Source organism: Pseudorca crassidens, chromosome 9, assembly GCF_039906515.1.
Source record: "Pseudorca crassidens isolate mPseCra1 chromosome 9, mPseCra1.hap1, whole genome shotgun sequence".
NCBI lineage: Eukaryota > Metazoa > Chordata > Mammalia > Artiodactyla > Delphinidae > Pseudorca > Pseudorca crassidens.
The window spans coordinates 71,448,178-71,592,356 of record NC_090304.1 but is presented as its reverse complement, the minus strand read 5'-3'; the positions used below and the strand labels follow the sequence as shown (position 1 = coordinate 71,592,356).

The 144,179-nt window shown below is 43.3% G+C and overlaps 5 protein-coding genes across 6 annotated transcripts in view; 1 reads left to right on the top strand and 4 right to left on the bottom strand.

The window, feature by feature from the left end:
* Positions 1-27,894: 27,894 nt before the first annotated feature.
* ENDOD1 (endonuclease domain containing 1) lies at positions 27,895-58,581 on the bottom strand. Its single transcript, XM_067750751.1, has 2 exons — positions 58,199-58,581; positions 27,895-32,104 (listed from the first exon to the last, which is right to left on the bottom strand). The coding sequence occupies exons 1-2, from the start codon at positions 58,496-58,498 to the stop codon at positions 30,902-30,904; spliced, it is 1,503 nt and encodes a 500-aa protein (XP_067606852.1). The 5' UTR covers positions 58,499-58,581; the 3' UTR covers positions 27,895-30,901.
* Positions 58,582-69,775: 11,194 nt separating this feature from the next.
* LOC137230754 (lysine-specific demethylase 4D-like) lies at positions 69,776-71,915 on the bottom strand. The gene has a single exon (XM_067750749.1). The coding sequence runs from the start codon at positions 71,908-71,910 to the stop codon at positions 70,345-70,347; it is 1,566 nt and encodes a 521-aa protein (XP_067606850.1). The 5' UTR covers positions 71,911-71,915; the 3' UTR covers positions 69,776-70,344.
* An 11,068-nt stretch (positions 71,916-82,983) lies between these two features.
* LOC137230756 (lysine-specific demethylase 4D-like) lies at positions 82,984-108,410 on the bottom strand. Its single transcript, XM_067750752.1, has 3 exons — positions 108,088-108,410; positions 99,525-100,683; positions 82,984-83,108 (listed from the first exon to the last, which is right to left on the bottom strand). The coding sequence occupies exon 2, from the start codon at positions 100,308-100,310 to the stop codon at positions 99,576-99,578; it is 735 nt and encodes a 244-aa protein (XP_067606853.1). The 5' UTR covers positions 100,311-100,683; positions 108,088-108,410; the 3' UTR covers positions 82,984-83,108; positions 99,525-99,575.
* Positions 108,411-114,138: 5,728 nt separating this feature from the next.
* Positions 114,139-116,902, bottom strand: LOC137230753 (lysine-specific demethylase 4D-like). The gene has a single exon (XM_067750748.1). The coding sequence runs from the start codon at positions 116,247-116,249 to the stop codon at positions 114,684-114,686; it is 1,566 nt and encodes a 521-aa protein (XP_067606849.1). The 5' UTR covers positions 116,250-116,902; the 3' UTR covers positions 114,139-114,683.
* Positions 116,903-143,476: 26,574 nt separating this feature from the next.
* The window catches only part of CWC15 (CWC15 spliceosome associated protein homolog), an 11,102-nt gene continuing 10,399 nt past the window's right edge, over positions 143,477-144,179 (top strand). The window contains exon 1 of one of the 2 annotated variants that reach the window (XM_067750746.1): positions 143,477-143,611. The gene's annotated coding sequence lies outside the window, so the exon portion shown is untranslated. The remainder of the gene's footprint in view (positions 143,612-144,179) is intronic. The other variant, XM_067750747.1, reaches the window with a different exon arrangement.

Here is a 144,179-nt window from a genome sequence, read left to right as displayed (position 1 = left end):
ATTCAAGGCAGGATTGGGAGGTTCGCTCATGACCCGGGCACTCACCACGTGGCCTTGGCTAAGTGACCCATCCTCTCCATGCTTCCGTTTCCTTATTTGCAAATGGAGATAATAATACCCACCTCAAGAGTGTCCTTGCAAGATGCAAGCAAAATCAGTAACCCAGTGCCTGACACAGACATATGCAGATACATTAGCCAGTGGAATTACTATCAGAGGTGAGCCTTCAGGAAGTTATTTTACCTCCCGAAGCCCACGTTCCTCACCCATAAAATGAGAATAACAATGTTTGGCCTGCACGCATCAGGAATTTATTGTGATGATACCATCAAGAAATATAAGCTGTAAAGTTCATATAAACCTGAGTTACAAACAAGAGAGAAGAGGATGAGATCATCGAACCTACTTTTTTTTTTTTTTTTTTTTTGCGGTACGCGGGCCTCCCACCGCTGTGGCCTCTCCCGTTGCAGAGCACAGGCTTTGGACGCGCAGGCTCAGCGGCCATGGCTCACGGGCCCAGCCGCTCCGCGGCATGTGGGATCTTCCCGGACCGGGGCACGAACCCGTGTCCCGTGCATCGGCAGGCGGACCCTCAACCACTGTGCCACCAGGGAAGCCCCAGAACCTACATTTTTAAGGTACACTGAGTGCCTGCTACTTGTAAGGCATTTTCACTTTCGTGACCTCATTTAACTTTTCCTGAAGACAACCTTCTGAGGTGAGTACCACGTTTATTTTCAGTTTACGTGTGATGCAAGTAAGAGTCAGAGAGGTTGGTTTGTCCACTTACCAGGTGCTCTCTGAGCAGGCCCTGTGCCTGAGCAATGAGCCAGAGCGGATCATGGGAGCTGTGATGTGCACGATGGTGCCTCGGGCTCAGGGCTTGGACTCCTGTGTCTCACTCATCCTCTCGCTGATCTCTCCAGCCTTAGGGTTTTCAGCACCACCTATATTTATCCCGACAACCCCCCCATTTCCATCTCCAGCCCAGCCCTCCCAAGACACGAGTGTCTGCCTAGCCAACCTCTCCACTGGCTTTTCTAATAGATACCTCACCCTGAATATGTCCGAAACACAGCTCTACTCCACCTTTCCTCCACGGTCTTCCAGTCTCTTTCAGCAGCAGCTCTATCCTTCCAACTGCTTGGAGTCACCTTCGATTTCCTTCACACCTCACAGGAGGGCAGGAATCTTTTTTCTACTACTTTGAAAACTACATCCAGAATCTGAGCACCTCTTTCCACCCCTGCCCCGAGAGAACCTCCCCGGATCATCACCATGGCCCTCATTTTGTTGTTACCTCCTATTCACAGCCAAGTGTGATCCTTGTGAAGAGTAAGTATCCACCTGTTGGGCAAAACCCACGAATGGGTCCCCGTATCATTCACATTAGAGCCTATAAAATGTCTGCAAAGCCCTATACAATCGGCCCCCTTCCAACAGACATGCTCTAGTTATTATATGTATTGCTTATTGTCTGACTACAAGCTCGGCCAGGGGTCCTATACTGGCACATAGAAATACGCCTTGAACGGATAAAATGACTGTACAAGTGTTTGATTACTTATAGGAAATGCTATGAACAAGACGTGCTTCTCTAAAAGGAAATTCCCAGGGAGCGAGCCAGAATCCAGCTGGCTTACAGCTCCAAGCCCAGAGCTCATCCCCTAAGGAAGACAGTGTGCAACCCAGTGCCTGGCACAGAGCAGGGGCTCCCACAAGCTAGCTGAACTGGAAAATGAAGGGATTTCAGAAAGCAGGGAACGCCTTCCCTCACCCTCTTGCAGAGGCTGCTCAGCCGTCCTGCTCTCTCTTTCTCTGTCTCCCTGCATGCGCCCAGGCACACACACCAACGCCCTGCCTCCCTGGGCCTGCTTTCCTTCAGATGGGGGCCTTGTGGCTCCTTAAAATGTGAACAGCTCTCAGGAGGGGGAATAAAAGGAGAGTCACCAGGACGGAGTCAGCTCACACTGGCTGTGCTAGAGAGGACATGCGCAGGGACCCTCTCCCCTAAGCCTTACTGCGAGTGAGGGGGAAGCCAGCACTGCTGGATCTTCTGTAGGACCCCGATGAGGAAAGGGAACGTCATGGCTGTAAACAGGGAAGACGTAAGTCCCACCTCAGCGGTTGGGTGGAGAGAGGAGACGTGCCCAGGAGCCCTCGAGAACTTAGAATAAGGTTGCCCTCTGCCGGTAAACCTGTGAAATCAGCCCACAGAGGAAGAGTGCAGAGATAAATGTGCAAAAAACAGCCCGACTAAACAGTAACCTGAGTGCGTGTATTAACACACCTCAGATGGGGCGCATCACAAAAGAGAGGAGGAAGGGGACACGGATCTAGGTAAGGGCGAGCCTTATGGGGCTCACGGAAGTATCTGGTCACGTTGAGTTGGGTTAACAGACTGTCCGAGCCTAATGTCCCCATACCTTTTATTCATCTAACTCTCCAGCTCTGAGTTCACCGTTTTCCAGCAACTTCGCCGGCTCCGGCCTCCCACTGGGCTTGCCAGCTGCGAGGAGACGCACCCGCAGGCGAACTCACAGGTGTGGACCCCAGCCTCCCTTTCTCGGTGTACGTGAATAAATGACCCTCCACGTGGCTAGCACAGCCCAGCCCTTCCCAGGCGGGTCGCCAGTGCTGTGCGGGCGCCGCGCACAGGTAGGATCCAGAGGGGGCGAGCGGGGCTCGGATCCCGGAGCCGAGGGCTGGCCTCCGACGCCCCAGCTGCCTTCCCGAGCTGGGATCGGGTTCCACCCGGGTCTCCAGAGGGTCCAAGGGAGGCCCAGAGGGTAACGCAGAATTGGGTAGATGAGAGCGCAACTTTCTGGGAAGAGTCTAAGGCTTCCTTCCCTCTGACGCTCAATAAGGCTTCCTTCCCTCTGACGCTCAAAGGCTACCAGTCCTTGGAAGGGGAGGAAGGACACGATCCGGCCAGCGGGAAGGAGCCTGGCTCTCCCATCTGGACTCGGCCTACTTCTTTGACCTCATCCTCCCCGCAGTGCCGAGTGTCACCAGAGATGCAGGGAGCGGGTGGGTGTCGGGAGCGGCGGGGGCAGGACCCCAGACCCGCAGGCGGGCACGGCCGACAGCGATCACAGGGAAGAAAGATTCTCTCAAATCCCCGTTCCCTCCTCTTTCGAGCCCTGGCCTCGGGAAGGGAGCCCCGGAGGCAGCGGACAAGCCCCCAGGGAACTGGGTGGCGACCCAGCCGCCCTCCTCCAAGCGGAGACGCCCTCCCCACCACCGCCGTCGTGGGGCTGGGAAGTTGTCAAAGGAGGCGCCGGGTGTCCTTGTAGAAGGGAACGAGGTGTGTGTGTGTGTGTGTGTGTGTGTGTGTGTGTGTGTGTGTGTGTGCCGGGTGTCCCGGGTGTCCTTGTAGAAGGGAACGAGGTGTGTGTGTGTGTGTGTGTGTGTGTGTGTGTGTGTGTCTATTTTCCATCTCCCGGTACTACAGTGGGGTGAGGGTGGCTTAAGTTTACCCCGGTTTCGGGCCTGTGAGCCGTAACATCTTTTTCAGGCGCCGAAGAAAACAGGCTGAGTGGGGCTGGGAAAGGAGCGCAGTTGCCGAGAGGAAGGGGCCTGGAGGTCACCATGCCGCCTCCCCGGGGACCTCGGAACTTGGTGCGGCCACACCGCCGGCGGGACAAGACTCGATCCCTCCCAGGAAAGGGAACAGCTTTCTCTCCGGCCCACCCCAAGGGAAAATAAACGGCCTCTGGCGCTTTGCTGCATTCCTGATTTTTAACAAAACTATTGTTGGAGGTTGGCCCCCGTGCTTGCTCCTCGGCGGGAGCAAACCTGCCCACTCCCGGGCCCGCGGCGGAGCCAGCGCCGCCCAGCCGGCAGGCCGGGAACAATGCCTCTTTGTAGCGGGCCCTCGAGGCAGCTGCGGCCCGCCACGCCCAGGGCCCTCCCCTTAGAGAATTCCGAAAGCAGTCGCAAGCCCTGCTCTTCCTCGAGGTCTCGACCTGGGAAGAAAGCAAAGCATCCTTCCTAATCCTTCCGAGGGGGTGAGAGAGAAGGGAACTAACTTTTCCTGCGCCCCGTGTGTGCCAGCCCTTGAATCCTCCCTGGCAGTCTTGTCCAGAGGAATTATAACCCGCCTTTAGTTTCTGTGCCTTGTGCCAGGTCCCACAATGGTAAATGGCAGAGGGCGTCTCAAACTCAGCGCTAAGAGAAATTATATATACATATTTTTTTTTCTTTTCACCACCCAGGGTTGAGGATTAAAGCCATTTTGACATTGTCCCTGGCATTTGCTTGACTCCAGTTCTTCCATATGCCCCGAGAAATAACATCTTTCCACCCCCTTTCACGCACCTCCTTGGTTGCCTGATAGCAGTGGTCACAGTGTGGCTGTTTGAGGGGGTTCCTGCCTCCTCGTTCGGTTCTGAGAGGGCAGTGCCGTCTGTTTTTTGGGTGTGCTTCCAGAATGGTCCTCTTCTCTCTGGCTCTGGCTTGTCAACCCTCACTCAATGCTCGCACCCATCTCTCAGTGCACTGCCAGGACCTGGGAGCACCTAGTCCCTCCCAGCCACCTTGCAGAAGGGCAGAGCCTCAGGGCTCCCATCCTTTGAGGGGCTATTGGCAGCATCCACACAGGATAGAGCCAGTCCCAGGCCAAGGATGATTGCCAAAGCCACGGGGCAGTGGGTGCTGGCTGTGGGGTCACTACGGGACTACAGACCCAAAGTAGAGACTGAATAGCTTCTTGGGTGAATACTGACATGGGGGTGCTGGTTATTTGAGGGGAGGCAAAAATGCGGTGCTGGCACTCACAGCTCCATACATTACAAACGTCTTCCCCGACCCCACCCCACCCCTTTCCCTGCATTCTTCCTCTATTTGCACTGGCTGTGAACCACTTCTTGCCAAATGACTCAGTACAGATGGGAAGTTTAATTTATTTGAGGGAGGCCTGTATGCTATCTGGATACCAACAGTCACCAAAAAAAAAAAAAAAAAATTGAACTACCTAAATAAAGATAAAATGCCCAGTACTGGTAACTGATCGATGCAAAATTTGCAGCCCCTGATGGACCCTGAATGTTTGGATCAATCAAAAGCAAGACCAGGGCAATATATGTGGGGTTCATGGACCTCAGTAATTTTGAGGCAAGACGGTCAAGTGAAAAGTGTGTAGGCTTCAACCTGGCTTAGTATACCAGTTCTGACACAAGCTGTGTGATCTTGGACCAGTTACTCAAGCTCTCAGAGCTTCAGATTCATCTTCTACAAAAATAGAAATAATAATTCTTTATTTTGGCATGGTTATTGTGAAGAGTAAAGGAAATAACATATTTGAAAGTTCCTGTAGTACAGAGAGTGTTCATTTTATTGTTGAAAATTCTATCAGTAGGGGCTTCCCTGGTGGCACGGTGGTTAAGAATCTGCATGCCAAAGCAGGGGACACGGGTTCGAGCCCTGTTTCAGGAAGATCCCACATGCTGTGGAGCAACTAAGCCTGTGCGCCACCACTACTGAGCCCATGTGTCATAACTACCGAAGCCCACGCACCTAGAACCTGTGCTCCGCAACAAGAGAAGCCACCACAATGAGAAGCCCGCGCACCGCAACGAAGAGTAGCCCCTGCTCGCTGCAACTAGAGAAAGCCTGCGCATAGCAACAAAGGCCCAACGCAGTCAAAAATAAATAAATAAAAATAAAAAAATTTAAAATAAATTAAAAAAGAAAATACTAGAATTGAAGCCAAAACTGATTTCTGTGATCACGTGTTTAAAACCTCTGGAAAGACAAGCCATCAGAGGTCTTTGGGTGCCTCAGGCAGGATCTGCAGGTATGAGAAGGGAGAAGGAGAAGGTAGAATGAGGTCTGGGGGTTCAGGGACTTACGTCCCTCTTGGTTTCCCAGTTTGGGTGCAGAGGGAGGAAGCATGGTGTTCTGGCAGCATGAGTATGTTTTGGCAACATTTCAAAAATTGTCCCCCTTTTCTGATCAACCTGCCCAACTCCAGTCTCTTCCCTTCTCTCCTCCCTTCACTCCTTTCTCCTTCCCTTCCTGTTTCTTCCCACACCCATGAGATTGCAATTAGTCCTTTTGAATCTCAATTTCCTCCTCTGAAAAGCTTGTAATAAGAGTAGTTCAAAGACCTAAATGTAAGGTCAGACACTATAAAACTCTTAGAAGAAAACATAGGTAGAACACTCTGACCTAAATCGCAGCGATATCTTTTTTGATCCACTGCCTAGAGTAATGAAAATAAAAACAAAAATAAACAAATGGGACCTAATTAAATTTAAAAGCTTCTGCACAGCAAAAGAAACCATAAATAAAATGAAAAGACAAACCAGAGAATGGGAGAAAATATTTGCAAATGAAGCAACTGACAAGGGATTAATCTCCAAAATATAATAAGTTCATGCAGCTCTATATCAAAAAAAAAATGAACAACCCAATCAAAAAACAGGCAGATGATCTAAGTAGCCATTTCTTCAAAGAAGACATACAGGGAGTTCCTTGATGGTCCAGTGGTTAGGACTCAGAGCTTTCACTGCCAAGGCCTGGGTGGGGAACTAAGATCCCACAAGCCAAACAGCATGGCCAAAACAAAAAGAAAGAAAGAAGAAGACATACAGATGGCCAAAAAGCACATGAAAAGATGCTAAACATCACTAATTATCAGAGAAATGCAAATCAAAACTACAGTGAGGTACCACCTCATACCAGTCAGAATGGCCATCATCACAAAATCTACAAACAATAATTGCTGGAGAGGGTGTGGAGAAAAGGGAGCCCTCCTACACTGTTGGTGGGAATGTAAGCTGGTACAACCACTATGGAGAACAGTATGGAACTTCCTTAAAAAACTAAAAATAGAACTACCATATGATCCAACAGTCCCACTCCTGGGCATATATCCAGAGAAAACCATAATCCGAAAGTATACATGCACCCCAGTGTTCATTGCAGCACTGTTTACAATAGACAAGACATGGAAGCAACCTAAATGTCTATCAACAGAGGAATGGATAAAGAAGATGTGGAACATATACACAATGGAATATCACTCAGCCATAAAAAAGAATGAAATAATGCCATTTGCAGCAACATGGAGGGACCTAGAGATTATCATACTAAGTGAAGTCAGACAAGAGAAAGACAAGTATCTTATGATATCACTTATATGTGGAATCTAAAAAAATGGTACAAATGAACTTATTTACAAAACAGAAATAGAGTCACAGATATAGAAAACAAACTTATGGTTACCGGGGGGAAATGGGGAGAAGGATGAATTGGGAGATTGGGATTGACATATACACACTACTATACATAAAATAGATAACTAGGGACTTCCCTGGAGGTCCAGTGGTTGGGACTTCACCTTCCAATGCAGGGGGTGCAGGTTCGATCCCTGGTGGAGGAGCTAAGATCCCACATGCCTCGCGGCCAACAAACCAAAACATAAAACAGAAGCAGTATTGTAACAAATTCAGTAAAGACTTTTAAAAAAATTAGATAACTAATAAGGATCTACTGTACAGCACAGGGAACTCTGCTCAGTACTCTGTAATGACCTATATGGGAAAATAATATTAAAAAGAGTGGTTATATGTATATGTATAACTGATTCACTTTGCTGTACAGCAGAAACTAACACAATATTGTAAATCAACTATACTCCAATAAAAATTTTTTAAAAAAAGAGTAGTTCAGGGCTTCCCTGGTGGCGCAGTGGTTGAGTGTCCGCCTGCCGATGCAGGGGACACGGGTTCATGCCCCGGTCCGGGAAGATCCCACATGCCGCGGAGAGGCTGGGCCCGTGAGCCATGGCCGCTGAGCCTGCGCGTCTGGAACCTGGGCTCCGCAATGGAAGAGGGCACAACAGTGAGAGGCCCGCATACGGCAAAAAAAAAAAAAAAAAAGAGTAGTTCATAGGGTTGTAAAAAGGATTAAGTGAGATAACATATATTCAATAAATCAATCCTATTTCCCTTAAGTTGTCTCATCTTTTCCTCTTCCCTCTTGACTTCTAATTCTCCCTGCTCTCCTTCTTCCCGTTTCCCACAGAGACTGAATGTTGAGGGCTGGGAAACATGCGGTTCCTTTATTCCATCCCACCCTCTTGGGCGGCTGCCCTTTGAAGATGACTGTCTTTATGATTAGCAATTTCTCATCACCGGCCTCTATGAGCGAACAGCTCCTGAATTATTTACTTTTAGGAACTCTTCATTGGGTGTGTGTCACAACTTGGAATCCTAGAGTAAATAAATTCAATACTGTAAGTTGATTCAATGTGGGGTCATGCCTAAGCTCAACAACATTAAAAATGTACCAGCTTGCCCTGAGGGCTCCTAGGACAGGTTACATAGAGGAAATTGGAGTGTTCATCTTAGCACTTTGTTTAGGCTTAGAGATCTGGCTTCTCCTTTTGAGGGGGGCACTGAATATTCTAGAGCCCTGCAGGAAAGACTCTCCTGGCCCAGAGCTAGGGCTGGCTGCCCTTACCCATCGCGATCCCTCCCCTCTGTGATGCTGCCTCCCTTTTACACTTCCATCTGGATTGACCACTAATGCATTTGTTTATTCTGCAACCATCTACTGTGATGCCTGCTATGGTGGATAGGGTGGTAGTAAAGGTCCAGACCCCTTGCTCCTAATCGTGACAACTCTGAAGGGCTATGCCAGCTTCAGAGGGCTTCATGGACCTGCTGAGTTCTTTGTTCTGACTGCATCACAGCCCACCTTCTCTTTTGCCATGTCCTGTGTCTTTGCTTTCCCTCACAGGTGTAGTCCCTGAGCACTCCTCAGTTAACTTCCTTCACGCTAATCTCATCTCAGAGTCTGATCCCTGGGAGCCCAACCTGCACCATGGAGCTGCATGGAAAGCACATGGAAAGTGGACTGGGACACACCTGTGTTTAAATCCTGCCTCTGTCACTTAGTGACGGTGTGACTTTAGGCAAGTTATTTAACCGCTCAAAATTTCATTTTTCATCTGAAGGAAAAAGATTATTGTGAGGATTAAATGAGTTTATATATAGTGTGTAAGAACGTGGACCACTGGAGCAACTCAACGAATGTTAGTCCTTCCTTAAATAGTATTTCTCAAACATGACATCCCAGATACCACTAGAACTATATTTCTAGTTTATAAATTATTATTATATTCTAGTTTATAAATTTTAGTAGAATTTCTGTTTTTATATTCTTGAAATTAATCCTGTATCTTTGAAAGGGGTGACTCTTTCATTATTAAAGTTCTAGAACACTGTCTTAGGTCAAGCATAATGGTGAAGAAATCAGAAGGACTGTGGATTTGGTGACCTTAAATGAGCCAGCTAACCATATCGCCTAGCTAATCGTTGCAAAAGTTCCTCACCTGTAGAACGGGTTATTAATAGTACATACTTAGGGCAGATGGTATCTTTCTTAAATGCCTACAACAGTGTTTCCCATCCCCACTGCTCTTCTGAAATGATCTTGCCATCAAAAGATGGAATCTAGTTCTCATCCTCTTGCATCTGGGCTGGCCTCAGTGACTTGCTTGAACATTAGAATGTAACAGAAGCAATTTCTGGGATTTCCAAGGCTAGATCATATGAGTCTAAGTCATTTTGTCTGGGTCTCTTATAATGTGCCCTGTTGGAACCCAGCCACCATACTGTGAGAAGCCCAAGCCCTGGGAGAGGTCGTGGTGTAGGCGTCGGCCGACAGCCAGCATCACTGCCAGCCAAGTGGAGGAGCCATCTTTGATGTCCAGAACCACTGGGCCTTCAAACGCACGTGGTCCCAGTCAACATCTGACTGCAGCCCCGTGAGACCCCAAAAAGTATGGCCCCACTGAGCCCAGCCAACCCACAAACCATGACAGATAATAATAAATTGTTGTTTTAAGCCATTAAATTATGGGGCTCTTCGTCATGCAGCAACAGGAACCAAAATACTACCTCCTAGGTTTGTTGTGAGAAGTAAATGAGGTAATGCATGCAAATTGATTAGCAAAGTGCTTGGTTAAGGATTACGACACTTATAGAAAAAGGCAAGCTGATTTATATGGGAGCTAAGACATGGGTACAAATAAACTCAATCCTAAGCAGGCATCATCTGATTCAATATTTAGTGAGCACCTGTCACATGCCAGGCTCTCTCTATAATCAGAAAACCTCAGAGTAGAAAGGAATCTTCTAGTTCAACCTCCCACCGAGTGAGGACATTCCTTCTTGAATGTTTGCTTAACCCAACAATTATTTACTAACCCCTGCTCTGTGCCGGGAAGGGTGGTAGATGGTAATGCCGGGAAATCAAACACAAAGATGCCTAAGACTCAGTCCAGGGCCAGAGGCGAACACGTGGACAGTTTCTGCACAGCGTACCATCTGCGGAGAAGAGGGACACATTCCCCAGCATTGAATGGGGTGAATCATTTCATTGTCGGCCAGCTCTGGTGATTTCACCTCCCTGTGCACTGGCTCCTGCTGCTGTATTTTCTGTGTATCAACCTGTAGTTTGAATGGCAGTTCTCAGGCTCTTTGTCTTCTTGCTCCATATCCTGAAGTTGACTATTTACACATCCACTTACCCACCTCTGCTCATGCTACACATCCACTTACCCACCTCTGCTCATGCTGATCCTCATCAGGGGCACGTGAACACCAGCATGGGCTCTTTGAGGGCAGTACCTGGGGGTCCTGTTCATTGTTGGGGCCCCAGCTCCTAGATCAACCAGGAAGAAAGGACGAGGAGAAGGGGGAGGAGGGGGAGGAGGAGGAGGGGGAGGAGGGGGAGAAGGGGGAGGAGGAGGAGGAGGGGGAGGAGGGGGAGGAGGAGGGGAAGGGGAGGGGGAGGAGGGGAGGAGGCAGGGAGGGGGAGGGGGAGGAAGGGGAGGAGTAGGGGAGAAAACAAAAGACAACAAAAACAAACAAAATTGCATCCTGTTATGTGTGGGTTCAGAAAAATGACAAAAATTCCTTTAATTCAAGTTCATTTCAAACAAGGACAGCAGGGAAAATTACCAGCATAAGCTGCATTCTCAAGCTTCAAGCGAGTCTAAGTTTTTAATAGGCTGGGGTTTTAATAGACAGGTGAAACCAGTTTCTGAAAAAGTTCACTTTGAGTTCATTCCAGCCAGGTAGTTAATAGCTGCTACAGTTTATTTGCTGTCACTGTTTCCCACACACAGCCCTGTTTTATGGCTTCTTAAAATTACCTTTAAAAAGTGTTTCACAAACCATGAGCTTTACACAAATCTACGGGTTAGAATTTTTATTTTAAATGATAAGTATAAGTTCTGTGGCACATCTGAGAATGCTATTGTCTTCTCTTGAGAAACAGGAAGAGAACACTGTATAACCCACCAGGGCAGAGCACACAGCCACCTGAGCTGGGCCTGTTCTTCCCAGCCTAACTCACCTGCTGAGAGCCCCACCTACACCTCACAGGCATGGGGAGCAGGAACCCTGGGCATGAATAGACCAACATTTGCTTCATTTCTTTATAGTTTCCCCTTCATATAAGTCAGACCCCTTCTCCTGCTCATTCTCTTCCTCCTTATTTGAAAATGTTATCACTTGTTTGTATTAGTGTTTCTCTGCATGGTTGTAATTATAGTTTACATGAAACATAGCACAGGGCTCTTTTATTTAGCAATTTGTTTATTATTTGTTGTTGCTACAGTGTATTCATGTCATGGGGGGGAGGGGAGGACACCCCCAAACTCTGGTCTTGACTCTACCCTTCACTGATGCCAGAAGTTCAAGCTGAGGGCCTTTGTGATTTTTTTTTCTCTAATAAATGTGCATTTGTTTAATTAAGAAAAGTAAAAGAGAGAAAAACCCTAACGATAACAAACTCTCGATGTCCTAAGAGTATTGAAAAATCAGTGTTTCCTCTATACGGAAATATCTGAGAAGCTGAGGGTGCCCCTAGTTAGAACTCCAGTCCCAAGTTCTTCTAGGATAAGAGTTGGTGCCCAATAAATTGCTGCTGGTCTGGGGGAGCCCCGATTGTTAGCTGAGGCAGATGCAGCAGCTGGGTCTTTACACCCTTATGACCGTACCCTCAGTCACAAGAGTTACATATCCTCAACACTCCTCTTACCGGCAAGTTCTTCTACTACCTTCTTGCTTACAAACCTGCAAAATGCTTTCGTTCAAATATACTGGATCTATCTACTCCATCCTGTGATATCCAGGCCAGATTTCAAATCTGTTGGGAGGAGGTGCCGGGCCACTGCCACAAGGCTTCCCTTTATTTTTCATGTTCTCCTTGGGCGTATTATTCTCAATGAATTTGGCCATAGATCCCCCTGTTTTTCCCTGAGCAACCAATCCAAGTAACATTCCAGTGGTATCTGCATCTCCATCATTGTTTCCTCTACATTCTGTTATTCTGGGTCCTTACCCCACTTGGCAGACTCCCCCAATCTTCTCTGCTTTTCTCCTTTGCTACAAACAATCCAGTTTCAAGTTCCTCATCTGATTGGGTTTATCTTAAAATATGGCTTTGGCATTTTAGAATTCATCTTCAAACTCCATGATTCCTCCATCTCACTTCCTAAGGTTCTATGATTCTCACTGTGTGTCAGTTAATACCAAGTCTGTTTGAGACTCTCAGAAAGCCTGTACCCAGCCTTATTTCCAGGAGGTTGACCCATCCAGAATGAGTGAGGTCAGGTTTGAAACAGAAAAGCTCATCTCCTGTTTCCTTTGGAGTCAGAATCAAAGCTCCATGGTCAAGGTCTATCCTACAAGGAAGATAGGTCTGGGTCAGAGGCCACCCTGCTTTCATTCCAGTGGGAAGTAGATCCCAAGCCATAACTTCCGGTTAGAGTTTATCTGAAATTCCCTATGTCTGGGAAAAGAGCCTTTGAAGTCATGAAGCTTCTTACTTCCAGAATAGGATTTTGCTTGCTTTTTTTTTTTCATGGAGAAGAGAGTCTAAATTATATTTATATTTACTGTCCTTTGAAAATGACTGATGAGAGAGTCCTCAGAGGCTCTTTCTAGTATCTCACTACTTCTTTTGGTTTGGGGCAGGAAGTAATGGACATGAAAAGCCAAAACTGGGGAATCATGACAGGTCCTGCTGGGTTGTAAAGAAGTGTCTGAGGAGTCAAAAGCCCTCCTGGATTGAGGTGTGTCTGGTCAGTATGACAGGTCTTCCTGGAGAGAGATCGATCTGGGAAGTCATGATGAGCTCTCCTAGGAAGAGCTGCATCTGGGGAATGTTGATATGTTCTCCTAGTTTGCATTGTTTCTGAGGAGTCAAGAGCCCTCTTAGACTGCAATGTGTCTGGAGGGTCATGATGGACACCCATTGAGTGAGATGGGTCTGAGATATTTTGCTGAGCCCTCCTAGAATGAGAAGGATTTGGGAAATCATTGCATCCCTGCTAGAGAGAGATGGATCCACGGAGTCAGGACAAGAAAGCCTATGAAAAATCAGACCTTCATTCTTGCTTCCATTTGGCATTGGTCCAAAAGGCCTCCATCTGTTTTCCCATCAAGCGAGTCTCCATCATCTTCCTCTTTCTCCTTTCCCAGTTTAGTGGTAAAGATAGCTCACATCATGATCAACTCACATCACGGTGCACAACCTTCATCTTCCTCCCACTGACCCTGCCAGGCTTCAGCTGCTTTTTGCAACACTTGCTACTGAAAGATTGCAAAGATCTCTTAGGTAAAAGTGACACTTCAAATGCATGACTGCTGAGAGTGGTAGAGCCCTCTCAGGGTAGTAGCGTGTCGGGCTCCTGAGCTTTAACGGGCAAGGAGGAGAAACCACACCAGAGGGTGTTAAGTCCCAGAGCAAGATGATCTTCTAAAGAGACCTGAGGGAAATGCAGCAGGTTGGGGCTCCACTTGGAGACTCAGGGCTTCAGGAAACACTTCATGTAGTCCCTAAGAGGATCACCTCTATTTTTTTAAGCAATGCATATAATGGGGTCAAGTTTAGCTGTGATCCAGAAACAGAAACAGACTCAGAGATATAGAGAACAGACTTGGGGTTGCCAAGGGGGAGGGTATTGGGGGAGGGATGGAATGGCAGTTTAGGATTAGCAGATGTAAACTATTATATATAGAATGGATAAACAACAAGGTCTGACTGTATAGCACAGGGAACTTTATTTAATATCCTGGGACAAACCATAATGGAAAAGAATATTTTAAAAAAGAATGCATATATATGTATAACTGAATCACTTTGCTGTACAGCAGAAATTAACACAACATTGTACATCAACTCTACTCCAATTAAAAAAAAAATGTTTAGCCATCATCACAGTGTTTACCTACACCCAGCTATGCCTGACTAGATATTAGGTCATTGTCCAATTGATTGACTGGGATACTCATTCAAGAGAAAGAATATTTGTTTGATGAGGGTTAGGAATAAAATCATTTTCATGGATAAGATCTGTTTACATTTTTCAGTAATGTACCTCTAAAGAGGTCCTAGAGTTTCTTCACCGTTCAGTGCGTTTTCATTAAAACACTACCTCCCTCAGTAGGAGTGGATAGGGGTGGACATAGTTGCTCATTATTGAAAGCTGATTTCTTCTTTACTCTTTTCACTGACTCAGTCTAAGCCAACCCCTTAAAGTTGTTTTTACTTTGCCTTGCAAAGAAAGCAATAGTGTGCCCTTACATAATGTTAGTGTTTGGAGAACTGCCTAGAGAATATCTAGTTTCTCTAAGTGAGTGATTCTGCGGTTCAGTCCTAATGTAAGTGTCCTGGTGAGAGATGTGTGTTGATGGTCAGATCACCTTCCTTATCTTCTTTGTTCACCCCAACAGCTTGGAAGTTGGAGCCCTGCATGGAGCAGCATGAAACACCTCTCCCAGGAAGAGCATGGCTCTGGGGCTTTGGCATGCGAGCGCTTGCTACAGTACCAGAAATCTGAAGCTGGACTTCACACCTGGCCTCCACGGCCTGCCGTGGAGTTAGGAAGGAAGACACGATTGCTCACAACACTGCTGGTGTAACAGAGGCTGTTTTGGAAGCACCTTCTATGTGCCCATCAGTGGGCCAAGCGCATTTCATCTATTTTCTCACTTATAACACAATATTAGCTGGTAATAAATGAATAATTCTCCAGGGTCACATTGTTCTGGGAACACGTAAGTAAACAAGCTGGGAGGCAAGGGCACTTGATGAACTGACAGATCAGAGGGTCAACCTGACCATGAGTTCCTTAAGGATGGATTCCTCATGTGACTCAATTTTATTCCTGCAGACCAAGGCACTGGAAGACTCAGAGGACAGTTTCTGGGCAGGTTAAACAGGCTGAAGGCAGCAAGAGGGGCTTAGGAGGCAGCACGGGCTAGAAGTTGAGCCAAAATCCTTCGTCCTTCTCCAAGGAAGATTGGATTTTCTCCGAGATTTCTCTGAATTTTCCATCTGGACCATTTTGCTGCAAACTGGCAAGGCTATGAGATTCCCCAAGACTACTTGGGCACATCCTCTCTTTGATGGAACACAGCTCTAATATTTTCAGGGTCCCCTCAATTCTTTTTTTTTTTTTTTGCGGTACGCGGGCCTCTCACTGTTGTGGCCTCTTCCGTTGCAGAGCACAGGCTCCGGACGCGCAGGCTCAGCGGCCATGGCTCACGGGCCCAGCCACTCCGCGGCATGTGGGATCTTCCCAGACCAGGGCACAAAACCGTGTCCCCTGCATCGGCAGGCGGACTCTCAACCACTGTGCCACCAGGGAAGCCCCCACTCAGTTCTTATGATCAGCACTACTCAATCTTGGTTTGCCTGCAGATGACTCTGCAGTCTTTTGAAATCAAAGAACTCAAATGTAGGGGCTGGAATTGCTCAGGGAAGGCCAGAGTTAAGCACCTGTCCACATGGGGGATGAAATGGGCAGACACCCTGTTCTACAACCTCACCTCTAGTCAGAGTGGCTGAAGGCATTTGTAAATCTGCGTCCCCTCTTAAAGATAAGTGTTTTGGTAATAATTTTGCATTACAAAATCATTTCCCTTCTCAAAATGGGAACTTATGTTATTTTGAAATCCTTTACCCATTTAAAAAAATTTGGCAGTAAAAATACATGTCAGTGAAAGATGTCATTTGGGAAAGATTGCATTCCTAATTTGCCTTTCTATGAACTCATTCCTTACAAAAAGATAAACTGTGACTTTATTTATTTTTTAAAATTTATTTTATTTTTTTATTTTTGGCTGCGTTGGGTCTTCGTTGCTGAGCGCGGGCTTTCTCTAGCTGCCGCGAGCGGGGGCTACTCTTCATTGCAGTGCGCGGGCTTCTCATTGCGGTGGCTTCTCTTGTTCAGGAGCACGGGCTCTAGGTGCGTGGGCTTCAGTAGTTGTGGCTTGCAGGCTTAGTAGTTGTGGCTCGCGGGCTCCAGAGCGCAGGTTTTGTACTTGTGGTGTATGGGCTTAGTTGCTTTGCGGCATGTAGGATCTTCCCAGACCAGGGCTCGAACCCGTGTCCCCTGCATTGACAGGCAGATTCTTAACCACTGCACCACCGGGGAAGCCCAAACTGTGACTTTACATAACAACGAAACTTTGACAACAATGTTCTTCTTAGGCATTTTTGTAATATGTACATATTAAGGATGTTTGCTGTCTGTCTGCCATATTACATTTATCAGTCTTCCCCTCTCCCTGACCAACTTGTACTGTAAGGCATACAAATACACAATTGTATTTTTGGTCTACCCTCCATGCCTAACACACAGCCTAGAGGACATGAAGTGTTCAACAGATGAATATTAACCAGAAACTCTAAAGGCAGATCACCCTAAATTTTGCAACCTATCTGATAACCCTATCTTATTTCATTAGGCTTATTTTCAGATTCTGAGGGAAAATATTTGTTTTGAAAACCCCATCACAAACATCCAGTCTCATCTCCAGATAGCACAGAAAATTCTAGAACAAAGACCCATTGTCTCCTGATTCCTGGCAGAGCCCTGCCTGATTTGGGATTGAGAGAGAATGTCTGCAGAGGGCACATGAGATATTTACTAAAATATTGAGCAGAGAGACATCCCCTTGGAGGAGAAAGCTGGTTGTAACTATGGGCTCTGAAGCTGGATTGTGGCATGTCAAGACCCAAGTTCACTCCTGGCTGTGTGACCTTGGACAAGGTGTTAACCTCCCTAATCCTCAGTGCCTTCCTTTGTAAAATTCCTTTGTAAAAAACAGACGTGCACTTCAGCAGAATGTCTAGAGTGTAAGTGTTCAAAGAATTTTAGCTATTATTGTTATGTTATGATTTCAGTACCAGCACGTCATGTACACAGCAAATCTAGTTTCTGGAAACTGTGCAGTGATGTCATTCCTCAGGTTTATCCAGTTTCCTACCAATTGAGTCTATGCCTTTGCTTCTACGTTCTATAAAACAATGAGATAAGCATGTAAATAATCATCCGTTTGTGTTTATAAGGCATGATCACATCCATGTTCTTATTTGATCCCCACAATATCTCTGTGGAAGTAAATGAGAAAGACCTTTTGATCTCCATTTTACAGGTGAGGTTAAATGGGGCTTCCCTGGTGGCGCAGTGGTTGAGAGTCCGCCTGCCGATGCAGGCGACGCGGGTTTGTGTCCCGGTCTGGGAGGATCCCACATGCCGCGGAGCGGCTGGGCCCGTGGGCCATGGCGGCTGAGCCTGCGCGTCCGGAGCCTGTGCTCCGCATCGGGAGAGGCCACAACAGTGAGAGGCCCGCGTGCCGCAAAAAAAAAAAAAAAAAAAAAAAAAGACTTTCCCAAACTAATAATAAATATAGAATAGAATGGAACTTAAAGCAATATCTTTCTCACTGTGTCTCTGGGCTGAGTAGAAAGAGCCTTGGCAAAAACAGCATCCCCCTAGTTAGAGTTCCTGACTGCCATGTTCGCTGCTCTATGCCACTGGCCACGTTTCGCCGCCATCACTGGGAGCATCGGGATGGGGGGGATTTCTCCTCTGCTTCCTGGGATTCTGGATCCACACTTTGCTGCCTTAGCTTTGAAGCCTAAGCATCTGGTATCAGCCTCTCATCCTGCCCAATGTTGTACCGACAGGTGCTACTAGAAGGCAGCTTGCTGGGGCAAATCACACTGTTCCTACACATACAAGCCCTCCCAACTGACATCTTTATCTACGTTAAATATCATCAACATTCTCACCCAAGGCAGCTTTGAAAGGAAAGGAAGTCACAAGAAGGCATCAGGCTGCCTGGAGGAGATGGATAAACATTGGGGGTGAAGGGATGTTTCTATTCTGTGAAAGTCCAAGGTAGCTCCAGCTTCCAAGCAGCCAGACCTGACCCCTGGGCACTGAGGCAATGGATTTGAGCACTTTGCATCCTTTTGGATGAGAATCAGCTCTGGTGGGAGAATTCCTTTCTGCTCTAGTCCACAAAGTAGGGAAGGACTCTCTCAAAGTACCTGGCACAGGACAACTGTAATGACCTAAAATCATAAAACCAACCGTAGCTGTACAACAGAAGTGTATATGAAGTTTTTAATAAACACCTATGCCTAGACCAATTCAATCAGAATCTTGCACCTGAGATCCAGGTAGCAGTATTTTTGTAGTTGTACTGATATACATTGTATTGTATACGTTATCTTATTGGTATATAATAAACAATTTGTCAGCATAAGTATACATCACCACTATCAAGATAATGAACACAGACATCACCACCTAAAGTTTCCTCATGCCCTTTGTAATCCTCCCCCATCCCACCACCAGGCAGACATTTATCTGCTTTCTGTTGCTATAGATTAGTTTCCATTTTCAAGAATTTTACACAAATGTAATCAAATGGTATTTTCTTTTTCTTCGGTCTGGCTTCATTAACTCAGAATTATTCTGAGATCTACCCATGTGGTTGTGTGTCAATTCCCTTTCACTGCTGAGTAGTATTCCATTCCTTTGTGTGGATATACCTCAATTTCTTTATCTATTCACCTGTCACTGAACATTTGAGTTGTTTCCAGTTTGGGACTATTATAAACAAAACTGCTCTGAACACCCATGTACAAGTCTTCGTATGGATGTATGTTTTCTTTTCTCTTGCGTAAATATTTAGGAGTGGAGTGACTGAACCATACAGTGGGTATATGTTTAACATTTTAAGATGTTGCCAAACAGTTTTGCAAGCGCTTGGACCAGTTTACATTTCCATCAACAGTTAATGAGAGTTCCAGTTGCCCTACATCCTCACCATTCTTGTGGGTGTGGGTGTATAATACATTTCACAGTGATTTTAATTTGAATTTCTATAATGACTAATGATGTTGAGAGCATATTTCATGTGCTTTTTTCCTTTTTTGACATACGTAGATCTTTTTTTTATGAATTTATTTATTTATTTTTGGCTGTGTTGGGTCTTTGTTGCTGTGCGTGGGCTTTCTCTAGTTGCGGCGAGCGGGGGCTACTCTTCGTTGGCGGCGCACAGGCTTCTCATTGTGGTGGCTTCTCTTGTTGCAGAGCACGGGCTCTAGGATCGTGGGCTCAGTAGTTGTGGCGCACAGGCTGAGCTGCTCCGTGGCATGTGGGATCTTCCTGGACCAGGGCTCTAACCCGTGTCCCTTGCATTGGCAGGTGGATTCTTAAGCACTGCACCACCAGGGAAATCCCAACATATGTATATCTTTTTTGGTCAAGTTTCTATTCAAATCTTTAGGGATGGGACCTAAGCATCTGTTAAAAGTAAATAAAAGATCCCTGGTGATTCTAATGTTCAGTTGGGATTAAGCACTACTGTCTTTCTGAAAAATTGAGTACAAATCTCTCATTTTAATTATGTGGAAACTGAAATCTGGGAAGAGATTGGATTACTTGTAAAGTAAGGGAAATTACAAGACAGAGAAATCACCCTTAACACAATTATGGCCATTAGGGAGCAAGTTCTTCATTGCAGACTTAACTGCATCATTTCCATAAGTCGGATGAAGCATCTATCCATGTCAAGACTTGCTGGTCTTTGTTCCAAGCTGATCATTCATCATTTCTCTTAGTCATCTGAGTGTTTGTTCTATAATAAACATTTGAAGGAATTGACAATTGACTTCTTTTAACCAAATATTTGACAGTATTATAACTGTGGTGAAATGAAAGGGAAAATAGTCTTAGGGCTTCCACATATAGTGTTAACTACACAACTCTAGAGGACTCCATTCACATAGACACAATGTGCAGTGTACAACCTGTACAACCTTATATGGTAATCCTGAACAACCTTAAATCTAAGATCTAGGTTCTGAATCTCACCTTCTAACTGTGTTATCCTAGGAAAGTCAGTTGAATCTCTGACTCTTGGTTTAAAATCTATACAATTTGGATAATTAGCGCTCACAGGATAAATATAAATGAAATGAGTTGATGTTAGGGATTAGCAAACCCAGGTGGCTATAAGAGCTAAAGCAAGTAACTTAAATGAGCAAAGTGGTTCAGAGAGGTGATCAAGAAAAAATGGCGTTCATGACGAACTGTCTAATCAGCTCTAGATGATTATGGCCTTAGAAAAATGCTGGCCCAGAGTTACCAGAGCTTTTATTTTTTAAGAGAAGTCAGAAATCAAAATAGGTGTGGTTCAGATGTCCACTGATAAATGTGAAAGGACTTTATAATCACAGCGCACCTTATATATTGAAAGGGCATCACTCTGTCTTAAATCAAGCTGTGAGTCAGTCCATGTGGGTCTCTTGTAGGTGTCTGTCCTACACCCCCTCCTTCATCTTTCTTATGACAAGTACCACCAACATCACACGGTTCACGACCCAGACTGGGTCAATCATCTTATCATGTTTTCCTGGCCACAGTGATTGGCCCAAGAAAGAATGTACCCAACTGGGCAAAAAAAGAAAAAGAAAAAAAAATAACTCCCTGGGGATTCTCCTAGCCAGAGCTAACAGAGAAGCTTCCTTCCTTCTCTAGATATGCGGCCATAAGGATGACTATCCAGAGCTGCCTGTGACCGTGCTCCATGCTGTACAAAGAGAGACCATCTACTCTAGGGGAGAATAAGGACAACATAGTGTGATAGAATTCCGTCATCATGTGAGTCCCTGATATCAAAAGACCCTCTCCCAGCTTCTGTTACATGACCTAGTAAATTTGGGACTGGGCTAGCTTCAAAGAGGTTTCTGTTGCATGCAACGAAAGGATCCTGACAAATGCATTTTGCCATCTTGAAGTACAATGGCAGCAAATGAGTTTTCACTGATTTTCAATACATCCTCATGATATCTGATTCATGGAGAGAGGATACAGTGCTAAGAAGTGAGTCTTGAGGAAGGAGATGGAAAGGTGGCCATGGCGTTTCAGGGGAAGCTAACCAGGGCTGTGTAGAATTCTCTGTGTTGGTTTGGACCCTGCACCCTGAGGTATTTTCTCGTATTTGAAAGCTCAGATGTGGGCTCTAATGAGCTTCCAGAAGTGATGGGCTTTTAGAAAGGGATTTACACTAGGACACATGAGAGATTGAGTGGGACATTTTGATATGATATTTTATTAATTTACACTGAAAAATAGAACTGATCTGTAGACTGGAACACTTCCATCAGCGTCTTAATACATTATGGTCTTAAGTTACACAGGAAATCAAAACATAATTCAAAGCCACTTTGTAAAAACTTTGCTGAAATAAAGCATTGTTGAGGGGGGTTGAAGTCTATGTGTTTGGTGTACATTCGCCTCGGAGGCAAACCATCACCTGAAGCCAGGTCACAATCAAAAGTTTCTTGGTGGGAATGGGATAGAATAAGAGGTGTTAGGTAGGTTGAAGTTTAATGGCATTGAGCCAAAAATAATGATGCATTCATTTTGCAGGGCAGGTGATTTGGAAATATCCAAAGTTCAAATTGCCAAGCCTTGCTCTCTCCTGGAGAGTACTCATCTGGGCATAGCCAGTGTCTGTCTAGGCAAATTTTCTTTCCCTGCCATACGATGACTGAGCACCTCCTTTTGTGCTGGAAACACTTTTTCTATACATGTCGTAATGCCCTCAGTTGGATTCTGGAGTTGTGGTGTGTGTGGCCAGCTCTGGAGAGCAGACTGTGTTCTTCACCACTCTGCTTTCAGTGGTGTTACATTGGCAGCTGGAAATCAGGCATGGTGAGGGTGTTTATACCAGAGAAATTGGCAAACATTACAAATCAGGGTCTTTTCTTTCCCTCAGCAAGCTGGTTGTTCACCATTAACTAGCACACTACAGGTGATGAGCCTTCTTTCAGGTGTACATTTCTACTTTGATCTATTATGGGCTGATCTTCTATTTGACAAGTAGAGAGCAATTTGTTGGCATTATTTCTAAGATTTTAGAGGACACCTCACTTTGTCCCTAGCCGTCACATTACAGGGCTCGCCTAGGCCAGGCTCCAGCCCCGTGGGAAGCTGGTCTAAGGCACTTCCTGACCCTCTCAGCACAGTGCTTCCCACCACGCCTCTCACCTGGCAAAACAATTACTGCCTATGGGAGTTGATCCAGCCAGCGGGAAGGATTTCATAGGATCATTTATTCTAAGTTGCTAGTATTAACACAATGGGCTGCTCTTTGTATTTTCATAGGAAAGAGACAGCCTAAGGGAAGGGAGCCAAGGGGGGAGATTTCTGGAAATACTGCAGGCTGCTGGGGGTGGAAGCAGGGCGGTTATTTGGGAACATGAGTGTTACGACATTTTTTTTTTTTTTTTTGCGGTACGCGGGCCTCTCACCGCTGTGGCCTCTCCCGTTGTGGAGCACAGGCTCCGGACGCGCAGGCTCAGCGGCCATGGCGCACGGGTCCAGCCGCTTCGCGGCACGTGGGACCCTCCCGGACCGGGACACGAACCCATGTTCCCTGCATCGGCAGGCGGACTCTCAACCACTGCGCCACCAGGGAAGCCCACAACATTTCTTAAATGCTCTCAGGTTGGCTGCCACCTAAGGGTAACCCCGCTCAATTTTGCAAGTCGGGGAAGAACTGATGACAATCATAATAATGATGAAAGTGATAATGATGACGATGTTGATGATGTTCTGCTGTCGTCGCAATAATGTCCCAGGAGATTTCTCCGACTTTTGGGGAACCCTCAAATAGGAGAGAGAAACTGATCAAACTTAATCTCTGTGACTCATTAATGTGAAAGTACTTGTTGAAAAGCAAAGATTTATTACCTGCAAGTTGGCAAGATCCTAAAGATGGTCCTGCAGTGGCATCCAGAAAAGGCGCCGTGACTCACGGGAAGTAAACTCAGATCTCCTGGGTCCCAGGAGCGCCCTCCCCTTTGACCAGCCTGCTGATTCCTCACTCCTGGAACTTTCACTTCCCTGGAAGTTTCCTTCTAAATGCCATGAAGAGGATACACCTGGATATGCCTCATTGACAAATAGCTTGGGAAATCAGAGACTTGAGACAACCTCCAGAATCATAATCCCAGGAGCTGCTGTCTGGTGTTCTTGAGGACAGTGACTCAGTTGGCAGGCCCGGGCTGTCCTCCCATTGGCAGGCTGCCAGGGGAGGTCTGGGTGTTTCTGCCGGTTCTCAGAGACTCCCCTGGGACTTTTTCACTCTCTGGCACCCATTTCTTGTTCAGCTCTTATTATTTATTACTCATATGGTGTCTTCTTTTTAATGCCTAATATTTCAGGGACTCGGCTTACTCATGTGGGAGGAAAGCAAACAGGCATGACGTGAGTGCAGAGCAGTCTACTGAAGACGGATTTCACTGACTTTAAGAACATGGGACTTGGGCTTCCCTGGTGGTGCAGTGGTTAAGAATCTGCCTGCCAATGCAGGGGACACGGGTTCAAGCCCCGGTCCAGGAAGATCCCACATGCCACAGAGCAACTAAGCCCCTGTGCCACAACTAGTTAGCCTGTGCTCTAGAGCCTGAGAGCCACAACTACTGAGCCACGTGCCACAACTACTGAAGCCCGTGCATGCTCTGCCACAAGAGAAGCCACCGCGCTGAGAAGCCCATGCACCGCAACGAAGGGTAGTCCCCACTCACGGAAACTAGAGAAAGCCCGCGTGCAGCAACGAAGACCCAGTGCAGCCAAAAATAAATAAAATAAGTAAATTTTAAAAAAAAAGAACGTATGACTTAAGGATAGACAAGAGGCAGAATTCTGAGGACCTGAAGTTCAGAGCCTTATCAGGGCATCGTGTACAACGCTTACCGTCAAAAACCCAATTTTTGGCTAAGCCATGTACACTTTCTAGATAACTGCTTTAATTTTCATTTGTGTCTACTCACCTTCTTTAAAAAAGAACTAGGCACTGATTTTTCAGAAAAAAGAACCAAACCTGGAGCCTTCTATAATAATCAATCTTTATATTTCTGTGATCCTTTATAGCTTACAAAGCATATTAACTCATTTGATTCTTCTGGTTTTTTTTGGCCTCGCCTCGCGGCTTGCAAGGCTCTTAGTTCCTGGACCAGGGATTAAATCCCGGCCCTCGGCAGTGAAAGCGCTGAGTCCTAACCCCTGGACCACCAGGGAATTCCCCTCATTTGGTTCTTACATAAACCTTTTGAGGTTGATACTTTTATTATCCACATTTTACAGATAAGGAATTAAATTTCACAGAAGTTTGGAGACTTTCCCAAAAGTGTCGTAGGAGAACTAAAAGTTGAACCCGGGTCTACAGAATCCAGAGTGCAGGCTTACAAACAAACAACAAACAAAACCAACCCCAAGCCCTATACCGTAACTCTTTGTGGAAGCACTGAAGTGCAGAATTCAGGGCAAATTTGATCTGGAGCTCCTTGTTTTTCTTCCAAAGATGCCTGAAATCCTGGAAGCTCTTGTTAGGACAGGGCCTCTCCTATAACACGGAGTCTTCAGGATGGTTCTAGATAGTGATGTTCCAAATCAGGGTAGCACTGATCCATACAGTACTGGATGGAACTTCTCTCTGCACCCATAAAGTAAAAAGTAAATAAATAAACCTAAAAAACTTTTTTTTTTAACTGAATATTGTTCCATCTTAGCAAGTGTGCCCTTTCCTATCCAAAAGAGAAATACTCCCTAAGGAACTCTAGACTCCTGCTGTCAAAGTCTAGACGACTGTGGGTACACCTGTCGATACTCCAGTGTATGCAATGTTTGGGAATATCAGACGAATCCCTGCAGATGAAAGTACTTCTGAAAACTCTAGGGTTCTATGTAGGTGAGTCTGCCACCTTCACATGAAAAGAAAACCAATAAACTTGTTTAGATGGGCAAGGAGTGTCCAAACTTATACTTGTATTCAGGAAGGACTTATAGACATACATGAGAATCTTAATGAGAGCTGGTAAGAAACATCTCTAGGTATCACCTTATCCCAACAACCACCAAATTATTTTACTCTCAAAGCCCTTTTCATTAAGCATGAATTACATTTTTCTATACTTTTTTTTTATTTCTCAAAGCTATTATTTATTCTGTACAAGGTTCCACTATACATCACACATTCTTCTCCTCTTGCTTACAGAGTAAACAAGTGTACACCAGCCCTTTGGATCAGGTTCACAGGTCTTCCCTGGAGAAGGGTGTCAGGCCAGTTAGACTCATATAAGTTTAGCTCTGGGTTGTTGCATGAGCCAAAGCCCTTTTGTTACCCTCATGAACCTCTCCCACTGCTCAGGAGCCTTCAGGTTGTGTAAGTGCCCATGAGGCAGGACCCCTCCTGGCTAGGGCTGCCCGAGGAACTGTCCATCGGAAGGCGCTCTGGTTGGAAAAGTGATCTCTCTGGGGATGTAACTAGATCAAGATCAAATGAAGGAAGACCGGTCCTGAAGGGTCAAATCTTAGAAACTCGGAAGGTACCTAATACGTGCATCAGTTACAGCAGGAGGCGGAGGGATGAAAAGATACCTGGCAAAGTGGTCAAGAAGAGGGGTGGAACTTGCCAGTGAAAAGGGTGGTTCAGGAGCTAAGTCCACAAGCTCTGGGCATCTGCCAGCATGACCCTTCTAATTTTAATGTTTGAACCAGAGTGATCCATTAAGTGGGCCAAGTTAGGACACAGAGAATAAGTAGACCTCTTATAATTTCTTAATTATTTATCAAAATTATCTTTTGGTTCATTTAATTAGTATGGATTCTTCTTTATAAAAATAATCTCAGTTTTGAAAGGTATGCCATCTTCAGAGAGAGCATGCAGTTTTATATCATACTCAAGCCTCCAAAGTACGAACGTGTTGTCAGCATCTGCTTTGGATGGGATGAGATCACCCAAGGATGGCACTGAGGCTGATAGGCAGGGCCTCTTGGAGGCTGTACCTGGCGAGAGCGAGTTGGTGGAGGAAGGAGGGTGGTCATTCTAGTGCAAGGTCTAAGGATTAACTATGAGGGCCCAGAAATTCTATCCAATCAATACTCCAGGATCTACTACTCCAGGATTAGTCTTCGGGCACTAATTCATAATGTCGTAACTCATAAGAGGCTGAAGAATTAGTATTGACTATTTACAGGGAGGGTCATCATCCTTTTCAGCCGCGAATGTGTACATGCTCTCTGTCTAGTTAACTCTCTTCCAAGTAATAGGGTTCTTGGGAAGCTGAGTCTGTTATAAAACTATGGACTTAGCAAGGAAGGGTCTGGAGGGGAAATGCTTCTCTACTCCAGAGACAGACCAGAAATGCTCATGCCTCCCTTCCTGAATAGGTGCTAAAAAACATGCAGAGTTCCTGTTTTCAGAATCTCCTTTCTCTAGACTCTAGGTCCAGCCGTCACCTGTCTCTTCAGGTATCTTGACACCACTGAGGCTCTGGATTCCTTCATTTGCATTCATAACCTCAACTCCCAGACCGTACTTTAACCCTTCCAGCTCTGATCTAGAAACATCCTGAGGTCTAAGGCAACTTCATCATTTCATCCAAGGTGTATGGATATTATGACCAATAGCTGTATCGACAACAGTTAACATTTACTGGGCACTCGCCATGTGACAGGCATGGGGATAAATGTTTTATCTTCATTAACTCATTGAATTTTCATAACAACTCTCTGAGGTAGGTACTAATAATTAGCCCCATTGCATAGACGAGGAAGCTAAAGCTTTGGGTGGTAACTTGCCCAATATCACATGGTTGTTGAGCAGGGAAGCCAGGATTCAAGCCTAAGTCATTTGGACTCCAGAGCCTGCGCTCTTAACCATTAGGCAACACGGCCTCCAGGAGTGACCTTGATCCCCTCCTGAGAGCATCTCTCTGTGAATTCCTAGTCACTGCATACAATCGATGAAGACAAGTGGCCATGAGTGCTTTCTTTGTTGAAATTTAAGCTTAAAAGCAATAGGTTTGGAGTGTAATTATTAGAAATCAAGCCATAATCTGGGAGCAAATAACAACAGAAAGAGACAATGAGAATTCTGTCTTGAGAACCCATTTATAAAGGTCAAGGAGTCCACACTATATGGTTCATAGTGTAACATTTTGAAAAGCTCATACTGTGATGAGTTTAGGTGAAATGCTGAACAAGACACAGAATCACACATAAGACCCTGCCCACACTGGGAAGGCAGCCAAGAATTCCTGCCACCTCCACCCCAAGGTTGGGTGCCCTAATAAAGGCCACAGAGAGGACCACCTCCCTCCAGAGACTGCTTGTCATTTCTCACACTGGCGGGGCGGGGGGGGGGGGGGGTGTTTCCTAATGAATAAACAAATCAGAGTGTTTCTATAACTTGCTATGTGATTCAGAGTCAGTGAAGCAATAAGCCCCGGGTGCTTCAAATATTTCATGTTCCAGATAGTTTTTCAGAGAAACAACATGGAAAAGAAGTTCTAGGGCTTGTTTCACTGATCTAACCTTCTCTGTTTTCTCACATGATTCAAAATTTAAAAAAAAATCCAGATGGGAGTGGAAACAGCTTGAGTTAATGTTGATCAAGAAGAAAATGGGAAAAAAATTAAAATCACAGATAACCCCCCACACCTCATTACAGCCATCAGGATTCTCCCCCTTTAGATATCTTCCAGAATGGTTGATGCATGGTCAACAATTACTTTATTGAGCATTGTAAGATGCACAGCATTGTACATAGCTTTAAAATGTCAAATTGACTTTTGTCACACCCTCTGTAAAGGCTTCCCCAGTGTCCACGGTTTCGTGGTCTTTCCTGCTGTGCTTCAGGTTCATGCTGTTAGTACCATTGCAGGCTTCCCATGATGTGGTACATGGATCAGCTGCACCATGTCCTCACCACTAGATGTGTGAACTCCTCAAACATGGGGTCCATGTATCGTCGACCTCTGCAACTTTGCTGTCCCAATACACGTTTGATGGATGAATGACTGAACGAATGACCAGGGTTTCACTCTAGTTCCTTCTCCTGACACCGTCGTCTGCATTTAGGGGCAAGTGCTGATGCTGAGAAGCAAACGCTCAAAAGGCACAATGGAAAAGAAAAGTGTCCAAAGACATGTCTGATCCAGACTAGAAAATCAGCTCCATAGTGATGAAGAGTTGGCTGACGTCCCCAAAGGCCTGAGAATATAAAGGAGCCACAGAAAAATCTTCAAGCCAGAGATGGGGCTCATCAACCCAAACTCCCACCCCAAAGCCCAAAGTAGATCACTGGGAACAGGCCAGCAGTCCAGCCACCTGCTGGAGCCAGTGAACCAGAGGCACAGCCAATACCAGTGGTCCAGAGCAAAGGGTCTCAGCCACCTAAACTTAGGGATATTTTTTCCTTTCCAGATTTCAAAAAAGGCCACACCATAATAAATAAATAAGACGCTAAACAACTGGAACTGAAAAGGAAGACATTTTCAAATGGTTCTCAAGCAGCAGTTCAAATACCTTGCTCCTTCCATGGTGCCAAGGGACTCAAGCTACCATGGATGCCCTCTTTGGGTCTTTCAGTATGCAGATAAGAACTCTGAGGGGATATCGAGTCCATGGGAGGCAGTAAGCATGACGTTATGCATGGATGGCTAGCTGTTTCATCATATAGGCCAAACCCATTTGATCCATCAGAGCCTAGTCTGTTTGACGGATGATGGAGAAAACTCTGCCCTGGCCCAGGCAGGCAGCTGGACCACAGATCTGACATCCCAGGTGTGATGGGACATATGCAGAAGACCTTGGCTCCTGATATGCCATCAGCTAGCATCAGGCCTCAGCTTCCTCATCAAATGAGGCTTTGCTCAGACCATCTCGCTGGTCCCTTCTGAAATTCCCTTTCTTTCATCCAGCAGTGTTCCTGACCCATCAGTACCAAGGCAAACCCTTGCTCCTCGTGTACTTTCATGCTGCTAAAACGAAGGAAAGTCCGACTACAGACTTTTATGCTAACAGAAGTGTTGGTAAAATACTGCTTCAGAGTCTTAGGCAATCTGGTGCATAGCTCCCTACGACACGTTCGCAGTCTGGTGTCATACTACCTTACCTTGCATCACAAACTGATCAGGATGGCAGCTTGCTCTTCCACTCTGGGTCCAATTCAATTATTTTTCTACAAAATGTAACTCTCACTGCACTCACATTTCTTGTCCACCGACTTGATGCAAATGGTTGACCCACCCTTCTCTCCTTGTTGCCTTTCTGGACCCCAAGTTTCTGCATCAAACTTTCAGATGCATGGTGGCCTGCAATCCCCAAATCAGTAGTTTACCCTTGGTCCTTTTCTATTATACCCCACGGCAATTCTTTAGAAAACTCAGAAAAATCCAGGTGATTCCATCTCAGCTGTGGAAGGCAGAGCAAAGTCTGGGAGCTTCAGTTTCTTCCCGTCAATCATTTTCAGTGCAAGATTTAAAATGACAAGTGCTTAATCAAAAAATTGGGGATTAGCTCTCACATAGAACTTGAATTAATGGGAGAGATACGTTTTCTAGCCTCAAACACACTAAAAAATAATTTCCTGAGATAATGATTCTGAATCAAGGTTATCCATATGTAAACTTATATATATGTATATGGATTTTTTTTTTCCGAGATGGCCAGAAGAGTTTTTAGTCGGGGGCTCTTTTTTATACCTTTATACCAAAGCAATCATTTAAGGACAGAAGTCAGAGTGTTTTACTACTTTCTACTTTTGGTATTGGGTACTCGTTTGAAGTGTAAGAAAGAATGATCTAGTATGTTGCAGAATATGAATTTTCATATTAGCTTAACATGTAGGTCTTTGAGCTCTGTCTTCTCAGTCAGAGATTTAATATATGTCAAGTTAATCCAAGCTTGGCTAAGGATATCCTCGGACCTACAGCACCTACTCAGAGCAGGGGTCTGACCTATGCACTCCCTTTTTCTTTACCTGGGAGGGCTGTACTAAAGCATTCAAGGGGCAAACAACCTCAGTCCTTGCATTCAGAATTTGTTATGCCACGTTTGCCATAAAATGCTTATCATTACCTAAAAGAAAAAGTGCAGTGAAATTCAACTTTGAAGGAAAAAAACAAAACAACCTTACAGGTCCTTGGGAGCCATGGAAAGCTAAGAGATATAGCAGATTCTATGTCCTAAGAAAGTTATTTCAACAGGGAAGCATGTCTTTACCTCACCAGGTCAGCTGAGTTGGGGAGAAAAAGAAGCAAAATGATAACAAATTGGCCAGGAATATTTATATCAGTTTTGCCTTAAGTCTCAGAGATTAATAGGAGGAACAAGACTCCTTTCTACTTTTCTTGGAAAGCCTTTGGTTTAAAGTTGTCCTCCTTTCCTGTAATTTTTAATTATCACAGATGAACACCTGAGTCTCTCACATGGTCACCTGTATCAGAGTGAATAACTGAAGGTGATGGCTTAGAAGTTCACCCACATCACAGCAGGTGACCTACACATAATCTCACCTTGAACACTTCTCTTGGGTGAAGTCAGAATTGTATCATCTTCCTTTGCAAAAACAGGCAGACACCCCCCACCAAAGGCCAAAATATTACAATAATTGACAGTGAACAGAAACCCATTATATAGGCAAAATATTCCAGCTTTCTCTATTAAAAAAACAAATCAAATTCACTGTGACTGGGCACTCAGTTTTGTTTTTTTTTTCTATAATTCCCCAGGATTGTCAAAAGTAATCTTGTAGCCAATCTGCTTGCCGACAGTAAAAATGACCTGAAATAGGCCACCCATGGTGCCAAAAGCAGTGTCAAAGAACAGAGAGATGATGCCACCAAGGCCCATTGCAATGTCCCTGCACACAATTGGAACTGCGCCTATGGTGTACACAGGAAAAGTGGCCACGTCCACAAGGACTCGGACAGGGATGCCCACGATACGGCAAACAACCTTCAGCAGGCAACAAAGGATCCGGAGAATGGCCCTGGTGATCCTGACCATGACTTTGAGTACCTTCCAGGGAATGCTGGCCAGCTCCTCCCCAATGGTCAAGAAGTAGGAGACGGTGGCTGACCCCAGGCGGTAAAGACAACTTTCTAGACCACAAGTCACCTGTTTGGTGACATACCACAGGAAATACACAAGGTACTTCAGGATTCTGACTGCAAGGAAATAAATTAATTGGCAAAGCTTGATGAATGGGGTGGCAGCGAAGCCCAAGAGTTTTCTCAAAAGGCTACTCCTTTCCCCAGATGCCTCTGGAGGCAGCAGAGTGGAGCTGGTACTCCTCGTGCTGGAGAGGGTCCCAGAGTCCCCTTCAGAGTCTACCCTTCGCTCCTCATCCTGGACTTGGTTGACCATTTCCAGGATTTTTTTCATCTTCTCTGTGTCTTGTTCACTTTCCCCACAGTTGTTCTGGAACAGCTGAGGCGTGAATGGAAGCAGTTTCTCAAGTTCTTTCACCATCACATCTTCTATGACCTCCCGGTCCCCAGTGTGCTTGACAAAGCCCATGGCCCAGCCTCCTCCAGGGACAGCACAACAGGCTGCCAGCCAAACAAACTCTGGGATGGTCACTTTGTCTTTGACCTTGAGGTCTGAAGGCACGGCACCTGCGATGATGTAGAGCTCTTCCCCATCGCCACACTGTGGGCTCAGGGCCCGGTCCATTAGGCTGTTGAGATTCACGTACCACCGTTTCTGGAAGGATGGGGTCATTGGAGCTGCATTTGTGAGAGTGAACGTGGCCGTGTCGGGGTCACTGCTGAGGGAGAACGGGTACAGCTGTCCTGTCTGGTATTCAGAACCCAGGTAATCTGCATGCAAGGCTTGCTTGCTTCCCAGATTGTTCACAGAGCTGATGGCATCAGCCTCGTCCATTACCTCCTCAAGGCTGCTGTTGGGGTCATCAATCTGAAAGAAGAAAGAGAGGTTGAGATGCGTTCCCTGTTCACAGCAGACAGGGTGTCCTTGGATCATTCTGCCAAGACGCGAGCAAAGTTCCTATCACACCAACACTTGCAAGGCTTAGGTTTGGAAGGGTACACACACTTCATTTGAATATCCCACAATCCTGGTGTCTGAAAACATCTTTCAAATGGGCTGTTTCCTATTTCACTCTCTGTGTACACTCCACTCCTGCCCTGCAGTAATACCCCATCACACACTCACAAATACACCATCAGGACATTGGTTTTCAGTCTGCTGTGGTTTTATAAATTTCATAGCCCTTTTTGGGAATATTTTTCCATGAGATTCAAATCGATTTTAAAAATGAAAACAAGGGGAAAAGTAAATCTCAGCAGGCCCATAAAAATCATAACTGTAATTCAGATAGTCAACCACCAATGTTAGCTGCAATTTAAAGAACATATTCTTAAATGAAATTTACATACTTTGAGATATACGAAAAGCATTCAACTCTAATCAGAGCATTTAAATCAAATGCGGTGGTGGTGGGGGGGCTTCCCTGGTGGCGCAGTGGTTAAGAATCTGCCTGCCAATGCAGGGGACACAGGTTCAAGCCTTGGTCCGGAAAGATCCCACATGCTGCGGAGCAGCTAAGCCCGTGCGCCATAACTACTGAGCCTGCGCACTAGAGCCCGTGAGCCACAACTACTGAGCCTGCACACCTAAAGCCTGTGCTCTGGAACAAGAGAAGCCACTGCAATGAGAAGCCCATGTACCGCAATAAAGAGTAGCCCCTGCCCGCCCCGACTAGCGAAAGCCCGCACGCAGCAACAAAGACCCAATGCAGCCAAAAATAAATAAATTTTAAAAATAAATAAATAAATCAAACAGGGGAAAATGTATAGATTATTGTCAGTTATTAGATACTTCCCAGGCCAAGCTAAAATTAGACCAAGTTCTCTTTGAATTTCATCTCCTCATAATATTTGCTATCATTAATGCATTTTCTGTCCAGGCCAATCTAGCTATGTGTTATATATCAATAATGATCAATATATACATCCCTCTTGGTTCTGGTTTGTTTTTCTTTTCTTTTTAAATTCAGCAGTATAATACATACTTTCACTTTGCCAATCTGAAAAGATGAAAGGAAGGAGCTCAGGATTAACCTAGAACTCTATTTTCTGCTCCCAAACTAGACTGTAAATTCCTTGACACCAGGGACCCTGTATATAGGACGCAGTCAAGGACTGACACCTACTAGAATCTCAAGGCACTCTTGTTCATCCGAGATGGTCATCACAGCAGTATTTATAATAGCAGGAAGTTGAATCAACCTACATTTTCAGAAACTGGGAACAGTTAAATAAATGGTGTTATATCCATTAAAGAAATATCTCAAAGCCATTAAAAAGCACTTGTAATAATGGGGAAATATGTGCTATACTGTTGAAAGGAAAAGGCAGATTATAAAATTAAATGATAACAATTTTTTTAATTCTAAAAATAGGCATGAAAAAACTTTGGAAGGAAACACATGAAAACGTCCACAATGGTTGTTTGACTCCTGAGGGTGAAAGTGATACTTTTTCTTCCCCCTATTTTCTTGTTTCTCTCCCTGTACCTCTCCTACCCACATCAACCCACAAATTATTTATATGTTATTTTCAAAAGGAAAAAGAACAAAAAAGAAACTAATTAAAATAAGTAAATTCTTACTAATTGATTCCCTAGGTTTAGACTCGCTAAACCTGTCTCTAAACCTAAGGGAGTCCAGGTCATGTGATCGTTGCACCTCCTGTCAGGAGGGCAACCAACTCTGCATTTCTCCAGCTCTGCAATGGCAAAGGTAGGCATGCTCATGCATGTCTGTGTAGGGTTAGCAGGGCAACAGATGAGCAAGTTGGTATAAAAGCAGGAATATTCACTGAAGTCTAATGATGAAGTAAGCCAGAGCCTCACCCTTCAAGGTTGTTCTGTCCCTTCCCCCAGTCTTAGAAGTAGAAACGCTCCTGGACGGTCTCCACTCCTACCACATCCTCACAGGACAGAAATAAGAAGCACATTCATTTTGCAGAGCGGCTGCCGCTGCTCTTCTATAGCTGAAAGATACACCCCATGGAAAGATCAACTTCATTCCTGAATCATGAGATCGAGATATGGCAGAGCCAAGATTATGGAGTCTTGGGTGGAAGGTCAGGAATTTTAGGATGCATGCTTCTCCATGGTTACTAGGGAACTGTGTCTGCATTTAGCCTGGGGTAGCTGCTTTATCCCATCTAGCGGAAGTCTGGAGCTGGTTTTTTCATTGGTAGCTGTGTGACAGAGCACAGGTCAACACAGTGGTTCGCCTTCTGCCCGAGAGCCACCCAGGGATGAAATAATGCCTACAAGGACAGAAGCCAGGCTGGAACACGAGAAAAGAGAGATTCTTGGATGAGCAAGGGGAAGGAACAAAAGAGAGTCAGGCAGGAAGAGAAAAGGGGAGGGGAAAAAAGACAGGGGGAAGACAAAAAGAAAGAGAGAGAGACTCGTGTGTGTGTGTGTGTGTGTGTGTGTGTGTGTGTGTGTGTGTAAGAGACAACACAATATCCTGCTCTTAGGCAGAAACCAGGACTGTGGGTTGATTTACTCCCAAACTTCAGAGCACAGTCTCCCAGCTGCCAAGGTCAGAGGAGACTGAGCTGGTTGCTTCTGCATCTTCTCGTGCCACTTGAGTTCAAGGGGCTGCCGTGGTTAAGCCTTTTCTGCCCACAGTTCGCAGGTACACGGGAAATGGGCCAGTATGAACTGAAGTGGTTAGGAAGGCCAGGGCCCAATTCCACAATGGGCCCTGTGCACCTCCCTGCCCTGGGCCTCCCTAGGCAAAGCAGAAACTAAACAATATGCTCTGGATGTGCCGGCAGAAGAGAGCACATCTTCCCTCCCCTTCCCCTTGCTTTCTTCAGAACCCCGTATCCATGGTCACTGTATTCTTATGAAGCCCAAATTTGGCCCTATGGTTTGATGACAAGGTAGACTATAGTGTTTGAAATCAAGACAGAATGCCTGAATTCTGTACCTACATAGTGATATAACAGGAGGTCAAGAACTAATTTTTTTTTAACTGCCAAGTAAATGCTTTCAATATAACATTCTACAGAAGGTATTTTTTAGCTGATTCTACAAACGGGGAAACTAAAACACGGAAAGATGAAGTAACTTTTCAAAAGATATCCAATAATTAGCAGGACAGGATCTGAACGGAGGTCAGTCTTTTTATTCCTAAGGTACATGTTCTTTATTACTAAGCCATATTTTCACCCATCTTAAAGAACACTGCTGTACCAGTTTTCTCCACCAGAGAGTAAAAAATAACCACTGAAGTCTCCTTTTCTCTCTGTGTCACAGAATAAATGAAGTTCCTTAAGGTTGCAGGGAGATAAGCTGATGTGTGAGCCCCTGGAATTGCAGTCCCCAGAATGGAGAGAGAGTGGAAAGGAGAAGGTAAAAGGGTACATGTACAGGCTGGCCCTCATGCTTCCTTTCTGCCTTTGCCCAGAGCACATGGAAGCTGAGCCTCTAGCTTCACAGTCTAAGAAATGTGGCAGCACAGGCAGCAGGCAACTGGCCAGAGTAGTTTCCAGAGTACTACTACCCTTAGAGACTGGTCAGCTGGCTGGTTCCCCCAGAAGCACTGTTCCTGTTAGCACCTCACTTGGCTACTTGCTGTTTTCTCTACGTCAGCAGCTGTAACAGAGAACAGTAAACACAGCAAAAGTTCACGGAGGAAGACTGTGTCAGGCATTCTAGGCTTGTCTTGTCTGGCCATAGTTCAATACACTAATGTATATAATGTATATAAATTAGTATGGATGCTACCAGTCAAAATTAAAACATAAAATAAATAATAGAGAAACTTCCCAAGGCTTGCCTAATACAGTCTTAAATCTCTGACAAAAATACCAAAGAAGGTTTTATGAGACCACATATTGATCTTCAATGAACCCTCTATTCTCTCCTTTGAGGATCCAATTACATCAAAGCCTCTCCTTCTATCCTTTTTTGTGATTTATGTTCTTTTTCATACTTTATACCTTACTAACTTTGTATATTGCATTCCAGGTGAGTCCCTAGATCTATCTTCCAATTCACTAAATCTCTCTTTAGCTATGTTTAGTTTACTGCCTACTTTGTTGAGGTGTTTTTGTTTTTCATTTCAATGAATCTTATTTTCTTTTCTAGCATTTCTATTTGGTTCTATTTCATAGTCTCCTTTTTTATTTATTTTTCCTCTCTTGAGGAATTCTTTTTTATCTTTCAATAGTTTAGACATTCTTAAAGTCCCTTTAAGATCTGTTTATTTTATTTGGTTTTTCAGTTTATTTTGTTGCTTCTATTGGTTGACTTCAAGGTGGTATGTATACTTAAGTGCTTAGCAGTTTTTGCTCATAAGCTTGTCTTCATAAGAGGTCCATGATGTTTTGTTGAAAAAAAAAAAGGCAAAAATGAAAACAAAAACAAATCTAATAGGATTGCTTTCACAGTTGCCTCTGCCAGAGCCCTAAAGAGTTCAATGATTCTGGACTAGTTTCTGAGTTATTTTCTCAGTTCAGGGTTTCCACATGGAGAAAACAGTGCACATTTGGACCCATACAAAAGAAAGATGATGGCTTTAAGCTTATTTCTGGAGGGTGACTATTTCCACTAATGACATGATGTGGGCAGCTACTCCCTATAACAACTTGCAGGTAGTTTTCATGCCTGGTTCACCAGTGCAGCAACAGTTTGCCAGCCCCCAGCTTTACCTGGTGAGCCTAGTTCCAGACCCATGTCATGAAGAGGTTATGTAATCTTGATTCCTGTCCCCAGGCAGGTTAGCGCCCTAGTCCCTACCATCCCTGTGGCTTCCCACATATAGCTTTGGCTATTGATTTCTTATATATTTCTGGCACCTGAAAATTCTTCTTACTTTTTTGCTGAAATATGAATTTAATTTAAATACATACATATAATATTTTTTAATACAACATTTCTATGTGTTTGTAATGGAAGGAGAGGCATTCCACATCTGCCCAGAAACTTGGTTTTTCCCCATCTAAGGTTTATAAAGTTTCTCCTAAAGTATGCCTTGTTTCCTTGTATAACTTATTATGGATTTATCATACCCAAATTTACTTACTTCGCTTAAATCTCCTTTTTTCTATTTAGACCACCTACTGGATACCTGTTTGGTGTAAGTAGAACAGTATCTTCCAACACGTTTACTGATGTGTCAAGAACTTTACAGGCTGAAATCTCTCACTAAGAATAGGATATAGGGACTCCCAGATCTTTGCCAAATCACATCAGCCAGCGTACAAACAATCTGATTCTGTCTGGTTTTTCTTTGTTTATTTTTACCAATTCCTTTGCATTATCTATCACCTATAATTCTCTTGTCTGTTCATGTAGGCATTTCTGTCTTACTGAAATTTATTTCCATTGATTTTGTATTTGCAACTTACAGTCATTAAAAAAATGGATATTCCATTATGAAATCACTTTACCATATAATTTATAAAACATATTAAATCCCAGGCCCTTATAATAGTCTGCTAACTGATCTCCACTGAGAGAAATGCCCATGATGATTTCCACTTCCACCAGTTTTTTAACTTACGACAAAACTTTCTTTTGATCTCAAGATGACTAATGTTCTAATGTCATTTGTTAAAGAGTCATCTGAAAATCTAAATAAAATTGGTATAACAGCTCCCCCTCATCATCATGCTTCCTAACTCTACAAAACAACCATTATGTCTTGGTAGGCTCTCACTTTCTGAAGGAATGGCAAAGTGTGTCTGTAACTAAAATACCTGATTCGTGTATGGAACACTGTACTAAAAATAATAAGAATATTTGATTTAAAAGTCTAATATATTCTTTGAGACACTGTCACATAAAGGGCAGGTGTTTTTTTTCCATGCTCTCTGCAGACATAGTTTAAGGATCTGGTTATAGTAATTACAGTAAGTTACCGACAACACTGCTCCCTAAAGACAAAAATACAACTATGATGTAAGATGTAATTTCAGATTACAATTTCTGGGTTGCACTTGCCCTTTTGCAAGCACCACTAATCTTTCTCTTTGGTTTCCCAGTGGAATCGCTGGATGAAGGGACAGGCACAAAGCTCTCTGTGTAATCCACCTCCCTGTGGACCTAGTCCTCCGGGGCTGCCGATATAATCTGATACAGTTCCTGGGTTTAATGGAAAATTTTTTTCCTAATCACAGCATGCTAGGTAGGTTTTAGAAGAATGTGTGCTCCCCAGCCACCAGCATCCTGCCCCATAAATAATCTTATAAAAAAATTCTTCTTCAAATTTAGTACCAAAAAACAAAACAAAACAAAACAAAACTGTTTCTCTCTCTCAACGAGTTGGTCTGTTTCCTTTAACCAGACAGCCAAAGCTATTTAAACCCATGGGATTTCTTTTTTGCTTTGGAATTAAATGAAAGGAGACTTTCAATTTTCCTGCTAATATGCATGTAAGAAAAGTGGACTAATAGAAAATTAAGGAGAGCTGGAGGGAAAGTAGGCACCCATTCAACAATAGGTATTAAGCATATTTATGTGTGCTCACTACTGTAGGAGAAAGCAGTAGGACTGGTAATAATAACACCACCAACACTTATCAGGTACTATATGCCAGGCCCTATTCTAAGAATTTCACTTGTACTAAATCAGTAAGTGGCTGCACTAAGTATTCACTCATCTAAACTCATGAAAACTAGGTACTTTTATTATCACATTTGGACAGGTGGAGAAACTGAGGCACGTGAAGATGAAGTAGCTTACTCAAGGTCACACAGTTAGTGAGTGGTGATGTCATGGCATGAACTCAGGAAGTCCATCCCCACAGCTGCTGCTCTTAATCACTGCTTCACATGCCTCAAAATAGGCCTCCACATCAAGAAACTCATGCTCAACTTAAGGAAACAAGATACGGATACATACAAAGTTAAGTAGGAAACCGAGAAAAAACAACAGTGCAATGCAGATAAAGTTAAGTGCCAAATAAACGCGATGAAGAAAAAGAGCAAAATCGGATCCAGAGGAAGGAAGGGCACAATAAATGAGGTCAGAGAAGATATCTTACTTTTTGGAGAAAACAAAAGCTGAGGCAGGGTTAGAAGGATGTGCAAGATTTTGATAAACTTAGAAAAATAGAAAGGTTAGTAAGGCTTCACGAGACGTCTACACAAAGGCTTGAGGGCAGAGATGAGCAGCCTGTGAAAATGCGACTCTGAGTAAGGAAAAGTGAAAGGTTTAATTGGAAGGGATAGCCGGGGGCCAGACTATAAATGATCTGACATAACAGATAACTAATCATAGGATAATTATAACTGCGACTCATAGAGCGCTCTCTATGTAGCAGGCACCATGGTAAGTGTTTTACAGAACATACCTTTTTAAATCCTAACAGGAGCCCTATGACCTCCTTTGTAGAAGATGTAACTGAGGCTCAGTCGTTGAGTAGCGTGAGGATGTCACACTTTCGGTGAGGGAGGGTGAGGTCGCAAACCCACATGGTGTGACCTCAGCGACCTTAACGCACTACTGCTCCATTCTGCTTTCTGTGTGCTTTCAACGCTATGCTTTCAAGTCTAAACTTGACCTGTACACAGGGGACATTCCCTGATGGCTTCTGAGGCTGGAGCGTCATTAGGGATGTATAATTCCAGGGAGATATACACCTGCCGGCACCGGCCAGGAAAGCCTGGACCACAAGGCAGCTGAGGGAATGGATAGGGAAGGACATGTGCGAGATTCTGGAAGGAAGGAGCGTCGGGATGTGAAGGCTGATGCAGGAGAGTCCGTGGAAGGTAAAAGATGATGTCCAAGGCTGGATCCAAGGTCACCCGGAAATGAGGGGCAGTGGAGGGAAACTGGACAGGCTGATCTTTAGAGGAGACTACATTGACAGGCAGAAATATTTGATAGCAGCTGGAGATACAGAACTGGAGCTTGGGCACAAAGGTGAGATTGGCCACAGAGGAGTTACAAAGGCTCAACCTGATGCACACGCTTTCTGGGGTCCAGGCACTGTGGTGTGACTCACATAAGATTTGCACTGTAGGGGACTTCCCTGGTGGTCCAGTGGGTAAGACATGCTCCCAATGCAGGGGGCCTGGGTTCGATCCCTGGTTGGGGAACTAGATCCCACATGACACAACTAAGAGTCCACGTGCCACAACTAAGAAGTCTGCATGCTGCAACTAAAAGATCCCACGTGGGACTTCCCTGGTGGCACAGTAGTTAAGAATCCGCCTGCCCATGCAGGGGACACGGATTCGAACCCAGGTCTGGGAAGATCCCACATGTCGCGGAGCAACCAAGCCCAAGAGCCACAACTACTGAGCCCATGTGCCACAACTACTGAAGCCCACATGCCTAGAGCCCGAGCATCGCAATGAAGAGTAGCCCCTGCTCACCGCAACTAGAGAAAGCCTGCATGTAGCAACGAAGACCCAATGCGGCCAAAAAAAAAAAAAAAAAATCCCGTGTGCCTCAACAAAGATCCCCAACAAAGATCCCGCATGCCACAACTAAGACCTGGCACAGCCAAAATAAATAAATAGATAAAAATAAATAAATCTTAAAAAAAAAAAAAAAAGACTTGCACTGCAGTGCATGTAACCCCATGGTGCCTTGTGGACAATGAGAAGTGAACCAATGGATGTTTCTATTGATATTTTAATAGTTATGCATTTATGTTTAACGTGTTCTGGGAAAGATATAACCAGCATTTCCTACACATGACTTCATGGATATGATTATTTAGGATAAGACTAAATTTATTTTCCAATTAGTTGATTTAAAGTCAATGCAAAGACCAAATTTCAAGTAAATGCTAGTATAGGATGACTCTTGTGAAGCAGGTCTGCAAATGACTATCATTTAGAAAACACTGCACTGCTGCATCCCATTGGCTCTTCATACAACCCTACCACGTAAGTATTATCATCATCTCCATTTTACACACGGGAAAATTAAAACTCAGGTAAGTGACAGCTACAAGCTCACCCAATTCATAAGTGGCAGAGCCAAGCCTATGCCCAGCATCATCGCAGAATCAAAAGCTCCTAGCCCTGCCCATGCCTCTAGGTGAAGAAGGGAGGCCAAAAGCCACAGGGAAGCCAGGCTAGAGGATGGGGGGGAGGGGAGGGAGGGGATGAAGGGGCAACTGGGAAACTGATGGAGCCTAGGAGAATTAATCTTCTAGTGTCATATGAAAGTCAAGGGAGGACAAAGCTTCTCCTAGAGGAGGATCAGTGTGTGGCACCTGCTCGGAGAGGAAAGGGAAGGATGGAGACAAAGCCTGGGGGCCCTGATGATTAAAGTGTCATTAGTGAGGCTTCAAAGGGCGATTTCCATAGGGGCTCAGGAAAGAAGACAGGTGGTGGAAGTGACTGGATATGGGCAAGAGGAGGCTGCAGACAGACCTCCGTTTGAGAAGTTTTTACGTGAAGGCAGGAGAGGAACACAGCCTTAGCTGGAGAAGCAGGGCTTACAGGTTTAAGCGAAGATTGTCCTCCAGCCCCCCACCTGCATCCAAGGAAGAGGGGGCATCGGGAGGGTGGGGCTACCTAGGTCTCCGTACAAGGGAGCATCTTGGGGCTTGAGAGCATCTCACAGGGACGATGACAAGGTGACGGGCTGGAGGGGCAGGGGGCCAGTGAACAGAAGCCCCTGTCCCTGAGGGTTCCTGGGCTGCGAAATCCACACACACCTCAGGGACCAATGTCACCTGGTCCAGATTTGCAATGGGGGAATTTGTCACTGGTTGGGGCGGGGGGAAAGGAAGCTGCTGTGGACAGGGGCAGTGCTCTGCAGGACACAAACATGAAGCTTCAGCACTCGTCGGTGTCCGATGGGACGGGGCCAAGGGTTGCAGGTGACAGCTAATGGCCCTGCTGACGTGAGGGGACCAAGCAAGTGCAGTGAGAAGCAAGTCTGGCTCGGGGAGAAGACTGGGTGCGTTGTGTCAGCAGCTGGCAGGTGCAGGGGTCGAGGGGGGCCCTGCTGCTGATGAGTGGCTGCCAGGAGTGCGAACAGTGCTGAGGAGTGTGGAACATGAGGGAACCATCCTGTTGGGCAGGCTGATCTCCAAACACAAAGTGGGGAAGGGTCTGCCCTTTATACCAGTGAGCTAATTGCGACACATTGAAAGAATTATCTCCCTTGAGCTCCACAATAACCTACACATGCACATATGATTTCCTCCAATTTGCAGACAAGAAAAGAGGGGCTCCAGAGAAAATGGACTGTCCTCTAGTTCTGCTCCAGGATTTCTCCCTGGGAAAGTTGGTCCTCAAGAAGGATGATCAAAATGGTGGTGAGGGACTTCCCTGGTGGCACAGTGGTTGAGGGTCTGCCTGCTGATGCAGGGGACATGGGTTCGTGTCCCGGTCCGGGAAGATCCCACATGCCTTGGAGAGGCTGGGCCCGTGAGCCATGGCCGCTGAGCCTGCCCGTCCAGAGCCTGTGCTCCACAACGGGAGAGGCCACAACAGTGAGAGGCCTGCGTACCGCAAAAAAAAAAAAAAAAAAAATGGTGGTGAAACTTTGCACTGATTCGCCCTGGGAAGGGTGGAGTTTCCTTCCTCAGCAGAATCTTAGGCTGAAGCTAGATAAGCACATGCTGGGAATGATTCAGACAAGACCCTGTGATGGGGGAGACCTAGTGAGCTCCCATCTAACTCTGTGGGGACAGAGAGGCTATTTCCTTTGGGGTCTGTTTTATTTTTCAGCCAGAGTTAAATCATTAGACGAGTGGAACAGCGGGTGCTCCAATTTTGTTTCTGCTGTGTGAAACGTGATACACACACACACACAGACATTAAGGAGTTGCTGTCACCCTGTTGCCCATCACCAGGTGGGTCAGAGGGCCCCCCCTTACAAGGAACTAAAACTGCAGCTGAAATCGGAACATCAGATAATCTTATCAGAGCTGGAGCTGGACGCTGCAGACAGGCCCTCTGCACACTCCCACAAGTAAGAATGAACTAGATCTGAGGACCCACCACGAAAAATACCCAGCTTGGGAAAGAGCTGCCTTTCAGAAAAGAAACAAGAGGCCAGAGGGGCCACAAGAGCCGCGGAAGGACGTTTGGGGAGGAATAAACCACCAGGCCTGTCAGCTCTCAGGAAAGAAGTAAGCAGAGTTCCGACCCACCCATTTCAGAAAAAAAAAAAAAAAAAAAAAAATCCTCCCTGCTTGGCATCTAAAATATTCTTTATCCTCTTGGGAACAGAAACAGCTTTAGAAGAATTAGAAGGATGCTTTTTCCTTTTTTTTTTTTTTTAATAAGGAATGAGAAATGCGGGGCTTTCCATTTCCTGAACAGCCTTCCTCCCCCTGAATCACCCTTCCTCTGGGCTCCCCAAGCTGCCCACACACCTCCCTGCCTTTGGGGAGGAGGAAGCGTCTCCAGCTGTCCTTGTGCTGCGCACATCGTAGGCGCGTGGCGCATGTCTGTGTGGGGTGAACCGTGCAGAAGGGAGACAAACGGCCTAAGAGTTCTCTCCTCCTAAGTCGGAAGGTGGTGTAACAGAGGAGGGAATGAAAGGATGCTGCACTTCCATTTCAGACCTTCCTCTGTCTTCAGAATTTGAAAAAATAAAAATGAAAGGGGGGAGGTTCAAAAAAAATGCCCCAATCCTAAACTGGCACTGGGTACAGGCAAGGGAGGCCTGAGAAGAGGCCAGGGGGCGGCCTCGAGAGCAAACAAATTCCCGCGGAGCACCTCCAGTTGCTCCTCCCGGGAGCCTGAGAAAGTGCGCGGGCGCCTTTAAGACCTCTCCAGACCTCCGGTACCTTCTCAAGTTACAACACCCCTGGTCATCTTCCTCTTCACTCACTGAAGCCAGTTTTCCATTCTGTGCTCTTGTTTTCTTTTCCAGAGCAATTATTCTTAGCATTTGACAATGTGTTACAGAATTCAAACAAGTCAGTTAAACTGAGACATCTCCACTTCTAATTTTTTCCACCTTCTGTGTTCAGAGATCAGAGGTTCTTAGAATCACCTGGAAGCTTTAAAAAGCTTAAGGTGGGGGGGGGTAGTGCTTGGAGATCAGCACGATGTGGTTTTTTTTGTTTTTGTTTTTGTTTTTGCGGTACGCAAGCCTCTCACTGTTGTGGCCTCTCCCGTTGCAGAGCACAGGCTCCGGACGCGCAGGCTCAGCGGCCATGGCTCACGGGCCCAGCCGCTCCGCGGCATGTGGGATCTTCCCGGCATGTGGGATCTTCCTGGACCGGGGCAGGAACCCGTGTCCCCTGCATCGGCAGGCGGACTCTCAACCACTGCGCCACCAGGGAAGCCCCACGATGTTTTTTTAAAAGTTTTCCAGGTGATTCTAAATGGAGAACCCCTGGTCTGGATCCCTATCAGATTCTCCTTTGTGTCTGGTGGAATTAAGCCCCTGCCTGGACAGCTATTACAACAAATTAGTGATATTTCCTTAAATCTAGAGTTCTCCAAATTCAATCTGTATTAGAAGCAACTTGGTCCCTGGTCGGAGAACTAAGATCCCTCATGCTGCGCAGCGCGGCCAAAAAATAAAAAATAAATCATTTAAAAACGTAGATTTGTGTACTTCACACCAGAGGTGTATTCTGTAGGCCTGGGGTGGGGCTCAAAAGTGCATTTAAAAAAATTTTTTTATTTTTATTTATTTTATTTTTGGCTGTGTTGGGTCTTTGTTGGTGCGCAAGGGCTTTTCTCTGATTGCGGCGAGCGGGGGCTACTCTTCGTTGCGGTGCACGGGCTTCTCACTGCGGTGGCTTCTCTTGTTTCGGAGCACGGGCTCTAGGTACGCAGGCTTCAGTAGTTGTGGCACACAGGCTCAGTAGTTGTGGCTTGCGGGCTCTAGACTGCAGGCTCAGTAGTTGTGGTGCACGGGCTTAGTTGCTACGCGGCATGTGGGATCTTCCCGGACCAGGGCTCGAACCCGTGTCCCCTGCATTGGCACGTGGATTCTTAACCACTGTGCCACCAGGGAAGCCCCAAAAGTGCATTTTTAACCACCACCCCAAGTGATGCTGATGCAGGGGGTCCATGGACAGCAGTGAAACACAATTGCTTACTACATCCTTTCTGGTAGTGGCCCAGCTGGGCTTAATTTATTCACAGGCTATTAATACTTTCCAAGAGGTATTATCCACAAAGCACAAGAGCTGGGATGATAATGCCAAGAAAGAGAATAAAGTACTACAGGGCCATTTGGATCCTCCACCCATCAGAGCAGCTAATATTCTGATCCCCAAGATGGATAACCATGAATTTCCTGCCTTATTCCTATGTGAAGTGAGAAGTCTCTTTTTGCTTATTTATACTTTTCGGGTCATACCTCACTGCTCTTTCTAACATCTTCAGTAGCATCCTATACTTCCGGGTTAAATGACAAACTAGCATAGTCATGACTCCCCCCAACCCCAATTTCTCCAACCTCCTCTCTCAAGTCTTCCCTTACATTCAACCAGAAAAGGACAATCCCTGTCCCCCAGCCGAGTCAGTTACATGGTTGTGATGTAAATGCTGCCCTGCTTCCCTCTGTACTGCTGCCCCTGTCAACGCTGGTGGAAGGGGGCCTTCACCATTCCACTCCGCTACTTATATGCTAGCTGGGTGCCCGGGCCCAGCTCCAACCTCACCGCTCCTGTGTTGGGTGGTCTCCTTTGGCCCCCCAGATCCACTCTCCACTCTCCTGTGCTCTGCTCTGTGTCCCAGGAGGCTGATTTCTCGGGACCACATCATCTGAGCTCTCTGGCCCTCTGGCTTCTGACTGGGGCAGCCCGTGGGAGCGGGGAAGAGAGAGGATGTATTCCCTTGCTCCCTTCCCACCTGGTTGCTGTGGTCCTGGCTCTGGCTGAGTTCCTCTGCAGTCACAGCTCTCCCCAGCTCCCCGCTGACCCCACAGGCCTGGGATGGTGACAGCTTCCCGCGATGGCTAGGCCCTGGGTACTTCACCATATCTTGTCGCCTCCCTTAATTCTCGGCAAATAGTTTCTTCATTCAATTCTGTCAGTTAAACTACTTTGAGAGTTCCACCTGTTTCCTTCCCAGACCCTGGCTGATATAGCCTCAGTAAGAGCCTTCCCAAAACCCCAGCTCACCCAGTCCTAGGAGATCACACCCACCCCGGGGCCTTTCGTAGCATGAATTACACACATGGTTGGTATGCAGAATGGGTTCTGTTGAGTAGTGAGGGTCCCTTGAGTAGTCTAATCTGGCTGCCCACTCTGGGCTCTCCCAGCCAACCACCAGGTATGCCTACCCTGTCAGCCAATGCACCACATTCAACCCCTACTTCTAAATTAACCAAGTACTTCTGACACTATCTCTAAAAGAGTGGTATTTCTTAGCACATGACCCTCTCCTACCCACCTCCTTGCCAGGCATAACCAAGGGACAGCCAGCCTGGTAGGGACAGCAGCCTACCAGATGGCTCTCTTGGGTTCTCGATACAAGAAGCTCAAAGCCTGACAACAGTCAGGGTGTGAAGGTTGCTAGATGGACGTTAGGACTGGCAGCCAGCCTGACCCATGGGAAAGCAGAAGAACTCGTTAAGAGAGAAAAGACAGAGGAGGGTGGGAGAAAGATCCTGAAGACTCTGTGAGGCTGTTTGATTTCTAGAAGCTTCCCTGTTCTGGATCCTTTGAGGCCTGTTCCTGTGCCTGTGAATTTACCAGTGATCTCGTACAACGGTCCTGCCCTTCACCCGGATAAGCCTGGGTAAGCTTATGATTCATGGATCAAAAAGCCTGACGGGCTTCCCTGGTGGCGCAGTGGTTGAGAGTCCGCCTGCCGATGCAGGGGACGCGGGTTCGTGCCCCGGTCCGGGAAGATCCCACATGCCGCGGAGCGGCTGGGCCCGTGAGCCATGGCCGCTGAGCCTGCGCGTCCGGTGCCTGTGCTCCACAACGGGAGAGGCCACAACAGTGAGGGGCCCACGTACCGCAAAAAAAAAAAAAAAAAAAAAAAAAAGCCTGAAACCTCAGGAGTCTTACTCTTATGAGAACCCAAGTGAATCGGGGCAGGGACTTTGCAGGCCAGGAACCGAACCATCTAGACACCTGGATTAAATCTCGGGCACAAAGGAAGAGACACGTGTGCCTTGGTTGCAGAAGATCTGGAACAGATCAGAGGGGCACCCGGGGACTGAGAGAAGGCACTTCTACTAAATTCTTCAACAGAGAGTATCAATGGGAAAAGGAACACAGATGATAGTGCAGGAACAGCTGAACTCAGAAAAAGTGGAGACCTGTCACAGGCAAGGCAGCAATGAAGCAGGAGTACGGGGGAAGTAAGGGCATTTCAGCAATAACACTGGGTCAGACCTAAGGGCACGGTAACCCTCATCCTGGTTGTCTCCAAGGCAGGCGCTGGCTGGGAAGCAAAGGTTACTTATTCATTCCACATGCTTAACATACACGTATTGAGAGTGTAGACACAGCGCAATCATACTGAACCGCCCTAACTCATCCACAGGGTAGGAATGATTTATGAGCTCCAGGCCACAGATGAGGACTGAATCCATGAGATTCAGTAACATTTCCAAGGTCAACCAGCTGGTAACTGACAGAGCTGGGACTCAGCCCAGTTTTGTCTCACTATAAAACCAATCTTCTTAACAACTCCATATGCCCAATCCTCGCCCCTTCAGGCCTAAGAGTCTGGTGGGAGAGAGTTCAGTAAACCACTTCTTATGCCTGGTCTGCCTTCCCGACTACGTTAACAAGACACCTGAGGGCAGGGCACATCGTGGGTTCCTATTTCTGGGCTTAGACCCAAGAACTCAATAAATGGTTGTGATGCTGACGACAATAACAACACTGATAAAAGGATCAACAAGCAGCCGAGGTCTGGGGACTCAGCCTTTGCAACGCTAACATTCTCCCCCCAGCTGCCCCGGAATGAATAAAGGGATGAACAGATAATAAACAGGGTGAGCTTGTTTCTGCCCCTGAAGATCCCTCTAATTGCATGCCTACCTCTTAAACCCCAATTCATTGACAGAGAAGAGAACAAATTGATGATGAACTCTTGTTGCTGATTGGCTGTGACCACATTTATGATGTAAATAAGTGAAAGGAAACTCCTAGGCTCTGACTGGCCTGGGGCAGGAAGCCCCAGGAGCAGAAGGGCATCCGATATGGAAGCAGAAAAGCAAGGGCAGTGACAAGCCTGGTCAAAGAGCTCCCTGGGTGCAGAACGGCAGCCTATGAGGTACCACTCACTATCAACTCAGTTATGCATCACCCTCATCTGAAAACTGGGGAAGGCGCATAGCTAATCTCCACACAAGATAGTAACTAACTATAAGACATGGCCCTTCTCCAAAGCCAACAGGCAAAACGTACCCTTCATCTTAAAGATCATTAGAGAAGGGGACTTGATAGCCCTTGGACCCTTTTGCACAGCATCATAGCTCTCATGTCAGGAAATGATTTATTTGCATCCAACCTCAACCCTCCTCAAGCTGTTGCAGCTTAAGACCTCTTGTCTTTAGCACAAAAGAGACAGCATCTGCTTCTCAATGTTGTGTCACATATATCCTCAGAGGCTAGTAAATCTGCCCCCAGGCAAAATCATTTCCATTTCTTTGACCTCTTCTCTTGGGTTTCGTGAGCTTTTCAAGTTCCTCTACAGGTGAGACTACTTGGCAGCAGGGTTTAGTGACCGAACAGAATACCAGATTAGAAATGAGGAGCTCTGTCAGCTCTGTCACTTACTGGCCTTGTGACCTCGGGCAGACCAGTGACTCCCCGGGCCCCTGTCTCTTCTATAAGAGGAGAAGGATAACACCTCCTGTGCTCAGGAATGAGGAGAGGGGGAAGAAAGCAGGATTATTTCAGGCCATCAGTCAGTTATACATGATACAGACTTGAGAGAAAAAGGTGATGAAATAGACTTTGCATTTCAAGTCCCCAGGCCTTCTATTTCTAGCGAAAATGCTTAATGAGACAAATTGTTTATGTTTCTGTGCAGACTTGCTCATCAAAAAGTGTGCTGTTTGAGAGGCTCATTAGATGTGGCTTCACAGAGTCCAAAAGGGTGCTAAGCCTTGACTAGAATAAAGGATGTGAGAGTGCACGTCTCTCTATATGTAATGGAAATTTCTGGAATGTTACACACACACATACACCCAAACACACAAACTGTGAAGATTGGCTATCTGTGAAAAGCGGATCTTTTTCTTTATATACTTCCAAAATGCTCAGAAGAATCTTTTTACCATAAGCACATATTGCTTTTATAATCCTAAAAAAACCCCTAAATATGATAAAGAACCAGCACCCCATTAAAAAGGTTCAAGGAAACTGTCTGTAGGTCTAGATCTAAGGCTGCCATGCCATGATAGGAATAAGACTGCAAAGCTTTCAAATTTCACCGCTGGTGTTCAACCCATATCTGCTGGATGCTCACAACTCAACAACATTTATTAAGCACTTACTCAGTGCTGGCATCATGCTAGACCAGGAGTTGGCAAACTACAGCCTGTGCACCAAATCCGACTCACCCCCTGTTTCATAAATAAAGTTTTCTTGGAACATAGCCACACCTACTTATTTATGCATTGTCTGCAGCTGCTTTTGTGCTAGAACAGCTGGGTTGAATAGTTGCAGAAGAGACCATACGGCCCAAAAGTCTAAACTATTTACTATTTGGCCCTTTACAGAAAAGGTTGCTGGCCAGTGTGTTAAGCAATGAGGATGCGATGGTGAGTATGACAGGCCTGAGCCCTGCACTCATGGAACTTACAGTCTAATCGGGGGCACTCTATCAGTCACGCAACAAATGTATTATCGTACCACACTAGCAAAGAAACGTGTGTTTGGTGCCACTAGAGAGTATTATGGGCAGTTGACCTAGGTGGGAATATCACGGAAGACAAAAAAGCCCAGCGGGTACAAGGGTCCTATGATGGGAGAGAACATAGAAATAAAAAACAACAAAAACAAAATAGAAAGAAGCCAAAGTGGCAGGAGGTTAAGGCCTGGCAAAGTGTGATGCCAGATAAGGCCAGGAGGGGAATGGGAGACCAACCACGCAGGACTCTGGAGACCCTGATAAGGACTTGTCTTTATCTGAAGAGAAATGGGGAGCCCTGAAGCGTTTCCAGTGAGGCCACTGGAGATACAATGAGATGAACGTTTTGAATTTCTCTGGCTTCCAGGTGGAGACCTAGGTGGGATGGGTTAGCCAGTCAGGAAGCTGTTTTGCAGAGGCCTGGATGAAGATGGTCGCAGCTTGGATCTCAGGGTGTAGATGGTAGGGATTAGAGGGGTGAAGTCTGTCCACTGAGGTGCAGAAGCAAGACCATCAACCATCCCGAACGGTCCACTTGGCTGTGAAGGAGGTGTCCAATGTTATCATGGGTTCCATGGTTCCAGATACAACACAAATATCCAAGAATGACAAAAGACCTTTTTCTGGTTCATAAACCCAGCTTTCCTTTCCCTGTGTTTCCGTGTGTCCTGAGACTATGATGGATGCCCAGTCTTTCAGATACATAAACAGTGGCCATTTCCTTACATGGTCCCTGTTCAATCATGCATCCTGGGCAATTCAACCACCGCTGAAATGAAGGTGCAAGTCAACTGGAACATGTAATCTAATTTATGTTTTCAAATCCTATTTCATCCAACTATTTACTCTGCAAAAGGTGAAGTACTCATATTTTCAGTTTTGATTAAAAATATTAAATGCCCTCATTTGACCTCCTTTGAATGAGCCACACGTCTGTCAGGCACTGGGTAAATAAAAGCATGACTGGTATACTAAATGGTGCTTCTATTTTGGGTTCACCCATGAGTTGGTTTCTTTTTTATTTCTCCTTCCTTTCAGTGGCCAAATAGATATGTCAGCAGGCAAGGAATTATTGCTTCCATAGATGTCAAGTTCTACTAACCAAAAGGGTACGTGACCACTCAGGAGACATGATACACAACATGAAGGAAAAACATTTTTGAACTAACAGGAATTCTAGGAGCGAGATCAGATCACTGGCAGTGAAAGCTACTGGCAAACGGGAGGACTTATTTTCTCATATTTCCGCTTGTACAGCTGACAGTTTAAAAGGAAGAGGAATTAAAGCCCAACAAATAAAATCTTTATTCCTCAAGGAATGCTCCATTCAATCACCATGAGTTATAACTGAGATTTCCAGGATGGTGTGTTAGAAGCCAAGCCAGACATCATCCAAAGAACTGGATCAGTTCAGTAAAATAAAAATAAAATAACAGGGCTTCCCTGGTGGCGCAGTGGTTGAGAGTCCGCCTGCCGATGCAGGGGACACGGGTTCGTGCCCGGCTCCGGGAGGATCCCACATGCCACGGAGCGGCTAGGCCCGTGAGCCATGGCCGCTGAGCCTGCGTGTCCGGAGCCTGTGCTCTGCAACGGCAGAGGCCACAACAGTGAGAGGCCCGTGTACCGCAATAAAAAAATAATAATAATAAAATAAAATAAAATAACAAATCAGTCAATTTGGAATCCGGAGAGAAAATACTGACATTGTCAGTGGAAAGCAGCATGGTAGAGCAGAAAGAGAGCTAAGAGCTCTGGAGTGGGACAGCCATAAGCTCCAATCCAGACTTTGCCATCTAGCAGCTTTGTGACCTTGGATAAGTTATTTAACGACGCTGAACCTCAGTTTCCTAAACTATAAACCATGGGTCATAGGACCTAGAGTTGTTCTGTGAATGAGTTAATTTGTGAAGATCCTTTCACACAGTAAGGGATCAGTAAATGATAGTTCCTTTCCTGGATTGTCCAAATTTAAGTCTGGGCTGAAAGAATGGTGCACAGCTCCATCACCACTAGACTGTTCCAGGACAAAACATCACTAAAATGTTCTGCCGATACAGCGCAAGTACCCTAACTCGCTTCTGAGAATGACCACGAATCAGATGGAAACACTAAATTCAAAGATGAAGAAAAAGCCAGAAAAGGAGAAAAATGGAGTGAAGGGTAGCATGTATGACTGTTGTTTTTACTATCTGCACTCCAGTAAGGAAGAAATTGTGAGCAATTGATTTTGGAACCATCCTTGTGAGCCCGGCGCTTCCTGGCCCTCCTCGGGCTTAGCAGAGTAGGCTGGAATGCAATTGCTCACTGTTCGTCTTATGACAACACACCTCTTGGTTGCTCAGGTCTAGGAGGGTGGAGGTGCCTCTGGCACCTGTTTTGTTTTTGTTTTTCCAATCACCTAAATCCATCTACCCATCCACCTGTCCATTCCATCGTCCATTCATTCAATCTCTCACCATGTACCTTCTGAGCACCTATCATGTGACTGTGGGACATATACCGAGCATTTGAGAAGATACACAGTTGGATGTTTTAGGTTGTTGGCGAGATTTGTGGAATTGCAGGAGTTGCCTATCTAATCCAACATTCCATTCATGTGTGCGTGTTTAACATCTATTAGAGTAAGACCTTAATAGTGTACACATTACTATTTATTAAGACCTCACCATATTACAGGTTCTATGCTGCGTGCTTATATGTGTTATCTCGTTTATGTGTCACGACCACTCTGTGAAGTCAACACTGTTATTATCTTTAATGAACAGATCAGAAAAATAGGACTGGAAGAATTTGATCACACAGATTGTAAGTGGCAGAGCAGGGATCTGAAGTCATGGTTTTTTTCTTTGTTTGTTTTTGTTTTTGTTTTTTTTGCGGTACGCGGGCCTCTCACTGTTGTGGCTTCTCCCGTTGCGGAGCACAGGCTCCGGACGCGCAGGCTCAGCGGCCATGGCTCATGGACCCAGGCGCTACGTGGCATGTGGGATCTTCCCGGAGCCGGGCACGAACCCGTGTTCCCTGCATCGGCAGGTGGACTCTCAACCATTGCGCTACCAGGGAAGCCCCTAAAGTCACGTTTCTTAACGAGGAAGGAAGAATCAGAATTGTCCTGTTTGCTGTGTCCCTTACCCAGAGATGTGTATGATATCTTCTTTATATCTGTTCTCTGACACAATTAAAAGAGGGCTGATGTTAGAACAAATGAAACAGTGTGTCAAACAGTTTCAGGAAGTGCAAGCAAGAAGCCACTGATGGAAATTAAAAATTAAGGACTTAATCGAGGTTCTAGCTGTGACAACTGTTCACATACATTTACTAAGATTTGAAATATGACTTCATTGGGCCCTTTAGGAAAATACTTTTGCCGTTAGCAGGACTATCTGCTTCTCTCCGGAGCCACTGACACCTAAGCAACATTCACGTGGCCAGATATGTGCTCTGACTTGTCCTACGACTGTTGGGAAAGAGAAATGGAGTAGAAATTAAGATTTCCATATAAAAGATGAGAATTGAAGTCCTATGACCATTAATGCAGTGGATCCATGGGAAGTCAAAGATCTCCATGGTTCATCAAAAGAGCTCCGGACTAGGAGCAACTAGTCATGAGTTCAAATCCAAGCTGTGTGGCCTTGGGCACAACAATTAACCTCTCTGAGCCAGTTTCCTCATTTCTACAATGAAGAGAATAAGATCTACCTCACAGTATTTTTGTAAGATTAAAGAAGTATAAGCAGAATATAAAACCAGTTCCTTCCAATATTCACGTTTACAAAATGACAGGGTCTTGAGGACTTCCCTGGCGGTCCAGTGGTTAAGACTCTGCACTCCCCCGGCAGGGGGCACGGGTTTGATCCCTGGTCGGGATACTAAGATCCCACATGCCACATGGCATGGCCCCCCCAAAAAAAAACTTTTTAAAAAATGACAGGGTCTTATACGTTCGCTTCTAGCGTGAACTGACAACATCCTTTGCAAAGGCATCACTAGTACCTTATCCAAAAATTCTTCCATTAAACAGAAATGAGCTGAGCAACTAAAAGGTTTGAGGCTCCCTGTACTAAACCAGAACCCAGTTCTCAATTTTGACTGCAAACCCTCCGGACCATCTCTGTCCTGCTAATAGGGACACACTGTCTCATCTCTTTCTTGCCTTCTCCCCATTCTCAATTTAAAGGTGACCACATTCCACATAAAACCCACAACAGCCCTCTGTCTCCTCTGTTTTCTTTTTTAAAAATTTTTTTTGATGTGGACCATTTTTAAAGTCTTTATTGAATTTGTTACAACAGTGCTTCTGTTTTATGTTTTGGTTTTTTGGTCAGGAGGCATGTGGGATCTCGGCTCCCCGACCAGGGATTGAACCTGCACCCCCCTGCACTGGAAGGCAAAGTCTTAACCACTGGACCTCCAGGGAAGTCCCTCCGCTTCCTTTTAAAGTTCTCATTATGTCCTTCAGAAGGCCCCTCAGATGCGGGATCCTGTCATCTGATGCTAAAGAGATCGAAATCATCTGGGGTAGTTCCAAAGGCTGGAGCTAGAACAGGTGGGGTGGATTTAGAGGAAGGTTCCAGCTCTGCATATGGAATATGTTTGGAACAGTGGCTGCTGGTTAGCTGGGAGGCAAGCTTTTAAAGCAGGCAGCTCTCCACCAAGGAAGCCCAAGCAGAATATCTCACCCACTGCTGCCTGACTGAACCTCCGAACATCAAATGATTTTATTCAACACTTACTGAGTGCTTTCTATGTCCTAGGCACTAGAAATGCAAGCCCTCAGTCTCTCCGCTGGAGAGACGGACCCACAAGCAGGTAGGTATAAAACAGTGTGGTAAGTAAAAAACTAGAGAAATTACAGGGAGCACTGTGGGTGGACCTAACTCAGGAATTGGACTTCACTCAGGTGGGCTCTTCCTTCTGGAGGAGGTGACACCTCGGCAGTCTTAAAGGATGGAGTAGGGAGGCAGTGAGGGGCAAGATGGGGGCAGTGTAGAAATGGCATTTGGGGCAAAAGGAATCAGCATGAGCAAAGGAACAAATGTGACCAACAGAATGGTTTATGAGAGGCACTCCAGGCAGCTAGATAATGCTAGAACAGTACATGAGGGTGGGGAGGGGTAGGAGACAGGCTGGAACTACAGACAGGAGCCAGGGCATGGGGCCCCTGTAAACTGCATTCTGCAGGGTGGAAGTCTGGGTCCCTGTGTTTTTAAGCACAAGAGTGCTTACAACACCCTAAAGGTTTTACGCACGAGTGACTTCAGTTTCTATCATCTTCGATTCAGGAGGTTTTCGGTTGTTGTTGTTTTTCTCTCCCCAAAGGGAAACTGCAGGACAGCCTTGCAAGCTGCCTTAATTGAGCTTCAGGAGCTTCAGGGTCAGAACAGCCCTACCTGACTAACTACGGAAGGCAAGCACCCAGCTCCTTTGGTCCCCTGCCTCTTCCTCTATCTGCTGGGCCTCTTGGTAACACTAACTTCCTAAAGAGGTGATGTGGGCACAAGGTGACTCAGCATTACAGAGTGCTTGGAAGCAGCCAGAAGTCCACGTTGAGCCCTGAGCATCTTTCTGCAGTGGGCACACTGGCTGGGAGGCAGGCCTCGGGGCGGGGGGGGGGGGGGGGGGGCAGGTTTGCTGCAGTGTGCTCCAGAGCCTGCCAGCATGGCAATCTGGCGGCTTCTCCCCCCTCTCTCCTTCCTTGCCTCCTTCCTAATAGCCCCTGGCTCCTGGCTGACTTGACTGGACACTGCGGTGGGAAGGGACGGGCAGCACAAAACTGTCTTGCAGAGAAAAGCATCCTTCCAGTTGTGCTCAGCCACTGGGCCCTTCCCACCTCCCCAGTCGGGAACTCTGGTCTCCTGTGCTTTTCTGAACCACTGTACCTCTCACCTCTGGAGCTGCCATTTGGAATTATTCCCTCCCACCCCACCAGCTCCTTCCTCCTTCCGCATCCTATTTTACCTCTCCAGTCCTATCCCTCATTACCAGGGCCCACGGTCTCCACTGCCTATGTGAAGGTTCTGTCCGTTTCCTCTCTGCTGAATGAGTCATGCTCCTTTGGGCTCCTTCAATAACTGCATAAATGGCTCTGCTCCACACCCCGGCCCCAAACCTTCCTTGATCACTCCTTCATACCCGACCCCTCCCTTCCATCACTCCTCTTTATTCTGAGCACTTGAGTCATCTACTCACTGAGTCATCTACTCACTTGTACTGGGTTAGCTGCTCCAACCACTCCCCACACACTAATCCCTGACTCAGCCATGGGTTTCTCACACAGCATGTCCCCTCTGCTGGGAATGTCTTTGTCCTTGTCTCCCTTCTGAACTCCGCCTCATCCTTCCAGGTAAAGCACAAACGTCACCCTGACCCAAAGGCTTACCCCGTCACCTCCAAGACGGATTAAATCTAATAAGACGTCTTCTACACTTTTAAACTGAGAATGTTTTGCTTATGTCATAATAACAGCTAGGACTGATATACCAGGCACGAGAACCTTATATGGAGTAATTCATTCAATCCTCAAAATCACCCTGTTATTACCTCTAAGTCAACCAGCCCAAGTTTACAGCAAGTCAGTGGAAGAACTGAGGCTTAAACCCATGCAGCGTGGCTCTAATCAGAGGTGTTGCCACCTCGTCACCCAGCAGACCAGGAAGCCTTTGAGTCCCAGAGCTACACTCTGTTCCCCTGGCACCCCAAGTGCCTGGCACACAGTGGGTGATTAGTAAATGTGGTAGTTCTGGATTTAACTGAAATTTGTTCAGCATGCATCCCACGTCTTCCTCACATGTACGTTCTGTCTCCCCAAGCCATCCATGAGACCCTCGGTGAGAAAGGACCAGGTCATCTATTTTCCTCACAGGTCTGCAATCACATGCATACTGGGGAACTGGGGGAAACACAGAGAGCTCTAGGGGTGCAGATGGGGGCAAACTAACTTAGGTTACTATATGCCTTAAGTGTGTATACTTTACAAAGGCTTTTTCACATGCCTGATCTCAAAGGTTCTGACATCAACAGGCTGTGGAGAAGGTAAAGAGACGGAGGTGCAGATGGCCTGAGAGCTGGTCAAGGTCTTAGAGCCAGAAATAACTGAATGATACTATAGAAATTACAACCCAGGGCTCTGAATAAAACAGCTGAACGCCAGTCCCCTGCTCACAATGCCTAGGCAGCTGTGGCCATCAAGAATGGGCAGGCTGATGTAAGTCAACTATATTTCAATTAAAAAAAGTAAAACAAGAAAAGATCAAGGTCAACCAGTTCTTAAAAAAAAAAGAATGGGTGGGCTGAGTGTTCAGCTCCTCCCCCAGATCGGGTGTCCTTGGTTGCTGGGACAGGGGAGCCTGGCAGGGTGTTCTCCACAGGAGGCTGGCTGCGCAGACCTAGGGCAGGGTGTGTGAAGGCAGCTTCAGCAGGACCTCTGGGAGCCTCTTGGAGTGTCTGCTCACTCTCACCAGACAAAACAGAAAACCCTGAGAGATGACACAATTTCCAAGTGGTCTGATAATATAGATATGAAGAGCCAGGAGAAACAGGTTTGTTCTTCCCATTAGTAGGAGGTAGTCAATGTCCCTACTATTTGTAACTATCCCATCGCATTTCTAAAAATCCATACCTTTATTTCATTGTCCTAACCCAACATTAACTTCAGATCGAATTTACTCAATGTCCTGTGCAGAAGGGAAGGCTTTTCAGGCTCAGGTGGCCTCTGCAGAAGAAAAGCTTTTTCCTAGTAGGAAGGGCAGTGAACTTCTAGCCAAAAGACCTGCCCCATCTTTATGCAAGTCTCATCGCCCTGCTGAGCCTTGATCTCCTCTTCTGTAAAATGGGCATGAAAATGCCCACTCACCCACCCATCCCACAGAATTGTGGCAACGACCTGTGCGCTCCCAGCCTAGGCATCCCGAAGATTTGAGTGGTCTCTTGGGTCTCCGTCTCACTGTCCTCATTATTCAGGAAGTGAATGAGACACTGCAGATGTCTCCTCTGAAGTGCAGAGAGAACCACCTCCCACTGGGGGCCTCGGACCCCTGAGGCTTAAGCCAAGGCTCACAGATCGCCCAGCTCTGGCCGTGGCTTTGACAGGGGACGAGGCAGTCTGTAACTCCGGGGGCGCGGTGGGGCGGGTGGAAACCCGGGTTTCCCGACGCTGGCACCGAAGGCTGGGGCTGCCCTTCCCCGCCCTACCGCTCACGGTGTCTGCAAAGTGCCCTGGGAGGCCAGCCCAACGGCCGGGCTTGGGAAGCGCCTCGCTTACCTGCGGCTCCACTAGCCAGCGCTGCTCGGCTCCCAGGGGCGCGGGGCGCGCGGCGCGGAACGCCGAGTACACAGGGATACGGTCCCAGGTGCTGTACAGGGTGGCGAAGCGCTCGGCGCCCTCGGAGCGCTGACAGATCTTCACGTGGGCAGCGGCCGCCAGCCCCGCGGGCGGGGTCCCGGCATAGAAGAATCGGTCGCATTCGCCGAAGCCGGCTTCCTGCTCGCTCACGAGCCGGCCCTCCAACAGCCCCGCCAGAGCGAGGAGGCCGCCCAGCGCCAAACAGCGCGCGGGGCCCATGGCGCGTCTGCGGGCCGGGCGGGGAGAGCGCGAGGCCGCCGAGCGGGGCCGCGGGGAAGTCGGAAGCCGGGGGCGGCGCGGCTGAGCTAGCGCTCTGCGGGCCGAGCTGGGCGGCCCCGGCGGCAGGGGCGGGTCCGCGTCCCGAGGCCGCGCCTCCCTCTCACCCTCCTCCCTGAAGATGGCTGCGCAGGCCCGGCGCCGGGCGCGGGGATGCACCCGGACTTGCACCGCCTGGTTTCTGCAGTCTGCGCTCGCAGGCTCGGGGACGCGCGCTCCCAAGACTGAAGGGTATGAACCGGGTCCGCTTAATCGGAGGAAACGGGAAGTAACCGTCCCTGGGGCTGGGAGCCTAGAAGCCTCCTGAGCCAGCGCGCCCCAGGGATCCTCAAGGATGCAAAGAGGCGGCAGGAGATGCCCACAGAACTGTGGCTCTTTGGCTCTGATGGGCAGGGACCCCCAGTGACATCCGACGGAAATCAGTCTCCCCCTTCCCAACGAAATGCTCATCCGCCAACACACGGACACAACTTTGATGAAGTTTCAGCAGATCAGAAGCCAGGAGACCCAAGTTAAAAATCCTCTTCTAGGAAATTCCTAACCTAGGGAAATAGGACAGCTCTTGTGGTTTACTTGGTGCTGCGAGGCTTAGAATCAAAACCAAGAAAGAAACGAGACCGGCCAACATCACTGGTTGGTTGGTCGGTTGATTCATATTTCTTTCTTGAGTGCCTATGTGCCAACCTGGGTTCAGCGACTGGGTACAGTGGTAAACAAGAATAGGGTCCCTGCGGTCCTGCAGACGAAAACTGTTAGACCTGCGCGGTCTCCTAGGAGTTTCGACTCGCCCAGGAAACAACAAGAGTCGAAGTCGATGCAAAACGCAAGAGGTTTATTGAAGGCCGGTGCACCGGGGTTCCTTGGTCCTCATGCAGGAGGTCGAAGAAGAAACCCTTTTGGGCGCGAATATGTCAGTTTTATAGGTTCCCACTTCCCCGTATGTAAATTATAGATTTGGTTGTGTTCTCCTGCTGATTGGTCCCGGCTTAGGCTCGGACCAGAGAGGGAACTTGTCCCCAGCTGCCTGATTGGTCTTTGACAGACACCCTTTTTTACATTTTGTTATCTCCCTCCTTCTCCCCAGCTGCCTGATTGGTCTTTGACAGACACCTTCTTTACATTTTGTTATCTCCCTCCTTCTCGGAAGGGGGCCGGACATCCTGGAAATTCACCCATTGTCTAAGAAGCCCCTATTGTCTGGAGAGTTCTTAATCATTAGCTGGAACAATGTCCCTCGAGTCCCACATTCCCCCCTTTTTCTTGTGACTATTGATTCCAATCATGGAATCTCAACCTTCTGTTTGTAAACTTTGGTACTGTTGTCTTAACATTAGAACTTGTACAGTACTGATACGTTCTCTAATAAATGCTATCAAGCGATTTAGAACACATGGTCCAAAATTTAAAATCAACAATAAAACAATAAGAGGTCCCAACAGAGTAGAGATTAAGGTGGTAAACCAGGGGGACTTATCAAACCATGATTGAAACCATCCTTTTTCGTTTTCTCTCTCCTTTTGCCTTTTATCTAAGCGTTCCCTTAGTTTATCCATGGTTTTGGTAATGGTTCCTGAATGATCAATATAAAAGCAACATTCTTCTTTTAGAGCGGCGCATAATCCCCCTTCTTTAAGAAACAGCAAATCTAGGCCTCTTCTATTCTGCAACACCATTTCTGAAAGTGAGGTGAGTGATTCCTTTAGTTGAGTTATGGAACTTTCTAATGCTCGAAGGTCGATGTCTACAGCCTGTCTTAAACTTGCATAATACTGGGGTTGTTGTATGAGGGCTGTGGTTCCTGTTCCTATCCCGGCAGATATTCCCAGTCCTAGAAGGACAGCCAATGTGAGGGTTACAGGCTCTCTCTTCCTTCTCGTTTTTCCCTCGTATTCATCTAAGAAGGACGAATCTGAATGATAGATAAGTCTAGGAACTAATTGCACTAGCACACAAAAATCAGCTGAATTGTTGAGAACCTCTAGAGAGACACAAGGGGTTAGCCCCGTGTTACATGCCCACCATCCATCTTGGGGAGGTACAAGATATCCCGAGCCTGAAGGGAGGCTGAAATCATGACAAAGGTGTCGATGGGACTGGGGAGGTGCTCCTATACAAGTACCATTTCCAGAAACCGAAGACAGAGTTAATTTACTGTTCCCTTTCTGTTTCCATCGACAATGGTCCGGGGAGCTGACATTAGTATAATTAGAACTATATCCTATAGCATCATAATAAGGGGGAGGGGCAGCATAACAGAGCCAACATGATTTTGTAGCCTCCGGGTTTGTAGCATTAAGGACCGTAAAGGCTGCCTGCACCAAAGAAAGCATCCTATCCTGAGGAGTCCCAGGCTTAACTGTGGGTTCTTTGGATCCAGAGGTTTCATTAGTCTCATTCTTTGTTGACGTAGTTGAAGGGGCCGGGGGAAGCAAAGGGGGGCCAAGTACGGGATTTGGGCCTATTGATATAGGAGCAGGAGTCTCAATCTTTAGCTTAAGGGTCATTAATATTCCCAAATCATATCCATTCTTGTAAAATCTAATGCCCCATGAGTGGCCATTTACCCATTTTTTATCTCTTTTTCCAGGATTACTAAAGGAAATTTTGAGGGGGTGGCACCATCCTGAACATTCGGGGGCGACGGGTCGGGGACCCCTATAAGAAGTATGAGTGTAGTTGGCTGTTACTGTAATAAAATCCCAAGTTGAGGTGGGTCTCCAATAAGTATCTCCTGTGGTTTCACATCCCCAGTTTTGGCAATATAAATTTTCAGTTCCCCCACATTTATAATTCAGGGATCGGGGGCGATGGAACCCAGGGCATACATAGAAGGAGAGGGTTCTGAGCCAACTTCTTCGGACCTGGTTTTTACAACCCTCTCCGGAGTAATCAGCTTTAGTTAGAAGTTGGGACGGAGCATTATGCTGATCATAATAACTCTCTAGATCCCAATAGGGAGCTCCTATGGCCAGTTTACAGACATCAGGAAAAAGGTCTGGCCACCAGGTCCAGGGAGGGGCAGTATGGCTAATGGACCAGGTTATATCTCCAGTTTGAGAAATTACCTGCCAAGTTAGACGTTGGGGCAGGTGAGGGCTAAAATCACTTACAGTCAGTAAAGGCAGTAAAACCAAAATTATAAGTCTTAGGTTCGTAGAAGCTTGAGTTTGAGCGGGTTGTCGGTTCTTTGGGCCTGCCATCCTGATGATGCCGCCGCTGGTGCAGCTTTCACGTGTGAAGCATGGATCCAGGCAGCGATGCCGTCCACTTTTATGGCCGTTGGGGTGGTTAGGAGGACGGTGTATGGTCCTTTCCATCGAGGTTCCAACGTCTGGGTTCGATGCCGACGGACGTATACGGAGTCTCCGACTTGGAAAGGATGAGTTTCTCCCAGTGTTCCCGGTTGGTAGGCCTCGGCGAGTTGGGACCATATCTCCTTTTGGACCAGTTGGAGTCCCAATAGCCTAGCATACAAGTCAGTGTTATTTTGACAGTCTGGTTTTATTTCTTCTCCTAAGGTGAGAAGGGGAGGTGGGGCCCCGTATAGCACCTCAAAAGGAGTAAGATGGTACCGGGAAGGTGTATTCCTAACCCGGAACAGGGCTAAAGGAAGGAGCACCGTCCAATCTGTACCGCCAGTCTCCAAGGACAATTTGGTTAGGGTCTCTTTTAGAGTTCTATTCATTCTTTCTACCTGACCTGAACTCTGGGGTCTATATGCACAATGTAATTTCCAATCAGTCCCCAAATATCTGGCCACATCCTGACTTACCTGGGCGACGAAGGCTGGACCATTATCAGACCCTATTACCTTTGGTGCTCCAAATCGAGGAAAAATTTCTTCTAAAATCTTCTTGGCTACTACAGCAGCTGTTTCTTTCTTTGTTGGGAAAGCCTCTATCCATCCTGAAAAAGTGTCTACAAAAACTAAAAGGTATTTATTACCGTACCTTCCAGGACGCACTTCGGTAAAGTCCACCTCCCAGTAAGTTCCTGGGCGGTCCCCCCTGAGTCTCTTTCCAGTTTCAAGTTTCCCTTTGTGAGCATTTACCTGTTGACATGGGACGCATTCCTGCACAATTTGTTCAGCTAATTTTGTCATTCCAGGGGTTTCGTACCCAGCTTTTTGTAACAAGGCTACCATCTTTTTAGTCCCCAAATGTGTCCATCTGTGCATCTGTTGTAACATGGATTCTGCTTGCTGAGGGGACAAAGTTCCTTTTGTTGTGGCCGGGATGATTTCTTCGTCGCGGCCTGGTTTTTCAGGAACTTTATCTGACAGTCCTAGAATGACTTCTCCCGATGCTATTTCTCGGGCCACTTGGTCAGCCATATTATTTCCCCTAATTATTGGGGTATTTCCTTTTTGATGTCCAGGGCAGTGGATGATACTGACTTTAGTAGGAAGCATAAGTGCAGTCAACAAAGCCATGATTTCGTCTTTGTTTTTAATTTCTTTGCCACCTGAAGTTAGTAGCCCTCTCTGTTGGTAAATGGCACCGTGGATATGAGCGGTAGCAAACGCATATCTACTGTCTGTGTAGATGTTTACTTTTTTATTCTCTGCCATCTCTAATGCCCTCGTCAGGGCAATTAATTCAGCTCGTTGGGCTGAGGTCCCTTGTGGTAGCGCCGCTGCCCATATGACTTGTTTTCCGTCTACCACGGCTGCCCCAGTTCGACGCTTACCTTCCTCCAGGAAACTGCTCCCATCCGTGAACCAGGTGAAATCAGCATCAGGGAGGGGCAGGTCCATCAGATCTGGCCTACTGCCGTGTGCTGCGGCCAGTACTTCCTGACAATCATGTATGATGGTGGAGCCTTCCAAGTCAGGATCAGGTAGCAAGGTGGCTGGATTGAGTCCTGTGGCTGGAGCAAACTTGATGCGATCTGAGTTTAGCAACAGGGTTTGGTAATGGGTCATCCTGGCATTAGTTAGCCACCTATCCGGTGGTTGACGGACTACATTTTCCAGGGCATGAGGAGCTGTTATCGTTAGATTTTGTCCTAAAGTTAGTTTGTCAGCATCTTTGACTAGAACAGCCACTGCAGCGATTATCTTTAAACAGGTGGGCCATCCTGATGCCACAGGGTCCAATTTTTTTGACAAATAAGCAACTGGGCGATTCCAGGGACCCAATTTCTGAGTCAATACTCCTTTTGCAATGCCCTTATTTTCGGCCACATATAAATGAAAAGGTTTGGTTACATCTGGCAGTCCTAGGGCTGGAGCTGAAAGTAAAGCTCGTTTGATTTGGTCAAAAGCCCGTTGTTCCTTATCGCCCCAAACGAAAGGAGTGCTGTTTTTGGTTAGGGGGTACAATGGGGCTGCCAGCTCAGCAAACCCTGGAATCCATAGCCTACAGAATCCGGCCGTCCCCAAAAATTCTCTAACCTGCCTGGCGTTTTTGGGAGCCGGAATTTGGGCCACCGTATCCTTTCTGCTCTCCGTGAGCCATCTTTGTCCCCCTTTTAATAGATACCCCAGGTAACTGACCTGTTGTTGGCATATTTGTGCTTTCTTAGCTGAGGCTCTATATCCCAGGGTTCCAAGTTCCGTTAACAGTTTTTCAGTACCCTTGATACAATCTTCTTGGGTCTCAGCAGCTAATAAAATATCATCAACGTATTGGAGTAATGTTACCTGGGGATTTGATTCTCTATATAATGCCAAATCCTGATGGAGAGCTTCATCAAAGATGGTCGGGGAGTTCTTAAATCCCTGAGGTAGCCGTGTCCATGTCAGCTGACCAGACATTCCCGATGTTGGATCTTTCCATTCGAAGGCAAAGTAGGGTTGGCTCAGGGGAGAGAGTCTTAAACAAAAAAAAGCATCTTTAAGGTCCAAAACAGTATACCACGTATGTTGAGGTGGAAGAGTGCTCAGGAGGTTGTAAGGGTTTGGAACTGTGGGGTGGAGGTCTGCCACCCGTTTGTTTACCTCTCGTAGATCCTGCACCGGCCGATAATCATTTGTTCCTGGTTTCTTTACCGGCAGGAGAGGGGTGTTCCATGCTGATTGACATCTTATTAAGATGCCCAAGTCTAGTAGCCTCTGTATATGGGGACGGATACCGTCTTTGGCTTCTCTACTCATGGGGTATTGACGGACTGTTATTGGGGTGGCAGTTGCCTTGAGTTCCACTAGCACCGGGGGCCGATTTTTGGCCATCCCCATTCCGGCAGTTTCTGCCCAGGCTTGAGGGAACCGAGTTACCCAATCTGTAACATTAACTCGTGAGGATGAAGGCTGCTCGTATAATTTATATTCATCTTCTAATTTCATAGTCAATATTTGAAGTAACCTTCCTTTATTATCAGTTATGGTGGGACCTTCTGGCTGAAAGTGGATTTGAGCCCCTACTTTGGAGAGTAAATCTCTTCCCAGCAAAGGATAGGGGCATTCCGGAATAATCAAAAATGAATGGGTTACTCGTCCAATCCCAAGATCTACTGTCCTTCGTGTGGTCCATGAATATTGTTTATTCCCAGTGGCTCCTTGTACCCATGACCTTTTAGCTGAGATAGGACCTTTTGAGTGGAGAAGGACGGAGTGCTGGGCTCCGGTATCTACCAAAAATTGAACAGGTTCCCCCTCCACTTTAAGAGTTACCCGGGGCTCGGGGAGAGGGTTCGAGCCCTGACTTTCCTAGTCTTCTTCTTCCAAGGTTAAGATTTTGTTTCTGGTTGGCCTTCCTCCATTCTTTTTCTTAGGGCATTCTCTCGCCCAATGTCCTTTTTCTTTACAGTAGGCACATTGGTCCTTGTCTAATGGTCGCCTTCTGTCTGCCGTTCGCCCTTCCTGCCCATTTCTATCCCCTGTATTTCTTCCTCCAACCACAGTGGCCAGTATCTTACTTAAATTCCTCTCTTGTCTCTTATCTCGTCTTCTTTCACGGGCTGCCTGCTCTTTCTGCTTTCTTTCTTCCTTCTCTTCCTCTGTTTCTCTTTTGTTATATACTTTATCTGCCTCTTTTACTAACTCCTGAAGCGAAAATCCCTGCAAGCCATCTAGCGTCTGTAATTTCTTCCTAATATCAGGGGCCGCTTGATCAATGAAAGCCATTGCTACAGTAGCCCTATGTTCCTCCGAAGTTGGATCATAAGGGGTAAAGCGTCTAAAGGCTTCCATTAAACGTTCCAGGAACACAGTTGGCGATTCCTGGGGCCCCTGAGTTACTTCCCTTACCTTAGCCAAATTAGTGGGCCGTCTGGCCGCTCCATGGAGACCCGCCACCAGAGCCTGGCGATACATTTTCAGGCGCTTCCTACCTTCCGGGGCATTGAAATCCCAGTTTGGCCTGACGAGTGGGAAACCAGCATCAATCTCGTTAGGCAGATGGGTAGGTTGCCCATTGGCGCCTAATACATTTTTTCTGGCTTCTAAAAGAACCCGTTGCCTCTCCTCAGTCGTTAGGAGAGTCTGAAGCAGCTGCTGACAATCATCCCATGTGGGCTGGTGGGAGAAAACAAGAGATTCTATTAAAGCGGTAAGGGCCTGTGGATTTTCGGAAAAAGTTGGGTTATGCATTTTCCAATTATAAAGATCTGCAGAGGAAAAGGGCCAATATTGGAGAGGTCTATTCCCTTGGCCGTCGGGGGGGCCATACTCTCTAAGAGGTAGGGCAGTGGAGTCCGGGGAGATAGCCCTCCGGCTCCTAGTGCCCGCTGAGGGACCCCTTTCTTCTTCCATCATGGATGGTTCCCTTTGTGCCGAGGGCAGTGGAGCTGGGGGTCCTCTAAGTGGTAGGGGATTTGGGGCCGGAGGATAAGGGGGTGGGGAATCCAAAAGAAGCAAATCGGACTGCGGGTCAGGATAAATCGCCTTCGGTGGATCCGGGGCGTCAGGTAGCTTTTCCGTGTTGGGGTTTTTCTTTAAGGCTAATATCTCCGACGCTGCTGATGTGTGCACGGACGTACCTGTTGAGGAAACAAAGGGCCGGACCCACGGAGGTGGGGAGAGAATTAAATCTTCCCAGACCAAGACATATGGTACTTGGTCTGGGTGTCCGTGGGGATCTATATTAAATATTTTAGACTTCAGCAGCTTAATCTTGTCTAATAAAAAGGATCCTTCGGGGGGCCATCCTATCTGAAATGTTGGCCATTCAGAGGCACACAAAGTCTGCCACTTTCCTTTCTTCACCTCTACCGAAAAATTGTGGGCTCTGGCCCGAACTTCGGTCCAATGGCTTAGGGTAAGGGAAAGAGGAGTCGTCACAGTTTGTCCCATTGTCGTCCGTCAGAGAAGAAGAATAGACCACAATACAGAAACAGTTAAAACTCCATGAAACACATATACGCATGGGCCACCGCGAGCTCGCTTCAAAACCGAAACTTCTTCAGATGGCAGTTATCACCAAGGGAACTGCCGAAACCGAGTGAAGGGGAGACAGAGTTTGCCTCTCCTTCCAGATGAGCCACCAGGGCGTCCCCTAGGGCTCATGGACGCCGGCTATTAGCACGTCTGCCTAGCCAGAGGTCCGATACAGATTCCATAATAAGCCGATTCTTACGGCTTTCCTCCGATAATGGCCCACAAAGAACAAGGGACAAACAGACAATCAAGCTCGAGCTTACCTGGTACCTCCAACTCCCGATGTTCTTGTGGTCCGGGGCGAGTGGAATCCCGGACGAGCCCCCAAATGTTAGACCTGCGCGGTCTCCTAGGAGTTTCGACTCGCCCAGGAAACAACAAGAGTCGGAAGTCGATGCAAAACGCAAGAGGTTTATTGAAGGCCGGTGCACCGGGGTTCCTTGGTCCTCATGCAGGAGGTCGAAGAAGAAACCCTTTTGGGCGCGAATATGTCAGTTTTATAGGTTCCCACTTCCCCGTATGTAAATTATAGATTTGGTTGTGTTCTCCTGCTGATTGGTCCCGGCTTAGGCTCGGACCAGAGAGGGAACTTGTCCCCAGCTGCCTGATTGGTCTTTGACAGACACCCTTTTTTACATTTTGTTATCTCCCTCCTTCTCCCCAGCTGCCTGATTGGTCTTTGACAGACACCTTCTTTACATTTTGTTATCTCCCTCCTTCTCGGAAGGGGGCCGGACATCCTGGAAATTCACCCATTGTCTAAGAAGCCCCTATTGTCTGGAGAGTTCTTAATCATTAGCTGGAACAATGTCCCTCGAGTCCCACAAAACTAGTGGGGAAGCTTGTCGTTAATCAAAGAAACAAGCTATTAAAGGAATAATGACACACACTGAACGTGGAGCTCTGAGAACCTGCCCCTCCGGGGATTCAGGGCGTGTTTGCCTGAAGAGTGTTGTCTGGTCTGAGACCAAGATGTTGACATGAACTAGGCAAAGAGGAAAGCAGCATGGGCTAAGAGGTCTCCCAGCAGAAGGGAACATGATATGTTGGAGGAATTTAAGGAAGTTGGGTGCGGGTAGAGAACAGAGACCTGGGAGAAGGTTATGAGAAATAGGGCTAAAGGAGGCAGGAGACACAGCATTCAGGGGATCATAGGCTAGAGGCCGTCAAACATTTTTCAGCAGGACACGGACCCATATTGAGAAAACAAGCTTCATGTAATAATCCTTATGCTTAAAACTGACATTGCAATCTAGTATTTCTGCTGTGTTCTATTTTGTTCCCCTTTAAAAAACATGCTGCTGGTAACCCACAAAGTTGTTTCTATGACCCACTAATGGCTCATGTCCTGCAGTTTGGAAAGAAATATTATATAAATCATGTTGAGGATTTTAATCTTTCAATGGCGTAGACACAATCACATTTGCTTTCTGGGCAGAAATGGGCAAACTGGAGTGGCCCAGAATGAATGAAGCAAAACATTTATAAAGATCCAGATGAGAGATGGTAGCTTGAACTGGGGTGGTGGTTGAGACAGAAGCAGAGAGCCTACTAGGGTGCCTTCACTCACATCTTATTATTTAATCTTATCTCCTCAGTGTGCCACGTGGGGTACTGGACCAGAGCGTTCAGATGCTTGTCCAAGATGGCATAATCAGTGAGTCCTGAGCCAGAATTGAACCAGGCCCGTCTGCTTCCTAAGCCTGGCCTTTCCTCTAAGTCACAGCAAATCCATGAGGTGAGCCTATAAAATAGGAGAGAAACTGTCAGAAGAGCACATTTTGGAGCTTAAGAACCAGTTCCTTGGAGGCTTCAATACCTGAAAAGTTTGCCTATGTTTGGCCCCTGAAATGAAACCTAAATTTATTTCTTAAAAAAAAAAAGACACATGCAGTGTGATGTCACAGTAACAACTAACTTGGAGTCACATGTTCCTTCTGCATCCAAACTATCATTTTCAATTTCCAAAATTTATTCTGAGTTTGGCCACTTCTGTGCATTCTCAACACTATGGCCTAAGTCAGTAACCATCGATTCTCACCTGTATTACTTAGATGTTCTACCTACTTCTCCTGCCCCCAAGGGATCCACAGAACAATTAAGGTGATTAGTTAAATATGCAAATTATATCGTGTCAAGTGCTGTTTTAAACTTCCAATGCCTTCTCATTTCAAGTTGAAAAATCTCAAATATTTAACCTGAGCTACAAGATCCTGCCTCTCCCTTCTCTAGCCCCAGATACAAATGAACTTCCTCTCTATACACACAAAAGCACCAAGCTCTATGTTAGGGCTGTTACACTTGTTGTTTTATCCAAGTGGACATCAGCTCTGGACCTTCCTTCTTGTCATTTGGGACTCAGAAAGGTCTCCTGCTTTATGAAGTATCCCCTGACCACCGGAACCACACCGCCCATTCTGCACTATCACCCCACCCCCTTTAATCTTTCCACAGAACATATGCCCACTTGAAATTGTCTTGTTCATTTATTTGTGGATTTGTTTATTGGGATGTATCAATGACTTAACCATGTGAAATGTACGTAGAGCATTGAGAAGGCAGTGGAGACTTGGAGAGAAGATTTTCACATGCTGGCACTTTTTGCCCTGTGTTTGCTCATCTCTCCTAGCAACCTGGATCAGCCAAGTGCCAGGTGATTTCCTCCAAGTCTCCCTTCAGGTAGGGCTGCAAACCAAATCCCCCAACACAGCCAGCCAGCTGGAACCCAACAATCAACCCCAAACTCACTCACCAACATCACACAAGGCAACAACCTCAGAAAAATAAGTTTTGCTTGAAATGTGTTGATATAATTATTAAGAAAAGTGCAAGAAAAGCGACCAACTCTCAGTTGACTGAATGAACAACACAAAATAAAGTCAGATTTTAATATTCCAGTTACCTTTAATATATTTGGTAAAGTCAGATTTTATCATTCTGGTTACCATACTGGCAGAGAACACATTTTAAATACATCGAAGACTCAGAAAGATTATCAATTATTATCTGAGTCTCTACTGACCTAACTGGTCACAAGGGCCTAGTTTGGCAAGAAAAGCGGGAAGGGAAGGGGGAGGAGGAAAAGGAGGGAGACTGGAGGCTAATCAAAGCCCAGGATTCTTTAGAAGTTGAGCAGCATCCAGAGCTGGCCCACGGGATGGGAGTCTGAGGTAGATTGGGCTCTGGCGACCTCAGCAGGACCTAGTTTCCAGAGACACTAGAGTGTCCAGTGCATGAATCCTCAGTTCGTGACACAGGAGTTAGCAGTGTCCAAAGATTCCAGGGTCTGGAAGGAAGAACAAACTTTGGCGAATTTGGTAAGCACCACGGACCCAGCAGGTCCAGCGGCAGCACAGGAGGGACTCATGCAAGACTAGTGACGTTCAAATAGCCAATGCTCTGAAATGTCAATGCGACCAGTCTCAAAGGATCCCCACGCAAGAGCAGTGGGGTAGAAAGGCATCCCCTGGGCTTAGGGGACAGGGCCACAACCACACCCAGAAGCCTTGGCGGGATGCTGGAGCCCTGGGCTCAGCGGATCAGCGTTGTCCGGCGACGGTGCATCCACAGGCAGGGGCTGAGCCTCTGGGTCCTGAGCAATGTCCAAGGAAAGCCTCCTCTTAGCCCTGGGGGGAGCAGTTGGCTCCTGAGTCCCCTGTTTCCAAGGACGACGATGAGGGCCACATCTTCCAGCTGGGTGGCGATCCGGGGCAGACGGACCTCGGGTCGGCGGCTGAGTCGGGCCGGGCTCCCCGGAGGTGCAGGTGGCCTCAGCCTCGAACTGGGCGGCCGAGCAAGAACCCCGGGCCGGCGAGGAGCGCCGGGACACAGCACTCACAGGCACTCGGTGGCGGGTCTCACCGTCCGCGGCTACAGGCCTATGGGGGCGCCGAGCGCGGCGTGGCTGGTGGTGCCTCAGGCCCAGAGCGGCTCCCCAGGGCGCGGGGACCTCCCTCCAGGCGTCCAGGCCCTGGCTGCTGGGCTCCGTGGGCTGCGTGTGGTCCACCACGGTCTGGTCCTGCCCGCGTTTCCACAGCTCGTAGCGCTCCGGTTGCAGGATGCGCACGAAGACGTCCATGGAGAAGGCGACACGGCCTTCCCCGCAGCTGCACTGCGACGCCACTTTGCCATAATCAATCCAGCGCGGGGAGGCGAAATTGATGGCTTCGGCGCAGTTGAAGCCGTGGTTGAAGCCAGAGTGGTAGCCATAGGGAAACGTCACCATGAACTCTCCAGCCTCCTGAGTGACCCGACCGAAGGGGATGCCGTTGTCCTTGAGGACCGTGGGCGAGATGAGAGCCACCTTGTGCCGCAGGAAGGCCTCACAGTCCCGCGAGCTGCCCGGGAAAAGCTCCCTGGCCAGGAGTTCCAGGCGCCGGCCGTGCTCCGGGGGCACCGCATACCAAGTCTTGGGCTCCCCAAAGTGCAGGTAGTTGATGCTGTAAAGGTCCATGTCCTCCGTGTGCCAGGCAAAGGCGGTCTTCCACATGCCAAAGTAAAGGTAGGGGGTGTTGACGCCTTCGATGACCACTCCGCACTCCTGTTCCAGCAGGTCCTGAATGGTTCCCAGGTGTCCAAGGTTCCACTGCTGCGTGTTTTCATCGAATAAGGAGCCACTGACGTCAGCCCCATATACTGGTGAGCCATAGGGGCGTGTTTTCCAGTATTTTCGCTCCAGGTCCTTAAAATCCAAGTGTGGTGGAGTCCCATATTTTTCAGTCTTTGCTAAGTGGCGGTACTCACCCACGGTCATGGCCTTCTTATTTTTGTGGTATTGAGTAAACACTCCTGTTTGCCCAGAAATCACCTGCTGGAGGGGAGCGGCTATTAAGATGTCATCGATATCATCATAGGTCTCTCTGGCTTTCCAGTCCTTGGGTGGAATTACCTTGGCCAGGCCTGCTCGGTGTGCACCTTGGGATTCCATATAAGCAATGTATGTATCGAAATCATTAAACTCTTCTTTGGTTGGATGAAATACCATTATGCTACAACTTGGGTTCTGGGCCCAGTTGGACTTAGACTTCATAGCTTTCATTAATAAGCAAGAAACTCCCAAGTTTTTACTTATGTTCTGGATAGGTGAGGATGCTGGAAAACACTACTTTTTCAAAAATGGGTTGGAGTATATCAGCAGGAACCCCCAGTAGACTTTAATGCAATGAGTTGATAATATTTCTTAGGCTTGCTGATTCTGCAGGGGACTCCACGCTGGGCAGAAGCCTTGCTCAGGACTGATGCTGGCTGAGCCTGCAAGTCTGTGATGTCCTTGGTCGACACTTGGCTCTGGCCTCTTGAGGTCTAGTGAATCACCCAGCCCTGGGTGGGTATCCCAAATGTCGTGTCTTCAGGTCAGTATGGAAAACAAAACCTAAGAAAAAATACAATAGAGACAGGTTTCAAACTAATGTTTGGAAATAGTTACTAGGGCAAAACACCACCATGGAATATAATTGCATATTCAAAGAAAGGCTAAAATTTCATAAGAGTGACAATACAATAAATGTTGTTGTGAACAGTGGAAATTCTTGTACTCTGGTAAGGAGAATGGGAATCATTACATTCACTTTGAAAAACTATTTAGACAGAATCCACTAAAACTGAACTTACCCATGTGCTTTGATTCATGCCTAGGATATGTGTGTGTCTGTGCAATGAAAGTCAAGTCCAAGAATGTTCAGAACAACATTATTTCAGTAGCCAAACACTGGAAACAATTCAAATGCCAGTCAACATTAGAATGGTCAAGTACACTATAGTGTATTCATACAATGGAATACAATACAGCAATGAAGATAAACAAGAACTACATGAAAATATAAGAATAATTCTATAAACAGAATACTGAGCAAAATTATCCAGACCCAAAAGAATACCTATTCTTTGCTTCCATTTATATAAAGAGAAAAAGGAGGCAATGTAATCTATGTTAGAAGTCAGAGTAGTGGTTACTTTTGTGAGAGAGACAGGTTGTGAGTGGGGGGGTGTGAGGAAGTCTCTAGAATAATGTGAATATTCTATCCTGAAGGCAGGTGCTGGTTACACAGCCATCAGAATGGCTCACTGTCATAAATCATCAAGTTATGATGATTTTTACAAATTTCTGTGAAATAATTTTTTTAATTTATTTAAATTATTTAAATAAATTTTGAAATATAGTTTAGGGTTAAAAGCATTAAAGGAGACAGATATCTTTCATCATACCAAAAGGAAAAGGAAGGGTGATTGAAAATATATGAACTAAACATTCAATTGAAGAAGCTACAAAATAGAAGAAGAGAAAGAAGAGGTAGGAGTAAAACAATAACAAAGAATAAAGACAAAGTTAATGAAAGAAAACACATACAACACCAAACACTGATGACCAAAATTATTCTTGGAAGAAATTAATGATAGCAGTAAACCATGGGTATAACTGAGCCTAAGAAAGAAGGGGAAAATAATCCACTAGGAATGAAATAGTGCACAAAAGAATTTTTAAGATCTCAGAAGAGAATCTTAGGAGAAACTTGACAGCAAGATTTTCAAAAGATAAGAGAAAAGAATAATTTTCTGGAGAGGAAACATATCCAAAATGGATCCAAGAAACACCAGAAATCTTGAATAATACCCCAGTATAAGAAGCTGGTTCAAAGTATGACCCCTGAAAGTCCAGGAGACACATCATTTTATGTGTGAATCTAGAAAAGTTGCAAGAAACAGTTAACTCTTATTGTGCAAATTGTCTCAGAGTATGGAAAAAGTTGGGAAGCTACTCAGATGAGGCTATTCTGATCTCTGATAGCAAAACGAAAAAAGGACAATAAAAAATAAAGCTACAGGCCTTCTTTGTTTATAAGCATAGATGAAAACCAAAAATGGAACGTTTTCCAATGAAATACAGCAATATAATAAAAGAATAATACGTCATGACCAAATAGAATGGAAGCATGATTCAACATTGGAAAATTTACTGATATAATCAGAATATTAACAAAGTAAATGAAAAATGCCATCATCTTATAGGTATCAAAAAAGCATTTGATGAAATGCAAAATCCATTCATGATTTTACAATTCTTACTTGCAAAGCATCAAGAGAAACTTGTTTTGTAAGATAAAGAATTTCAAGGTAAAAAATAGCAAGGATCATTCTTAACAGTGAAACAAAAGTAACATTCGCATTAAAGTTAGGAAAAAGAGATGCATCAACATGGAAAGCTGCTCAACATCACTAATTATTAGAGAAATGCAAATCAAAACTACAATGAGGTATCACCTCACACCAGTTAGAATGGGCATCATCAGAAAATCTACATACAACAAATGCTGGAGAGGGTGTGGAGAAAAGGGAACGCTCTTGCACTGTTGGTTGGAATGTAAGTTGATAGAGCCACTATGGAGAACAGTATGGAGGTTCCTTAAAAAACTAAAAATAGAATTACTATATGACCCAGCAATCCCATGACTGAGCATATACCCAGAGAAAACCATAATTCTAAAAGAACCATGCACCCCAATATTTATGGCAACACTGTTTACAATAAGCAGGTCATGGAAGCAACCTAAATGCCCATTGACAGATGAATGGATAAAAAAGTAGTGGTACCCATATACAATGGAATATTACTCATCCATAAAAAGGAACGAAATTGAGTCATTTGTTGAGACGTGGATGGATCTAGAGACTGTCATACAGAATGAAGTTAGTTGAAAGAGAAAAACAAATATCGTATATTAACGCATGCATGTGGAACCTAGAAAAATGGTACAGATGAACCGGTTTGCAGGGCATAAGTTCAGACACAGATGTAGAGAACAAATGTATGGACACCAAGTGAGGAAAACTGCGGTGGGGTGGGGATGGTGGTGTGCTAAATTGGGCAATTGGGATTGACATGTATACAGTGATGTGTATAAAATTGATGACTAATAAGAACACGCAGTATAAACAAACAAAAAAACAGCTAATACTAAACTTTCTTTAGGTTATTTGTATGGAAATACGTTAAAATAAATGTTTCAGACATTACACGAAATTTCTAAAATACTTATATGTTCTGGTATAATGTTATAAGTCATAATACTCGTTATTACTTTAAAATGTATATCTCAGAAATAACTAAATTTCCTTGTCAATTTCATTATTATGAACTTTCATCAAATCTTTAACTGTGGTCATTTTTAAGTCTTTTGTCATTTACAGAGAGTGCTGCGTGTACTCTGATGCTTTTGCAAAAATGTTCCTATGAAAGGGTTTCATCTTCAAGGAATTCATGGAAAACACTCTGACAAGTACAGGTTTTTGGTAACTGACTATACTGTGTAACTGAACGAATAAGCATTTTCAGAACTCTAATGGCAAACTGATGAATTCATAAAAGTGTCTTACAAAACATCAAGAAGAAAAAATAGTTACTTACATGGGAATGAGTGAACTGATGAGGATGATTATAATATTTGTGACTTTCTGTTTGAATTAAAAAAAAAATCCCACAAGAACTCTGAGGCAAAAAATATACAAGTCAATTTTCACTGCAAAGTAAAGGAGCTGTTACAGCGGAAGATTACTGGATTGAATGTCACTATTATGACATAGTATGAGTGTGGTTCGTGTTTGGTTATTGCAATCATTGTTGATTTCTTGTGATCATCCATTTACAATGCTTTGTGTCAGTTTATTTATCACTTGTAAAAATAAAATACAGTGTGTGTGTGTGTGTGTGTGTGAAAAAAAAACATATTGAAAACAATGTCAAAAATAAATTTCACTATGTATACTCCATGTTCAACTTGAACTGTATGGAGCATATGTAATAGTTATAATTTTAGGACAGAAAATATATGTGTACAAATAAACAAAGAAAAAAAAACAAAGCAAACTATCTTATTAACCCAATTTCAAGTGCTTCCGTAATACTGTTTCCTAATCCTCTTAAGCTCCCCTCATTTCCACCATTCAAATATTCTCTTTCACTTTGCCCTGTCCTCAAACTTCAGGCACACCTATTCCACCCCACTTAGAATCCTTCAAATATCCTAAAAGACCCTAAGTGATCTGGCCCACCATCACCTCTTGACCTCACCCCTTTCTACCCTGCTCCTTGCTCTCTCCTTCCAAACACATGCCTGCCTGTGTCTCAAAAAAGGCCGGTATACTCTTGTCTGATGATCTTAGCACCCAGGCAACTCTCAAGCCTCAGCCCAAATATCACCTTTTCAGTGAAGTCTCTCTCCTCTGATCCCCTTGCTTTGGATACAAGTAGAGAAAATTTTCCTTCGAAGAAAACAGGTACTCTCTCAGAAAACAGTTTCAAGTGAAACTTCAACTGATGGCCAGTACCCATGTAACTCTTCCAGATTCTACTCAAATCAGCCCCACCCTAACTCCATCATTCCTGATGCCATCACAATTGAATGGAATCAGCTCTTCCAACTGTCTAGTAAAAGGCCTCATTTTTAAAGTTATCAGTGCACAAAACACAGGTATTTTGCCTGAAATTTTTCCTTTAAGATTTCTTACAAGAAAATATATGGCATCTAAAGGTTATACAAATTTCAGGGTCCTTTTAGGTACAGAGGGACTTCCCTGGGAAAGCTGCCAGAATGGGCGGAGCTAGCACAGTGGTCAGGGCATTAAACACCACTAGTATCTGGTCAGCACAAGAACCAGGGAGAGGAGAAGAAAACCACGCTAAAGAAATCAGTGAGGAAGAGCTCAACTGCCTTTAGAGAACAAAGGCATTTAACATTCCTCACCCTGTAGTCTCCCCAATAAGACTAAGATCAGCTGGCCTGCCATTGTTCCAAGTATAAGAAACTCCCCACATCTCCTGTGGTCTGCAAGAGGTGCCAGAGATCCCTATATGTTATCTGGGGTCCATTCAAGACAAGAAGAAGCTGGGGCCCAATCCTCTACCACCTCTCTCCCCAAAGAGGTCACCACTATTTGGCTTAAACATAAAACCTTTATCCTTTGGGTCTGGGATCAGGGACAAAATAATAGCCAAGGAAGGGCTTGCTCTCTGTGATCCCTGCTGGTAGCTTTTGTAAGAGTGCATCAAATGCAAGAGGGAAGAGAGATATGGGAACATATGCATATGTATAACTGATTCACTTTGTTATAAAGCAGAAAGTGGCACACCATTGTAAAGCAATTATACTCCAATAAAGATTAAAAAAAAAAAAGAGTACATAAAACGAATGTTTCCTGCAGACCCGAATACTGATGGCAGGGGCCCTTTGAGTGAGCAGCAGTAGCTCTTTATACCTCTGCCCTGGAGCCTCATGCACCATGGAATATGCAGAAGGTAGGTAATGGAGGATCAATACTCTCTTCTCCTTTTCTAACTTTAATGTCAACGATAGAAGAAACAATCTCGAGTTCTCTATAGAATGTATTGGTAATAAATGGTGGGGAGGGGAAGTGGTTGACAATCTAGCTCACCCCTGAGGGAGTATGACAAATGCAGTTAACTTAGCCTCTAAAGATTGGGTGGAAGTCAAATAATATCTCTCTTCCTATTCGAGAAACACCTGATGAGCACTCAAGGGTATTGGGGATAGATTGTTATGAAGGAGAAGCATTGTTCATAAATGACCCTAGATGTTCATCCTAAGATGCCTGAACAGTAGGCTAGCCTAGACTCCTTCCATGACTGGACAGCTATAGCATCCAAAATGGCCCAAAGTCCCCAGGTGCCTCCAAACGAACAGGGCTGCTGGCTTTCCAAGACAGCTCCTGTAAATGGCTGGCATGATATCTAGGCAGCTTAATTCCGCAAGCAGTCTGAAGGTCCCTTTCCTAATAAAGTGGCTGTCATCAAAGCCCTATATGAAGGAAGAGCAATGGGGAAGGGGCTTCCACTAGAACAAAACCCTCCTCCACATGGGATGCCTCTTCACGTAGATGCTGAAGAAATGCAGAGGCTTATGTGTGCCTTGCTCTGGATGTGTTTCCTGAACTCATATTGTATGACTTTGTGGAATTTTCCTCCATGCAGAAGGGGACTCAAAAGATGGGAAGAAAGCAAATAGTAAGGTTTCATCAGGGTTAGGGTTTTCCAGCCATGTGTATCTCAAGGAGAGAGGACCAAGTGTCTTGATGGATTGGATGGAGGGATAAGAGAGTGATTAAAATGATGGGCCAGTAAATTTATCTTGGGTAAAAAAGGAAATGAGAACATAAGGGCAATGATGGAGAATGAAACAGTGTTTGATTCATGGGCTGAATGTCTCCATTAGGTCAAATACTTCTATTAGAACACTGGGAAATGTAAGCTAGAAAGAGAATGGGATGCTTGAAACATAGGTGGTACTCTCATTATTCCCATTTTATGGAGGAAGAAACTGAGGTGTAGAAAAATTTATATTTAAGTTAATAGCTTGTGTTCTCAATCTCTAGAGTTATTTTTGTACTTGACTTATCTTCCATATAAAACTACTTTGAGGGCTTCCCTGGTGGCACAGTGGTTGAGAGTCTGCCTGCCAATGCAGGGGACACGAGTTCGTGCCCCGGTCCGGGAAGATCCCACATGCCGCGGGGCGGCTGGGCCCGTGAGCCATGGGCGCTGAGCCTGCGCGTCCAGAGCCTGTGCTCCGCAACGGGAGAGGCCACAGTGGTGAGAGGCCCGCATACCGCAAAAAAAAAAAACAAAAAAAAAACTACTTTGAGAGCACTGTCTAGGAGTTTTTCGTCATCATATTTTCCAAGGGATCTTGGTACTTTATATAGTGCACACTCCAAAAATGTTTTTTAAAAAAATAAATAACTAAAATCATTTGGCGCCCACTGCAATCTCTCTCCTCTTGGTTACACCCCATCTTTCTTCCTACTCTCCTGTCTCAGGAGAAGAGAAGATACTCCCCCTCTCCAGAGCTAATCTTGTCATTTAAACTCCTTAAATTGACACCTCCCATGCATTCCAAAACTATGGTCAATTAAATGATCACTATCAACTCTGTAAAGAGTTGAATCATCAGTCATCAGTCTGTTTCCTGATTTAAGCTGCATCCATTCTCTTACCTTCATTTCAATACCCAACATGTCAAAACAGAAACAAAAATAATCTACGTTTACAAAAGCATTTCCTCATCTCTCTGGTCTTCTGATTCTGAACCCACTTCTCCACTGAAATTCATCTCTGTAAATCATCACATCGTCTCCCAAGTGCTGCTCCATGGGTTACACTTTATCTCTCTACATCATTGATTCATGGCGCGCCTCCTTCCTCCTAAAATGTCTCTGGCCTCCAGGGTACTGATAGTCTTCTCCGGTTCTTTTCTTTCTCCTTCGTTACACTTCTTTTTCTACTATACAAATACAGTCTTATTTCAAAGCTAATTTCTCATTTCTCTTTGAACTCTTTTTATTTTTCCCCTTAAATTTCCTTTTTATGTTCACGGCATTCTTTAGTATCACACTCTCCCTCTCTTTAAAGGTATTATTTATTGCCATAGCTTTCTCGAATAGCACTGACTTTCTCCTGCGCTTCTGATTTGCTTTTCCTTCTTGACTGGCCACTGAGCCCCTGAAAATCAACTTGTTTAGTAGAAATTGATCATCTTTCTCCTGAAATTCACTTCCTCCTTTAGAAATCTTTTTTTCTAAGGATGGGAATACAGTATCCCAGTTACCGTTCGTTCTTACATCTCCCTCTCCCTAGTCATATAATCGGTGAGGTCAGGGGATCCCAGGACAGTCTACTGTGAGTCCCCAGCGACATCTGTATACCCCAGGGAGGCTCCCTGTGCTCTCCTTCCTTATATAAGGAGCCAAGGATCCAGCTTGCCTTCCTCTCCTACTTATAGCTGTCACCACTCAAGCCAGACCCTGAGGATCTACAAGTAGCAGTCACCTGTATCATGTGATAATCTGCCCATCTCACCCTAATTTTTAATCTTAAAAATTCTTCTACAATGATTTTATTTAAAACTATATAGGGCTTCCCTGGTGGCGCAGTGGTTGAGAGTCCGCCTGCCAATGCAGGGGACACGGGTTCGTGTCCCGGTCCGGGAAGATCCCACATGCCGCGGAGCGGCTGGGCCCGTGAGCCATGGCCGCTAGGCCTGCGCGTCTGGAGCCTGTGCTCCGCAACAGGAGAGGCCACAACAGTGAGAGGCCCGCATACCGCAAAAAAAAAAAAAAAGAAAAGAAAAGAAAAAAAAAAACTATATAAATATATAATGAAATTTTTCATTCTATATGAACACTTCCTCAAAGAAATGAAAAGAGAAGAGTGAAATAATTTAGAAGGAAAGTTAATGTCAAAAATTTAAATACCGTGCTAAGGGTCTTTCCCCTAATACACCATAAAATGCTGATTATGAATATCACAGAGGCCCTTATTTCCCACTGAATTATTAATAGACAACTAAAACAAGGTTAGAGTTGCATATTTGTTTCTGTCTTTGTTTTTGTTAGCTTTGCCACGTGGCATGTGGGATCTTAGTTCCCTGACCAGGGATCAAACCCGTCCCCCTGCAGTGGAAGCAGAGAGTCCTAACCACTGGACTGCCAGGGAAGTCCCCTGTATTTGTTTTATAAACTAAATTATTTCCTTCTTACATTTCTAAGGATCCTAGGAGGAATGAGGCCGGGCTTCCATCTATACAAAATAAATAATCTAGATACACATCAGTCTTCAGATATTGAGCAACCAACTGAAACACTCTGATTTTGTAAGTGTAACTCTGTGCACAAATCAAAACTTCTCAGAATTTGCCGATTACAATTATGGTGATCCTTCAGTGCTCCAGACAAATGTCTTCTCTATGGGTCTCAGATGGTTGCTTTTACTGTGAAACCGCCTCCATGAATTCTTTCAATTGGAGCCACAGGTACTAGCTGAGAATAAGTACCCTTTCGTTTCAGTTACTCTTCCATTTTACCCTTATTCATGGTATCCCCAGTAACACAGAAATTTTTCATCTAAGGAAAGTTGACAATTCTGACAATTGAAGAAAAGTATTGTGTGTGTGTGTTTTAAACTGGGGAAGGTAAGAAATGAAGTCAGTTTAATAAATCCTCTCACGGTGGCCATTGTCCTGTTTGCTTATTGTACAGATTGCTCAGCAATTTCAGGACAGCAGGAAAGCCTTCTTGTCTTTTATGTTCCGTGCATATTTCAAAGCTATTATTTCAAATGAGGATTGTTGACATAATGCCTCAGACGTTAGCCATTGTTTCTGCTGACAGCCAATATCTAAATGCTGTGTTTACTAAATTTTTTCTCAAGTTAGAAAGTCTACTCACTGTTTATTGAAAATAATTATAACCATAATATTTGATGGCTAAATAAATTCTATTTGATGAAGATAAGTGACTCAAAGTTTCCCCTATTACTGGAGAGTCATTTTGTTTTTTACTTTTCCACAAGTATTACTAATCCCTTATAAATATCCTATACTTCAGTAAGGAGATCAGTTTATTTGGTAAAACATTAGTGAAATAATTAAATTCCTTGGATTAGATATCTAGAAATGGAATTACTGCATTGCAAGACTTAAACATTAAAAATACTTATAATGTATCACCAAAACTTTCCAGAAACATATCAGTTTACATCATCACCATTAACTTTACTCTGAAAAACAATCTTTAATAATTTGTTAAGAAAATTATTGTGAAAAATTTTGGTGAAAAACTGTAGCTCAAGTTTTAATTTATACTTCTTAAATTACAACTAAGATTGACTTTTTCTTCTTCAGTGAATCTAGCCGTTTGTATTGGTTCATATCCTTTGCCCATTTTTCTCTAATATGGTTCTAGTGTTATTTCTCATTTACTTACAAGAATATTTTATATATTATGTGAATATTTCACATATTTTACACAGTATATGCACATTTTACGAATTGCTTATGTGAATACTTTACATGTTAAACCCTTTGTTTAATCTGTTCATAGTTTTTTCCAGTTTGCTCTTTCTTTAATTTATATTTAATTTTAAATGGTTTTGGCATATATTTCATTTTAATATATTAAAATGTTGAGTGGGTCTTTTCCTTTGTAATGCCTTTCATGGCCTTTATGTTTAGAAACTTAGAAAGTTATTTGCCCCTGCAGAGACAGATAAGTATTATCTTATGGGGTTTTTCCTTTTTATATGTTAATTGTACTTTTAATTTGGATTTTAGTTATACCTTTAATTCTAACTGGGGTTTGGGGGTTTGTTCTATTAATTTTTTATTGTTTTGCGAGTATGATATGAAGAATAAGGGAGATGTAAGTATGATTCCTAGTCCTAGTTTGTTGTGTTCCTCTCTATTAGTTTATAGGAGCATTTCTTTTTCTCAGTGCTCTTAAGTTCGTTCCGTCTCAAAATTCTGGTTGTTTAGTTTTATGAAAACTTTTTAGTTCCTTCTGTGACAACTTCCTCTAGTTTTTCCCCCTGTACATTATCTCCTGTATTTGGATATCAGACCTCGTGGACTGGACCTCCAATTTTTGTGTCTTTTCTTCTTCCAATTTTCTCTCTCTTTATCACTATGCTTTATCTTCTGAAAATTTTTCTCATCCTTATCTTGTAAACCAACTTCTACTGACTTTTTCATTTCTTCTATCAAACTTTTAATATTTAACAGCTCATTTCTGTCCCCTTAGCTTTTTCAAGTGTATTTAGCTTCCTTACCTGCCCCCCACCATTGTCCTATTTTTATTTCACAGGTGCACTTATTTCTTCTCTCAGAAAATACTAAAACCCGGACTCATATTGAGAAAACAAGCTTCATGTAACAATCCTTATGCTTAAAATTAACATTGCAATCTAGTATTTCTGTTGTGTTCTATTGTGTTCCCGTTTAAAAAATATGCTGCTGGTAACCCACAATGTCGTTTCTATGACCCAGTAATGACTCATGTCCTGGAGTTTGGAAAGAAATATTATAAAAATCATGGTGAGGCTTTTGATCTTTCAATGGCGGAGACACAATCACATTTGTTTTCTGTGCAGAAATGGACAGACTGCAGTGGCCCAGAATAAATGAAGACAAACATTTATAAAGATCCAGATGAGAGATGGTACCTTTACTGCGGTGGTGGTAGAGACAGAAGCAGAGAGCCTACTAGGGTGCATTCACTCACATCTTATTATTTAGTCATATTTCCTCAGCGTGCCACGTGGGGAACTGGACCAGAGCATTCAGATTCTTGTCCAAGATGGCATAATCAGTGAGTCCTGAGCCAGAATTGAGCCAGGCCCGTCTGCTCCCTAAGCCTGGCCTTTCCTCTAAGTCACAGCAAATCCATGAGGTGAGCCTATAAAATAGGAGAGAAACTGTCAGAAGAGCACATTTTGGAGCTTAAGAACCAATTCCTTGGAGGCTTCAATACCTGAAAAGTTTGCCTATGTTTGGCCCCTGAAATGAAACCTAAATTTATTTCTTAATTAAAAAAAGGCACATACAGTGTGATGTCACAGTAACAACCTGACTTGGAGTCCCCTTTGATCTGGAGTTGATGACCCTGGTCACGTGGTACTTGTCCCTCAGCCAGGTCATCCTTACCCTTGTACACCTCTGCCATGTTCTCCATGCGAGGCTGTGAGGATTAGGGTCTTCATGGGATTGTTTAATATTTATATTACTATCTAGGATTATACATGTTCCCCAAAGTCGATTCATGTTGTCAACTCTAAACACAATTAAACAACTAGAAATCAATCCCTCTCTTTCTCATGTTCTTTATACATGCTCTATTATGCTACTTGTCATGTAAGGGTATTAATCATTCCTCTGTCTGTCTTCTCTAGTAGATCATGTACTTTGGGGGACAGGGTTGTACCTCCTTAGTCTCTGGGTCCCATTGGCTACCACAGATTCTGGAGTAATAGATGTCAAATTTGATAATTATGTTGTTTCAAAAAATGCAGAATATATAAATAAATTTTCAGTTTTTATGACTAAAGCATTTATATGATTTTAATTCACTGTTTTTCAAACTTTCTTGATCCCTGCCCCCCCCACTTTGATAAGCATAACTATCTCTGCCACTACTCCCCCACCGCCTTCGGCAAATTCTACTTTTTCCCAAGACCCCTGTCAGTGACCAACACGCACATAACACAGAACATTTGCACATCCCACAGCCAGGCTGATTTTGCCTACTTTAGTTCCTTTTAGTTTATAGTACAAACAAGAAAGCTTCTTTTTGTTAGCTTGTTTTCCAAAGAGAAGTTATATGATGACATTGAGTTTACTTTTGCAAATTACAGATGTCCGCACCCCAAGATCCTAGAACACAGTACGTCATGGGAGTACCTTGATCTAATTAAAGTTTTACTGACAGCTCATTCTAGGGGAAGCCTGTCTTTCCCAGCATCTTTATGAGCAATAATTGGCTGTCTCCATTTGATCACCTCTGGTCCCTTTTCTTTGCCACTGACTCTCTTCTCCTGGGGACGAGGTTTCAACCCAGATCCTCTTAGGCCTCTGTACTCACACCCATGCCAATCCAACATGTGTCAATAGCTGTCAGCAAAGACCTGAAGGGGAAGAATAATGGCTGATGTGGAATAAAATGACATTCTACTTGGATTTCAGTGGTTTTGTTGATTCTCTTCCAAGCTGTTTGAAGACATGAGTCAAACTGGACCCTTCTCCAGCCCTGCAGTCCTCACCACCTCATCTCTCATACCCAGTTTTGAATCCCTTCATCCCCACCAATCCATTCTGCAGCTGGAGTGACTTCCTAAAATAAATCTGATGACATCATCCTACTCTAACAGCCCGTCAATCGGTCTCCATTTGCCTTAGGATGAAACCCTGCTCCCTACCTGACCCCCAAAACCACTGACATCTGATCCCTTCCTCTTGGGCCTCACCACTGGCCTGTGCCACCTTGCCATCAATGCTCTGAGCCGTACTATTCAACTTCCTGCCGTTTCTACCACAGAGAGTACACTCTCTTGTCCCTGAGACTTTGCATCATAAAATACTACCCTTGGCCTGGAATTCTCACCTTGTATTCCCATCCCTTCATCTCTTTCATTTACTTTTTTTTTTTTAAACACAATCCAGCTAAACATTAGGTCCTCAACCCATCCATCTTCCTAACAAGCATGTCCTCACTCACCCCTTGCCCTCCTCCTGACCTACGTGATGTTAAGGGCCCTTTCTGATTGTGCCTTTTTTTTTTTTTTTTGCAGCATTTGGGACCTTAGTTCCCTGACCAGGGATCGAACCCAGGCCCCTTCAGTGGAAGCACGGAGTTCTAATCACTGGACCACCAGAGAACTCCCTGATTGATCCCAGTATTTCCCCTGCCTATTGATCCCAGTATTTCCCCTGTATCTAATTGCTACCTTGCCCCTCAGACATAAACATAGTGCCTGCTATACAGTAAGTATTCAATACACTGAGTAAATAAATGAATAAAAGTAAGGGAGAAAGCCCATAAAATTTCATTTGGAGTCTCATGGCTCTAGTTCATTCATTCATTTTCAAAAGGTTTTTAAAACCTCTACCATGAGCACTGGCTAGATGTCCACTATTCAGGGAGGAATGAGGTTTGACTTTGTCCCTGCTCTCATGCCAGCACCTCGCAGGGCTCCATGGGTAACCAGAAAAGAAAGCAGAAGTTAACTGATGCTCTGCCTTAGACAGGGAAGGGCAACGCTGAGGAATTTTCACGTCCCCAGTGAGTTCTCTAACGTGCAGTTTATGCTGTGTCACCTCTAGTCCAGTGCAAGACAGATACAGAACTTTGTACCACAGAACTGAAGTAGGTAGGGAAGACAGACAGACAGACAAGGAGTTCCGATACAGTGTGAGAAGTGCTCTTTAAGAGAGCTATGTGCTATGAGGGCAGAGAAGGGTCGCTGAAGCTAATCTGGGGAGAAGTAGCTCTGGAAAGACAGTAGCAATGGTGTAAAATCATACTTAATGATGAGATATGTTGAAACTGTGGCTTGTAAACTAGAATAATGATTAAATTTCTAGCTCCCTGAAGCTACTTCTTTGTCACTCCTCTCTGTTGATTGTCAAACACTTGTATGAAATTGACAGGTAGTGAGGAAATTAACCACATTTGCATTATGAGGAGAGGCAAGGAGGCTGAGGAGTAGGTGCTATTTGGGTGAGGATGCCTGATTCATTTTCCTCATCATGACTAAACCTAAGAAAGGACACCAGGCTCAACCCTCAAGTGAGAAGCAGAAACCCTCAGAGTCAAAAGTGGTGGCTGACACCCAAGCCAACAGGAGGCTGAATCACGCTCTCCTGAAACTGTGGGCAGAAAGGTCTTCTTTCTGGCAAAGCTAAACCTTGGATGATGTCTAGAAGTAACACTAGACAACCTCAGTCCTCAGAGAAGCAGCCATGTGTCCACATGCACACTCTCACCCCATGACCTTGCACTAAAATGGACATATGGTCCATAGAACTCCTGAGCACTTCCGGATTGCTCAGCTTTTGGATATTGATCCAGATGTTAGGGGACAACTGCAGACAGGAATAACTTTGAGTCTCCTCATGCAGAGAAATATTTAAAATAACTTTTCTGAAACTTTTTTTTTTCCGCTTTCCTTATCTGCAGGGAGAACAGTGTAGTGGTTATGTCCTGGGCCCTGGAGTTAGACTGTCTGGGTGCAAATGCAGTGTGCTCCTGGGCATATTGTGGAACCTCTCTATGCCTCAGTTTTTTTCATCTACAAAATGAGGATAATGATAGAACCTACCTCCTAGAGTTGTTTTAATTATGAAAACATGCATTAATATACCATGTGTCATTGATTCTAGGACACGCATTTTTCACATTTTAACATGTCTGAAATTGAGGTGCAATTTACAGTCAATAGCATAGCAGAGTTTACTTGCCTCAGTGGTAGGAAAAATAATGGTGTAGCTTATAATCAGTGGCATCTTAGATGTGATGAAATTCAGGATACAAGGAGCTTAGAAAAATACATAGCACATAAACAGTACTAAATGAATATTTAATAGATGATACAGATATAAAATATATATAGGTCTTCTAACTTCATCAGAGCCACGCTATATAGCTCATTTTTAAACCAATGTCCAAGATATCAATGGCAAATGATAACATGACTGACCCATTTCCCAGGCAAGAGAGAAGCTGCACTTCATACTTAGCCTGGAGTTTGGGGAAGCATCTGGTACACATCCCTTTATCTTAGCCAGGAACTCAGAAAGGTGATATAACTGAGACCCACTGAGATGTGGATACCTTGGACAGGTAAAAGCTTTATGCCTCTTTAGGTCAACATTCTTTTCCTAATCATTTATTAGAGTGACTGATACTCTGAGACACAGCAGAGAAGTAGGAGCTCTGACAATGAGGCTCAGAAATCCAGCTCTCACCCCAAACCTGCATACAGCAGGGAACAAATCCAAAGCCCTAAGTTAACCAACTTCTCCTCTTAAGAGGATAGTGATCCTTGGACTACCATTCCCCAAGTGACTAATGAAAGTCTTGTTTTCCAATTGTAGACCCCGCTTTCCATAAGAGAAGATGCAATAAACACATTTTTTAAATACCAGCAAATTTCCAGTGATGCTCTAGTGCACCTTGGAGACTAGTTCTATAAGCAACTCCTAAGCCTCCCCGACCAACTTTAATTCAGCTCAACTCTGGGCCCCAAAAGGAGTTTATTCAGATGGCAGACACGCAGACATGAGTGAATATTATATATTTAGGCAGGGGATCAAAAGGAGCTTCCCTGGCCTTTTGTTTCTTGCTGATTGCGTGTCCCCTTTAAAATGTATTCGACTGTCAACGGGACAAAGCAGAACATTCTGTTTTAAACTTCCATATTTTAAATTTTCTTCATTTTGGATAATCTGTGTATCTTTCATCTGTATTGTTTTCTTTAACTGGAAAAAACATATTTTGCCTTTGTAGTATGAAAGTTTTTTTAATTGCCAGGAACAAAGGAAAATGAAGTTCTATCAATATGTTTATATTAGAAAGAATAATTAGAAAAGTAGAATAAAAAATATATGCATGGTGTGATCACAGTGTGTGAACATATGCAAAGGATAATAAAAGACTGAGAAAAGCTCAATAACTGGCTTTTCACCATAGGTAAATAAAATTGTTTTGTTTTATTTTTGTGTATTTAAAATTTTATACAGAAAAACTTACAAGTGGGAAAATGAAATTCGTTTTCAAAGCAAATAGTATTAAATTCAGTTGAAGTTTGGAAACTACTGTAGGTTCCGTAAATATACATTTTTAAAAAACTCACAGGAGTATTTCATTTTCACTAGTTGTTCATAGATCACCAAGGCCCTGAGTCATTTTATAATACAAACAGGAAATGGAGGTTCTGATGAAGAAAGATGACCAAAATCCACCTTCTCCAGATATGGATAAACTGCTTGGCTTGGCTCTCTTGCCTAACCCCTGTTAATATTATTTAGTATTTTCATGGTCCTTTCAGGATGATATAACAAAATATCATAGTGGCTTACAAACAAGCATTTATTTCTCACTGTTCTGGAGGCCGGGAAGTCAAAGATCGAGGGGCCAGCAGAGTCAGTGTCTGGTGAGAACCAACTTCCTGGTTCATAGATGGACGTCTTTTTGCTATATACACACATGGCAGAAGGGGCAAACAAGCTCTCTGTGGTCTCTTTCTAGAGGCACTAATCCCTTTCATGAGGGCTCTCCTCTCATGACCTAATCACCTCCCCAAAGCTCCACTTCCAAATACCATCACTTAAGTTTCAACGCATGAACTTTGGAGGGAGACAAACACTCAGTCTATGGCAGTAATGTTGAAGACAACAGTCTGTTCAGTGGGTGAAGGAGGACCATTTGACTTAAGTAGATGGTCTCTTTTTTTCCAAATATTGATGTGGATACAGGAGACACTTATTTATTCATTCAGCAGACACTGAGTGCCTTCCTCCCCAATGTGGGCTAGGCTCAGGGCTAACTGCAGGAGACAAAGAGTGTATAAAACATGGTCTCTGCTGTCCTGGAACTCACAATCTCAGCTTTCTACCAGGTCATCTTGATTTTCAACATGGAAATTTAAACACTTATTTCAGAAATCTATTTGCCTAAGTATCTATTCCATTATAACTATTTATGAATTTAAAATAATTGCTGTTTATTTTTAACACTGCAAAAAATATTAAGGCAAACATTCAGTCCTATCTCTGTCTATATGTGTCTGTCTTAGTCTGAATATAACAGCATCTGGCAATTGCAAAAGGACTCCAGAAGTGCAGATAAATGGGAAAAGCAGAGGTCTGGCTATCAGGAGACTTTCATTTAAATCTAAGCTCTGCCATTTATAAGCTTTTTGAGCTCTCTGAGCCTTAAGTCCCTCATTTGTAAAATTGGAATTATAATACCTACGTGATATTTTGGACATGAGAATGAAATGAACTAAACAATGTGAAACACTTAAACTATAGCAAAACTGAGTAAACGCTAGTTTGTTCCTTCCATATAGTTTCACTGTAGGTAGGTGGCCAGTCTTTCACTTAGGGGGAAAAAAATGCAATTATAAAAATCTGGATTTTACAAGACAGGTATTTTTAGGGCTCTTGTTTTCTTTTCAGAAAGATTAAACTCAGATTATAAACAGGTTAGCTGCAGGATTCACCTTGACAATTCAATTCCAAATCAAGAGAGCACAGAACCTTTGCAGCACAACCCTCCAGAGGCCGAAAAACCCTTGATCCACTGGCCCTGACCAAGTCTCAGGTAGCCTTCCGGGGCACTAGCGCTGGGATCACTGTGGGCAGGAAGTGCTCATTAGGACAATGCCTGCTAGTGTGTGGGCCCGTGTAGCAGGCGAGACAATGAGACGCGCTCTCCACCTCGCTGTGCAACAGTAATTTTGCCAAGGTTCACGCAACTAAAAAAAAATCGGAAAAAAAAAAAAAAAAACCACGTTCAGCAGATATTGAAAAACACAACACAGGGTGAGGACGGGGAGTGTGGGATTAGCAGCTGCTAACTATTTTGTATAGAATGGATCACAACAAGAGCCTACTGTAGAGCACAGGGAAGTATGTGCAATATCCTGGGATACAACATAATGGACAAAATATGAAAAAGAATCTATATATATATAACTGAATCTCCTTTCTGTACAGAAGAAATTAAAGCAACATTGTAGAGATAAATCTACTATACTATAATAAAATAAAGATAAAACACAAAATTATCTTGCAATAAGAAGATGAGGGAAGGGCAAGAAAAGTCCCAGTGGTCCATGCTAAGATCCAGGAGGTACATGGTAGGTGACCACCCTCCTCTGATCTGTCTTAAAAGGCTTTATTGAGAAAAATGGAAAGCAGCAAAAAGAACCATGAGATTGGCCATGTTCACTGAACTATCTACTGTCTCCCTAGACTTATTACCTGGTTCCCCTGTCTCCTAATTTTGTCCACCAGTGGTGACTAGATGACCTGTCATTTTAACCACATTACTCTTTGTCTCCACATGCGGATGCCTCTTCTTGATGCTTTATGCTCCCTGCCCGTTTACCCCAAGAGCTCTGTCTACAATTCCAATGGCATTTAGACTGTGGTCGCAATTCCTGTTCTCTCACAGGCCTGTCCGATCACCGTGCCGAACACAGTGTAAGGCCCCAGTCCCTTGCGGCAAATTCTGCTCTAAAAGTCACTGAGTATTTGAGGCCTTTGTCTCTGCATTATTAATCTGCTCCACATGGACCGAGGGCCCAACAATGGGGGCATCTGTTACAGATATAATTTTAGCAACAAACACAAGTCACATCATCTTGTATAAAGACAATACTGAGGGAGAAACATTCGGTCACTAGCAGAGACGTGGCAGCGTTAAACAAGGGGCTCTGTCAAATGCTGGGGCTGTCTGTCATTCAGGGAGGGCAGAAAAGAGGGGAGGGAGAAGATTGGAGAGTGTAACCCATACTTTCTTTCGTTCCATTCTGCTGTCCTAGGAAAATACAACTGCCCTGCACAACTCCTACCATATCTGGCCTCAGGTCAGGCAGAGAGGTCCCCTGTCCCCCTAGGAGGACATACAGAGGTCTTAGATGTGAGTGTGAGAAACAGCCATGCTTAGGCCTAAGGAAGACGTGCCTTCAGCAGAGGGGCTACCAAACTAACAAGTCAATGGATTAAAAACCCTTGATCACGTGGCTTAGGGCATTCCGGGTGTCTCCCCTTTTCTAGCAGCTCCAAAGGACCAGCGAGATCATTTGGATTAGACTCTATGATTTGTGGAGTCTTTGCAATCCAAATGGGCTGTTTAGAACAGGGGGCAAGTCTGAGCTCCGGAAATGTTTTGTTTGGCTATCAGGACTTGGAAGTTTTTTTTTAACTAGCTGTCAACATTTACATGATTTTTTTCATAAAATCCCAAGTTGTTAGCTTCTCTGGAAAATTCAGAAAATGACACCCCCATGACCCTCATTCCCACAAAACAATAGTAGACTGGCCCCCAGGAGAGTCCTTGGCTTTACGATGGGGCATGAGCAGCCCTCCTCACAGCAACAGTCACTGAGATAACTGGCCTGAGCCGGGTGGCAATGGGAATTTTCTACCAGGGGTCAAGGGTCTCACAGGAAAGGTCTGCAGGCTCTGGGTGTTCTGAGCAGTTGGCAGGAGTGGATGAAGGAAGGAGATGAACCCATTTCAAGGAAATACGAACTCTCACCACCGAAAAGCCAAGCCCCAGGTACACGGGCCTGACAGATAGACTGCCAGCCAGCAGAGCTGGACACTGTGAACAGCAACCAGAGAAACAGAAACATTGGCCAAGAAGCCTGCACAGAGCCTTGTCACGTGTCCATAGTTGGAATGAAGACAGGGAACGGCGGGGGCGGGAGAGAAGAATGTGTTCTCTCCGTGTCCCTCCATCCTTCCACTGGGCATTTCGAGAAAAAAACAAACAAACCCTCTCACTGGCACTTGCTGAAGAAACTAAACTCCCATCGACCCCTGCAGCCTAACTGCCCATGGACCAAAAGATAGATGGGTGGGTGTCAAGCATGACTGCACAGCAGTTCTAACATTTGTACTGCAGCCAATGGAGCTGGAATTTTGGGGTGGTGAGAGGATGGGGGGAGGATCTAGACATCAGTGTGTTTCCAGCACACCGGAGCAGTGCCTCTCCACCTTGAACATGCCCCTGACTCACCTGGGATCTAGTTTAACATGCAGACTCTGAGTCGTAGGTCTGCGGCCGAAGTCTGAGCTCCTGAACTTCACCGAAGTCAAAGGCGATGTCCGTGCTGTGAATCCTGGCCACGCTTTGATTGATAAGAAGCTACAGCCTTTGCCAAGAGGCACAGGAAAAGATGTTCAACATCGCTAATTATTAGAGAAATGCAAATCAAAACTACAGTGAGATATCACATCACACCAGTCAGAAAGGCTATCATCAAAAAATCCACACTTAATAAATGCTAGAGAGGGTGTGGAGAAAAGGGAACTCTCCTACACCGTTGGTGGGAAAGTAAATTGATATAGCCACTGTGGAGAACAGTATGGACGTTCCTTAAAAAACTATAACTAGGGGGCTTCCCTGGTGGCGCAGTGGTTGAGAGTCCACCTGCCAACTCAGGGGACACAGGTTCGTGCCCCAGACCGGGAGGATCCCACATGCCACAGAGCGGATGGCCCCGTGAGCCATGGCCACTGAGCCTGCGCGTCCAGAGCCTGTGCTCTGCAACGGGAGAGGCCACAAGAGTGAGAGGCCCGCGTACCACAAGAAAAAAAAAACTATAAATACAGCAACCATATGATCCCACAATCACAGTACTGGGCATATATCCGGAGAAAAACATGGTCTGAAAGGATACATGCACCCTAATATTCACTGCAACACTGTTTACAATAGCCAAGACGTGGAAGCAACCTAAATGTCCAACGACAGGGGAATGGATAAAGAAGATGTGGGACATATATACAATGGAATATTACTCAGCCATTAAAAAGAATGAAATAATGTCATTTGCAGCAACATGGATGGACCTAGAGATTGTCATAATGACTGAAGTAAGTCAGACAAAGACAAGTATTGTATGATATCGCTTATATGTGGAATCTAAAAAAAATGATACATATGAACATATTTACAAAACAGAAACAGACTTAGAGAACAAACTTACAGTTACTGGGGGGAATGTGGGAAGGGATAGTTAGGGAGTTTGGGATTAACACATACACATTGCTATATTTAAAATGGATAACCAACAAGGACCTACTGCATAGCACAGGGAACTCTGTTCAATATTATCTAGCAACCCAAATGGGAAAAGAATTTGAAAACGAATAGATACATGTATATGCATAACTGAAACACTTTGCTGTGCACCTGGAACTAACACAACATTGTTGATCACCTATACTCCAATATAAAATAAAAAGTTAATAAAAAGAAAGAAGAAGCTATAGTCTTTTCCTTTGTCATTCTCCTTTCAAGTACTTTAGCAGGGACAACCTCACGTCTGTCACCTCTAAGTCTGAAACTAATAATAGTAATGAATAATATTATTAAAGTAATACAAAATAAGTAATAATAATAACTTCAATAATGGCTGGACTTTGTTGTGTGCTTCTCATCAAACACTGTGTTGAAATCACACTTTTTAAAAAAAATATCTTCAACTAGATGTGAAATAATAGCTTGTTTTTCCTCAAGCTAGTTACTACTCTAAGTCTCTTACTTATATTAAGTCAGTTGAGCTTCACAACCATACTATTGTTGTGAGTTCTGTTATTATCATGTCCAGAAGCAGCCTGCCGAGGTCCCACGGTTTTATGAGCGCAGCCCTTGTGTTTGGACACAGGGTGTGTGCTGGGCCCCGCTGGCTCTCCCAGGAGCAGGGGCCTCGGAGTGCTGAGTCACTTGCCAGTCACCCTAGCAAAAGGCAGAGCTGGGCTTCCAATCTCCATCTGCCCGACTCTACAGACTGAGCTTCTGGAAAGAAAAGTGCACGATGTATACAAATTGGAAGTCAGGTTCTTGGCACATTGTAGACCCTCATAATATGGTAGCCACGTTTCCTGTCTCTAGCCTACTTGTTTTTACCTTTCTCCTAGAGTAGCCAGTGTGCACTGCAGACAAGCAGTTACGGGGGTGTCTTTATCCATTTGGGCTGCTATCACAAGATACCATACAGTGGGGGGATTGAGCACCATTTTCTTTTCACAGTTCTGGAGGCAGGAAGTCCAAGACTAGGGTGCCAGCATGGTCAGGTTCTTGGTGGGGGTTCTCTTCCTGGTTTACAGACAGCCACCTTCTTGCTGCATCCTCACATGCTGAAGAGGATAATCTTCTCTCTTTTTAGAAGGGCATTAATCTCATTCATGAGGGCTCCACCCTCATGATCTAATTACTTCCCAATGGCCCCACCTGCAAATCCCTAACTGGAGATTAAGGTGTCAACATATGAATTTAAGGAGGACACATTCGGTCCACAGCAAGGGGGGAAATGGTGGGAAAATGGAATGGAACACAGGAAATGGCATTGAAATGACCAGGCTCCCTAAAGGAGCCAAGGAATATCAATGTCATGAGTGGAGGAAGGGAGGGATTTGACAGTAAGCCACACTCACTTCCTAGAGTGAAGCAGCCAGTGGGAGCATTCAAAGTCAGTCCCATCCCCCTGCACACCTGGTAAGAAAGGAATGCCCGGGGTAGCCATCATTCTCCCAAAAGGTGACCTGTGCCCATTTGTCAGGTACGATTGAGAAAAGTGAACAAGAGAGCTGCCATGAGCCCGACAACAGACTGAAACAGCTCTGAGAGCCCCAAGAGGCTTTGGCCCTAAACTTGAGGCTGACTGTTCCCAGTAAAAGATACCTTTCTTCAGAGGCTCTAAAACCAGCAGTTTGGGGGAGAGCCTGGCTATGGTTATGGTAGCTGGGAAGAAGCTGTGGCGTGGTGAAACTGCCTAACTGCCTGTCTGTCTCCAAGCAGATCATAAACGTCATACTATGTTTCCTTAGCATGTAGGACTAGCCTGGCACGGTGAGGGTGCTTAATATTTGTGGAGTCAATGAATGAAGGTCTCATATTGGAATAAGACAAACAGAGTTTATTCTCTGGCTCTGTAAGTTATTTCAATCCCTAGCTGAGAAAGGGATATCTTATTTTAAAAGACAAATAACATGAAAGCAATTATGCTGTAAGAGGAATTATTTATTTATTTTAGGTGTTTCTTATGATACTAGCTCTTTTTTTCATTTCTATTGGTGGTTTCAAGTCATTCACTCAATAGACAATATTCATTGAGTCCTCACTAAACAGAGAAAGCCAAGAAAGATAATTATCTACTGTTTTAATCTGGTTCAATCCATGAGCTAAACCATAGGGTAATAAAGTACTCAGGGTCCTAGAGGGTCGTGTGTAAGTACAGTCAAGGTGATATACCACGAGAGAGCTGAGGTTAGGTCACCTAGTTACTAAGGAGTTTCTAAGGAAAAAGAAACTTATGCAATAGACCCTTGACATTCCCAGGGAATGGATCCTAAGCTCTTTCTTTGCAAATTCTTAATCCTAGCTCTTTCCTAAAAATTATCCGTCTCTGGCGCCAGGATTTCCCATGCATAGCCTCAAATTCTAAATCTATAGGCCGTTCAACTCTCACACCTGATCTCTCCCCTGGTAGCTGGTTTTCCAGAGGATTTCTCCTGAAGTCTCCTGAGGAGATTCCTTCACTGCCCTCCACATTATGTGAATATGGGCCTCAGCACAATTCCAAAATACTGACTGCATTGATTTGCTGTTGCTCATACATAGCTGAGATGGCTGTTGTCAACTTAGTGAATGTCAGTGATCTCCTGGCTCTGTTAAAGTCCCACCTAATGCAACACAAGTCAGAAACGTGACATGTCAGCTGGTACAGCAGGAAACGAGAACATACAGACATTCTGCTCTCGGGATTTGCATCTGGTAGGAACGATAGAGCCATTTCCAGGGATGGCTGTGAATTATCCGTGCTTTCAAAGACTCTGTGATCCCCAAATTTCTCCATGCCCAGGGCACCTAAAACACCAATGGTCCCAATCACTCAGTGGGAGGAGTCTGCATTCACTGAGTCATGACATTTTATGCCTTCCCCCCCCCCCACCTCAGCTCCTGCCGCCTCTCTCCTGCTCTCCAGCCACTTTGCTAATCTGTGAGCACCTTAAGGGTGCCCCACCGCAGGTATTTGCATGTGTTGTCCCTCTGCCTAGAATGATGCTCTCACTCCCTTGTCCACAGGGCTCATTCGAAGACCACACTCCCAAGAGGCCACCCTCTCCAACATAGCAGTCCTGTCACTCTCTAACCCCTTACTCTGCTTTATTTTTTCTCCTAGCCCTTATGACTGTTATGTCTCTCTTTATACTTGTTATGTCTCTCTTTATAATGAGAATATAAGCTCCAGGAGAACTGAAACTTTGCCTTTTTCACTGTTGTGTCCCCAATTCCACAAACAGTGCCTGGTACACGGTAAGTGCTTAGCAAACATGTGCTGAATGAATGAATTAAATAATAAGAGAGTGAGTGAATGAGCACTGAAATATATAGACACCATGTGAAGCTTTTGAGAAGAGACTCTCTGAGGGATGGGACAAAGAAAAGATGCTTCTGAGGTCTACAGGCCTGGACGTAGCTCTTTTTTAGGTAGAGGGGCCTGAACATTTAGGGCACGAGGATACTGGATGCCAGGATCCTAGAAAAATCCAGAAACCCGGCCACACAAATGTTGCATTTTCATTGAGTGGCACCTCCAACATGTTACCCATGCCCAACAGGGCTCAGTTCTGCCCTTCCTCTGTCCTCCCTGAAACTGCTTATCCCCCTAACACCCACCACTTGCTGAGGAACCGTGAGAAGGGTCTCACTATTCCCCTGTAATCACTGCAGGTCAATGACAAGGAGCTTGGGAGGCATTTCAGTTTGAGCGGCTGGTGAGCAGAGCGGGATGGGCAAGGGCTGCTCCTCACCAGGATCTGTTCAACTCAGATCAGTGTCCATTCCACTTATCTCGGTAGCCAATTCCTACCAACTGTTTGTGCTTTCCTATTTAAAGTGATGAAAGGTAACACAAACATTGGGGCAAAAAGCGACTTCAAGACCCATATATGGTCACAATCTAACGACATAAATATCATGGTGAAGTTATTTCCAAATATCTGGAAAGGAATCCTTACACACACGGAAACTGAATTGGTGTAATGGTTAATGTCTACGAATAATTCACTGTGGCCAGGTAGTCAGACAGATCCATAACTGACCTTTTATACAAATCTTACAGGAGTCCCAAGACCCGAACTCCAACCTCTATGGGATACGTTTAAGTACAGGTTTTAATGTCCATCTTACAACTTTGGGCTCCTAAGTAATAGTGATAATAGGTAATATTTATTTAGCACAAATTATGTTTGCCCTGATCTGAACTTGTTATGTGCAAACTCTAACAGAGGTGCAATGTGGCTAAGAGCTCATTTTGCCTAAACTGGCAAGTGGAGAGCCATCAAAACCTGATTTGTTGAAAGACTACTAAACAAGCCGGTGTAGGAGTCTGAATAAAGGCTGGGTCCTCTGGCTCTTGACTCTTTGTGAAATCTTTACCTAGCCTTTGTAACACTGCAACAAGGACAAATACGACAAGGAGTGGAATTTGTAAATGGGTATGTGTGACCTTTTGTGCAAACATGCGGTAGATCATGAGCAAAAAAAAAAAAACAAACCATCAGTTTCTACCAGTAAAAAGCATTGGCAGGGCTTCCCTGGTGGCGCAGTGGTTGAGAGTCCGCCTGCCGATGCAGGGGACACAGGTTCGTGCCCCGGTCTGGGAAGATCCCACATGCCGCGGAATGGCTGGGCCCATGAGCCATGGCCGCTGAGCCTGCGCGTCCGGAGCCTGTGCTCCGCAACGGGAGAGGCCAAAGCAGTGAGAGGCCCGCGAACCGCAAAAAAAAAAAAAAAAAAAAAAAATAGCAGTTTCTTCCAAAAGTAAGTATAGTCTCACCATACAATCCAGCAGTCGCACTCTTTGGTATTTCCTCAGATGAGCTGAAAACTTACATCCACACCAAAACCTGCACACAAAGGTTTATAGTAGTTGTATTTGTAATTGCAGAAAAAATTGGAAGCAACCAAGATGTCCTTCAGCACGTGAGTGGATAAATAAAGGGTCATACATCATACAATGGAATATTATTCACCAATACAAGGAAATGAGCTATAAAACCACTAAACGTGGAGGAAACTTAAAGGCATATTACTACGAGAAAGAAGTCATCTGGAAAAGACAAAACTATGGAAGCGGTAAAATGATCAGTGGTTGTCGGGTGGGAGAGGGGATGATTAGGCAGAGCACAGAGGATTTTTAGGCAATGAAACTATTCTGTATGGTATTATAAGTGTAGATACATGTCATTATACATTGGTCAAATCCATAGACCGTACACCACCAAGAGTGAATAAATTAAACTAAGGACTCTGGGTGATAATGAGGTGTCAGTGCAGGTTCTTCGATTGTAACAAATGTTCCTTTCTGGTGTGGATGCTGGTGGAGGAGCCTGGGAACGAGTATGTTGGAATCCTCTGTATTTTCCATTTAGTTTTTTTGCAAAGTACTCTGCAAAATTAAAGTCTATTAATGAAAAGAAAAGTAACGTGTAAGTCTGGGGGTGTGGTGAGGTAAACAACAGTAGAACTGAGCATCAGAGAAAGAATACGAGCGGATGTCCTAGGCATTGGGCTGGCCCTAGAGGCCAGGAGAGTGTACGGATGCACATCAAATTAACTGAGCACCTCTTACATGCCTGTCATATTTACATCCCCAGTATCTTCACAAAATTCTCGCACTGTAATTCTGGCTCAGAGAATATCAATGAATTTTTTTGCTGAAGGTCCCACGACTAGAAAGTAGCAAAGCGCAGGTTTGAATGCCATTTCTGCTGACTCTAAGTCCAGTTCTCCCCTCTAAGTAACTGCTGGAAAGCTCAAAGCAGTGACTACCGAAAAGTTTGCTTTACAAAAGACATCACGCTTCAGGTTCAACTTTGCACATACGCATACAGAGGGGGTCCATGGATGGACTGACTTTGTGGATGAAGGGACAACACAAAACCACATCAACAGCATCACATTTATTTACTTCACCATTAAAAGAAAAATAAGAGGCTGCAGGGAAGGTGATAGGGAAGGAGAACTGAATAGAGAATTGTTATTACTATCCAGAGTAATAGCCTTTCTGGAATTTCCCATACCAAGGACAAAGCTTCCCCTGGGGGTCACCCTCTCTGCCATGATGAGGAAGGAAAGCTTCTGCAGCTCTGGAGAGGGGCCAGGGAAGGGGGCCTCACAGTCTGTGACAATGCCGACCTCCCCAAGTCTCCTTTCTTCTCTACAGTGCATGCCAGGGACACGGCCCATCTTCCTCACCTCTTCATGGCCACACTCATCTTATTGTTCCATCTCCAAGCCTGGCTGGAAAGGAAGATAAAGCCTCCCCACCTTCCTATTTCCGTGCTGCTCCAAGAAAACAAAGTCTGCATTCCATATTGCTTCAGGAAAACAGAAGACACACACACACACACACACACACACACACACACACACACACAATTTCAGTACCTTACAAAGCTCTGGTGTTAATGTTACTATTCTAACATCCAACACCCTTTGCAGGTGGTAATTATAGGTCCCTTTTAGAGTCCCCACCCAACCACCCATTTTTAATATCCTAAGGGTGCTCACCTGAAATCTCCCTTATTCTGATGAAGATCTTTCCAAAGGCCATGGAGAGCCCTATTCCCAGGCCACTTTGCCATAATCGATCCAGCGCTGGGTGGCAAAATTGATGGCTTCCGCGCAGTTGAAGCCAGAGTGGTAGCCATAGGGAAACGTCACCATGAACTCTGCAGCCTCCTGAGTGACCCGACCGAAGGGGATGCCGTTGTCCTTGAGGACCGTGGGCGAGATGACGGCCACCTTGTGCCGTAGGAAGGCCTCACAGCCCCGCAAGCTGCCTGGGAAAAGCTCCCTGGCCAGGCGTTCCAGGCGCCGGCCGTGCTCCAGCGGCACCGCGTACCAAGTCTTGGGCTCCCCGAAGTGCAGGTAGCTGATGCTGTAAAGGTCCATGTCCTCCGTGTGCCAGGCGAAGGCGGTCTTCCACATGCCAAAGTAAAGGTAGGGGGTGTTGATGCCTTCGATGACCACTCCGCACTCCTGTTCCAGCAGGTCCTGAATGGTTCCCAGGTGTCCAAGGTTCCATTGCTTGGGGTTTTTATCGAATAAGGAGCCACTGACGTCCGCACCATATACTGGTGAATCATAGGGGCGTGGTTTCCAATATTTTCGCTCCAGATCCTCAAAATCAGAGTAAAATGGAGTCTGGTGTCTTTCACTGTTTGTTAAGCGGCGATACTCGCTCATCGTCATGGCTTTCTTCTTTTTGTGGGGCTGAGTAAACACACCTGCCTGCCCAGTGGTCACCTGCTGGAGGGGAGCGGCTATTAAGATGTCATCGATATCACTGTACATCTGTCTGGCTTTCCATCCTTTCGGTGGAATTACCTTGGTTAGGCCAGCTCGGTGTGCACCTTGCCACTCCACGTAAACAATATATTTGCTGAAATCTTCAAATTCTACCAAATGAGGTGGTACCTTCTCTAGGCTTGTCAAACCACCAGAAGGACTCCACTCTTGTCAGCATTGTGGAGCCAAAGGAAATCCAGTATTTCCCAGAGGAGACGGCTCTCTGAGCCAAGTCCTGCCTCAGCCTGCAGCTCTGTGAGTTTCCTCTGTTGGGGGTATAAGTGCCTGAGACCTCTCCAGATTCCCAGGCTTGAGCGCATGGGTGGCTTCTCACCTCACTGTAGCAGAAAGTCTCTTCATGGAAGTTTCCAAGCCAAACCTAAAGAAAGTAAAAAATATTGAAAATAAGTGGATGACAAAACAAACTGATTTAACATCAAGTAAAAGAAAATTGTATAGCAATCTTAATCTCAAAGTTTAAATTTAAGGGCAAAAAGTACACTCTTTTGGTAGGCACGTAAACTGGTACAGCTATGGTGCATACTATGGAAAACCGTATGGAGGTTCCTCAAAAATTGTAAATAGAACCACCATATGATGTTGCAGTCTCACTTCTGGGTATATAGCTAAAGGAAATAAAAACAGAATATCAAGGAGATCTCTGCCCTCCCACATTCACATTGGATAAGATATGGAAACAACCACCATGTCAGGCGATGGTTGAATGGATACAGAAGATGTGGTACATAGATACAATGGAATACTACTCAGCCATAAAAAGAATGAAATTTTGTCATTCACAACAATATGGTTGGTCTTGGAGGGTATTATGTCCAGTAAAATAAGACAGAGAAAGACAAATATGGCATGGTATCACTTTTATGTGGAATGTTAAAAAAAGAAAAAAGAGTAAAACTTACAGAACCAGAGTAGAAAAGTGGTTGCGGGGGAGGGCAGGGAAGGGAGGGTAAAAGGGTACACGTGAATAAAGTCTCAGGAGCTAATGTTAGCCATGGTGATTATAGTTGATAACAATGTGATGTATAGTTGAAATTTTCCAGAAGAGTAGGATTTAAATGTTCTTACCAAAGAAAGTAAATATATGAAGGAAATGTGTTAATTAACTAGATGGGGGGAATCCTTTCACAATGTATATCAAATCACCACAAAGTTGACTGAATATTTTACAATTTTAAAAGTCAATTATACAGCAATCAAGCTGAAATTTAAAAATAAAGAATTAGGACAAATCATAAGACAGAAAAAGAGGAATATCTAACTGAACAGTAAGGACATTAAGCAAGCTTGAAAAGAAAGGACTTAAGCACTCAACTCAAGAAATTGGATGGCTTAACCCAAAAGATAAATTAGGGAAAGGAAAACAATGATATAAGCTGAAACAATTACAAAAGAAAACATAACACCCAATAGAAATGATGACTGAAACCAAAATGCAATTTGTAGACCATTAAAAGTGTAAAAACATAAGCATAAGAGAAAAGAGAGAAAAGCACAAGCATATCACGTTATAATAAAACAGGGGACACAGATAAAAATCTACCACTATAGAAAGAGTGCCTATGTAAACAAAAGCAGGAAAAAAGTACACAACACAAATAGACACATCCTTAACAAGCATTATCCTTAATGTGTAAATACTTGAAACATTCTAATTAAAATCGAATCACTAATTTGCATTGATAGACAAATTATTAGAAATATAGGGTTCACTCAAAATGGGAGAAAATATTTGCAAATGAAGCAACTGACAAAGGATTGATCTCCAAAATTTACAAGCAGCTCATGCAGCCCAACATTATAAAAACAAACAACCCACTCCAAAAATGGGGAGAAGACCTAAATAGACATTTCTCCAAAGAAGATATACAGATTGCCAGCAGAAACATGAAAGAATATTCAACATCGTTTATCATTAGAGAAATGCCGATCAAAGCTACACTGAGATATCATCCCACACCGGTCAGAATGGCCATCATCAAAAAATCTACAAACAGTAAATGCTGGAGAGGGTGTAGAGAAAAGGGAACCCTCTTGTACTCTTGGTGAGAATGTAAATTGATACAGCCACTATGGAGAACAGTATGGACGTTCCTTAAAAAACTACAAATAGAACTACCATACGACCCAGCAATCCCACTACTAGGCATATACCCTGAGAAAACCATAATTCAAAAAGAGTCATGTACCAAAATGTTCATTGCATCTATATTTACAATAGCCAGGACATGGAAGCAACCTAAGTGTCCATCAACAGGATGAATGGATAAAGAAGATTTGGCACATATATACAATGGAATATTATTCAGCCATTGAAAGGAATGAAACTGAGTTATTTGTAGTGAAGTGGACGGACCTAGAGCCTGTCATATAGAGTGAAGTAAGTCAGAAAGAGAAAAACAAACACCGTATGCTAACACATATATATGGAATCTAAAAAAAAAAAATTGTCATGAAGCACCTAGGGGCAAGATGGGAATAAAGATGCAGACCTACTACAGAATGGACTTGAGGATACGGGAGGGGGAAGGGTAACCTGGGACAAAGTGAGAGAGTGGCACGGACATATATACGCTCCCAAATGTAAAATAGATAGCTAGTGGGCACCAGCCACATAGCACAGGGAGATCAGCTCGGTGCTTTTTCACTACCTAGAGGGGCAGCATAGGGAGGGTGGGAGGGAGGCAGTTGCAAGAGGGAATAGATAGGGGCACATATGTATAACTGATTCACTTTGTTATAAAGCAGAAACTAACACACAATTCTAAAGCAATTATATTCCAAGAAAGATGTTAAAAGAAAAAAAAGAAATATAGGGTTCAACCAAGTTTCTAGACACTCATTAGCAAACAAAATCTATAGATCCCATACATCAGTTAACAATCAATTATAAAGTGAAAGAGTAAAATGGTTTTAATCCCTGTACTAACAGAAATACATGGCCCCAATGAAGAAATCTAAAAATGATATGCATGCAATGCTTGTACTTTAAATGCATAAATAAATGTGAATTTTACCAGGGAAAAAAAGTTGCTTTCTCGTATGAAGTGTCATCCTTTTCATCTTTATGCTTTAAAAAAAAAAAAAAAGGCCAAAAAAGTGCTTGCCTTCTGCCAGTCTAAAATCTTAATTCCAAATGATGATACACAGGACCCAGAAAATGGTTTCCTTGAAGGATTCAGCCTCTGAATGAAACAGGCTGTGTCAAAGGCTGGCTATATATGTCCTACACCAATCTCAATTCAATCAGTACCACCCCAAATCTAATACCCTCATATGCAATCAAAATCTCTAATTTGATCCCACATATTTTACAAGTCCCTTCCAATGGACACACTCCTTACCCACTTCTAGAAACCCTCTCATTCCCATTAGATCGCAGTTCACTAAATGAGGTGCTTTTTCCTGAAAATCTTTGTGATTTTTACCAAGAAAATATTAAGAAAACAATTAACTTCACAAGTTGGAAAACAGTTTAAAAATAAAAACTCAAAAAAGGATATCCAAATGTATAGTTCGCTCTCTCTATATATGCATAAATAGTTTCATTTTTTAAAACTTCTGGTAGGAAAATAACTTTTGCTCATAAGCACAAATTACAGAAATAAAGTGACCTATCTTCTACCAACAAAATCCTGATTCCAGTTGGAGATATTCAAGGACCCAGAGAGAGAGACAGTGTTCTCTGGGCAGCTGGCCTCCAAATGCAGACCCATGTCCTGATGGCTCTGGCTTTCTACCTGGGCAAAGGTATAATTTGATCAGCACCAGTCAACGGTAATTGCTCTCGTTGGTCAGCCCACTTTGTCTGCGCACTTTTGATTTTTTAAACCAATCTTACAGCGAACTAAGAGGTTGAAAATAAAAGGAGTGGGAAAGTCAAACCAAGCAAATATTAAACAAAAGAAACCTGGTCTAGCAGCAATTAATATCGAATGTATTTATAAGGTAAAAGAAGGGCACCTTATAGTTATGAAACAGAAAAACTCGTGGGAAAGATTACAATGATGCACTTTACGCACCTAGACACATAGCACTGAGACATAGAACACAAAGACTGAGAATTATAAGGTAAAACTGACATATTTGCAATGATGGTGTGAGGTTTTTTGTTTTTTTTTTTAAACACCGTTCTTCCAGAAACTGATACATGAGGACAGAAGAAAATGTTATAAAAGTTTAAACAATTAAGTTAAAAACTTTGATTATATTTCCTACAGCAACCACATAGCAAAATGCTTTTCAACACATATAAAACATTTACAAAAATTTACCGCTGTTAAGACCACATAATAAATCTCAATGAAAATTCCTTAGAATCAATGTATTGAGTACCATCTTGATCAATCTATTATTTCAATCATGAAATAAAATTGAAAGTCAATAATGAAAAAAGGGAACACCACCATATTTATTTAAAAATGAATATCCACATAACATCTAAAACAATATCCATATAATAGCTAAAAATCTATTGATTTTTATGTTGTCTGCAAGTAGTTAGTAAAAACTAAACCAAAATACCTCAGAATTATTTGAAAGAAAAAAGAGATAAAAATGATAAAACAATTCAAAAAACAAAAGGGAAAACAACCATATACAAAAATATAAATGATTAAAAAAATAGAAGTTTGTAATTTAAAAAATAAAATAAAGAAAGAACCGGTTAATAAATTATATAGTACTCCCTGCTACAGGAAGAGAGTGCTCCCTGGGTGTGAGAAGCTGGTGCAGAGTGGCAAGTGGTGATGGGACTCGGGGAGGGGTAGTCATTTTATAGAGGTGGATCCTGCCAAACACCATTTTAACCAGGTCAACATCAAGAGTCATAAAGTGGGAATTCCCTAGCAGTCCAGTGGTTAGCACTCTGCGCTTTCACTGCCAAGGGCCCAGGTTTGATCCCTGGCCAGGGAACTAAGATCCCACAAACTGCGAGGCGTGGCCAAAAAAAAAAAGCCATAAATTACTTTGATAGTATATGTCCTTGATATGATGTGATTAAAATGTGACAAAATTCCCTCCGTAATCTTCCTCCAAAAAAAACAGAGAAACCCAAGATAATCATAAGAAAAGCATCAAATTCCAATAGAGGGGCATCCTACAATATACCTGACCAGTATTCCCCCAGATTGTCAGGTTTCTATACAAACTTTTGGTCAAAAACAAGGAAAGTCTGAGAATCTGTTACAGCCAAGAGAAACCTAAGGAGACATGAAAACTATATGTACTTTGATATTTTACATGAGATCTTGGAACAGAAAAAGGGCGTTGGGTAAAAGGTGAGGAAATCTGAACCAATGATAGCCTTTAGTAGACAATAACATATTGACATTGGTTCATTAATTGTCATCAATATACCATGGGAATTAACATGTTACTAATAGGGGGACATGGGAGTGGGGTCGGGTCAATACTCCCTGATCCACGTGCTCAATGCTCTGTAAATCTAAAACTGCCCAAAAGTTTAGGTATTACTAAATATAATATTGTAAATAATAAATAAACAGGAGAAGGCATTAATAAACAATATTAGAATGAAAAAAATTTGAAACATAATCTGAGTTTTGGAAACAGTCTACGATACAGCACATTATAAACCAAATGAGTCTATGAACCACTATGTGACATAATCTTTTAGAGCACTTTTTAAAATATTTTAAATTATGAAATATAAAGTGTTCACAGAAATCTATAAAGCATATATGTACACTTCAACAAATAACTATAGAGTGAGCAGAAGTGGAACCACTACCCAGGTCAAGAAATGCAACATTGCCAGGCACCTGGCTGCCTGACTTGTGCTCTTTTGCCCAGATTACAGCCCCTTCTGCCTCCTGGACTGACCTTATCCTAACTATTCACATAGTAATTTTGGTAAACATTATAAAATTAAAACTCTGTCCATTTTTGAAAACTTTATATAACCTTGAAGAAACACAATTGTATTTATGTCCGTTAGCATATTTTTGGTGTCGTTTTTCATCACTTACGCCCTTGCATGCAGCTGGACTTTTCTGTTTCAGTGCTGTAAAGTATTCAACCATATAAACTTTCTACTGTTGATGGGGCTTTGGGTTGCTTCCACTTTGGGCCTCTCACAAACAGCGTTGCTCTGAAAATTTTCTGACGTGTATACTGGCCATAGAATACGTAAACTTAAACTTGCCAAAATTTTTCAACACATTTTACCAGTTTACGCACTAGCTGCACGCAAGGGTGCTCATCACCCTTCACTTCTGCAAACCTTTGGTGATTTTCTGCCTTTTCAGTTTTAGCAGATCAGGTGAGGGCACAGGGGTACCTCATACTGATTTGCATTTACTTGGTTACTAATAGGGGTGAACCAATTTTTCTGATGATTATTGGCTGATTGGAGGTGCTCCTTCAGGAAGTGCCTCATCAAGTATTTTGTCCATTTTTCTGCTGGGTTGTCTGTCTTGGTAGTAGTTATATGTTCTGCTTATTAGTTCTTTACTGGGTATGAGTAACACGATATCTGTTCTCACTCTTTGATTTGTCTTTTCACTCTCTTTTTCATTTTTTTTTTTTTGATCAACAGAAGTTTCTCTGTACCTCTAACAGAATATTATTAAAAATAGCTAATATTGGGCTTCCCTGGTGGCGCAGTGGTTGAGAGTCCGCCTGCCGATGCAGGGGACACGGGTTCGTGCCCCGGTCTGGGAAGATTCCACATGCCCCGGAGCGGCTAGGCCCGTGAGCCATGGCCGCTGAGCCTGCGCGTCCGGAGATTGTGCTCCGCAACGGGAGAGGCCACAACAGTGATAGGCCCGCGTACCGCAAAAAAAAAAAACTAATATTCAGTGATCCATGTGGTGATGTCCCGCTCTCCTGGCCCGGGCCTAAGTTACGCCAGACAAGGGACGGACATTCTTGGCAAACGGGACCACTCTTCTTGTTCTGTCCGCGGGCCCATCGTCTCTCTTGTCACGCCCTCCCGGCCTGTCGAGGGGTGTGTGGAAGGCAGGGGTGGTGGTCTCCGGCCCTGACCCTCGGTCTCCCGCACCCTGCCTCACGGCGTGGGCGGGGACGTGGTCCTGGGACGCAGAAGACACTCTCGCTTCGCCTCCTTGGCGTGTGCCCAGCGAGCGGTCCTCTCCGCGTTGGTGGGGGGCCGTCCTGCCGCTGCGCTGCGCGCCCCTGCCGGCGCGTGAGCGTGCCTTGCTTGGTCCTCTGTGGTTCCCCTGGAGCGCTCCAGGTCGTCCCTGAGGTGCCCGAGGCCAAGCGGTGGTGTCGTTCCCTTTTCCCAGCGTGCTCCTCGGGTCCCCGCCGCGGTGGTGTGTCCCGTGAGTGGCTCTCTTGGGGGAATCGAGACGGTAAAGGGAGGCGTGCCTCTGTTTCTCTCCCTCGGTGGGGGACAGGTGCCGCCTCGTCGCCGTCGTCCTCCCACGGTATGCTGTTGGGGGCACTGACTGTGGCCAGGTGAACGCCACGTGTGCCGCCACCACTTGTGGGGGGGCGAGGAAAGCACGCGGGCGTGGGTGCGATCGTGTTGGGCCCGGGCCTGTGAGAAGGGGGTCTGTCGCGCTTCTCGGGCGCGCTCCCTCCTTCCGGAGCCCGATGGACATGCCTGGGGGCGGCAGAGGTTATGCCCCCGGCTGTGGCCGCGAACGCTCCTGTGGGCCGTGTGCTTACCCATACCGCAGACCCCCCCCCCGCCCACCCCGCGCCCAGTCGTGGACTTGGCGGCTCGTGGAGCGCCTCCCTGGGCCTAAACGAGAGAGACGATGGAAAGGGGATAACGCACCATAGGTGACAAAGCCTTCTCTAGCGATCCGAGAGGGAGCCTTGGGGTACCGGACCCCCAGCCGCTGCCCCTCCCAAGCGTGCAGTGGTCACGGTGACGACTGCCAGAGCACGTGGGCAGAGCCCCTCGCCTTCTTGGGAGGGCTTGCGCCGGCCCAGCGGTGTGGCCGAGCGCCGTTCTCTGCGTACCGCGGGCCGCGCCTCCCCCCTCTGACTCGGGGGAGGGTCGCGCTAGGCCAGCGTCCGGCGCGGGGCCGCGGGTGCGCGTGCGCGTGTGCGTGCGCGTGCGGTGACCCCGGTGGCGAGCCCAAGGGGGCGGGGACGCCCGGATGTCCCGGTTCCCCAGTCCCGCAGCCCCGAGAAGCCCGTCGCGCCTGCCCTCACCGCGAGTCGCAGCCGTTGGCGGTGGGTGGGCACAGTGCGCGTCGCCTCGCTCGGGAGCGTTTTCCTGTGGCGCGAGCCCCGGGGTTCGGACTTAGATGAAGGCGGATCTGGCGAGGGCGGAGGGGTTGAGTTTGGGTGGACGGGTCCCTCCGTGCCACGCAGGGGGACCGTCGCACGCGGGCCCTGACGGCGGGGCCGGGTCGTGGGAGTCCCCAGGGTGGCTGGGGCCGGCCGGCGTCTCAGGCGTCGTGGGACCGCCCTCGTGTGTGTGGCGGTGGGACCCCGCGCTTGTTTTCCTGTTGGCCCGGTCGTGTCTCGGCCCTTCCTCTTGGGCAGCGCCCCGCGCCCCTGCCCCGCGGCCCTCGCCGTGTGTGCGTGCCGCCACCTCCCCGTCGCCAACGGCCCTCACCCGCCCCGACCCCTCCGCGCCCCCTTCCCCGTCTGGGACCGAGTCGGCCTCGTCCACGTGAGGGTGTCGCCCCCCTGGCCGCCTCCGCCGGCGGCGTCCCCGGGTGGAGTGCTCACGGTTCCCGAGGCGGGGGAGTCGGGCCCGGCGGAGGTGTGTGTGGGACCGGCGTGGCGGCCGGTGTGCGCGCGGGAGAGTGTTGTCGCGGGCCGGCCGCGGCTCGTGGGTGTTTGGCGGTGGTGGTCCCGAGCCTCGCGACGGGGGCCCCTGGCGGGGGGTCCGAGGAGGCCAGTCTGCGTCCTGGGTGCTGCGGGACCGCCCCTGCGCTGGAGGCCTCTGGCGGTGAGACCCCGTGTGGAGCCTGGCGGCCGAATCTTGTCCTGGCCCTTAGGATGGCCCCCGGGCCCCCTCGCGTCGGCGCAAAAAAAAAAAAAAAAAAAGCTAATATATGATGACTATCTAATGCCAGACACTGTTCAATGCACTCTGCATAGAAGAATTTATTTATGCCTTATCTTCATAGTGACCCTATAAGGGAAATCCTATGAACCCTATTTCTCAGATGAGGAAACCGCATCAAGGAGATATTAAGAAACTTGCTCAAGGTGACAGATCTAGTAAGTAGGGAAGTATTCAAGCAAGAATCTCCAAGATGATTCCTTCAAAGAAGAACAAAGAGGGGTGACTTCTCCTCCACCGAACTGTGATATTTGAGCCGCAGTGGACAAATATATCTACGTACAGAATAGAGAGGCCAGACACAGACACATGGATCGATATGTGGGAGTCTGCCTATGATGGAGGTAGTGTACCAAACCAATGGGCAAGGATGGGCTATTCAGTATGTGGTAGTGGCATTTGCACTATTGGGGGGGGGTAGAATTGGAGCTTGACCGCATACCACTTACATAAATAAATTTGAGGTGCATTACAGACGGATACAGCACAGAATTTTAAGAGAAAATACTGAAGAATGTCTTTATGAACTCAGGGTGGAACAATGTCTTAGAGAACCAAAAGCACCATGATGGGAATGTCGGATATATTTAAATGATTCCAGACTAATGACTCTACTGGTTAATTTCACATGTAGACTGGGCTAAGAGATGCCCAGATAGCTGGTAAAGCATTACTTCTGTGTGTTGTGCATGGCTGTTCCGGGAAGAGATTAGCACTTGCATCAGTAGACGGAGTAAAGATCACCTTCACCACTGCAGCTGGGATTACCCAAACCACTGAGAACCCAAATGCAACAAAAGAGCAGAGGAACGGTGTATTTACTCTCTGCTTGAGCAGACGCATCCGTCTTCTCTTGCTTTGGGACATCTGACATGGGCTCTCCTGGTTCCCAGGCTTTCGAACCCAGACCCAGCCATATTCCCCGCTCTCCATCTTGCAGACGGCCCATCTGACAGATCGTGGGATTCCTCAGCCTCCATAACCAAATGAATGAGTTCCCCTACTAAGAGCTATACATATATCTCCTATGGGTTCTATTACTCTGAAGAACCCTGAGTAATACAATGACGTCAAAAATTAAAAGAAATTACAGTCTAGGAGAAGTTTGTCATCATACATGAAACAGACAATGAATTAGTATTCTGAATATCACATAACAAGAACAAAAAATAGTCAAACCAAAAAAAGTAGGCAGAGCTTTAGAATAAGTAACTCAGAAAAGAGGAAATCCAAATGGCCAGTAAATACAAGAAGATGTGCAGGATCCCTAGCAATCAGAGAAGCCATTCTCTGCCCATTTTGATTAGGTCTGACAATATAAAAAAGTGGGTCAAGATATGGAGAAACCAGAGCTCTCCCACACTGCCAATAGAGGTGGAAATTGGAGGGCAAGCTGGCTTTGCCTGAAAAGTTAAAAGTGAACCTAAATATAACCCAGAAATCCTATATACAAAGCTGTTCTCTAAAGCATTGTTTGAAATAACAAAGACTTCGAAATGACCCTATTGTCCATCATCAGCAGAGTGAATAAAATAAAATAAATTATACAGATCTAGTTGACTTTGTTGAACTGACTAGGAACTATAGATAGGAAAGTCTTTAGATCTTGTAACTGTAAAATGTGATGGTGGGGGTAAGTTGTTAAAACCACACGACATACTACTTTCGGTTTCGTAGCCTTTTGTCTACAAACTTGATGAATATACACTGTATTCGTGATTGTTATTTTTCAGAAGTGGAGAGAGGCCTAGGAGAGATCGTGGCAGTGAGAACAGAGGTGGCTCTTATCCTTGCCTCTATGTAATTGTCGTTGTCAATGTCCCTTGCTTTTCCAAGATTAAGTATAGCAAAAACTTACTGGACATGGAAGAACAGCTGGATTTGGGCATCTTTTCCTGAGAAGAGTGGTCCGGATTGTGAGTATCCAAACTGAGTGTGCAGGTTGACTTGAAATAAAATAGAATTTTCAGTAGAATTGCTTGATGAACCCCCTTCATTACCACCCCCAGCTCCTGATCCTTTCAAGAAGACTATTTTTTTTTTCTTAACGGAAGTATACTTGATTTGCCATATTGTGTTAGTCGCCGGTGTACACAAAAGTGATTGTTATATACATATTTTTTCAGATTATTTTTCATAATAGGTTATTACAAGATAATGAATACAGTTCCCTGTGCTATATAGCAAATCCTTGTGTTATTTTTGTTTTTTTTTTTTGTTTTGCTTTGCAAATCCTTGTTGCTTATGTGTTTTCTGTACAGTAGTGTGTATCTATTAATCCCATACCCCTAATTTATCCCTCCCCTGCTCCCTTTCCCCTTAGCTAACCACAAGTTTGTTTTCTATGTCTGTGAGTCTGTTTCTGTTCTGTATATAGAGTCATTTGTATTGTTTTTGAAATTACACATGTAAGTGATATATTTGTCTTTTTCTGTCTTACTTCACTTTGTATGATATTCTCTATGTCCATCTATGCTGCTGCAAGTGGCAATATTTCATCTTTTTCTGGCTAATATTCCATGGGATGTATGTATCACTTCTTCTTAAACCAGTCATCTGTTGAAGGGCACTTGGTTTGTTTCCATGTCTTGGCTATTGTAAATAGGGCTGCTGTGAACACTGGGGTGCATGTATCTTTTCGAATTAGAGTTTTCGTCTTTTCCTGATATACGCCTAGGAATGGGATTGTTGGATCATATGGTAGCTCTATTTTTAGTTTTTTTAAGGAACATCCATACAGTTTTCCATAGTGGCTAAACCAATTTGCATTCCCACTGAAAGTGTAAGAGGGTTCCCCTTCATCCACACCCTCTCCAGCATTTATTATTTGTAGACATTTTGATGATGGCCATTGTGACAGGTGTGAGGTGATACCCCTGTGTGGTTTTGATTTGCATTTCTCTAATAATTAGTGATGTTGAACATCTTTTCATGGGCCTGTTGGCCATTTGTAAATCTTCTTTTGAGAACTGCTTACTTAGGTCAAGAACACTAATTTAGGAACCAGTGTACTGGTAAAACTAAACTGTATTTTTAACATTGCTTCTTTTTATTGGGCAAAGGAAATTTTGTTTCAACTATAAAAGTGAAGTGAAAACATAAGGAGTGTAGTGGAAGAAATATTTTCTGAAATTTATTTTTGTTTCTTTTCCTTCAAAACCCCCAATTTTGTTATCCTAGGCTATTTGGAGCGTGTATCTGCCGGGAAGAGATTGTGATATCCCTGAAAAGTAACAAGGAAAATTTCAGGTTCTAAAATTTAAAATAACAATATGAGCCAGGCTACTGTCTTCATAGAGGCTTCTCAGAGTTCCCATATTTCTCTGCACTGCCATATCCACAACTGACCTAAATTAAAGGACCAAAAGCCCTCAAGATCTCAGTTACTTATCACATGAAAAGTTACTCCTTGCTCATATGACATCTACTATGGTCCAGTTGCTCTCCAGGGCTGCTGCCTTCTCAGTAATTCCAGTCTGCTTCCATCATGTGGTTCCACCATCTCAATACAGGGCTTAATCATCTTTTCAGCCAAGCATGTCACTGCCATCCTCCACTGAGGATCCTGAGTTCAGTCTCTCAGCTTCAGTTTTCCACAGAATATACTACCACAGAGTTGCCTAGCTGCATGGTGATAGGGAGGACACATGGGCTTTTGCTACTGCTCAATCAGAACTTCAAAGAAGGCTTACTTTTTCCGTGCTCCTGCCTGTAGTTTTACATGGTGCTTCAAATTCCACAATCTTACTGAAATTCTATAGATGACAGCTGGAAGGAAGAGAGATGTGGTTTGAGTCTCTGAAATGTTTCCTTCTGCATCCAAACTATCATTTTCAATTTCCAAAATTTATTCTGAGTTTGGCCACTTCTGTGCATTCTCAACACTATGGCCTAAGTCAGTAACCATCGATTCTCACCTGTATTACTTAGATGTTCTATCTACTTCTCCTGCCCCCAAGGGGTCCACAGAACAATTAAGGTGATTAGTTAAATATGCAAATTATATCATGTCAAGTGCTATTTTAAACTTCCAATGCCTTCTCATTTCAAGTTGAAAAATCTCAAATATTTAACATGAGCTACAAGATCCTGCCTCTCCCTTCTCTAGCCCCAGATACAAATGAACTTCCTCTCTATACACACAAAAGCACCAAGCTCTATGTTAGGGCTGTTACACTTGTTGTTTTATCCAAGTGGACATCAGCTCTGGACCTTCCTTCTTGTCATTTGGGACTCAGAAAGGTCTCCTGCTTTATGAAGTATCCCCTGACCACCGGAACCACACCGCCCATTCTGCACTATCACCCCACCCCCTTTAATCTTTCCACAGAACATATGCCCACTTGAAATTGTCTTGTTCATTTATTTGTGGATTTGTTTATTGGGATGTATCAATGACTTAACCATGTGAAATGTACGTAGAGCATTGAGAAGGCAGTGGAGACTTGGAGAGAAGATTTTCACATGCTGGCACTTTTTGCCCTGTGTTTGCTCATCTCTCCTAGCAACCTGGATCAGCCAAGTGCCAGGTGATTTCCTCCAAGTCTCCCTTCAGGTAGGGCTGCAAACCAAATCCCCCAACACAGCCAGCCAGCTGGAACCCAACAATCAACCCCAAACTCACTCACCAACATCACACAAGGCAACAACCTCAGAAAAATAAGTTTTGCTTGAAATGTGTTGATATAATTATTAAGAAAAGTGCAAGAAAAGCGACCAACTCTCAGTTGACTGAATGAACAACACAAAATAAAGTCAGATTTTAATATTCCAGTTACCTTTAATATATTTAGTAAAGTCAGATTTTATCATTCTGGTTACCATACTGGCAGAGAACACATTTTAAATACATCGAAGACTCAGAAAGATTATCAATTATTATCTGAGTCTCTACTGACCTAACTGGTCACAAGGGCCTAGTTTGGCAAGAAAAGCGGGAAGGGAAGGGGGAAGAGGAAAAGGAGGGAGACTAGAGGCTAATCAAAGCCCAGGATTCTTTAGAAGTTGAGCAGCATCCAGAGCTGGCCCACGGGATGGGAGTCTGAGGTAGATTGGGCTCTGGCGACCTCAGCAGGACCTAGTTTCCAGAGACACTAGAGTGTCCAGTGCATGAATCCTCAGTTTGTGACACAGGAGTTAGCAGTGTCCAAAGATTCCAGGGTCTGGAAGGAAGAACAAACTTTGGCGAATTTGGTAAGCACCACGGACCCAGCAGGTCCAGCGGCAGCACAGGAGGGACTCATGCAAGACTAGTGACATTCAAATAGCCAATGCTCTGAAATGTCAATGCGACCAGTCTCAAAGGATCCCCACGCAAGAGCAGTGGGGTAGAAAGGCATCCCCTGGGCTTAGGGGGCAAGGCCACAACCACACCCAGAAGCCTTGGCGGGATGCTGGAGCCCTGGGCTCAGCGGATCAGCGTTGTCCGGCGACGGTGCATCCACAGGCAGGGGCTGAGCCTCTGGGTCCTGAGCAATGTCCAAGGAAAGCCTCCTCTTAGCCCTGGGGGGAGCAGTTGGCTCCTGAGTCCCCTGTTTCCAAGGACGACGACGAGGGCCACATCTTCCAGCTGGGTGGCGATCCGGGGCAGACGGACCTCGGGTCGGCGGCTGAGTCGGGCCGGGCTCCCCGGAGGTGCAGGTGGCCTCAGCCTCGAACTGGGCGGCCGAGCAAGAACCCCGGGCCGGCGAGGAGCGCCGGGACACAGCACTCACAGGCACTCGGTGGCGGGTCTCACCGTCCGCGGCTACAGGCCTATGGGGGCGCCGAGCGCGGCGTGGCTGGTGGTGCCTCAGGCCCAGAGCGGCTCCCCAGGGCGCGGGGACCTCCCTCCAGGCGTCCAGGCCCTGGCTGCTGAGCTCCGTGGGCTGCGTGTGGTCCACCACGGTCTGGTCCTGCCCGCGTTTCCACAGCTCGTAGCGCTCCGGTTGCAGGATGCGCACGAAGACGTCCATGGAGAAGGCGACACGGCCTTCCCCGCAGCTGCACTGCGACGCCACTTTGCCATAATCAATCCAGCGCGGGGAGGCGAAATTGATGGCTTCGGCGCAGTTGAAGCCGTGGTTGAAGCCAGAGTGGTAGCCATAGGGAAACGTCACCATGAACTCTCCAGCCTCCTGAGTGACCCGACCGAAGGGGATGCCGTTGTCCTTGAGGACCGTGGGCGAGATGAGAGCCACCTTGTGCCGCAGGAAGGCCTCACAGTCCCGCGAGCTGCCCGGGAAAAGCTCCCTGGCCAGGAGTTCCAGGCGCCGGCCGTGCTCCGGGGGCACCGCGTACCAAGTCTTGGGCTCCCCAAAGTGCAGGTAGTTGATGCTGTAAAGGTCCATGTCCTCCGTGTGCCAGGCAAAGGCAGTCTTCCACATGCCAAAGTAAAGGTAGGGGGTGTTGACGCCTTCGATGACCACTCCGCACTCCTGTTCCAGCAGGTCCTGAATGGTTCCCAGGTGTCCAAGGTTCCACTGCTTCGTGTTTTCATCGAATAAGGAGCCACTGACGTCAGCCCCATATACTGGTGAGCCATAGGGGCGTGTTTTCCAGTATTTTCGCTCCAGGTCTTTAAAATCCAAGTGTGGTGGAGTCCCATATTTTTCAGTCTTTGCTAAGTGGCGGTACTCACCCACGGTCATGGCCTTCTTATTTTTGTGGTATTGAGTAAACACTCCTGTTTGCCCAGAAATCACCTGCTGGAGGGGAGCGGCTATTAAGATGTCATCGATATCATCATAGGTCTCTCTGGCTTTCCAGTCCTTGGGTGGAATAACCTTGGCCAGGCCTGCTCGGTGTGCACCTTGGGATTCCATATAAGCAATGTATGTATCGAAATCATTAAACTCTTCTTTGGTTGGATGAAATACCATTATGCTACAACTTGGGTTCTGGGCCCAGTTGGACTTAGACTTCATAGCTTTCATTAATAAGCAAGAAACTCCCAAGTTTTTACTTATGTTCTGGATAGGTGAGGATGCTGGAAAACACAACTATTTCAAAAATGGGTTGGAGTATATCAGCAGGAACCCCCAGTAGACTTTAATGCAATGAGTTGATAATATTTCTTAGGCTTGCTGATTCTGCAGGGGACTCCACGCTGGGCAGAAGCCTTGCTCAGGACTGATGCTGGCTGAGCCTGCAAGTCTGTGATGTCCTTGGTCGACACTTGGCTCTGGCCTCTTGAGGTCTAGTGAATCACCCAGCCCTGGGTGGGTATCCCAAATGTCGTGTCTTCAGGTCAGTATTGAAAACAAAACCTAAGAAAAAATACAATAGAGACAGGTTTCAAACTAATGTTTGGAAATAGTTACTAGGGCAAAACACCACCATGGAATATAATTGCATATTCAAAGAAAGGCTAAAATTTCATAAGAGTGACAATACCATAAATGTTGTTGTGAACAGTGGAAATTCTTGTACTCTGGTAAGGAGAATGGGAATCATTACATTCACTTTGAAAAACTATTTAGACAGAATCCACTAAAACTGAACTTACCCACGTGCTTTGATTCATGCCTAGGATATGTGTGTGTCTGTGCAATGAAAGTCAAGTCCAAGAATGTTCAAAACAACATTATTTCAGTAGCCAAACACTGGAAACAATTCAAATGCCAGTCAACATTAGAATGGTTAAGTACACTATAGTGTATTCATACAATGGAATACAATACAGCAATGAAGATAAACAAGAACTACATGAAAATATAAGAATAATTCTATAAACAGAATACTGAGCAAAATTATCCAGACCCAAAAGAATACCTATTCTTTGCTTCCATTTATATAAAGAGAAAAAGGAGGCAACGTAATCTATGTTAGAAGTCAGAGTAGTGGTTACTTTTGTGAGAGAGACAGGTTGTGAGTGGGGGGTGTGAGGAAGTCTCTAGAATAATGTGAATATTCTATCCTGAAGGCAGGTGCTGGTTACACAGCCATCAGAATGGCTCACTGTCATAAATCATCAAGTTATGATGATTTTTACAAATTTCTGTGAAATAATTTTTTTAATTTATTTAAATTATTTAAATAAATTTTGAAATATAGTTTAGGGTTAAAAGCATTAAAGGAGACAGATATCTTTCATCATACCAAAAGGAAAAAGAAGGGTGATTGAAAATATATGAACTAAACATTCAATTGAAGAAGCTACAAAATAGAAGAAGAGAAAGAAGAGGTAGGAGTAAAACAATAACAAAGAATAAAGACAAAGTTAATGAAAGAAAACACATACAACACCAAACACTGATGACCAAAATTATTCTTGGAAGAAATTAATGATAGCAGTAAACCATGGGTATAACTGAGCCTAAGAAAGAAGGGGAAAATAATCCACTAGGAATGAAATAGTGCACAAAAGAATTTTTTAAATCTCAAAAGAGAATCTTAGGAGAAACTTGACAGCAAGATTTTCAAAAGATAAGAGAAAAGAATAATTTTCTGGAGAGGAAACATATCCAAAATGGATCCAAGAAACACCAGAAAGCTTGAATAATACCCCAGTATAAGAAGCTGGTTCAAAGTATGACCCCTGAAAGTCCAGGAGACACATCATTTTATATGTGAATCTAGAAAAGTTTCAAGAAACCGTTAACTCTTATTGTGCAAATTGTCTCAGAGTATGGAAAAAGTTGGAAAGCTACTCAGATGAAGATATTCTCATCTCTGATAGCAAAATGAAAAATAGGACAATAAAATATAAAGCTACAGGCCTTCTTTGTTTATAAGCATAGATGAAAACCAAAAATGGAACGTTTTCCAATGAAATACAGCAATATAATAAAAGAATAATACGTCATGACCAAATAGAATGGAAGGATTATTCAACATTGGAAAATTTAATGACATAATTCAGAATATTAACAAAGTAAATGAAAAATGCCATCATCTTATAGGTACCAAAAAAGCATTTGATGAAATGCAAAATCCATTCATGATTTTACAATTCTTACTTGCAAAGCATCAAGAGAAACTTGTTTTGTAATATAAAGAATTTCAAGGTAAAAATTACCAAGGATCATTCTTAACAGTGAAACAGAAGTAACATTCTCATTAAAGGTAGAAAAAAGAGATGCATCAACATGAAAAGCTGCTCAACATCACTAATTATTAGAGAAACGCAAATCAAAACTACAATGAGGTATCACCTCACACCAGTTAGAATGGACATCATCAGAAAATCTAGAAACAACAAATGCTGGAGAGGGTGTGGAGAAAAGGGTACCCTCTTGCACTTTTGGTGGGAGTGTAATTTGATAGAGCCACTATGGAGAACAGTATGGAGGTTCCTTAAAAAACTAAAAATAGAATTACTATATGATCCAGCAATCCCACGAGTGAGCATATGCCCAGAGAAAACCATAATTCTAAAAGACCCATGCACCCCAATATTTATGGCAACACTGTTTACAATAAGCAGGTCATGGAAGCAACCTAAATGCCCATTGACAGATGAATGGATAAGGAAGTAGTGGTACACATTTACAATGGAATATTACTCAGCCATAAAAAGGAACGAAATTGAGTCATTTGTTGAGACGTGGATGGATCTAGAGACTGTCATACAGAATGAAGTTAGTTGAAAGAGAAAAACAAATATCGTATATTAACGCATGTATGTGGAACCTAGAAAAATGGTAAAGATGAACAGGTTTGCAGGGCAGAAGTTGAGAAACAGATGTAGAGGACAAACGTATGGACACCAAGTGGGGAAAACTGTGGTGGGGTGAGGATGGTGGCGTGCTTGTGCTGAATTGGGTGATTGGAATTGACATATATACACTGATGTGTATAAAATTGATGACTAATAGGAACCTGCAGTATAAACAAACAAACAACAACAAATTAAAAAACTAATAATAAACTTTTTTGGGTTATTTGTATGGAAATACGTTAATATAAGTGTTTCAGACATTACATGAAATTTCTAAAAATCTTATATGTTCTGGTATAATGTTATAAGTCATAATTCTAGTTATTACTTTAAAATGTATACCTCAGAAATAACTAAATTTCCTTGTCAATTGCATTATTATGAACTTTCATCAAATCTTTAACCATGGTCATTTTTAACTCTTTTATCATTTAGAGAGAGTACTGCGTGTACTCTGATGCTTTTGCAAAAATGTTCCTATAAAAGGGTTTCATGTTCAAGGAATTCATGGAAAACACTCTGACAAGTACAGGTTTCTGGTAACTAACTATACTGTGTAACTGAACGAATAAGCATTTTCAGAACTCTAATGGCAAACTGATGAATTCATAAAAGTGTCTTACAAAACATCAAGAAGAAAAAAAAATAATTACATGGGAATGAGTGAACTTAGGAAGATGATTATAATTTTTATGACTTTCTGCTTGAATTAAAAAAAACAATCCCACAAGAACTCAGAGGCAAAAAATATACAAGTCAATTTTCACTGCAAAGTAAAGGAGCTGTTACAGTGGAGGATTACTGGACTGAATGTCGCTATTATGACATAGTATGAGTGTGTTTCGTGTTTGGTAATTGCAATCATTGTTGCTTTTCTTGTGGTCATCCATTTACAATGCTTGGTGTCAGTTTATTTATCTCTTGTAAAAATAAAATACAGTGCGTGTGTGTGAAAAAAAAAAAAACATATTGAAAACAATGCCAAAAATAAATTTCACTATGTATACGCCAAGTTCATCTTGAACTGTATGGAGCATATGTAATAGTTATAATTTTAGAACAGAAAATATATGTGTACAAATAAACAAAGGAAAAAAAAAAACGAAGCAAACTATCTCATTAACCGAATTACAAGTGTTCCCTTACTACTGTTTCCTAATCCTCTTAAGCTCCCCTCATTTCCACTGTTCAAATATTCTCTTTCAGTTTCCCCTGTCCTCAAACTTCAGGCACACCTGTTCCACCCCACTTAGAATCCTTCGAATGTCCTAAAAGTCCCTAAGTGATCTGGCCCACTATCACCTCTTGACCTCACCCCTTTCTACCCTGCTCCTTGCTCTCTCCTTCCAAACACATTCCTGGCTGTGTCTCAAAAAAGGCTGGTATACTCTTGTCTGATGGTCTTTGCACCCAGGCAACTCTCAAGCCTCAGTGCAAACATTGCCTTGTCAGTGAAGTCTCCTCTGATCGTCTTGCTTTGGATAAAAGTAGAGACAATTTTCCTTCCAGGATAACAGGTACTCTCTCAAGAAAATATTTCCAAATGAAACTTGAACTGTTGGTCAGTACCCATGTAACTCTTCCAGATTCTACTCAAATCAGCCCCACCCTAACTCCATCATTCCCTATTCCAGCACAATTGAATGCAATCATCTCTCCCAACTGTCTAGTAAAAGACCTCATTTTTAATGTTATCAGCCCACAAAGCACAGGTATTTTGCCTGAAATTTTTCCTTTAAGATTTCTTACAAGAAAATATATGGGATCTAAAGGTAATACAAATTTCAGGGTCCTTTTAGGAACAAAGGGGTTTCCCTGGGAAAGCTGCCAGAATGGGAGAAGCTGCCACAGTGGTCAGGGCATTAAACACCACTAGTATCTGGTCAGCACAAGAACCAGGGAGAGAAGAAAACCATGCTAAAGAAATCTGTGAGGAAGAGCTCAACTGTCTTTAGAGAACAAAGGCATTTAACCTTTCTCACCCTGTAGTCTCCCCAATAAGACTAAGATCAGCTGGCCTGCCATTGTTCCAAGTAATAGAAACTCCCCACATCTCCTATGGTCTGCAAGAGGTGCCCGAGGTCCCTATATGCTATCTGGGGTCCATTCAAGACAAGAGGAAGCTGGGGCTGGGGCCTGATCCTCTACCACCCCTCTCCCCAAAGAGGTCACCACTATTTGGCTTTAACATAAAACCCTTATCCTTTGGGTCTGGGATCAGGGACAAAATAATAGCCAAGGAAGGGCTTGCTCTCTGTGACCCCTGCTGGTAGCTTTTGTAAGAGTGCATCAAATTAATGTTTGCTGCAGACCCGAATACTGATGGCAGGGGCCCTTTGAGTGAGCCGTAGTAGCTCCTTGTACCTCTGCCCTGGAGCCTCATGCACCATGGAATATGCAGAAGGTAGGTAATGGAGGATCAATGCACTCTTCTCCTTTTCCAACTTTAATGTCAAAGGATAAAAGTAACAATCTCGAGGTCTCTATAGAATATATTGGTAATAAATGGTGGGGAGGGGAAGTGGTTGACAATCTAGCTCACCCCTCAGGGACTGTGACAAATGCAGTTAACTTAGCCTCTAAAGATTGGGTGGAAATCAAATGATGTCTCTCTTCCTATTTTAGAAACACCTGATGAGCACTCAAGCTTCTTGGGGATAGATTGTTATGAAGGAGAAGCATTGTTCAAAAATGACCCTAGATGTTCATCCTAAGATGCCTGAATAATAGGCTAGCCTAGACTCCTTCCATGACTGGAGGGCTATAGCATCCAAAAGGATCCAAAGTGTCCAGGTGCCTCCTAACGTATGGGGCTGCTGGCTTTCCCAGACAGCTCCTGTAAATGGCTGGCATGATATCTAGGCAGCTTAATTCCGCAAGCAGTTTGAAGGTCCCTTTCCTAATAAAGTGGCTGTCATCAAGGCCCTATATGAAGGAAGAGCAATGGGGAAGGGGCTTCCACTAGAACAAAACCCTCCTCTTCATGTAGATGCTGAAGAAATGCAGATCCTATGTGTGCCTTGCTCTGGATGTGTTTCCTGAACTCATATTGTATGACTTTGTGGAATTTTCCGCCATGGACAAGGGGACTCGAAAGATGGGAAGAAAGCAAATAGTAAGGTTTCATCAGGGTTAGGGTTTTCCAGCCATGTGTATCTCAAGGAGAGAGGACCAAGTGTCTTGATGGATTGGATGGAGGGATAAGAGAGTGATTAAAATGATGGGCCAGTAAATTTATCTTGGGTAAAAAAGGAAATGAGAACATAAGGGCAATGATGGAGAATGAAACAGTGTTTGATTCATGGGCTGAATGTCTCCATTAGGTCAAATACTTCTATTAGAACACTAGGAAATATAAGCTAGAAAGAGAATGGGATGCTTAAAACATAGGTGGTACTCTCATTATTCCCATTTTATGGAGGAAGAAACTGAGGTGTAAAAAAATTTATATTTAACTTAACAGGTTGTGTTCTCAATCTCTAGAGTTATTTATGCCCTTGTCTTATCTTCCATATAAAACTACTTTGAGGGCATTGTCTAGGTCTTTTTCATCATCATATTTTCCAAGGGATCTTGGTACTTTATATAGTGCACACTCCAAAAATGTTTATTAAAAAAATAAGTAACGAAAGTCATTTGGCGCACACTGCAGTCTCTCTCCTCTTGGTTACACCCCATTTTTCTTCCTATTCTCCTATCTCAGGAGAAGAGAAGATACTCCCCCTCTCCAGAGCTAATCTTGCCATTTAAACTCCTTAAATTGACACCTCCCATGCATTCCAAAACTATGGTCAATTAAATGATCACTATCACCTCCGTAAAGAGTTAAATCATCAGTCATCAGTCTGTTTCCTGATTTAAGCTGCATCCATTCTCTTACCTTCATTTCAATACCCAACATGTCAAAACAGAAACAAAAATAATCTACATTTACAAAAACATTTCCTCATCTCTCTCGGCTTCTGATTCTGACCCCACTTCTCCACTGAAATTCATCTCTGTAAATCATCACACTGTCTCCCAAGTTCTGCTCCATGGGTTACACTTTATCTCTCTACATCATTGATTCATGGCGCAATTCCTTCCTCCTAAAATGTCTCTGACCTCCAGGGTACTGATAGTCTTCTCTGGTTCTTTTCTTTCTCCTTGGTTCCACTTCTTTTTCTACTATACAAATACAGTCTTATTTCAAAGCTCAATTCTCATTTCTCTTTGAACTCTTTTTTTTTCTCCCTTTAAATTTCCTTTTTATGTTCACGGCATTCTTTAGTATCACACTCTCTCTTTATAGATATTATTTAGTGCCATAGCTTTCTCGAATAGCACTGACTTTCTCCTGCGCTTCTGATTTGCTTTTCCTTCTTGACTGGCCACTGAGCCCCTGAAAATCAACTTGTTTAGTAGAAATTGATCATCTTTCTCCTGAAATTCACTTCCTCCTTTAGAAATCTTTTTTTCTAAGGATGGGAATACAGTATCCCAGTTACCATTGGTTATTACATCTCCCTCTCCCTAGTCATATAATCGGTGAGGTCAGGGGATCCCAGGACAGTCTACTGTGAGGCCCCAGGGACATCTGTATACCCCAGGGAGGTTTCCTGTGCTCTCCTTCCTTATATAAGGAGCCAAGGATCCAGCTTGCCTTCCTCTCCTACTTATAGCTGTCACCATTCAAGCTAGACCCTGAGGATCTACAAGTAGCAGTCACCTGTATCATGTGATAATCTGCCCATCTCACCCTAATTTTTAATCTTAAAAATTCTTCTACAATGATTTTATTTAAAACTATATAAATATATAATGAAATTTTTCATTCTATATGAACACTTCCTCAAAGAAATGAAAAGAGAAGAGTGAAATAATTTGGAAGGAAAATTAATGTCAAAAATTTAAATAGCGTGCTATGGGTCTTTCCCCTAATACACCATAAAATGCTGATTATGAAGTTCACACAAGCCTTCATTTCTTATTGAATTATTAATAGAAAACTAAAACAAGCCTTGAGTTGAGTATTTGTTTTTGTTGGCTTTGCCACGTGGCATGTGGGATCTTAGTTCCCTGACCAGGGACCAAACCCATCCCCCTGCAGTGGAAGCAGAGAGTCCTAACCACTGGACTGCCAGGGAAGTCCCCTGTATTTGTTTTATAAACTAAATTATTTCCTTTTTACATTTCTAAGGATCCTAGGAGGAATGAGCCCGGCCTACTATCTATATAAAATAAATAATCTAGATACACATTAGTCTTCAGATATTGAGCATCCAACTGAAACACTGATTTTGTAAGTGTAACTCTGCGCAAATAAAAACTTCTCAGAATTTGCCGATTACAATTATGGTGATCCTTCAGTGCTCCAGACAAATGTCTTCTCTATGGGTCTCAGATGGTTGCTTTTACTGTGAAACCGCCTCCATGATTCTTTCAATTGGAGCCACAGGTACTAGTTGAGAATAAGTACCCTTTCGTTTCAGTTACTCTTCCATTTTACCCTTATTCATGGTATCCCCAGTAACACAGAAATTCTTCATCTAAGGAAACCGGACAATTGAAGAAAAGTATTTTGAGCAGAATGATTAGACTTGATGGATTTCTGGAAAGTTGGAGTCTTTCAAAAATAATTCCTCCAAGCTTTCCTGGTGTGTGTGTGTGTGTGTGTGTGTGTGTGTGTGTGTGTGTGTGTGTGTGTGTGTGTGTTTTAAACTGGGGAAGGTAAGAAATGAAGTCAGTTTAATAAATCCTCTCACTGTGACCATTGTCCTGTTTGCTTATTGTACTGATTGCTCAACAATTTCAGGACAGCAGGAAAGCCTTCTTATCTTTTATGTTCCGTGCATATTTCAAAGCTATTATTTCAAATGAGGATTGTTGACAGACTGCCTCAGACGTTAGCCATTGTTTCTGCTGACAGCCAATATCTAAATGCTGTGTTTAATAAATTTCTTCTCAAGTTAGAAAGTCTACTTACCATTTATTGAAAGTAATTATAACCATAATATTTGATGGCTAAATAAATTCTATTTGATGGAGATAAGTGACTCAACGTTCCCCCTATTATTGGACAGTTATTTTGTTTTTTACTTTTCCACAAGTATTCCTAATCCCTTATAAATATCCTATATTTTTCAGTACCTAGATCAGTATATTTGGTATAACAGTAGTTAAATAATGAAATTCCTTGGATTAGATTTCTAGAAATTGTATTACTGCATTGCAAGTTCTAAACATTTAAAATCCTTAACATGTATTGCCAAAACTTTCCAGAAACATATCACTTTACATCCTCACCGTTAACTTTACTCTGAAAAACAATCTTTAATAATTTGTAAACTAAATTATTGTGAAAAATTTTGTTGAAAAATGTAGCTCTAGTTTTAATTTATATTTCTTAGATTACAACTAAGATTGACTTTTTTTCTTCAATGAATGCTAACCATTTGTATTGGTTCATATCCTTTGCCCATTTTTCTCTAATATAGTTCAAGTGTTTTTTCTCATCTACTTACATGAACATTTTATATATTATGTGACTATTTTGCATATTTTACACAGTACATGAACATTTTACAAATTGCTCATGTGAATATTTTACATATTACACCCTTTGTTTAATCTGTTCATATTTTTTTCCCAGTTTGCCATTTCTTTAATTTATATTTAATTTAAATGATTTTAGCATATATTTCAGTTTAATATATTAAAATGTTGAGTGGGTCTTTTCCTTTGTAATGTCTTTCATGGCCTTTATGTTTAGAAAGTTAGAAAGTTATTTGCTCATCCAGAGACAGATAAATATTATCTTATGGGGTTTTTCCTTTTTATATGTTAATTGTATTTTTAATTTGGATTTTAATTATATCTTTAATTCTAACTGGGGTTTTGGAGTTTGTTTTATTAACTTTTTTTATAGTTTTGCAAGTATGGTATGAGGAATAAGGGAGATGTAAGTATGATTCCTAGTCCTAGTTTGTTGTGTTCCTCTCTATTAGTTTATAGGAGCTTTTCTTTGTCCTAGTGCTCTTAAATTTTTCTGTCTGGTTCTTTAGTTTATGAAAACTTTTTAGTTACTTCTTTGACAACTTCCTCTAGTTTTTCCCTCTGTACATTAACTCCTGTATTTTGATATCAGACCTCATGGACTGGACCTCCAATTTTGTCTTTTCTTCTTCTAATTTTCTATCTGTTTATCACTATGCTTTATCTTCTGAAATTTTCTCTCATCCTTATCTTATAAACCTACTTCTATTGCCTTTTTCATTTCTCCTACCAAACTTTTAATTTTTAACAGCTCATTTCTGTCCCCTTAGCTTTTTCAAGTGTATATATCTTCCTTCCCTGCCTTCACCATTGTCCTATTTTTGTTTCACAGATGTACTTATTTTATCTCTCAGAAAATACTAAAATGTCAATGGCTTTTGGAGGTATTTTTCCCTCCTGTATAGTGTGTTTCTTTGAAACTTCTTTTTATTTTTTTTCTTTTGTTTTGTTTTGTTTTGGTTTGGTTTGGTTTGGTTTCTATCTTTCATGTTTAAGGCTTTCCTCAAATGTCTGGTGATCCTTACTCGTAGGCGCACATATAAGAGTACAGCATAAAGAACTGTTTAGAAGCTCAGGGTGTGTGGATGAGTTTGGAGATTATGCTTCCCTGTATGGTGATCTGGCTGGGCTGTTTCCTGGCTGAACCTCTGATGCTGGTATCTCTATGACTGGTGATATTCAACAGTGAAGAATCTTCTAATCTTCCTCCTGAGGGGCCAGGCCTGGCTTCCCCACCACATGGAAAATGGGTCCTGAATTTTCCAATATCCAGCTTGGGAAGTTCACTAAATCAATTGGTTTTCCCTATAACAACCACATTCTCAACAATTCCTGGAAATTCCCAGTCCAGAGACCATCCTTTTCACCTGCTCTAGAAAATGAAGCTTAGTCTTCTGTTCAGGGTGAGAGAGCAGTTTACCCTGCTGCTCAGAGGGAGGGGATCTGAGGTTCTCACTTCTTCTAAGACAGACTTTCCACAAGCCATCCTTAGCCTCATTTTAACTGCCACTTCCAGAGGTACCCGGTGCCATGAAATCCTAAGCCTTCTGAGTTCTTAGAGACAATTAAGGAATTGTGTTGCTTCTTGGCTTTCGTCACTGCCAATTTAGCATTCAAATTTCCTGGGTTTGACAAATCAGTTTCTACTTGTCCATCTGTTTTCAAGTTTTGCTACTATATTATCTCCTTTACCATTTTCTTGGTATATTACTTCTTAAAACAAAAATCCTGTTATCGTCATTCCAGTGTAGTTTTGGAGGGAACAAAATAAATGATTGTGTTTAAGCCACCATCTTTATCTCTTCTTGTTTCCCCAAATGTCTCTCACAATAGTTCCTTAAACAAGCTCCCAGCTTCAGTCAAATCCATCTAGCCATTGTCCCTGACTCCATGTGCCTCCTCCCTCACTTTTGTTCTCTTACCCTTAACTAAATTACAATCCCTGCTTTCAAGAAGACTCTCCTACTTGAGGGATTCTTCTCTACAAACCCTAGGTCTCAGAAAACGACTGTCCTCTACACTCCACCAACACTATTTTTCTGGCCTGTTTATTTGGTGCTTAAAACAAACTGTTGATGTGGGAACTCTCCAGACTGTTTTACTTGACAGCTTGCTTTCACCTCTAATGGGCACTTGTCTAAAGTCATAAATCCCTTCAATGAGATGTGCTCGCTTCTTTCTCTAAGATACCTGCATGATTCTGCTCCACAAGCTTCAACATTCCTTTCTTGAGAAGCTTCGTGGAAAAGAGAAGATTAAAAGGTGCCTTTTCCTGGACCTTTTTTATCTCGAATACCAGTATTTATGTGGACTCCCTAGTTAGGAATACCCAGGAGTGTGGATATAGAGGAGATGTGTCAGGCCTGCACAGCATGGATTAAATCCTGATACAGTTGAACAGCATAAATTAAATCCTGATAAAGATGAGGACTTGGCCTTTAAATCAGCAACTTAAATGTCACATAATGACTTCATTGTGACATATAATAAATTGAGCCTGGGAATATTAACCTCAGAGATTTCTCTATTTTTCTTTCCTCTTACATGGATACTGTGACAGCCACAGTGGTATCTGGCAGAAGGGCAGAAGTCTTCTTGAACCCCTATCTCCAAGACACAGCCACTCGAATTTTAAGGCAACTTCTAACATATGCTTCTTTGGACTCTAAATAAATTTTAAATATATTTCTTGAGTAGTAGATAATCCTGGTTCTTGAAATGTTCCCAGAGATTCCATAAACTACTTAATACTTAAAAACAAACTAAAAACAAAACAGAACACAGCTCTTTTGCTTTGGAGTAAATTCTGTAGAATGCAAATAAAGAACCCTGACAAATATAATTCCTCTCCCTCATTCCCACTCCTCAAAGGCAACCACTCCTACATATTTTAGCTATTTTCTATGTTTTGTTTTTCCGGTATTTCTAGACTTTTCAGTTTTAGATATTGTGGACACAGACTATAAAAGACATGGATCTATTTATGACCACCTAGAGGGGTGGGATAGGGAGGGTGGGAGGGAGGGAGACGCAAGAGGGAAGAGATATGGGAACATATGTGTATATATATAACTGATTCACTTTGTTATAAAGCAGAAACTAACACACCATTGTAAAGCAATTATACTCCAATAAAGATGTTAAAAAAAAAAAAAAAAGACGTCGATCTAGTTCTCTTATGCTCCATCCCAGCACACATAGACTTCCTCTACCCCAGCCTCTCATATCAAATTTTTTGGTTAAGTCAAGTCTGAATTTTTACCATGTAATATTAGATACAGCTGAGTCATGTAGTGTACCGTGATTGCACTGCCTTTCATAAACAAAATTTTATTTACCCTATAGTTAATAATTGTCTTATTTCATTTGCTCGGTTTTATACATATTAATTCATTCCCAAATTCATTTCCAGCAGTGCAAATCTCTTCTAAATACATAAAACACAACACGTACTAAATCCGATTTCTCTTTTCAGAAATATTCTTCCTGGAGCCCTCCATATGTTTAACTGAATCTGGACTGGGTAGTCTTTAGGTTGTTGCACAGCCTGCATCCTGGGGTTTCTATCCACTGTAATCCTGGGGATTCTTTTTCCCTATTATGTTAGATCCCTTAATCCACCCCCCCGCCCATCTCAGTCTTTTTTCTTGGTTTACTTCCTTGTGTTGGTGGAGCACATCCACCAGAAGCATCCTTGGAAGATTCATTAGAGATTGTGAAGTAGCTTACAGAATCTCCAGGAGGACCAGAGAATAGGGTTTGGTGACTGTGCTTCCAGGAACAACACCCAAATTATCCGACCATCCATATTAAAGTATTCTTATACCTCCTCTGGTCAAAGGCACCAAAGACCCTGAGCAAGGGACATTACCAACTAGAATCTATGCCACTGCTGCCTCTGAAAGTTCAGTGTCTCACCACCCTCCTCTAGGAACAGATTCTGTGCAAATTTGACTTCCACACGTTTCTTCAGATTGAGCTCTTCCAAGGAAACGTCTGGAAGAGCCAATGTCATATGCCTATGTCTTTGCTGCAATAGATGCTGGATAACTGAGCTATGACTTCAACCTTGGCAAGGCAGGGGTCATAATGCGGGAATTTCCTCAAATATAAAAAGGACATTCTAAAGTTATTGGCCACAAATATAACAACAGTCTACCCGAGTTCACATGTCTGAAAATGTCTGTGTTCTACCTTTATGCTTTTCTTTCAGAATTCTGAAGATATCGTTGCATTAAATTCTACTTTCTAGACATCCAAAATCTGTTTTCTGATTTTTTTGTGTGCAACCTATTTCCACTTCTTGAACACTTTTATGACTATTTGTTTGTTCCTTATTTTCTGAGATTTCATTAAAATATGATTGGTAAGTCTTTTTTGTCAACTATTGTGGTAGATTTGATGTAGATTCGTATTCTTTGTTGCTGAGAACTTTTCTATTCTATTTTAAAAATATATTTCTTCCCACTATATTTTCAGTTTTCTCTCTCTGGAAATATAACTAGTTGGATATTAAACCTCTTGGACTGATCTTTTAATTTTCTTATGTTATTTTTCTCTTATTTTCCTTCTTTGTTCTTTTATTTTCCAAACATTCTAGCAATTATTTTTGACTTTCAGAAATTCTTTTTGTTCTCTGAATATTCCTTTTATTATAGATTTCTCACATTTTTCATGGCTGTAGATTTTCTCTTCTCTCTCTTGAAATATTTATAGGGATTTGTAAAAGTTTTATTTGCTCTCTACATATGTCTGTTTTCTCTGAATTCACTCTTCTAGGATGGTTTTGTTTCTGTTTTGCATGTTAAATTTTTTCCTTATACATCTAGTTATTCTTGGCTTATGTTCAACAGGCACTAAAGAGTTGGGTTTGCTATGTATGACTGGTAAGCTTTACTAAGAATGTTCTAAGTCATTTCCTTTGGGAATGGGGACAACTGACAGTGTCTGAAGGTAAGAGTATAATCAGAAGACTGTAAATTTATGCATCCATCTCATTTGAAACTGGGGCCCAGGAATTTATGGTGTCTTAATATTTTTGCTTTTGAGAAACATTAAAAATAAAGAAAATAGAATGTATAACAAAACCCTGCATTCCAACCAGCCAGAATGGACATCTTAATCTTTTGTCATATTTGCTTCAAGTGGTTTTTTTAAACAGCTTTATTGAGATGTAATTTACATAACAAAAATTTCACCCATTTTAAGTGTACAATTGAATGATTTTTGGTATATTTACAGAGCTGTGCAACCATCACCACAATCTAGTTTTAGAAAATTTCCACCACTCCAAAAATAAATCTCATGTCCACTTTCTTGCAGTCACAGCCCATATCCACCCTCAGCTCCAGGCAACCACTAATCTACTTTCTGTCTTTATAGATTTGCCTATTCTGGACATTTCATATAAATAGAATCATAATATGTGGTCTTTTGTGTCTGGCTTGTTTCACTCAGCATGTTTTTGAGGTTCATGTTGTAGCATGTATCAGTATTTTGTTACTTTTTATGGTTGAATAATATGCCATCATCATGAATATACCACATTTTTATTTATCCATTAATCAGCTCATAACATTTGGGTTGTTTTAATCTTTTGGCTCTTACGAATAATGCTGTTATGAACATTCATGTACAGTCTATGAGTGGACATATGCTTTTATTTTTCTTTTATAGATACCTAGAAGTGGAATGCTGGGTCATAATATGGTGACTGTATATTTAACATTTTGAGAAACTGCTGTACTGTTTTTCCAAAGTGCCTGTAACATTTTAAATTTCCATCAGCCATGTGTGAGGGTTTCAATTCCTCAACATCCTCACCAACACTTGTTACTGTTTGTCTATTTTTTTATATATAGCAATTCTAGTCAGTGTGAAGTCCTATCTCATTGCTTTGATTTGCATTTCCTTAATGACAAATGATGCTGAACATTTATTACGATACTTATTAGCCATTCATATATCTTTTCTGAAGAAATGTCTATTCAAATCCTTTGCTCATTTTTGTATTTGTCTTATAATTGAGTTGTAAGAGGTCTTTGTATGTCCTAATTATAAGTCCTTTTTTGAATATATGATTTGCAAATATTTTCTCCCAGTCTGTGGGTTATCTTTTCACTTTCTTAATTATGTCTTTTGAAGTGTGTAAGTTTTGAATTTTGATGAATCTAATTTATCAGTTTTCTTTATTGCTTGTGCTTTTGGTATTTTAACTAAGAAATTATTGCCTAGCTCAAAATCATGGAGATATATTCCTATGTTTTCTTTTAAGAGTTTTATAGTTTTAGCTTACATTTAGGTCTATGATCAATTTTGACTTAGTTTTTGTGTATGGTGTGAGGTAAGGAGTCGGTTTCACACTTCCATTTGTGGATATCCATTATTCTAGCAACATTTTTTGAAAAGACTATTCTTTCACTGTTGAAATATCTTCAAATTTTGTTGATTCTCTTCCATTTAAGTATACAGCTATTCATTAAACTATATAGCTATCCTTATACCAATGTCTTGATTATTGTAGCTTTGCAGTTAAGTTTTGAAATGGGGAAGTGTGACTCCTCCAAAATTTTTATTCTTTTTCAAGACTGTTTTGGCTATTTTGGGTCCTTAGTATTTACGTATCAATTTCAGGATCAACTTTTAATTTCTGGGGGAAAAAAAGCCAGCAGGAATTATAATAAGGACCACACTGAATCCATAGATCAATTGGGGGAGTATTTCTACCTTAACAATTTTGTCTTCTGATGCATGAATATGGAATGTCTTTCCATTTATTTAGCTCTTCTTTAACAATGTTTTGTAGTTTCCAGTGTAGAAGTCTTGCACTTCTTTTGTTAAATTTATTCTTAAGCATTTTATTCATTTTGACAATATTGTTAATGGAATATTTTCTTAGTTTAATTTTCAGATTATTCATTGCTGGTGTATAGAAATCAACTGATTTTTGTATACTCATCTTGTATATCCCGCAATTTGTTGAACTTATTTGTTCTAGTAGTTGTTCCTTAAGATTTTCTCTATATAAAATCATGCCATCTATCAATAAATCATGCTTTATTTTTTCCTTTCCAATTTGGACCTTTTATTTCTTTTTCTTGCCTAACTGCCCTGACTACAATCTCCAATGTAATGTTGAACAGACATTCTGAGGGGTCTTCTTCCTGCTTCAAGTACTTTTAAATAGAAGAAATAAATATTTCAGATGAAGTGGAAGTCCCTTTTAGATCTAAACCCCAAATCCTAATCTCCTTCTCCTCCCCAATGCCAGAAACAACAACTACCATGAATTTGGTGTATTTTCTACCTGTGGATGTGTGTGTGTGTGTGTGTGTGTGTGTGTGTGTGTGTGTAATGTGTATCCACATATATAGTGTTATTTTGTGTGTCTGCTATTTCTATTTTCTATAAATTATTTTATACCAAATATATAATATTTTTCTAATTTTTAAATTAAACATTAATAGCTTCAAGATGTATTCATATATATACATACATAGTCTGTCATAAGAATATATTTTTTATGCACTTCTGGGTATTTAGACTACTCCCAGTGTTTTTTATTGTAAAAAATGCTGCATTAAAAACCTTTTACATGTGTCTTAGTAATTATATGTGAGAATTTATTTAGGTTAGATATTTTGGTTTTTAGAGAAACTGTAGAGAAGTTGTAGAGAAACTACACTTTGTATTTTATTAGGCAATGTCATGTTGCTTATCTATTGACTTTCCTAATTAACACAGTCACTAGCAGAGTAAGAGAGTTTCTTTCTCCATATCCCCAGATGCACTTGACAGTGTCAAATTTTTAGTTCTTGGTGATTTGATTGGCCAAACAATTGATCTCCTTTATATTGTTATTAATATTAATGTGTGACTTGTTTCCTGGTGGAATGCTTTTTCATTGATTTACTGGCCTTTTGTGTGTTTTGATAATTATGTTATATCCTTTACCTATTTTTCAAGTTAGAGTGTTTTTCTTTCTCTACTGATTTGTAAAAGTTCTTTAAATGTTTGGGATACTAATTCTATGTCTATTGTATTGTTTCAAATATCTTACCCTAGCCACCACCTCCATTTAAATCTGTTTATGGTATCTTTTTCAGATTATTTTGAAAAATTAAGTATAACTAAATTTTTTAATATTTTCCATTATGTTTTGTTCCCTTATGTCTTGTTTAAGTAACCCACTTATCTTTGAAGTCACAAAGATTTTATTCTCTTTTAATTTCTTTGTTTTTCATATTAGTTTCACTCATTTAGAACATTGTTGTTAGGAGGTAGGGATCTATATTGTTGTTGCTTTTTTTTGTAGAAGTCCAGTTGTCTACCACCATTTTCCCACTGAGTTGGAATCCTTCACTCTCATATGTCAAGTTCCAAAATAAGTATGGTTCTCTTTCTAACCTTTCCATTCAAGTCCTTTGATTTCTTTGTCCATTTCTGTGCCAAAACTATATTGTCTAAATTACTATAGCTTTATACTTAGTATTGATAGTTGGTAAGGCTAGTCTCAATGTCCTTATTCATCTTTTTCAGAATTAATTTGACTAGATTAGTAAAGTTAAATCTCAGTATACATTTTAGAATAAAATTTTCAAGTTCTATAAAAACCCTGTTGATTTGAGTTGAAATTGCATTAAGTTAAATAAAAATTTGGTGTAGACATAGCATTCCCACCCATTAATTGGTATATTCCTCCATTTATTCAGATCTTGTGTGTATTTCAATAAAGTTTCAGAATTTTATCCATAAAGATATATATCTGTTTCCTCAGATAAATTCTAAGGAAGTTTATAGTTTTTAGTGTAATTTTTTAGTAATTTATGGACAGTTTTCTCTATTAATTTTTAAATTGATCTTATATCTCTTTTCAAACCTTATTCCTCTTATTTCCTAGTAGTTCTATTAGCTTGACCATTGATTCTAGATTTTTTCATGTAGATAATATTTTCTGAAAATATATACAAAAAATATACCTCTTCTTTTCCAGTAGTCATAGCTTTTTTTACTCTTTTTTCTTTCTTTTTTTTTTTGAGCTGCTTAGGAATGGAAGTCGTATAATTAGATATGATCTCCAGTAAAATGTTGAATATTGACTGAGTTAGTAGAAATTCTACACTCTTTTCAGATTTTCATAAGTGGTTCTCAATTTTAACATTACGTTGCATCCTATCATTTATCACCTAATCTGAGATAATTTTGAGAATGACAGAGACCCAGAGAAGAAAGGCATAAAATAGGACCCCACTAATTGATCAAGTAGCTGAAAAGCCATATAGAATATTTGAGTGAGGCAATTTAAAAACTGACCTAAAGTTCATATATTGAACTTTGTACTCCCAAACTGCAGAATATAATTTTTTTCAAGTACTATGGAAATTTTGCAAAACTGACCATAAAACTCTGGCCATAAAACTGTTTTAACAAATGTCAAAGGGTTGAAAGAAGGCAGAACATGTTCTCTGACCACAAAATAATAAAGTTAGAAATTAATATTAAAAAGATAACTAGATAGCTCCCAATTCTGTAAAATTAAAAATATATTTCTAAATAAACCTTGTAATCATAAAGAAATAAAAATAAAATTAGAAAATGCTTTAAACCAAATGAGAGTGAATATGCTACATTTCAAGCCTGATGGGATGCTGGTATACTGTATTAAAAGGGAGATTTATAGGTTTAAATAAATATCTAAGAAAAGAAAGAAGACTGGAAAATTAAATGAGTTAAGCATCCATCACAGAAAGTCGAAGTACAGAAAAGAAAGTAGAACAAAGAAAACAATAAAAATAAGACCAGAAATTGATGAAATAGAAAACTAATATAAAATAAAGAGAATAAACAAAACCAATAGCTGGGTTGTTTTGAGAAGTCTAATAAAATCAACAAACCCCTGGTGAAAATGGTAAAGACCAGAAATAGAAGGCAGAAATAACCAATATTAGGAAAAACAAAGAGGTCATCACTATAGATTCTGCAGACATATAAAAGAAAATAAAGATACTGAAAAGCACTTTAAGCCAACATATTTTAAAATTCAGATGAAATAAATAAATTCTTAGAAAAATGTAAATAACAAAATTGACACAAGAAGAAATAGAATGCTGAGTATATCTATAACCATGAAGTAAACTGAAGCAGTAATCAAAACTTTTTTCACAAAGAAAACTCTACACCCCAAATGGATACACCAGCAAATTTTACCAAATATTCAAGGAAGAAGTAATTCCAATCTTAGACAAATTTTCCTGGAGAACAGAAAAAGAAAGAATATTTCCCAAAATATTTTATGATACAAATTGTATGTACAAGGACATGACGAGAAAGGAAAATAATAGGCGTCTCACTTATGAACATAGATGCAGAAGTCCTAAATAGAATCTGGGTAAACTGATTCCTGCAATATATTCATCATAATCAAGATGGGTTTGTTCCAGGAATGAAAGGTTAGTTTATAGTTAAATAAATTAATATAATAACACACAGTAACAGATCAAAAGACAATCTCATTAGACGCAGAAAAGTGTTTGATAGAATCTGCCATCCATTTAGCAAACCAAAAATTCTAGGGAAATTCCTAATTGAATAAAGTACATCTACCCCAAACCTTCAGTAAACATCATACTTAGTAATTAAAAGTTTTCCCTTTCAGAGCAGGAAAAAGACAAGGATGCCTGTGATCACCTCTTTTATTTAACATTGTCCTGGATGTCTTATCCAATGTAAGAAGGCAAGGAAAAAAAAGGGAGGAGGGGAGAAAAGATCAGAAAGGAAGAAACAAAACTGTTGTCATTCTTAGAAGTGATTGTATATGTAAAACTTTGAAAAGTTCTACGAATAAACTATCTTACTTAATAAGACGGTTTAGAACAGTCTCTGAATTTAAAATAGCAATATATAAAAAACAATTATCTTTATACATATCAGCAATGAACAACTAGACAACTAAAATTTAAGAAACATGCCATTTATAATAGCATTAAAAATTAAGCAGTATCTAAGGCTAAAGCTAACAAAAATTTGCAAGACTTCTATGAAGACAATATAAATCTACTTAGGGGAATTAAAGAAAATCTAAATAAATGGAAAAGATATAACCTGTTAATAGATTTTAAGACTCAATATTGTATAAATGTCGACTTTTAAATTGATCTACAGATTCAACATGATCACAATCAAAATCCCAAAAGTATTTTCATAGAACATGACACTTTAAATTTTATATTGAAGTGCAAAGGGCAGAGAACAGCAAGGTATTCATAAAAGAGGGACAAGGTGAGAAGGCTTGCTTTACCAGATTTCAAGACCCCTCTATTACACCATTCACAAAAATGAATTCCTGGTAGAATTGTGAAAGGCCTAACTATAAAACCTTCAGAAGATAGTATCTGAGAATATCAATGTAACCTTAAAGTAGGGAAGAATTACTTAATAAAGAAATACCATGTACTAAGGAAAAGATTAATAAACTGAACTACCCTCATGTTAATTTTTGTATATCAAAATATACCAAAAAGAGAAGCCAAGAAGTGAAAAATTTATGCACAGCACAAATAAGTAACAGAGAACTGATGCCCAAAGTAATAAGAACTCATAGAAATCAATAAGAAAAAAAATTTCAATAGAAAGACTGAACAGATACTTCACAAAGGAAATCCAAATGGACAATAAAAATATGAAAGGAGATTAGTACTCAAGGAGATACAAATTAAGACCTCAATAAGATATCACTATACACCCACCAGATGAGCTGAAATTGAAAAGTTGGACAATATCAAGGGTGGTGAGATTATAGGACAAGAAGAATTCTTATCGTGATGATGGGATATATATATGAAATGTGTACACATGCACTTCTGCACATTTCCAAGAATGTTCATGGTGGCATTATGTGTAATAAACACATACTGGAAGCATAATTATTAGAATAAATAGGTTATACTATGTATTTTTATGCAATGAAATTCTATATATTATACCACAGTTAAACATAATACACATTAAGGGAAAAAGCAAAGCACAAAAGAACACATATGATTCATTTATATAAAGTTCAAAATTGACAAGATTAAATATTATCATTTAAAAATGAATACATAGGCATTTATTGTAATTTATTTGGGGGCTTTATACTTGATTAAATTTTGTACGTTCATTGTTTATTGAAAAGAACGTGCATTCTCTTGTTTTGGTTGAAGGATTTTATATCCGTATATAAATGCAATATATAAATATATACATGCATAAATAAATGCAATAAGCATACATATCTATACACAATCTGGTTTCTGCGTATCAATGCTGTGAATTTGTCTGCTTGATCTATCAAACTGAGAGAAGTTTATGATAAAAAAATTCCCACCATGATTGTGGATTTGCAGTTTTTCCTTTTAATTTTTTATTTTTGCTTCATATTTTTTCCAGACTATGTAGTTAGTTGGATAAATGTTCATGATTGTAACAATTTCCTAGTGGATTTCTGTGATGCAATAAGATGCCCATATTAATGTCCTTGTTAATGCTATACTATTTAAAGAATATTTTTGACCATTAATATTGCTACATAAGTTTCTTTGTTGTTTAGAATTTGCCTGGCCTGTTTTTGTCTATCCCTTTATTTTCTATATTTTTAGTTGTTTAGTTTTAACTGTTTTTTAATACGTTTGCTTTTAATTGTCTTAGTAATAACTGACTGGCCAGCTAGTGAGGTAGCCATGTGCTCCGATTAAGTAAGAAGTGCTTAACTTATAATACTGTCCAGTAACCTAGCCTGGACCATCAGCAAATTTCATCTTGAAGTTATCACCAGGAATGCACCTCTCTGGGCTCCAGAGCACCTTCATTTAAAAACAGGATTTTGTTGGTAGAAAGCAAGCTACTTTATTTTTCTATTCTTTTCACTTTTCAAAACAGATTAAAGCACCAACTTTTTATATTAGAAAACTGGTCATTTTCAGGTTAAAAATTTTAAACAGATGTCATTTTATATCACTTTATTTTTTAAGTGTGATTTCTGACTTGTGACCATTGGTTTTTTTTTCCTTCATTTTCAAGCAAAAGTTTCACACTTTGTGGGCTGGTAACTTTGCAAATGAGAGGGTTTACTAAAACAGGGGAAGTGATTCAATTGGAAAAGGAGGGAGGTTTGATTGAATTAGAGCTGAGCTTGGATTAGGGGTGGGCTGATTGAATTAGAATTTTGATAACACATATAGAGCCTGATAATCACATGATTTTTCATTTTCCTGAAAAGAAATCATCTTTCTGCATCTTCGCGTATCTTCATTTCGAATCTGGATTTCAGACTAGCAGAATGAAAATGACTTTTTTTCTCCTTTAAAATATAAAAGAGATTAAGGCAATAACTCTTTTTTTTTTTTTTTTTTTTTTTTTTTTTTGCGGTACGCAGGCCTCTCACTGTTGTGGCCTCTCCCCTTGCGGAGCACAGGCTCCGGACGCGCAGGCTCAGCGGCCATGGCTCACGGGCGCAGCCGCTCCGCGGCATGTGGGATCTTCCCGGACCAGGGCACGAACCCGTGTCCCCTGCATCGGCAGGCGGACTCTCAACCACTGCGCCACCAGGGAAGCCCAAGGCAATAACTTTTTACATCCAAATGTGATTTTTTTTTTCCTGTTAAAACTCATTCACTCACTCACTCACTCATTCATTCATTCATTTATCCACTCATTTGGAACACATTTATGGGCACCTATTGGTACCAAGCACTGTTTTAGATGCTTGGTCTACCTCACCAGGCAAAACAGATTCCTGTCCTTTTAGAATTTATATTCTGCATGGGATAGATAAAGAAATAAACATAACTAAATTATATAGGATCATGGATGATGATAAGTGCTACGTAAAAAAGTTGAGCAGGATAAGGGATATAAGGTGTGCAAGATTTGGAGGACAAAGTGGGAACATGGTTGCAACTTTAATTAGGGCTGTCATGGTTAGCTGAGCTCACTTGACCAAAGACTTGAAGACAGGTAAGAGTGTTCTCGACCAAGGAGATAGCTAGTGTAAGGGCCCTAAGGCAGGTGTTATGCTCAAACAACACCAGGAAGGCTTGTAGCCTAGACAGGTATGAGCAAGACAGAAGGTCAACTAAGTAGGGGGGAGTCTTATGATGGGTCATGTGAGCACCTTTAATTTTTATTGTGAGGGAAATGGGAGCCAATGCCTCCTCGCTGTCTGATTGGATCCCCCTTTTCCCTATCCCATCCAGCTGTATTATTAACTTTCAAAAATTGTTGCCAATCGGATGCTGTAATGTGATGATCTATTGTTAGTTTACTTTCATTTTCCTAATAGAGAGGTTGTGTGTCATTCATGTTGATTATCTACTTGGAATTGCTTCTTCTGAATGGCCTGTTTATACTCTTTGTCCATTTTTTTTATTGGGTTGTTGTATTTTTTATATTATGCATATTAGTAGTAGTAGTACTATTAGTAGTAATATTTTATATGCTATAGGCATTACAGGATTTACCTGTTAATCTAGCATTTATTTTTTGACTTCATTTTGGGCATTTTCTGCCATAAAATTAAATTTTTATATAGATGAATTTTTAAAATTATTTCTTTTACAGCTCTTAGGTGTTCTGCCTTGATCAAAAGGTCTTCACAGACCCCAAGTAGTACAAATAGTCTCTTAATTTTTCTTTCTAGGTTTTTATGATTTCTTTCTTCCCTTTTGGGTGTTTAATTCAACTGGCTGCAGTGTTTGTTTAAACTTTGAAGCTGGAATTCCTACGTTATATCCTGACATAAGAATAGTCAGTTTTGTAATCACAGTTATGATATGAAAAGTCCTTTTCACATTGAATTAATATGACCGTTGCCATATTAAAATGAAGAAGCATTTTTTAAGGTTAAAGCATACTACAACATATCCAAAAGCTGATAAGAATCATCTGAAAGGTATGGATTCATAGATTATGAGAGACAGAAAATATAGCAGGATGCCAATTACTAAGAAGGCTGGAGGGATTTGGACCCAGAACACAGGGAGAAGGTTAGGGTCACCTCATCTCTACCAGCACATGAAAGCTGAATATAAGGAAATAGTCAAAGGCAGCTCGGTAGACCTGCTTGCGGGGAGATGAGGAATCCTCCAAGAAAAAGAGCTTCTATTTTCTCAGAGAAGTCAGATCACCCATTCCTGAGAAAGGAAATGAGGGAAAGGATGGTGAAAGAGGTGTGTAGATTTGAAGAAAGAGGGGAATGTGGGAAATCATAATATTGCAGAGTGGGAAAATAAACAATTAGGAGAGTATGAGAAGATTTTCAGGCAGCATTAAGGGCCCAACTAGATTTTTGTGGTAATGGGTTTATGAGGATTCTTGGGAGGTTATATATGCTTTTTGTCAGCTGAGAGGGTGAATTAAGTTTTTTACTTACTTTTATTTTCTTTTTCTAATACTTTCAAGTCATTTAAGTAAAGAACTTTATAGAGTTTTGGTTTTTTACTAGTACTTTAAAATCATTTAAGTACACTTTTAAATTTCTTTTTCTTATTAATACTTTCAGACCATTTAAGCCAAAGCTTTTTGGCCTGATTATACTATACGTTGGTGTTAATGCAATCACAGGGATGATTTAATCATGGTTGGTGACCAAAAGATAAGGTGGTTAAATGGGAGGTAAATGAATCCAGGTGATTGACTCAGGGCTGATAAGGGCAGTTGGAACATAAATACCAGGGGTATTTTCTATATTTGTGTCACCTCCTTGCCATTGTTATGTCATTCCTCTACTTCACAGTGCATCAATCACTCATTCATTCATTCAGCAAATACTTACTCAGCACCTATTATGTGCCAGGCACTGTTCTATATGCAGAGGATACACCAGTGAACAAGAGAGACAAGGTTCCTGCTTTCCTGGAACTTATGTTCTAATACAGGAAGATAGACAATAATAATAAAAATAATATTAATAATAATAATAACTAACATTTGTTTAGCAAATACTGTTTGCTGAGACAGTTTTAAGCACAAGTATTAATTCGCTTAATCCTTATAATAACACTATGTGGTAGTGTCTAGAAATTATCTCCATTTAATACATGAGGAAACTGAGGGCACAGAAAGGGAAAATAACTTGCCTGAGGATACAGTTAGGAAAGGGCAGATCTGGAATTTAGAACCAAAACAGTCAGGCTACAGATCCCCTTCTCTTAATGACTTTGCTATGCTGCCTGTCAGACAAGAAACAAGGCAATAAACAATGAACAGAATAAATTCAGTAGTGTTTAGTACTTTGAAAAAATAAAACAGGGTGATGTGATGGTATTTGTGTGTTGGAGGGACAGGGGTGCAAATGTAGATGTCAGGGAAAAACTGAGGAGGTGATTATTTGAGCTGAGACTTGAAGAATGATAATACAGCTATGTTGGGGCACAGACAGCAGAGATAAGCTAGTGCAAAGGAATCTTGCTTGTGAAACATAAATGCAGGGCTGGCTGTGGCTAGAGCTTATTGTGTAGGAAAGTGATTGATTAGAAGTGAAGCCAGAGAGATCGGTAGGAACCACACCCTAAGAAACATCGGGTCACATTAAGAAATTTGACTTTTATTCTAAGTGCAGTGGATTTTTATGCAGGAGTGTAACACTACCTGATTCACAATTTTAAAAGATCACTCTCATTGTTACAGGCAAAACTGACTGTGGGAGAAAAGTGGAAGCTGGAAGATCATTAGGGGGCAATTGCAATCCAGGCGGAAAATGATGGTGGCCTGGACTTGGGTAGTGGAATGAAATTTAGGGTGTATGTTGAAAGTAGAATTGGCAAGACTTGCAAATAAACTGGATGAGAAAAATGAAGGAAAAGGAACTTAAGTAGGAGCCCTGGGATTTTGGTTTGTGTAACTAGTATGACGGTAGTGTCCTTTACTGAGATGTGTAAGACTAGGGGAGTAATAGCTTCGCTAAGAAAAATCAAGATTTGTATCTTGAACTTTATGGGGGAAGGGACTTTTTCTATTGTTTTGTTTCATGTAAAGTTCAAAGAAAGAGTTCTAGGGGTAAAAAGCTTTTCTATGTTCAATTTTATGAGGTTTTTACATTTGAAACCAAGTTGGGGGAGTTGAATTTTCATTTGTTCAACAAATATTTATTGAGCATCTACTGTGGCCAAGGACTATGTGATCAGATACCAAGATGAACTAAGCAAACAAGATCCCTGCTCCCAGAGTGGTTTTTTACGGGGAAAGAGTAAGGACGATTGGTGATTTCTCATTTTCCTGTTCGCTGCCTTATTAAAACTTCACCTAACACCTGAGTAGCCATCTTACATTAATAACTGCATCTAGTGCTCCTGGCAGTTGGGCCCACCGTTTTAAAAGTTCCATGTCGGTTAATACATAAGGAAGCTCTAATAGTGGCACCTTCCCTCCCACTAGAACTCAGGCTTTTTAAAAAATAAAAATTTTAACAAACAATACGAATACAACCTTTGCTTTGAAGACTAATATTTTTGCAGGAATGGTACCTTTATAAAGATCGTGGTTGCCCCCGTACATATTTGTTCTTTCTTCATATCCAATTAAATGAAAACACTAGTCTTTCCGTAGCCCAACTCTCTAGGGTTGTTGGGTCTAGCTCAGGAGAAAGGAGCTGGAGCCGTTGGATTTAAACAGTTTGGTGTAATCCTTTTCTACGCTCTCTCTCGCTAGCCGGGGACGTGGTGTCTGCTACCCGGGGCTTTCCGTCCACGCAGTACCGGAATGAAGGAGTCTGGGAGGGGGTCGGGAAAGTAAAAGACGGAAGAGACATTAAGTAATTGGCTCTTGAAGGTATAAAACGATGCTTAGGGTCTACTCTTAAGCACTGATTTCAAATGCCCGCCCCCTGGGCAGTTTCAGCCCCGCCCCTTGCTGTCGTCACGCCGACTTCCACCTTGGCCTCCGCTGATTGGTCCCCGCCTCCGCCTCTGAAAGGCGGCTAAAGAGCTTGGGGTGTGCTTCCGGGTCTTCGGCTTTTAGCCCTGGGCGCAGAGGTTTCTGGGAGCCAAGATTTAAAATGGCGTCTGTATGATCTCCTGAGGCAACCGCATCGGAGCTCGGCCAGAGTGAGCGGCAGCAGGAAAGCAGAATGTGAGTGGGGCGGGAAAGGGCGATTGGGGACGGAGGCGGAGAAGCGAGCGCGGGCAGAGGAGGCCCTGGAGCGGCGGGCGGGTGGTGGAGCTCAGCGCTTGTCAGGACCGTCCCCAGTCCCGGGCTGGCAGCGGAGAGCGCAGCGTGAAGATGACTGTGCAGACAGCGTTAAGCAGGGTCCGGGCGCCCCCACCCCTCGCCGAATGGGGCAGGGGTGAAGGGTCAGCGGGTTACCGGTGACAGCCCGAAGGTGAACCCCCCAGAGGCGCTGGTAATGATAACCCGGGGGGATGTGGGGGGCGGCGGCGCCCCCAGAGGCCGGCAACCCTGTTTCTCCCTCTCTGGGTACATCGCTCTCCCGTTTTTTTGAAAATCGAGAGAAGTGTACCATTTCCCCCAGTTTCCCCGACACTTGCTTTTCCGACGCTTGAGGATGTTTAGTAGCCACATCTGCTATGCAGTATCCTTCAGTTGCTCAAAAGCAAAAGTAGCATAACCTTTGGGGGTGGGTTCCTGTGTTTAGAGCATTTCTTAAATTGTAATTTGCAAAAGATCTGATTTGTGTTAC

Excerpts from the sequence above, each read along its gene's own strand:
- LOC137230753 (XM_067750748.1), bottom strand. The coding sequence starts at position 116,249 with ATGAAAGCTATGAAGTCTAAGTCCAACTGGGCCCAGAACCCAAGTTGT.
- ENDOD1 (XM_067750751.1), bottom strand. The coding sequence starts at position 58,498 with ATGGGCCCCGCGCGCTGTTTGGCGCTGGGCGGCCTCCTCGCTCTGGCG. Across the intron at positions 32,105-58,198 it reads GCTGGCTAGTGGAGCCGCAG|ATTGATGACCCCAACAGCAG; the intron begins GTAAGCGAGGCG and ends TTCTTCTTTCAG.
- LOC137230756 (XM_067750752.1), bottom strand. The coding sequence starts at position 100,310 with ATGTACAGTGATATCGATGACATCTTAATAGCCGCTCCCCTCCAGCAG.
- LOC137230754 (XM_067750749.1), bottom strand. The coding sequence starts at position 71,910 with ATGAAAGCTATGAAGTCTAAGTCCAACTGGGCCCAGAACCCAAGTTGT.